At 35.8% G+C, this 144,179-nt stretch overlaps 1 long non-coding RNA gene across 1 annotated transcript; it reads right to left on the reverse strand.

Moving 5' to 3' along the window:
* Positions 1-16,793: 16,793 nt before the first annotated feature.
* Positions 16,794-118,878, reverse strand: LOC123379104. The gene is made up of 3 exons (XR_006583098.1): positions 118,681-118,878; positions 90,664-90,727; positions 16,794-21,987 (listed from the first exon to the last, which is right to left on the reverse strand). It is a non-coding gene; the product is annotated as an uncharacterized LOC123379104 (long non-coding RNA).
* Between the last annotated feature and the right edge of the window lie 25,301 nt (positions 118,879-144,179).

A 144,179-nucleotide genomic window follows, 5' to 3' on the forward strand; every position in this document is an offset into this window, starting at 1 on the left:
ACTGTACCAAAAACATTAAGATACCTAGGAATAAACCTAACCAAAGAGGTGAAAGACATGTATTCTGTAAATTATAAACTACTGATGAAAGAAATTGAAGAGGACACAAAGAAATAGAAAGACATTTCATTCTCATAGGTTGGAAGAACAATTATTATCAAAATGTCTAAACTACCCAAAGCAATTTACACCTTCAGTGCAATCCCTATCAAAATACCAACAGCATTTTTCACAGAGCTAGAACAAACAATCCTAAAGTATGTATGGAACCACAACAGACCCTGAGTAGCCAAAGCAATCTTGGAATGGGAGATGGTATTTGTAAATGACCTATCTGATAAAGGGTTAGTATTCAAAATATATAAAGAACTTATGAAACTCAACACCCACAATAAGAACAGTCCAATTAAAAAATGGCAGAAAACATGAATAGATATTTTCCCAAAGAAGACATCCACATGGCCAAGAAATACATGATAAAAAGGCTCAACATCATTGAGCATCAGAGAAATACAAATCAAAACCACAATGAGATATCACCTCAAACCTGTCAGAATGGCTAAAATCAACACAAGAAACAAGAGGTGTTGGCATGGATGTGGAGAAAGCGGAACCCTCTTGTACGGTTGGAGGAAATGTAAATTGATGCAACCACTATAGAAAAGACTATGGAGGTTTTTCAAAGGTTACAAATAGAACTACCCTACAATCCAGCAATCGCCTTACTAGGTATTTCTTCAATGACTACAAAAACACTAATTCAAAGGGATACATGCACCTCCATATTTATAGCAGCATTATATACAATAGCCAAATTACAGAAACAACTCAAGTGTCCATCAACTGATGAATGGACAAAGAAAAAGTGAGATATATATTTAATGGAATATTACTCAGACATAAAAAATTGAAATCTTGCCATTTGTAATCATGTGGATGTAGCTAGAAAGTATATGCTAAGCGAAATAAGCCAGTCACAGAAAGACAAATACCATATGATTTCAATCATATGTGGAATTTAAGAAACAAAACAAATGAGCCTAGGGAAAGAGAGAGAGAGAGAGACAGAGAGAGAGAGAGAGAGAGAGAGAGAGAGAGAGAGAGAGAGAAAGAAACAGTCTCTTAACTATGGAAAACAAACTGATGATTACCAGGAGGGAGGTGGGGGGGGATGGGTGATATAGATGATGGGGATTAAGGAGTACATTTGTGATGAGCACAGACTGTTGTATGGAAATGTTGAATCACTATGTTGTACACCCGAAAATAATATTACACTGCATCTTAACTAACTGGAAGTTAAATAAAAACTTCAGGGGCACCTGGGTGGCTCAGTCGGTTAAGCGTCCAACTTTGGCTCAGGTCATGATCTCACGGTTCGTGGGTTCGAGTCCCACGTTGGGCTCTGTGCTGACAGTTCAGAGCCTGGAGCCTGCTTCAGATTCTGTGTCTCCCTCTCCTTCTGCCCCACCCCTGTTCGTGTTCTGTGTGTCTTTCTCTCAAAAATAAATAAACATTAAAAAAAAAAAAACCTTTAATAAAATGTAGCACCTGGGCTTTACAACATAGATTATCTTCCAAAACTTAGAATGTCACCAAAGAATCTACAAATCTTTAACAAATACCTAGGTGATTGTGATGCAGTTGATTCATGAACAAATCTTTGCACAAAAATTCTATTTTTTTTTTGCTTTTTCTTACCAGATTTTTAAATGTAGAGAACCTAACATAATGTGGCAAATGCTTGAAAACATTTTTAACATTAACTTGCCCTAATTACAGTTGACTATATCTAAAATTTTCAGTAGTAAAAAGAATAAAATTGTTTGGTTACAAAAAAACATTTCAAGCCTTATAAATATTTTTATTTGATGACAATCACAAACCTGGACGGAAACAATTTGAAGATTGTGCTTTGGTTTTTAATTTAATTTTTAAGATTGTGTATAAAACATTATAAAATGATTGTATTGCAGATAACTATATAAAGGCACTACTTATCTATGTTACCTTCAACTGAGTTCATCATAAATTACATTAATTTTTTAAATGAGATATTTCTATTTGGTCTAAAAATTTGAAAGATAATAGTTCCACTGTAGTAAGTGCAAGATACGGATGCTACTATTATCATAACCACGATAAGAAGTAACAATTATATTTGTGTATATAACTTATAAAATTAATTATTATGAAATAATACTTTTTATTTGTTTTATCAACGGATGATTCCTATTCAAAAGTAGTTTATTTAAATCACCTTTTTGGTAGAGTCTGTCTTGTTATAATGAATTGATCTGGGTTATACACAATAAAATTATTTAAACCCTAATCCCATGATCCCTAAATGAGATTTAATATAGAAGTCAATGTGGTACACCTGTATTATGTTCTCTAAGGAGAAATAGAATTCTAATTGAAAACATTTTTATTGTCTTGTATACATTAACCTTATATTTAGAACTTCATGGATATTCAGCAAAGTATAAGTTCATAAATTTATTTAATAATTTATATACATAATAAATAAAATTAATCCTGATATGTGGGTCAATATTAAAATAAAAATGATAAAAAATTGTTACTTCTTTTCTTCACTTACACCTGCAACCTCCAAAGTATGACATGATATAAATCATTTTCCTTATCTCAATAGTACATGGAGTTGATTTTTTAAATTGTACAAGTAATACATGATCACAATAGAATATCTTAGAAATTTAATATGTTCTGTGACCACATTCCATTACATCTAATATCTACTTGTACCTTAATTTATTTAATCCATTTTCTATCATCACGTTATGGCATTTCTTGTTTTGAGTCATTATAAATAGGTTTGTAGTGAACATCCTTATACGTACACTCATGCAAAAATTACCTCATTATTTCTTTATTTTACAGTAAGATAATCACTGCATTAAAATATACCTGTATTTTAAAAGCTTTTGATTGATAATAAAAAAAAAGCTTTTGATTGATAATTTAAAAGTTTTTTATTGATTTTCATCTTCCTGGGCAATGTTTTAACTGAGACTAATGTATTCCTTAACAACGTATATTTTGGGGATGCCTGGGTGGCTCAGTTGGTTAAATGTCCAACTTCAGTTAAGGTCATGATCTCACAGTTCATGAGTTTGAGCCCCACGTGGGGCTCTGTGCTGACAGCTCAGAGCCTGGGGCCTGTTGTGGATTCTGTGTCTCCTTCTCTCTCTCTGCCTCTCCCCTGCAAGTGCTCTCTCTCTCCCTCAAAAATAAATACACATTTTAAAAAATAAATAAAAATGTATATTTTTGTCTTGCGTCTTTGCTGAAGTTCTGTTTTTTTTTTTTTTTTCTGTTCATAAGACTGGGGCATTTTTCTTCATGAAACTGAAATTCACTTTGTTAGTATAGAAATTTGTTGGATGGTAACTATAGAGGAGATGAGGAAATATGAACCCCACATCAACCCAGAGTTTGTTCTCGAATGAGTACCCTAATAAACTGAATTACTATGTTATACATGGATTATCATGCTTCATACAATTATAATTTATTAAAATATCACTCATACTAAATAGTCCTGAATGATTTTTGTATTTGAAGTTTCAGAAGTCCTTTGTGATTTGGTTTAAGGGTCTTGGATGTTAAACTTCATTTATTCATTTAAGTGGCCTTTATTTTATGCCTAACGTGCTAGAAGATTTGGTGAATACAAAATAATAAAAAAGGTCTTATATACCTAAAGTAAAATGAAATAACCATGCAAAGTCATATGTATTTAGGGTCACACCAGTGGTACAAGCCATGAGTATTTTTGAATTCAGAGGAACTAGAGTCTACTGTGGCCCAGAGATGTCATAGAAGGTTCATGAAAAGTTTGAATCTTGGGCTGCATATTTAAGAAAGGAGAGGATTAGGCTATTGAGTGAGGGTAGTGAGGAGGAAAGGCATAGAAAGATAAAAATGAGCAAGGCAGACTTGAAGGACAGTAAATAAATGGAATTAGCTGAAAGGAAGCTTATGGGTTAAGGAACAATGAAGGGTACATTTGAAAACATGGGACAAACAAATTAGGGATTAGGCCAATTCACTATTAACCATCATCATAAAAGTACTTTCTGAGACATGATACTAAACAAACTCATCAAGACAAAGAGGGAGAAGAGTTGTAAGATTGGACCCAGAACTGGGAAAAACACCCTGGTAGTAAATGGGGAGGAGTGAGGTACAAATGGGACCATAGAAGATGCAAACATTGGCAATTTCTGTCAGGTAGCCCCAAAACATCCAGGAGATGATTTTTTCTATAGCATGTGGGTGGAGTCACTAGCAAAAATAATTCTATCAGAATTATAGGTTAGCTGAAGTTCCCTTTGATTGCTTTCATTTCTGAGACAGATTTCTTTTACTCTCCAGGAGGCTAATTTTGTAGATACTGCTGACTACCCAAATCACTTCTCTAGAACTTCACTGATTCTTGAGTTGCTTCTATCCTTCAGACTCTAAAATGTTACCTCTCTTTTTTTTTTCTCTTTCCTCATTCTAGTCCAAGAATTGAGGAAGGAAATAATCTGTTTTTCAAATTAAATCACCAAAAAGTGAGAGAAATGGTAATGTAAATAATTTCAAGAAAGTAAGGGGGTACTTTTACTTAGGTAGATGGGTCTCCATCCATGAACTCTGATGGATCGAACTTTGAGTTTATGTTTCTTCTCCAAAATCTTTACTTATTCAAGCAAACTATGGCCAACCCTAGAATATTTAAGTGCCTAATGGTGCGCTCACTGCTGTGGAGTTACTATCTAGTAATACTTAGTTCAGTCATGTTAAAGTTGACCACTATCTGGAAGACTCTTTCAGTTTTTCTAGAACAAATTTGGGACAGAAGCAAAGAAATAAATGACAGATAAAAGAAGAGTTGGGTTGATGATTAGCCAGGAAAGATTAAGGAAACAATGGCATCCCTGAAAGAGCTTGGGCAGCCCTGAAATAACTAGTCATGAACCTCAAGGTGGGCAGCATAGGGCAGAAACACTGAAGGATTGGGCTAAATGAAAGGGGTAACATGACCAGAGTGTTTAAAGTAGCTAAAACTGAGAAGGGGTGTGTCAGACAAAGAAGTTGCAGTTGTGGGTAGAAAGATTTAGAATTTAAAGTCCTGTTTTGAGGTAAAGAAATAAAGGGTATGGTCATGTTGAGAAGGTTGAGGTATAATACAAAAAAGTTGAATAAGGGAAAATGGTGAACTATGAGGCTTGGTTTTCGATGAGCAATTTGAATATATTTGGAAATCACTGAGGATGATGTGATAACACAGGGTAAAGATAAAAGCATGATGTATTTCCTAAAGTTATTTCTTAAACAAAACATTGAGTATCCAAGACGGTAATATCAATAATTTTAAAATCTATTTCCCAAAATTTTCTGAAATATTATATGAAAGTAAATGTGGTTGTGTTCAAATGGATTGAAAAATACTAGGTTAAAAAAGAAACCCAAAATGGGTGATGGGCATTGAGGAGGGCACTTGTTGGGATGAGCACTGGGTATTGTATGTAAGCCAATTTGAACCATAAATTATATTCATAAAAAATAAATTTAAAAAAAGAAACCCAAGTTTCTTTTCTACTCTGTTTTCAGCATTTTTAATCAATTAACATTGGGAAACTCTAAGAGGAAAGGTATATCATGTTTTACAAAAGTAATCTCTTTTCTCCCCTCTCAGGACCTCTCAAGAAACTGGTAAATTGTTGCTTTTGTTGCCTTGGAGAGGTGGACTCCACCCTCTGTCAGAGGGAGGAGAGTTAAGGACTTAGTGCCTTGGGCCACCAGGAGCTCAACACTCAACCAAAGGGAGATACATAGAAAAGGGTGAAGGAACGGTGGAGATTTTGCACTGGAATCATGATTTTTTTTGTCACTAGGCAGATTAGAAAGAGGTAATGGAAGTCCTGCCTGTAGGAGGCACTGAGGGTTACAGAGGTGGAGGTGGGTTTGTAAAGGAGCAGGCAACAGACATGGACATTAGGTTCAGTCCATCAATAGTGAAACAGAGGGATGAGAAGATGCTATATGAAAATCAATAGGACTGAAAACGATTTCACTGAGGGTATGACTATTTGGTTAGACATATATGAGACACTATAGGAAATTGAGTCAGTAGAGTTAACTTCTCCTGTAAGAATTCAACAAACTGGCAGATATGTCTATTTCTAATCACCCAAAACTCACTGTTTGGAATAGTAGTCAGAAAACAGGGCTGCAACAATTATCATGGATGGAGATATAACGTAACTTGGGTCCATCTTCTTCTACATATCTATGTTAAGAAAAAGATGTTTTCTACTTTTGCAATCCATTTTTAAATGAAAAAAAAAGCAAACTCAAAAAAAATATCTTCACTATTTTATTTACCTACTTGATTTTCCATTTAAACAGGAAAGAAAAAAAAAATTAACCTGGCTTTTACTGCTCCATTTGGGTTTCTATTGTTTGCCTCTGTAAAGTGACTCACATTTTCATGCAAGATCTTTCTAAATGCTCTAGCAGTGTGAATTGGGGTTTATATCTGTGACTATCTCCAAGTTTCTTTATCTGTTCTAGGCAGCAGCTTTCTTATCTGATAGCCTTATAATTACGGGAGAAACTGCATATTAATGATTCATTGCTTACGTAAACAACTGGCCTTGGAGAAATCTAATGAACCAACTTCGTGAGATTTGATTTTACCTACTTAAATCTAAATAATGTTAAATGCTGTATATGCCAGGATTTCCACAGAATCTTATGAATTTTTTTATGTACACAAAGCATTATGAATTCAGAGGTTTTAACTGTTATCTTCTAATTCAGCTATTAAGATAATATGGTTTGACATCAGATATGCTCTATGAATGTGAGGTACCAGCACACATGTGCACACTAAGTGTTTATGTATGCAAGGTACAATTCTCAATTTTTTTTAATTTTTTTTTTTTTAGTTTTTAATGCTTCTCCTTTGAAGCCGGCAGCTTGTACATTTTTATCTGAAGGTTTGAATCAGCATCATGCTTTGAAGGAACAAATGGCTTCCATGTGGTGTTTGGCTTTCTCTTGCCTGTCTCTATTACCCTCTATCAATATGAAATTCATTCTGACAAAGTTTTTTACTTAAGCATATGCACCTGATCCTTTCCATTGGTCCTATGCTAACACATGCCTCCATTTAGGGATATGTACAATGATTGCCATTTGTAAAAAGAGGGTAATGTCATTCGGGGGGAAAAAGCAATTAAGTTTCCATATTAGAAGAAGATGGCAATTCCACATTTGTAGGGATGGAGGGATGGGAAGATTATTCCATTTTTTTAGTGCGTGTTAATTTTGAAAACAACATAAAAAAGTACCTACCTTCCAAAGTGGTACTCAGCACATAGACTTTAAAAGCATTTTGCAATAAATGAAGGTAATGACCTCTCTTAAAAATAAGTATCTCTGGGACATCCACCATTTCTTACCCAATGTATATTTTTTTGAGCATTGCCTGTATTGATGACATGGTTATATAAATAAAGCAGGCCCTAAGTGAAACTGAGGAAATGTGCTGTGTAAAGTAATAATAAATGAGAAATTTTGCTTTTCTTAGCACTGGAGTCTCTAATCAACACAGTCATCCTGGTCTTTGTGGTCCCTTATTGGTTCTACTTTTTAAAAATGTGAACCAGTGAGAAATCTCATCAAATGATTTAATAAAAATTTGTATTGGCCTTTAGAGGGTACCTCTTTATTTCTTGGTGAATGAGTGAAAAAAGGGGAGAGAAACCAACCAACAAAACAAAACAAAACAATAAAAATGTCATAAGAAGAGAAGACTGAGTAAAGACAACCTATGTCTAAGCATGTAGAGCAATATCCATCTAACATTTTGTCTCTCAAAAACCTATATGGATTAATAGAAATTTCCCAGGGAAAACTCAGGTCTGACCAACCCCAAACTGATCTAGGTATGCTTCTCTGTTTTAATTGGTAAGTTAACTTTCCTTACCAAGACTCCATTTCTTCATATGCACAGTACAAATGGAAATGCTCATAGTTGTCTTTTTGAGTAAATGGAATGGCGTACGTAAGGCAACAAGCATGTATGTAGTCTACACCAAGGATAGAGTTATTATGACTGAAAGTACATCTGGAGCCCACTATTCCTATCCCACCATTGCCGTCAAACAATCAGGGAGAATTACAATGCCATCACATTATCTGATACCACAGAGGCAAGTAATAACTGTTTCCCTGTATTCTGGAAAATTAATTATTTTTAGAAAAGTTTCAAGACAGGAAGCAAAAGCTATTTAAAAACAAACTAATACTTTAAAACAGCTCACATTTAAGTATGCTACCCACTAATATAAAATAGATAACTTGTGGATTCATTTCATGGCAATCAATACATGTCTGTTATATGTTAAGTGTTTACTATCTCTAAAACACTGTTCTAGATGATAAATACAAACAAGATAGTGACGTCTCTCTTCTCATGAAACTCGCCATCTAATAGGAGAGACAAAAATAAATGAGTAGACAGTGACAGAGCTCTGAAGAAAATAATTACAGTGAGAGGATATGAAGCGATTGGGGTGGTTGTAGTGGAGTTTTTCATTTTTTTATTAATTGGAGTGTGGTTCGCACATAATATTACATTAGTTTCAGGTGAACAGCATAGTGATTCAACCAGTTGATTCATTTCGTTAAGCTCACAGTGTAGCTACCATATGTCACCATACAACGCTATTACAATACCATTAACTATAGTCCCTACAGTTCTCTACTCTCGTGACTTATCCATCCCACAACTGAAGGCCTGTATTTCCCACTCCTCTTCACCATTTTGCTCATCTTCCCACCCTCCTTCCCTCTGGCAACCATCAGTCTGTTCTCTGTGTTTATGGGTCTGTTTCTGCTTTTTGTTTGTTTTGTTTTTTAGTTTCTACATATGAGTAAAACCTTATGGCATTTGTCTTTCTCTGTGTGACTTATTTCACTTGGCATAATCCCCTCTAGTTTCGTCATATTATTTCAAATGTCAAGATCTTATTTTTTTTATAACTGAGTAATATTCCACTGTGTGGGCTGTGTGTGTGTGGGGGGGATGTGCTGTATCTTCTTTATCCATTCATCTACCAATGGACACTTGGTTTGCTTCCATATCTTAGCTATTTTAAATAAGGGTTTGATAAACATATATCTTTTTGGGGGATGCATATATCTTTTTAAATTAGTTTTTTTTTTTCATTTCCTTTGTGTAAATACAAGTAGTAGAATTACTGGATCATATGGTATTTCTATTTTTAATTTTTTGAGGAACTCCATACTGTTTTCCACAGTGGCTGTACCAGTCTATATTCCCATCAACAGTGCTTGAAGTTTCCAAGGTGGTGGCTATTCAGATAGGATGGTCAGAGATGATTTGTCAGGGGAAGTGATATATCTTCAGAGATCTTGATACTTCAATGAGTTATCCATGAGCATAGGGAACAAAGAAGTGCTTCTGACAGAACAAAGAAAGTGTACAATTTCTAAAGCTATCATAAACTTCGTATTTTGAGAAATAGGGAATAACTCAGTGTGGCTAGAGCACATTGAACGAGGTTTAGCATGAAGGATGAGGACTATTTAAAACGTATTTTCTTAATTTAAATTTTTGATTATTCATTGCTAGGATATATAAATGTAATTAATTTTGTATATTTATTTCCATATCCTGCAATCCTGCCAAACTTTCTCATTAGTCCTTACAGCTTTTTTCCAGTTTTCACTGAATTTTCTACTTAGGTGTTCATGTCACTTAAAAATAAAGATAGTTATATTTCTTCTTTTCCTATCTGGATGCTTTTTATATTTGCTGGCTTTTACTGTCTAGAACCATAGAACAATACTGAGTAGAAATGAGCATGTGAGATCCGTGTCTTGTTGTTCTTAGGGGGAAAACATTAAATGTTCACCATTAAATGTGTTATTTTCTGTAGGTGTTTTGTAGATGACCTATATAAGGTTGATGAAATTCCCTTTGAAACCTAGTTTGCTGAGTTTTTATCATAAATGGATATCATATTTTGCCAAGTACTTGTCTTCACTTATTGAGATGATTTTTTTTCTTTTTTGTTAATACAGTAGTGTGCAAATTTAATATTGTTAATTAAAATTAATCCCATATTACTAAGATAAAACCTATTTGATCATCATGTATTATTTTTCTATGTACTGTTGGACATATGTTAAAATTATGTTTAGAACTTTACATCTATGCTTATGCTTATAAGAAATCTGATTTGCCACTAATCTCATCCAGTGTATTTTTCTTTTTTTAAAAGTTTATTTATTAATTTTTGAGAGAGAGAGAGTGGAGGTGGGGAAAAGAGAGAGGGAGAGAGAGGATCCCAAGCTTGAACTTGAGGGCTTCAACTCATGAACGGTGAAATCATGACCTGAGCTAAAATCAAGAGTTGGACCCTTATCTGACTAAGCCACCCAGGCACCCTCAAGTGTATTTTTCATCTCAGATATTGCTTTTCTGTCTAGAAGTATGATAAAGGGGTTTGTTTTGTCACTTGTTATTCTATATCTTTCATGTCTCTTTTTAATTTTTTTTACACATAGAATAAAATTATAATAACTTTTAATTATGTCTGCTCATTCTAATATCTGTTTGATCGCTTATTAATTATGTATCTTTTCTTCCTGCTTCTTTGTATGTCTGGTACTCTTTGATTGGATGCCACACATTGTTGATTTTACCTTGTTGAAAACTGGGTATTTTGTATTCCTATAAATATTCTTGAGTTTTGCTTTGAAATGTAATTAAATTACTTAAAAACATTTTGATCCTTTTAGATATTTGATTATGATTTTTCAAAGTCAAATATGGAATAGTGCTTAGCCTAGAGCTAATTATTTCCCACTGCTGAGGCACAACCTGCTTTGAATATGCTACCTACCATACCATAAATTATGAAATTTTCCTATCTATTTGGTGAGAATAAGCATTATTCTGGATCCTGTGCGAGCCTTAGCGCTGTTCCCTTTAACTCTACTAAATTATTCTTTGTCTGGCCTTGGGTGGTTTCTTCATTCACACAGAGGCTCTGACTGCTCCTCTAGTATTTTCTGCAGGTCTCTGGGGCTCTCTCTTCATGCAGATGTCTTTTCTCTGCTGGTCTGCTCTGGGACATCTACCTAGCTTCATCTACCCAGACTCTCAGCTCTTGTCTCCTCCGTGCAGGAAGTGTGCTGGGTCCCCTTGTGTTTTCTCTCCCTATCCCACAACCTGGAATCTCTCTTAAGGCAGTAAACTGGGGGCGCTTGGGTGGCGCAGTCGGTTAAGCGTCCGACTTCAGCCAGGTCACGATCTCACGGTCCGTGAGTTCGAGCCCTGCATCAGGCTCTGGGCTGATGGCTCGAAGCCTGGAGCCTGCTTCTGATTCTGTGTCTCCCTCTCTCTCTGCCCCTCCCCCATTCATGCTCTGTCTCTCTCTGTCCCAAAAATAAATAAAAAACGTTGAAAAAAAAATTAAAAAAAAAAAGGCAGTAAACTGTGGCAGTAATAGAGCTTACCTGATTGATTTCCCATCTCTCAGGGGTCATTGTACTTAGTTGCTTGATTTCCATTGTCCTGAAAACTTTTATTTTTTATATTTTGTCTGCTGTTTGATGCCTTGGGTCTAGAGGGTAAACCTGATCCCTATTTTCCCATCTTGGCCACAGGTAGAAGTCATTTATTTGTTTGTTTTTGTTTTGTTTTGTTTTTGTCAGTGGAATAAAAGCAAATCATGAACTGAGAATGAGAATGAGTGTAGGGATTTGAGTTCTGAGTAAAGTCAGAAGGTCTGAGTAAAGGTCTGAGTAAAGTCAAGTCATGAAATAGTTCTTTTAAAGAATAGTAATGCAAATCTCCTCTTGAAAGTGTGTTAAAATGATTAGGCATTATATGTAAAATGAGATAGTTCTAAACTAAGGAGTTATATCAAAACGGTTGAAACGTAAGTGTGCATAAATTAAAATATCGTTAATTGCTCATGTTAAACCTGTCTTTATTTTTAACGTAAAACCCAGTTACTAGGTCTTGGATGTCCAATTCTACTTGTAGTTTAATGATTTCAGTTAATTGAAAAGGAAATGCTTTCTGACGTCAAGCTTTAAAAAAAAAAGTGGAGTGGGCTGATAGTTTTAACAAATATTTAATTATAAAGACATAATCTTAGCAATCTGGGCTTAGTAAAGAAAATGTCAAATGTATATTTGGGTACCCTTAAATGACTGCTTGCTCAGTTGATTGAGGAAAACTGATACATTGTTTTCTATACAGATTATTTGCCTTTTCTGTAATATTGGCTGAATCCCAAAAGGAACATATTGGCTCTAAATGGTGTACATAATGTTAATTTTAATCTTTTTCCCCTAAGATTTATCTCTCTTTTACATTTTTTATATCTTTTGATAAATTTATTTTGTGATTTCCTCAAGAATGCTTACTTTTATTTTTTTTTTTCTATTTTTCCAGATACTGAGTATGTAGCACAGTGACCAGTGGTAGCTTTTTTTTTTTTATGTTTATTTAAATTTTGAGGCAGAGAGAGACAGAGCATGAATGGGGGACGGTCAGAGAGAGAGAGAGAGAGAGAGAGAGAGAGACAGACAGAATCCGAAGCAGGCTCCAGGCTCCAAGCTGTCAGCACAGAGCCGGACGAGGGGCTCGAACTCACAGACTGACCGTGAGATCATGACCTGAGCCAAAGTCAGATGCTTAACCGACTGAGCCACCCAGGTGCCCCCTGGCAGCTTTGATTTACATCTTCCTGACTTGATGTCATTTTTTGTGTTCGTAGACTATGTTTTCACTGTGAGTTATTCATGTTACGCCACTGGATCAAATGGGAATAAGGTGATGCTTTTGAATCATGGATGGATTTAATACAAAAATTTGAAGAACTGTTTGGATTTAGGAATCTAGCATTTGACTTTTTCTTAATCATTTTCACCATATGTAAGTCATAGTTACTAATTTTATATAGATACTGATACCTTCATATCTTTCCCACATTTCCCTAATTTTTTTAGCAAACTAATTTATTCAATAATTTAAAAAATTACTTATTATGTGCATATTATAGCACACCAGTGGTAAAAAAAAATGACAAGTAGTATGTGATCTCTGCCATTCATAAGAACTTATTTTTAATATTAAAACAAGATTACTGCAAATAAGAGGAGGGATACTAAAATAACTCTAAAAACCATCTAATTGGTGGATTATTTCATCAGATGATAAAATTTTTAGATACTCAGAAGAGAAAGATACAATTGTGAAATGCACAAGGGGCGAAACATTATGGACACACTACTGAGATAGACAACGTAATATCCATCTTATTTAGGGCAGTAATAGACAGCAGGGAAGGTGACACAGAGGTGGAGAGGCACCAAGGTGGAGAGACCTGTGGTTACATGGGTGGGGGTGGGGGTGTTGGAGGGTGAGTTTGCATTAGGAAAAGGTGAGAATAAGGGTGAGTTTAGGTAAACTGTCAAAGGCCTTATATTCTGGGCAACTGCAAGTTTTGACTATTTCAGAGGCCTTGTTAGCCTGCCAAGGGCTCTTCCAAGTATTATTAGGCGGGAAAAAAAAAATCACTCTCTCTCAAAGTGATAGCAAGTCATTAATTTATGCCATTCACGAGCAGCTGAAAGTTCCAGTTTGGTCAGTCGTGCCAATTTAAAAGTGTTAGCCTAAGTAAGTCCTACCAAGCTCACCCTGTGAGATTTACTTCCCTGAATTCTACAAATTATCCATTAAATATATTAGCAGGCATCTTGATTTAATCTGGAACAAGATGAACTCAAAAAGCAATTTTTTTTTCTCTTTCTTCCCAAATGTTCACATCTATTTAAAAGCTTTTTCTGACCATTTTGCTTATTTTTTAAACATTCCTCTGGCCTTATTTTTTTTTTTTTACGTTGTGAAATGATCTGAGTTATAAATGACATTGAAGAGGAACAAAGCAACTCAGCAGTTGGGGAGAAAGCTCAGTATGTGCCATAATTTTCTGCTCTGAAGAGATAAACTGATCAGTGATACGCTACAGTGATTTTACCAGAAAGCCTGTTTATTGTTTTGGCTTTAGCACATTAAAACTAGCAATGGTTCAATAAGAAGGGGTTGTGTTAAGAATTTTCTTGCCAACTATAAAGTTTCTTGTTGGTTTCATAGATAGTTTTCCCCCCAGGAAATCTGTGCTCAAAAGGGAGAATTTTGAACTCAAGAGAACATGCTTTCCTTTGAAAAAATATGAAGAAGCCCACAACACAGTGAATGAAACATCAAGAAAACATAAACATCTTTATGGTGGTAGAATTCCCCAAATACAGTGCAAGGCTCTTCTGATACAAAACAGCTGTTTTTCATGTGTATCTACAACCAGGCACACGGAGAAATGCTGCTTAGACACCTTAAGTCGTTTCAAATCAGCTTAAAGCATCCTTGGCACCCTTAAATATTAATGAAAGTCAACAAGCAGTGAAGTCTTTGCCCTACAGGGACTGTCACTGGTCAGCTCCTTGCTGTTTGTTTCTGAGTTAATCAAATTACTATATCATTGGTGCATTTGTACCTTCCACCATTAATGGTGAGTGTCTTTGAAAAAAAGAGGATGTCTTGGCATAATGGCTCATTAATCCTGTGGGAGATGGGGGAGGGGGACTCGTTTACCTAGATTGCCCTTGCATGTGAGGTAGAGGGGTAGATGAAGATCATTGGCAGCAATCAACCTCTAATAAGTCCGTCTAAAAGCTACTCCCCTTCACATCATCCCAGCCAGATAGGAAGTACACAGGCAAAAAAGAGAGAGAAGCTATGAAAGGAAGCCTTTAATGATGCTAATTTCTTAATTAGGTTCTTCTGATGTAGGATATAGACATAGACATTAGTACCATTCTTAATATACGTGGAAGTCCCTTCAGAAAAATCACTCCTGCAGGAGAACTAATTGTTACCAAAATGAAAAATACGTTCTGCACGATACTGCTATTACTTATTTGTACTAGGCAAAACATACCTTTCCTTCCAGCATCAAAATGGTTAAAATGAAGAAGCCAGGTTATTACACATTTCAATTCCAGAGTCAAATATAAAAATTTCTATTATAGGGACAATTAATTACATCTGAAAATGGCAAATGTGCATCCTTGTCAGGTAGAGTGTACTCTGATGGCCTTTCCTCAAACACTGAATGTGGAGATTTGATCTCTTCTAATGGTGCTGAGAAAAGGGTAATTACGCTATGGTCAAAGCTAATTTGCTTTCTGCCAGATGAACTGTTGTATTTTATTGTACGCTGACATTTTAAAGTAATTACGGCACTGTTGACCTTAGACAATTCCAGTTGTATCGCTGTCTACAGCTGCAGCGCTCGGTCTACCTTTGGCTGGCAGACAGTGGCTGTAACGAGGTAATGACACGGACAAAGAGCACCATATGGGGCTCCTTTGAGATACACAAAGCCCAGTGAAAGGAAACAAGAAAATTTTAACATCATCATTACAGTCACACATCTTTACAGCTATAAAGGATCCTGTCCACACATGCTTGTGCGCATGCACATACACACAGACACACAAATAATCTAAACACTTTGCCTGCTTGTATCTTAGGTGTGTGCCTGGGTGTGTATGAGCGTGTGTGAGTGCGTGCATGCGCGCGCGCGTGAGTGCGTGCGTGCGTGTGTGTGTGTGTGTGTGTGTGTGTGTTTCTTTTGTAAATGGCAGCATGCATCAAGAAGAAAAAGAGATCAGGTAGAACTGAATGTGACGGACTGGTCTTCCACTGACACGAGTTCAAAGGCTAAAGACTATTGATTGAGATAAAAGCCCAGGTTCTTATCTAATGTTAAAGACACTCCTTGTTGTCTGAAAACGGTGCACATAATTAGGCAGAAAGAAGAGCACTTCAGCCAGAAAATTACTATAAACTGAGCTTCATTAAACTTAGATATTAGTTAATTTAAAGGAAGAAGGTATTATTCATTGATATATTTTAATGAGCTATCTGGCTGTCTTTTCTATGGTAAGAAATAAAAACGTGTTCAGAGTTCGGCCTGGTTAATGTATCCCTGCTAAGACAGCAAAATAGATTAATATCATCCAAAAAGAAAAATACTTCATCCTCTTCAGGCACAAATGTACAGGATACCGAGCTATGGAATTATCGCCGAGGAGAAGTGAAAGAAAACTGAGCTTTACCATCACGTTAAATATTTTATTCTGTTTTTTAGGGTATGTGAAGCTGGACTATGGGAATGTGAGCTCTCTTACAATAAGCCGTGGGTGTTGCCTACATCATAGCTTATGGCCTACTTAAGTGACAGTTACATGGAGCAAAGGCAAATCAATTTATTTTCTTTTGAATTACACTTATATCATTCAGGGTTTTTTTCCCCCTAGTAATGATTGGAAGGATGCATGTGTCATTAACTTACCAAGGAAAAAAAATATATAATTTACAAATTACACAGAGATGTTAGAGATGGCTTCAGTGTCCTCAATTTAGGTTTAACTGTGAGGTTTATTTTTCCCCTAATGTGTGTTTGTTTGTTTTGTTTCTAATTTTCTTCACTTTCGTTACTATTCGGAGATCTCTATGCCAACAGAGGGTTTTTGTTTGTTTTTAGGACAGACTTCATCTGACAGAGTTACTAGAGAATTTCCGTTCAAAATTGGAATTAAATGGAATTAAATTATTAAAATGGTTATTTGTGAGGTGCTTACTTTTGGTGGCATGTGATTGAAAATTACCTCGTTTGTAACCCCGGTAAAAAAGAAGTTCTAGAATAGATGCAGTAATCTCTTTTTAGTTGCATTTTTGTTTTGTCTTTAAACTTAGGCAAAACTGATTGATTATATAGTATATTCATTGTGGTGGGCTTAGGGATGTATTAATGCTATTTAAAACTCGTGTAACTATTGAATTACATATGAAATTCCTGATATTGTTAGAATGACTTAATTATTCTGGCACTGTTATTGTAACATCAACACATCCACTTAAGATCATATGTTAAGAAGAATGCATGACCAACCCATTTTAGAACATGAAGAAGTAACAACAGCAAAGCAATCTAAGTGAGTGAAGTGATACACTAAAAAATGTAAAATCCGAGTGCTTTTGGTCTTTGCAGATTCAGACCCTAGTCCAACATTAAGAGACACAACTGGAAATATGCACACGTCATCTATTTGTATCCTAATTCTTTGTTGTTATTAGAGACAATACCCCACACCTGAGAGCTAATTCTTTCATCTCCAAAAGTCCTTGATTGAAAACCTTCACTATATTTATTAATGAGTAATACTGCAGGAGTCTACCATTTCATATTTGTGGATACTTTCAGAAAATATTTATTCCTTCAGAAGTGCCCAGAGTGATGTGAACTTGAGATTTTACTGTCTAAATTTGTCTACCCTCCAAATCCTAAATGGTAGTAAAGACAAAGAAGGAAAATAAAAGTTTCTGAAAGCTGCATTTAAAAAAAAAGGTAAAGAAAGAAAGAATTTCGATCATATTTCTGGAAGAGGAACGGAGTGAGGGAGATACATGAGCCCAGAGTAGTCAGAATCAGGAAATGAGTTCTGATAGATTGAGAGTGAGTGGTAGAAAGAAAGAGAATGACAAGAAGTAAGAAATCACTTTCTTGAATTAAGAGTGAGTGATGCAGCCGGAGAAGCAGAGAGAAAGAGAGATGGAGTTGGAAGCAGAGATGAGAAGAGAGCTACATCACAGAAGCAGGGAGGCTGTAAAAGACCATTGCATAATAAAGCAGGTGCATTGCACGCACACTGGAACATTAGAGGTGATATCTGTAACCAGACGCTATAAAAATTCCACTTATTATTAGAAGCTGACAGAATGCAAATAAAAGTAAATGAATAAAAGAAACAAAGCACACGTAAAACAGGACAGAAGACCTCCAATGGCCCTGAGTTCTAATCCTTCCTGGCTCTTTTTTGTTTTGTTTTGTTTTGTTTTGTCTTACTGCTACTTTAACACTGATCTCGCAATATGACACGCCAGCATCAATTCTTCTACTCTGTCCTAAGAAATGGGCTAGGCAAGGAAGATCTGCAAAATTCCTAAATAACTGCAAGACCAGGGCTTTCATACAATATTTCAGTAATTCTGCTGATTATTTAAAACCCCCAAATTTTTCATACCTTTAACATGTAGCAGAAGAGCACATCTTTTCTATGCAATGAAGGTTGTAAACAAAACCAAAATTGGCAAGGAGAAGGGTAGCTTTCTGGGAAGCAAAAATTTTAAAGCAAGCACTCAAAAGTCTTTGGAAAAGTTTCAGAGATTCGTTGGAAGCAAAATAATTCTCTCAACTCTACTTAAAATGAGCTAGTTTTCCATGCAAAGCTATTTGGAGCCATAAAAAGACAGTAACTCTAATCAAGTATATAGATTCATTAAGGACCATACTAGATCGAGGTCAAATATGTGATCCTCCAATCTGGGTGCACTTAGCTGAGGCAATACTATCTCATCATTACTATCTTGAATTTATTGTCCATGAAATAGGCTGTTGCCTGCTTTTCTATCAAAACAAATATAAAGACTAATCCAGCACGTAAAAGTGTAGTCAGACTATTGAATCTTTTTAGCTGGTGTGGATACACTGCAAAGCAAGAGAAGTCCACATAACATTTAAAAAAATATCTTCCATAAAATAATGCATTTTCTCTACTAAATATCCATTGCATACAGTGGCTTTCATTAATTTCAGGAAAGGAAAACCAATCTTTGTATCTGCCTTGCTTTAAATGTCTTCTGTGCAGGAAAGTTTTAAGCAGCATCAGTATTTTACCTATCCAGATCAAAACTAGTCAGGGAAACAAGGACACAGGGTTCTGAGGAAAATGTAAGAGACTGAAACACCAATACTGTTGGGGGAACCAAGCGCAATGAGAAATATTAAAGGTTTGTGAAGATTTCAGCATACTTTAAAAGAAAAAACACATACGCAGATATTAATTTTCACATATTTATATGTTTTTCATCACTTTATACAGCCTTGAGATGAACAATCCTGTTATCACGAAGACTTCTCTCAACAAGTAATAGCTAGAAATTAGCTTGGCACTGATTTAATTAAAATACCAGGTTTACATATTATTTTAGCATTTTCATATTCAATGTCTTCACTGGGCATTTATATAAGGATAAAAAAAGAGAAGTAATTTAAGATTATTACAAAGTTAATTAAATTAAATCAAATCTTCAATTACTCTTAATTTCCTTTATTACACAGTTTGGCCTTTGGTAAAAACTTTTTTCCCTTTTCTATCACAAGGTAAAATATTTCTTGCTATAATTCAGACCAGCTGCAATTTGCAAATGTGCCAGAAAACTGTTCCTGTGCTGGTTGCTATTAGATAATGTATTTTACATAGATTAGCCTAAATTAAGAGTCAGGAGGAAAATCTTTTTTTCGTTTCATTTTTTTTTTTCTGGTTCTGAATGATGAGTAACTGTCAGTGTGTGGACGCCTCTTTTCAAGGAATGTGTGAAGCTGTCACCCTGCTACATGTGCAGGACCATCCAGATGTTACACAATATGAAATCCGGGTCTCAGCATCGTAATGATTGTCAAATGAGGGCCACCTAATTGTATGCCTGAGTCTCAGTAAAATGACAATTTCTGGAGAGTTGGAGAAGGCCAATATCTTTCCATTATTTTAAGCCAGTATCTTTTCTCGGTTAAGTGTGCATTATCTTCTTGTGGGATAGTGCTAAAAATATTTAAAAATCTGTTTTGCAAGGTACTGCACTGTAGTTCGTGATCAGATTTCATTGGTATTTACAGAGGAAAAAAAAGAAAATATTCTTACATTACGGAGGTTTTGTCTAATCACAGCTATCAAGGATGAGGAATTCTGATCTGAGGACAGTGAACGTGCCACGCTGGCATCAGAGCCTGTTTATGCAGGTAATGGCTGGTTTAGGACACCTCTGAACTGTCACGCACCATGTGAATTAATGAGGCCATACAGGTCTAAGGTCCCTAAAAAGGCCTCTCTAGATTAGGGTCTATTAAACCTGCCACAAGCTGCTTAGTGTTATAAAAGTAACAACAGAGGCTTAACATTTTGTTCTTTTCTCTTTTCCCTTGCTTTTTAAAATACTGAAAAGAAAAATTCTCTCATTCCTTAGCAAATGCTCTAACTTATAATGAAGAAAGTCCTATAGATTTATGAGACACTCGACGATTATTTAAAGAACACTAATGCTCAACAAAAACCTCCAATATCAAAAATATAAATTAGGTAGAAAAGTAGGTTTTAGGAACTGCATGGTGAGTTAATAAATGAAGCAGCTCTATTTCCTTGTTTTGTTTCAAGATTATTAAGGGCAGTTACATTTCAACAAAGTAAAATAACAGAAATTGCACACAAAAAAAGTGGCCAATATAATCAGGGACAAGTAGAAAATATTAGCTCTGTTTAGGCTTAATCCAATATTTAGTTGAGGGAATAAAATATCATGATAGGTTCCCATGAAAAGGACAAACATCAACAGATAAAGAAATGATAATTAGCGTTTTTTAAGGATCACAGTTAATATCGCTCAGAGAATAATTTTATCCTCACGATATTGGCTTCACATTTGGTTGCGTGTCCTTTGTTCGCGTCCTGTATTATTTCAAAACTCTCTCTCAAATGGCTATAGTTTTTCTGGGTTGTGAATATTATTGCATTAATGGACTTTCGTTTTTGCTTAGAAAGATTTGAGTGCAAAATCACTTTCACATCTTCAAATCTATTAGGTGCTTAGCCTTTAATTTTTTGCGCATTAACATGAAATGGTCGAAATATGAGGTTATTTTTGGAGTGATTATTATGATTGTAATAAGGCCTGACACTTGCGCGACTTCAAACACACAACCACCAACAGTTCCATTACAACAAAAGAGCTCCCAGGATAACACATTTTAATAGTCAGAAGAGTTGTGAATTCACAGCTTTGCACAGCAGGTGTGGCTGCACATCTTTGCACCCCTAAATACACTTGCTCATCTAATCTGACAGATTAGACAATGGCACAAAACCCTCATCACCGATGTCTAAACAAAGACTTCATTTCAGAAGAGACAAAGCTTCGTGCAGACCGTGTTGCCACTAATAACTTTTCCGAGCGGAAAACAATGTATATTTTATTAATGAAAAACAAATTGCGGCAGGGAAGATGAATGTCTTGGCTTTTCTGACATTTTAAATAATTTGCCTTCCCTTCCCTTTTGTGCCTTTAATATTTACCTTCATATCAATCTTTATGCAATTTTGTTAATTAGCTATGGTGCTGGCAGCAAAACACGGAAGGCGTCCCAGTGTAGGACCTTAAAACCCGTGTTGCCAGGGGAAAACAATCTTGCTATTTTTGCGAGAGTAAACTATATTGGAAAGTATCTCCTTAATTAGAGCCAGAGGTTAAGTTGGACTCTGGGGCGCCCACGTTCTGGTGACAAGGCACTTGGCAAAGGGTTTCGAACAGGAAAAGGCAACCTGATTTTCTATTCAACTTTGTCGCCGCTGAACATTCAAAAGTGAGGCTGGGGATGTGCGTATTTACCAGAAGGGAATGGACTGAGCATTAATGGGCTCGGGAGGCTTATTTGGAGGCAGCTGCACTTATCATGAATCAGGAAAGGGAAATAGCAGCCCTGGTGTGCTGTAGGTCAGTCACAAATGTCGACTTGAGAGAGCCATAAATCTCTCGCAGGACTCCAGCCAGTGACTTGCAGAACACCCTTCTAGCGTTTCCCTATAATTTAAAGATTATGTAAGGTGTATCGTGAGGGTGTTCGATGAAAATATTAATTTAGAGATAAATCCCGTAAGCGCTTGGAGGCAGCGGCTTCTGCCGCAGTAGCTCTTCAAACAGGACACAGGCTGCTAGTTTGGTCAACAGTAGGAGGTCATGGAAGGCTGCCAAAGAAAACAAACCTTTTTCAATAAAATGCTTTCAGATCTAAGTAGTCACAGAATATCTCCTGTACTGTTTTATTACTGATATTTAAACTTTGATATATCGTCTTTTGCTCGAGTCAGAAATCTTCATCATAAAATGAACTGTGGCGCGCACACACACACACACACACACACACACACACACACACCAAGAAAGGCAATTAATCACAGCCAACTCTTTCCAGCGAGTTCAAATAATTTTCTGTTGTTTTTGCTGGGGGTGGGGAGGGCAGGGAAGAGAGGAGGGAGGAAATGGTAAAAGTTGAAGTGTCAACTGTTTTGCTTTTTAAATGTATTTATTGTTTCCAGAAAGACAGATGGTATATATTGGTAAGAAAAATCTTGAGACTTTGAGAGAAATGATACAAGTTTCCCAATGAATGGTTTATTAATGATAATGCTAAGGGACGATGTCATTTTCATTTAGCAATATGGCATAACTGATCCTAAAATAAAAGTATTCTACGTCTGTGTCTTTGGGTAATTGGATAATGTTAAAATATGAGGTAGAGTGTACAATGGATATTCAAATTTGTCATATACTTAATAACCTAAATTAGAAATTAATGCAGTTGCAAATATTGCCAAGGTAAGGATGAGAAAGTTGATATAATTGATTTCCAAAAAATCACCTTTCGCTTGTAAGGTAAGCATTGCGCTGGAGAACTGTTTACCGCAATTTGCATTTGCATTTTCTAAGATGCCCCTTTAGAGACCAGGAATCCATTAACGGCCTTCTCTCTTGTGGTTGGAAAGTAAAACACTTGGTGACCACAGTAAGCACCAGATTCTACTAAATGGGTACCAAGTACTACCAAGGCCATATTCGTGTTCATCACTGTGGTTCACAAGGAGATTTCCAACGTTTTGAGTTTTTACCTCCCATAATTATTTAAGCCCTAAAGATATATAAGAATAAATGCAAATTGAAAACAATATAAATGAGGATTTTACATATTGTTAATGATATCCTGGAGTTGTAAGATGTAATTAACATTATAGTGTGCCTGGACAATCCAGGCAGAAACCAAATGAGAATTTGCGTCTCAATATCGGAAGTGTTGATGCAAAACTCACAGGTATCTCTCGCCCACTCCCTATGTTCTCAGAGGATGGTTCAAGTGTTTTAATACTTCTCTTCGTATCTTGACTGGTTTTAAAAGTAACGTGTGCGTGGAGAACTCTGACACTTTCGGTGCAGGCATTATCAGCACAGCGATATCTGTAAGCTATGCATGGCCACCTTTATTGTTTTACTGTTTTAAAAGCTATGTTCCACTCTGAAATTACATTAAGAATATAAATTTCAACCTCAAATTATGATTCTGTACAACAGAGACAGAATGTGTGCTTTGTAGCCCAAGATCCCTTTCATTTAATATTAAGCATTCATCCTCTCACATTTTTCTATTTTTGAAAACTATTTGAAATGAATAGACATACACCATAGGATTCTAGACCCTGTAGAATCCCAGGGCCTGTGGCAGACTGAAGCCTAGCAGCCTCTTGTGCGGACACTGCCAGCAGAATATTTGAAGTTGATGCAGCTTAGGAAGAGGCTGATCTTCACAGAAAAGCCAGAATTTCTATAAAAAAAAAAATTTAAAGCCATTTTGCCCCTAATCGTAGACAAGCGTTAAAGATCTTAAAACATGGCTATGATCAGGCAATTTTTTTGGGACACTTTTTAAATGAAGAGTAGCGTCTGCACAATTTAGAATGATGGACAGATATTCTTATACATTCCATACAGTCTGAATTTGAAAGCTACTAGCTATATGATCTTCTTGAGTCCCAGTCTGTCCCCTTCTTTGATATAGCTAAAATGAGTTGGAAAGCACAGAGATTATTTTGAATTGATGTGAAATATGCCCTGTCCCCGCTGTCCTATGACATGCCTGACATTGGCCATCATGCGTTCAAGTTGATTCCTTCGTATTAGTCTATACAGAATACAAGCCCAGGCTCTTCCCTTTTTCTGTTTTATACTCTTCATTGCTTACTTCTACCCACACACGGAGGGAAAAAAAGTCATCACAAGGCACTAAGGAAACAGAAAATGAGAGACAATATTCTTGATCACTTCACTAAACCAGCTTAGAGTTTTTTGTTTTTGTTTTTGTTTTCCTCTTTTCATATTAAAGTGGGGGTGTGGCAAGAGGTAGAGAGAGAGAATCTTAAGCAAGCTCCATGCTCAGCACAGAGCCTGATGCAGGGCTTAATCTCAGACCCTGGGATCATAACCTGAACTGAAATCAAGAGTTGGACACTCAAGTGACTGAGCCACCCTGACACCCCACCAATTTAGAGTTTTAACTCAAGTTTCAGTGGTGAATTAACTCTGTCAAGCGTTTCATGGATCAAAACAAACAGGATGCTTTTCTATTTGTTTAGCATGAGATATAGAGTTTTAAGACTATTTAGCACTAAAGATTGATTTTATGAATTGAAACTGAATCTAATTGCTTCCCAATAACAAATAGTATATTGCTGTGATGGAAAGTAGAGTTGATAACTGAGGATCAAGAAAAGGGTCTATTATACAAATGGACTGTGGTCTTTTTTGGGGTATTTCCCTAATATAGCTATAATATCAAGAATCTGCACTGAAAAGATTCTGCCATTGCTAAATTCGAAAGATGATTAAGAATCTGTAATTATCATCAGTTGACTGGGGGGCGAAAATGGGCCACAGAGAAAGAAAGAATTAGAAGGGAGAACTATTGTTGGAGTGTGAGGACATGGTTGGCATAGTCAGATAACAAGGAAGTTTCTGTATCTGATCATGCTCATGAGTAAGAGTCAATAATTGCTGTTGTCATCTTATGACATAGGTCAGCATTTTGTTATACAGTAAATAATTGTAGATAATTACAGACATGTCTTGTTTATTGCATTTTGCTTTACTGCACTTCACAGATACTGTGTGTTTGTTGTTGTTGTTGTTGTTGTTGTTGTTGTTTTATATAAAGTCATAGCAACTCTGCATAGAAAAAGCCTGTTGGCATCATTTTTCCAACAACAGTTGTTCAGTTCTTGTCTCTGTGTCACATTTTGGTAATTCTTGCAATATTTCCAATCTTTTCACTATTGCTACAATTGTCATGGTGATCTGTGGTCAGTAATTACATCCCACTGAAATCTCAGATGATGGAGAGCATTTTTTTTAGTATTGAAGCACTTTAAAAAAAATTAACGTTTATTTATTTTTGGGAGAGAGAGAGAGAGAGCGGGGAAGTGGCAGAGAAAGAGGGAGACACAGAATCCAAACAGGCTCCAGGCTCTGAGTTGTCAGCACAGAGCCCCATGTGGGGCTCGAACGCGGAACTGTGAGATCATGACCTGAACCGAAGTCGGATGCTCAGTCGACTGAGCCACCCAGGTGCCCAGCAATTAAGTACTTTTAATTAAGGTATGTGCGTTGTGTTTTGGAGCATAATGTTAGCGCACACTTAACGCTCTACAGTGTAGGGCAAACATAACTTTTATATGCAGTAAGAAGTCAAAAGACTCATTTTCCTTACCTTACTATAATATTCACTTTATTGTGGTGGCCCAGAACTGAATCCACAATATTTCTGAGGTACGCCTGCACGCAGAGTTCAGGAATTATGTTATCTGCTGAGGTTAGAGAGCTACGATATAGTCATCATCTTCAAGAGAAACCCAGAGTTTAAGAGGACAATTCATAGCAATTCCTGGATCCTCACTAAAACATCTGTGACCCTCTACAGTCATGGTCTGCAGCCCCAGCGAGGTCCATAGGGCTGCCTGGTCAGCTCCCTCACCTATTTTTCACAGAAACTATTTCAACTCAGTCCTATCTTTCCAAAACATGTACCATAACCCCAATCTATCACTCCTAGAAAATCACCTTACCTCCCATTCAGTAAGGAACACAGAAATCTTTGAGAGTCAACACAACTTGCTGACATCCAACAGACACCTATCCTGAGTTCTTTTTCTCCTCTCTCCTCGTGTTTGTATCATTCTACCAAAATTGTTGCCGAAAGTGCTGCACGTGGGTAGTCTTCAGTCATTCTCTTACTTAACCTCAGTGTAAGTTGACACTAGAAACAACTTCATCCTTCTTAGGAAGTATTTCTCACTACTGCCTTCTCCTTACCCCACCCCTTGGCTTGTTTCAACACTACCGTTTTCTCAAACTTTGGTCATTCCTTCTCTCGGAACTTTGCCTGGTTATTTTCCCTTGTCTATCACTTAAGTACAGATGTTTGATGTGGTTCCATCTTTAAAAAATATGAAAGCATTATTGCAAAGTCTAGTATAACAAGACCGATGAAGATTTTTGTTTGTTAGTGGCTAAAGAGATAAAAAAGGAAATCTCATTATTTTGTCTCATGTTATTCTTCATTATACTTCAATTTCTTTTGTAGTCAAACACAATACTCAGTTAATGTTCATTGTGTACAAAGCATCATACTATGTACTTAAGAAAGTTATGTAGTCTTTCTGCCATGTCTACAGAATTGGCTCTCTTATGTTCATTATGTCAGGCTCACACTGAGCCTTTGCAATCTTTACTAACATGTGGGAGTCCCTACGTGTTGTGCAGCCCATCGACTTTTGATTTAGTACAATTAATGGTGCAGAATTTGTGCTCTCTCTGTGAACTTTTTAATAACCCCTCCCAAGTCTTATGACGTGGGTATATCCACACCCATGAGTACCAAGGTTCCTACTTCAAGAATTTGTGTGAACTCTGGAAACTATTGACCCCCAAGGTTTCCTATAAAAACTGAAATACAACTTAACTCCATTTAATCAGTTAATTTCATCTGTAAAGTAACTTAGCCTAAAAAATATACTAAGTATATGTTAAGAATGGCACTTTTCACATGCCTGACCCCTTTCCTTAGGGTGGATATTGAAGATGTCACTTCAGTGTTTCATGCTAGAGGCATACTGCAGGGTCGGTTAGACCTGAGCTTGGAATCCTGTAGCAAAGAAACTATAATAAAAGTTTTAATAAAAAATATTAGCATCATGGATTGTGAGGTGTCCTAGGTTGCTGTTGGTTTTTTACTTCACTCATGGAGACAGGAATTTCTTTAAAATACACACATATACACACACACAACACATCTCACCTATACTCAAATTTTAGGACAAGAAAGTACAGATTCTGAATAATTTGCTAACTGTATGCTCAGGGCATGTGTGGCACCCACACTGGTTTGCTGAATTAGTTAGGTTTTACTCTTGCACTCTGGAACTTTTTTTTTAAATTTTTAAATGTTTTTATTTATTTTTGAGACAGAGAGAAACAGAGCATGAACAGAGGAGGGGCAGAAAGAGAGGGAGACACAGAATCTGAAGCAGGCTTCAGGCTCTGAGCTGTCAGCACAGAGCCTGACACGGAGCTCGAACTCACGGACTGAGAGATCATGAACTGAGCTGAAGTTGGTTGCTTAACCGACTGAGCCACCCAGGCGTCCCTGGAACTTTTCAAAAGACTCATCATCAGGGTTATTTTTGCTGCTTTGTGACAGAAAAATATTGAACCATCAGTATTAGTGGAAAGAACATAGGTTGAAGAGACCATAGAATTGATGGCTCGTTCCTTTGTAGAACTCATGTTCTTTGAATTGTTTTTCCTAAGAAAAATAAGGGAGGAGCTAACTTTCCATTTCCATATTAAAGGATGAAACAATAAAAGATAATTTAAAAATAAATTTGGAATTTTATCTTTTGAAAACCTTTAGAAATGGGACATAATTTCTTTTTATGGTCTGCACTAGTTAATGATGGAGGGTTTTACAATCACATGCAATGATGAAGAAGAGAAAGGAAGACTCAATCAGAATCCTTCTCTTCAATCACTCTACCTTTTTACAGCCAGTACCTATGTTGTATTCTCTTCATCTACCAGGGCCTGATAGCAGAAGTTGCAGATGGGGAAGTGGGGAAAAACAGATAAGTAAAGATGCTTGAATGGAGGTACAGACAGTAGAGGATGTATTTTCTTGCCTGTAATGACACTGGCAGAGAAAATAGAGCAGGCGCCACCTTCATTTTTATCTGTCCCTCAAATAACTTTTGTCGATCTATCTTCACAGGGCAGAGGGACGAATTAAAGAGAATGCAGGATGGTAGTAATGGAGGCTGGACAAGATTTTGTTGGGGGTCAAGATATCAGCTTCAAAGAGCTTGCTCCTTTGCCCCCTTTTAAGATCTCTATTGTTCAAGACTAGTCAGTATCCCTGATAACAACTAGGTTAGTCATTTAAACCTTACCATTTAAGAGATATCTTCCTTCACTGCTGAATCACCACCGTGAACAAAAACAAAGTGTGCTATATACAGTAAAACCTTGGACTGTGAGCATAATTTGCTCTGGAAATATGCTTGCAATCCAAAGCATTTGTATATATAACAAAGTGAATTTCAGGAACCATTGGCTCTGTCATGATCATATGACATTCGGCATCATGTACTACCCATATTGCAAGACATTGCTCATTTATCAAGTTAAAATTAATTATAAATGTTTGCTCCTCCTGTGGAACACTCAAAGAACAAGTTACTCACAGTCCAAGGTTTTACTGTACATAGGGAGACATAGTAAATATGTTTAGAGGGAAACTCATATAGAATAGGCAGTTTTAATTGATCATCAGAGTTGGAAATAAAGACAGGAAAGAAAAAAAAATACCAGGAATATGAGGACTTTATTTTAATAACTACAAATTGGAGATGTGGTTAGCTATTTAACAAGTTCTATTATAAACAGAAAAACCTAACAGAAACAGATTTTGAAGCATAATGTGACAAATAGACAGCACTCTGGAAAATTTAGGGATTTGTGGATTTAAATTATAGAATGTTACAAATGATCCAACTGGGTCCATTACTCAAACAAAGAAATTGAGCCCAAGAAAACACAGTCCTATAATGAGGCAGTACCAGAGCTGAAAATACTTACTGCACCACCTATCCTATTTTTAATTTTTTAATGTTTATTTACTTTTGGGACAGAAAGACACACACAGCGTGTGAGCAGGGGAGGGGCAGAGAGAGGGGGCGGACACAGAATCTGAAGCAGTCTCCAGGCTCTGAGCTGTCAGCATAGAGCCCAGCGTGGGGCTCAAAATCACCAACTGCGAGATCATGACCTGAGCCAAAGTGGGTCACTTAACAGACTGAGCCGCCCCAACAAACTGCACTACCTATCCTAAAGCTTAGTCCACCACATCATAGTATCTATTTGTATACTTTACTCTGTATTGCCTGGATTGGGTCAAAATAATGACCTTTGCTTTGGAATGAAAATTTAACCATGTTAGATATTAAATAAAATATCAATAATAATGCATTCCATGTTAATACATACTTTTCATTTTTTTGAACTTGTTAATGAGTTATTTTTCTAAAGTTTAATGTTTTCAGAAATTAGTTACTTACAGTCTTAAATCCCCTAAACATTACCAAGTGACTTTTGAAAGCAAAACAGAAACCAGAAATAATTTACTTTGTTATATAGGGTACTTCTGTGTTAATTAGAAAGAGTTTTGAATTTGGAAAAAATTTAATTTTTTACTTCGAAGGTACTCTATATGTATAGTAAGTGTACCATAAGTAATTCAGGAGCAAAACAAAACAAAACAAAACAAAACAAAAACAAAAAAAATGGGGCTCTCTCATTCCTAGAATTGCCAAATAATATTGAAAATGTCCAGTTTTCAACAACAACAACAATAAAATTAAGAGACATGCAAAGAAAACAGGAAAGTGTGGCTCATAAGAGGAAAAGACAATCAATGGAAATTGTCCGAAAGAAGCTGAAACATTAGGTTTCCTAGACAAAAAGATTTTACATGGGGTATTTTAAATATGTTCAAAACCTAAAGGAAATCATGTCTAAAGAATTAGGGGCACCTGGGTGGCTCAATTAGTTAAGTGTCCAACTTTGGCTCAGGGCATGATCTTACGGTTTGTGGGTTTGAGCCCTATGTCAGGCTCTGTGCTGACAGCTCAGAGCCTGGAGCCTGCTTTGGATTGTTTATCTCTGTCCCTCTGCCCCTCCACCACTTGTGCTCTGTCTCTGTCTCTCTTTCAAAAATAAAATAAAACACTAAAAAATTAAAAAAAAAAACAATTAAAGTATGAGATGCCATCTCAGCAATTAGAGATATTAAAAATGAATACACACACACACACACACAGAGGGAGAGAGAGAGAATTTTCTTTATACAGTTAAAAAGTACAAGTGAAATGAAAAATTCACGAGAGTAGCTGAATACAGACTGAAGCCTGATGAAAAATTAATCAGTGAAATTGAAGACAGGTCAGTTGAAATTATGCCAGTTGAAATTACGCCATTTCAGGAACTGAGGAAAGAATTTTTAAAAAGAATTGAGTCAGAGCACCTGGGTGCCTCAGTTGGTTAAGCATCTGACGTAGGCTCAGGTCATGATCTCGTGGTTTGTGCGTTTAAGCCCCGTGTCAGGCTCTGTGCTGACAGCTCAGAGCCTGGAGCCTGCTTCAGATTCTGTGTCTCCCTCTCTCTGCCCCTCCTTGGCTTGCACTTTCTCTCTCTTTCTCTCTCTCTCTCCCTCTCTCTCTCAAGAATAAATAAACATTAAAAATGAATTGAGTCTAAGATATCTGCGGGACACCATTAAGCATAACAATAAACACATAATTCAAATCTCAAAAACGGAGGGAGAGAAAAGGGAACACACAGAGTATTTGAAAAAATAATGTCTGAAAACTCAAATCTGATGAAAACAATCTACACATCCAAAAGTTTCAACAAACTGCAAGTAGGATAAATTCAAAGAAAGCCAAATCTATATACAGCACAAGCAAACTGATAAAAGACAAAAACAAAAAGAGAATCTTGATATCTTGATAGTAAGATAAAAGTGATATCACATAGAAGGATCCTCAGTACGATTAAAAGCTGATTTCTCACCTGAGACTATAGTCTAGAAAAAAATGGAATGACATAGCAAAGTGCTAAAAGAAACATAAATTCAAACATCCTGATGATAAATAATTCTATACCCAGCAAAACTCTTTTTCAAAAATGAGATAGGAATTTAGACACTCTCAGATAAACTAAAACTGAGTTCATTGCTAACATATCTATGCTACAAGGAATTCTTCAGACTGAAATGAAAGGACAATAGACAGTAACTTGAATCCAGAAATAAATTAAAAAAAAGAAAAGAAATTTTATAAACTGATAAAGGAAATAACTCAGGTAAATATAAAAGACATAATGATATTTTTTGTTTGTAAATCTTTCTTTTACCTATGTGACTTAAAACAGAACTGCATAGATCATAATTTTACATCTGTCTTCTTTGGCACAAAAATATATAAAGGGATAATTTGTAACAATAACAACTTAAAGGGGACAGGAGAACAGAGTCATATAGGAGCAAATTGTATACTATTGAAATTAATGTAGTATTAATATGAACTGATTATTACAAATTAAAATGTTTATTGTAATCACTAGGGCAACAAAAAGAAAATAACTAAAATACATATTAAAGATATGGCAAAGAAATTAAAATGGTACAATAAAATAAATTGAAAAGTAAAAGATGAAAAAGATATTCCACGCATACAGTAACCAAAAAATAAATAAATAAATAAATAAATTGATTAATTAATTAATTAATTAATTAAAATAAAAAAGCTGGAGTGGCTAAACAAATAAAAGAAAAACGGACTGTAAGATAAAATTTGTCAGTAGAGGAGTGCCTGGGTGGCTCAGTCAGTTGAGCATCCAGCTTCAGCTCAGGTCATGATCTCACGGTTTGTGATTTTGAGCCCCACGTCAGGCTCTGTGCTGACAGGTCAGAGCCTGAAGCCTGTGTCAGATTCTGTGTCTCCCTCTCTCTCTGCTCCTCCCCTGCTCGTGTTCTGTCTCTCTCTCTGTCTCAAAAATAAATAAACATTAAAAAATTAAAAAAAATTGTCAATAGAAACAAAGAAGGCTATCATATAATGAAATAAAGGTCAATCCATAGAGAAGATATAACAATAATAAATATATATGCACCTAACAACCAAACCCCAAAATATACAAAACAAAAAAATGACTTGGAGGAGCACCTAGATGACTCAGTCAGTTAAGCTTCTGACTTCCTCTCAGATCATGATCTCACAGTTTGTGAGATCACGGTTTGAGCTCCACGGTGGGCTCTGTGTGGACAGCTCAGAGCCTGGAACCTGCTTCAGCTTCTGTGTCTCCCTCTGTCTCAGACCCACCTCTACTTGCAAAAATGAATAAATGTTAAAAAAAATAATAATAGTAATAGTTCGAGATGTTAACATTTAACTTTCAAAGAAAGCTAGAACTAGACATACGATCAATAAGTAAATAAAGGACTTTAACAATAGTGTAAGCTTAAAAGACCTATTGGTGAAAACCAAACAGATCCAACCTAATAGACAAGTAGACATCTATAGAACATTCTACCCAACAAAGGCAGAATTCACATTCTCCTCAAGAGCACATGGAGCATTTTCCAGGAATGATGATAAGGTAGGGCACAAAACAAGATTCAATAAATGTAATACGATTGAAATTGTAGAAGTATGTTCTACAATCAAAATGAAATTAAACTAAAAATCAGTAACAAAATGGAAAACGAAAAATTCACAATTATGTGGAAATTAAACAACATGTTCTCAAATAAAAAATGAGTCCAAGAGGAAATCACAAGAGAAATCAGAAAATACTTGAGATTAATGAGAATAAAAATACAAAATACCAAAACTTATAGGATGCAGAACAGTCCTTCAAGAAAAACAAGTAACTTTACATACCTACATTAATAAAAAAGAAATATTTCAAATCAATCTTCCATCTTAGGAAATTGGGAAAAAAAGGAGACAAACTAAACTCAAAACAAGCAGGAAGGAAATAATAAAGACTAGAGTGGAAATAACTGAAATAAGAAATTTAAAATTGAGAAATCAATGAAAACAAATGGACAAACCTATGAATATGCTTACTGATGAAGAATAGAGAAGATTTCTAATATCAGAAATGACAGTGGTAACATTACTTCTTACTTCACAGAAATAGAAATGGTTGCAAGAAACTACTATGAATGAATGTATTTCAACCAATTAGGTAATGTGGATGAAATGCACAAATTCTTAGAAACACAGAACCTACCAAAACTGATTCAAGAAGAAATAGAGAACCTGGGTAGAACTATTACAAACAAAAAGATTTAGTAATCAAAAATTTACTAACAACAACAACCACAAAAACCCAGAGCCAAATAATTTCACTGGTGTATTATACCAAAGATTTTTAAAAATAATTGACATCAATTCTTTTCAAACTCCTCCAAAAAAATCAAAGAAAAAAATGTTACTGAACTGATTCTGTGAGGGCAGTGTTACACTAATTCTAAAGTCAGACAAAGGTATCACAAGAGAACTACCAACCAATAGTTTTATGAATATAGGTAAAATACTAACAACTAGAATTCAGCAGTATATAAAAAGGATGATATTACTAAGTGGAATATATCCCAGGAATGCAAGATTTTTTGAACATATTAAAATTAAGCAATATCATATACCATACTAAAAGAATAAACACACACTCACACACACACACACACAATCATCTCAATAGACACAGAAAGAAAAAGCATTTGACAAAACCCAACACAAATTCAGAATAAAATACTCAACAAATTAGGAATACAAAGATATATCCTTAACCTGATAAAACATATCTATGAAAAAAACCACAGCTAACATCATACTTAATGATAAAGGTCTGTAAACTTTCCCTCTAAGGTAAGGACACAGACAAGGATATATATTTTCATCACTTTTTTCAATACTGTACAGAATTTCTGTCTAGGGCATTTAGGTAAGGGAAAAAAATGAAATCATCCAGGTTGGAAAGAAAGAAGTAAAACCATTTATTTGCACATGGAATAATCTCATATATAAAAGACACTAAAAGGGGTTATTATCCAAAATATATGAAGAACTTATACACCTCAACACCCAAAAAGCAAATAATCCAATTAAAACATGGGCAGAAGACATGAACAAACATTTCTCCAAGGAAATGACCAACAGACACATGAAACGATGCTCAACATCACTCATCATCAGAGAAATGAAAATCAGAACCATAATGAGATGGCATTTCATTTGTCACAATGGCTAAAATCAAAAACATAAGAAATAAATTTTGACAAGAATGTAAAGAAAAAGGAACCCTAGTGCACTGTTGGTGGTAATGCCAAATGCTGTAGTCACTAAAGGAAACAGTATGGAGTTTTCTAAAAAACAAAATAACTAGAATTATCATATGATCCAGTAATTCCACTACTGGGTGTTTACCCAAAGAATATTAAAATGCTAATTCAAAAAAGATACATGCACTACTATGTTTATCACAGCATTATTTACAATAGCCAAAATATGGAAACAACCCAAGGGTCCATCTATAGATAAATGGATAGGAAAATATGGCTATGTGCACAATAGAATATTACTCAGCCATAAAAAAGAATGAAGTCTTGCCATTTACAACAACATGGATGGATGTAGAGAGTATAACGCTAAGAGAAATAAGTTAGAGAAAGACAAATACTACATGATGTCACTCACATGTGGAATCTAAGAAACAAATGAACTGTCAAAGGAAAAAAGAGTCGAGCCAAAAAAAACAGGATTGTTAAATATAGAGAACTAATGATTATCAGAGGGGAGGTGAGTGGGGGATGGGTAAAATAGGTGAAGGGGATTAAGAGTACAGGAACGGTGATGAGCAATGAGTAATGGATAGAATTGTTGAATCACTATATTGTACACCTGAAACTATATAACTCTGTATGTTAGTTATACTGGAATTTAAAAAAATTTTTAAAAACTTTAAAAAACACCAAATAATACACACACACACACACACACACACACACACACACACAATCAGAGCTTCAGAGCTGGCAAATGAGTTCAGCAAAGTTACAAGCTGTCAAATTAACCTACAAAATTTCAACTATATTTCTATATATTAGTCGTAAACAATTTGCAAATGAAATTAAAAACAATTCTAATCTTAATAGTATCAAAAAATAATATACTTAGTAAAAAAAATTAACCAATGAAGTGTAAGATTTGTATGCTAAAAACTATGAAACAAAGGATGAAATGAATCAAAGAGGATTTACAAGAATGGAAATATGTCCTTGGTTAATGGGTCAGAAGACTTAATATCAATAAGATGGCAATACTCAAATTGACGTACAGCTTCAGTGTTATCCCTATCAGAATTCCAGGTTGATTTTTTTTTTTAAGAAAAGGATATGCTGACCCTAAAATTTATAATGAAATGAAAGGGACTTCAGAGAGCAACAACCATCTTGAATAATAAGTATAAGGTTGGAGGACTTACATTCTTCCATTTTAAAAGTTACTACAAAACTACAGTGATTAATACAATGTGGTACTGGCAAAAGCTAAATATATAGATCAAGGGGATAAAATTGAGAGCTGAGAAATAAACCCATTCATCTATGGTCAATCCATTGTTTTACAGTCAATTTTTTTTTACAGATATACCAAGAGTATTCAATGGAAAAATATAGTATTTTCAACAAATAGTAATGGATATTCACATGCAAAAGAATGAATTTGGACTGCTCACACAAGGTACACAAATTAACTCAGAAAGAATCATAAACATAAACGTAAGAGCTAATGCTATAAAAGTCTTAGAAGGATTCATAGGTATAAATCATGCATAGGTATAAATCTGCATAGGTATAAATCTGCATGAAGTTGGATTTATCAGGTGTTTCTTAAATATGACACCAAAAGCAAAAAAACAAAAAATAGATCATATGAACTTTATCTAAATATAAAAATGTTGTGCTTCAGAGGACACTATCAATAAAATAGAAAGACAGCTACATAATTGATAAAAATACTTGCAAATCGTGTATCTGATAAGGATCTAGTTACCTAGAATATAAAGATAATTCTTTATATTATAAAGAATATTATAGATATAATATAATCAAATAATTAATATAATAAAGAATTATAAAGAGAAATACAAAACTGGCAAAAGACTTGAATAGACCATTACCCCATTGAAGGTATACAAATGGCCAAAAAACAGGTGAAGAAGATTCCCAAAATTATTCATCATTAGGCAAATGCAGATCAAAACCACAGTGAAATGCCACTTCACACCCAGAAGGATGTCCATTTAAAATATATATATACAGAGAGATAGAAGGTAAAATAACAAGACTTGGTGAGGATGTGGAGAAATTGGAACCACATATAATGCTGGTAGAAATATAAAATGGTGCAGCTGTGGAAACAGTTTGGCAATTCCTCGAAAAGCTAAATACAGGGTTACGGCAAGCCACAGCTATTCCACCTTTAGGTCTACAACTAAGACAATTGGAAACATATTTACACAAGAACTTGTACACAAATTTTCATAGGAGGATTATTCATAATATCCCCAAACTGGAAACAATTCCCATGTGCATCAACTAATGAATGGATAAACAAACGTGTTATATCCTTACAGTGGAATATTATTTGGCAGTAGAAAGATGCTACAAAATGGATGAACCTTAAAAATATTATGCTAATGAAAGAAGCCAGACTCAAAAGATTGACTACTGTTTGATTCTTCTTATACGAAATTTCCAGAATGGGCAAATCCATAAAGATAGAAAGTAGATTAATGTTTGCCCAGGGGTGAAAAGGAAATATGAGTCAGGGGTCACTGTTAACAGATACAGTATATCTTTTAAGGGTAGTGGCAATGTTCTGGAATGAGACAGTGGTGATGGTTGTACGTCACTACATATATACTAAAAACCACTCAAGTGTATACTTTACACAGTGAATTCCACATTATGTGATTTTTTTCTCAAAAAGATTGAAAAAGAAAAAAAAATATTAAAAAAAAAGAATCATGACACCTCCTTCAACCTGGATTGCCAAGTGACCATGAAAATCAAAACTTTCCTGTAAACCACATGGAGCATAAGGGAGAAATGAATTTTGTTGTTCTGATCCACTGAAATTTGTGATTGTTACCACAGCATACACTAGCCTGTCTTAATGATACAGCCAATAAAGAATTCCTGTATTTAACTACCAATTAAGTTAGAAAATCCATACCCTCTCAGAATCTCAAGACAAAGTTCAATCATCCCAAATTTATTGGATTACATATTTCTGTAGCAAGACAATCTTGGTTTGATATAAATTTCTGTATGTCACTGAACATATATAGCTATTTGAAAGTGCCATGAAGGGGCGCCTGGGTGGCGCAGTCGGTTAAGCATCCGACTTCAGCCAGGTCACGAGCTCGCACTCCGTGAGTTCGAGCCCCGTGTCGCGCTCTGGGCTGATGGCTCAGAGCCTGGAGCCTGTTTCCCATTCTGTGTCTCCCTCTCTCTCTGCCCCTCCCCTGTTCATGCTCTGTCTCTCTCTGTCCCAAAAATAAATAAACGTTGAAAGTGCCATGAAAACTAGTGATGACCTTAAAACATGAAAATACATAGCAAATATCTGGAAAATAAATCTATCTGCAAATATTTGTTAAACATTTTCAAACATTTAGGGTTTTTTTTCTTTGAATTTACTTTTATCATTATCTTGGAAAGGAAAAGAGGAAAGATTAGACGTTGGGTAATTATGTTCTCATATGTCAAAAAAATTCCTTTTGCTATTTTGAAAATTAAACTTCTTTTAAAGAATTCTAATATCCTTAATATTGATGTATAAATGTCACTTTATCACATTTAAAGTGAATAAAAATTGGTCCAAATTGAAATTGCACAGGGGTGATGAAGAGTTACTGTATGTGCATCTGCCAAACTTCAATTTTGGAAATCACTTTATGATTTCGAAATATATCCATTGTTTCCTATTTTCAAAAATCTTTATCAGTCAAAAGGAAGTCTATCTTTACAATACTTTTCCTTCCAATTTTCCTAAAATTATCATAGATGTAAGTGTTTATGTTAATTATATGAGGCTCACATGTTGACCATTCCATGTCTTAAATTTCTCCCCTAAAACTCACAGGAAGATGTCTTCTCAGATTGTATGTAGGTAGACAAGGACTCTATGCCTAAAGACACTATATCCCAGAAAATCAAAATTATGTTCAAGATGTCTTGATATATGCTTGCCAGGGTCACAATTTTCATTCCCATCAAATAGTGGTATTTTCTATACCTTCCATTACTATCCTAATGATTATCATTGTGGTCATTCATGGGGCAAAGCAGTTGTAATGGTATATTTCAATATAAATGTATAAATAAATGAGCTTGCTTCACTCTCTTGCTTAAAACACTGCATTGTGGTTAGACTAATATCCACAAAACTTACTATGGTCTATCCGAACCTGCATGATCTGGTCTGCATATGCAACCACACCTCTCTCCAGAACCATCAGATAGATTGTTCAAGCCTTAGGGGCTTCCTCTTGTGTAGTAAATTCTTACTTCCACTTGTGATTTCACATGGCTGGCTCCTTCTCACCATTGTGGCCTCATGTCAAATATCACTTCTAGACAGAGAGGACTTTCTCTAACTACACTAGCAAAAAAAAATTCTTATCTCTCTAAATAATATCATCCTGTTTTATCACCTTCATTACACTTATATACATTTCCTGGTTTATTTACTAGTTTATCTGTTTATTGTCCGTATGGCATCTAGAATGGGAGCTCTATGAGAGCAGATAATGTATACTCCGCACTTAGATGCATGCTGACTTGTGGAGTGAATGAAATAAGTGAATAATGCCTTGGATATCTGTGCATGCCACACCCCAAGTGATTTTTAATGCTTCCCATTCCCCTACCCAATGCATACATACCTTCACACTTAACTTTCCCCGAGTCTTTCAATAACTCCGTGAAACAGCTAATCTCAGACATTCTCAGAACAAAAGAGCTTCTGCAATCAAAGTCACTTCTAAAATGTATTAATAATCATTCATTTGCTATACATTGTTGTGCAAATAGTGATGGAAATCTGGTTTATCTGCCATAGGTTGCTGCAAGAAGTGTGCTTGCTTGCCTCGACCCCAGTGAACATTCTCCACACTCATCTAAGGGCAGAATTTGGCCATGTGTGGTTAGTTGATTACAACAAACATATGGGGGAAATGGCTGAGAATGCTCAAATATTGAAACCATATGTTACTGCATGGGAAACTATGCCTTATTAAAAAACAAAACAAAAACTGAGAATTCAGCTAGAAACATACAGCTCAGAGCTCTTGCTTTCTGAGCTTAACCACTACTCAATTTATTAGACTGAAGACTTTTACACTGAACTCAATCTTAACATCACAGAGTAGCTTAAAATTTTAACTTAGTTAAAATATTTTTTTTGACTACAGAAGATTACAAAAATCACACAGCTTGGAAAATTTGAAAATTCCTTAAAAAGTAAAAATATCTTGAATCCTAAGAGATTTTTAAAATTCTATTTTAAATGCCATGAAGACTTCATAGCTTTTCTATAATACTGCTTATATAAATGGAGTTTTAACTCCTTTTCTCAATTGATATCACTCCATCTTCATAGAGGAATCCATTCAGACAGGGAACATGAATGGCACACTTATGAGACATTAGTCTTATCATTACAGATTAAGAGAATTAACACAAGAAGAGAATTAGCATCAGAAGTGATGTTGAGCATCACTAGAGGACCTCAGAGTAGACTCATATACATTCGCTTTTAAATTTCAGATGAACCTCAGTCACTGTCCTTCATCAGATCTAAGGTGTCATCATCAATTGTAAGATACACAATTACTAAGAAATAAAAATGCTGCCAACTTAACAATGATCTAATACTCTCTTGATTTTCGGAGTTTAAAATATGAAAATCTATCCAAGTTGAAATCAATGAAGCATGCTAGTTATACCAACTTGAGTTTTGGCATGATGTCCTACTATTCAGCACTGAATCCAAGGCACAGTAAGAAATTTGTTTTTCACACTTCCTTTCCCATTTGGTGCCTGTTCCCTTAGCTAAGGAGCTCGGTGCTCATTTTGTCCCCTTCTAAACCCTTCCCCACCCACATAAATGTCCCTGCCAGCAGTGAGTCCTTTCCCTGAGTTTTGCTTTCCAGAGAGAGGCAATACTCCACATTCTTCTTTCCAATTCCCTCTCTTCTTCTTGTCACTGTCAGAAATTGGTCTTACAGATTACTTTGAGCTAGGGAATTTGATAATCAAAGATAACTACATGATACCATTTTAATAATATTTGCATTTTAATGGTGAACTCCTTGACTCACGAATTTTAGCCCAAATAACTCAATCACCTACAGTAGATTTTGAAGCATAATTTCAGGTTATATTTTGAGACATAAAGACAGTTAATTCATGTAAATTATAGCCACATTTTGATTCACATGTGGAGGGAGGCAATATACTGTGGTAGAAAAAAGCACGAAGTCTGGGGTTTACTAAGACACTGTTTTAATAGCTCCTATGTAATCCAGAAGTTGCTTAATATTTCTTACTCTCATTTTCTCATCAATGAATTAAAAATAATGATAAATACATTTCATAAATTTTATTAAAATTAATAAGATAAATATAAATTGTGCAAGAAAATTTCTAGCAATATGTTATAATATGTAGTCATATAGTTATATATTATTTGATAGAAACAGACTACATATAATAGTATACTGCTGACACCTTAATCAAATTATCAAATTGGGGGGCACCTGGGGGGCTCAGTTGGTTAAGCATCCGACTTCGGCTCAGATCATGATCTCTAGGTTTGTGAATTCGTGTCATGCGTCAGGCTCTGTGCTGACAGCTCAGAGCCTGGAGCCTGCTCCAGATTCTGTGTTGCCCTCTCTCTCTAAAATAAATAAACATTAAAAAAAGTTTGTTTGTTTGTTTTTTAATTATCAAATTGGGCCTAAGTAGCATTAAACGTTCAAGCTCTACTAACTCTACCATAAATTTCTAGGTGTTATTCTTGACAATTTGCTTCCTAACTTTGTATGTATTGTTTAGATATTCTTATGTACATAACAAAATTACTTACCTAAAGGTCCAGGCAGTTATGTAACTGCTCTTTCACTTAATGCCAATTATTTGAAATTATTTTATTTTTTTCTCACATGACTGAAATTATTATTGTAACCATCGATATATTTTTAAAGATTTGGTCATGGTGCTTTTTTAATAAGTTAAAATCTGTGTTGCTTTGGTAATAGTACACTCCTACAAAGAGACCAACAGACCTTTTGTGTCTGCTGATTTATACATTTCTCTGATTTTTCTTGCCTTTTCTAAATTGCCATTTTCCTTTCCTTCTTTATTCTCCCTAGCTTGTCTTTATCTTTTTTTTTTATTAAATTAGAAGCTCCTTCTCACCTTTTCATCATCCCTCTTCCAATTCCAAATTTTTCTCTTGTTCTGATCAGACTGTAAAGTCAACAGGTATATATTTACATCTAACCTTGTTTTCTTTAAATAGTTAAGAACCAAAACATATGTAATGGTTAAAAGATTAATTATGTCCATATCCAGGCTAACTTTATCTTTGTTGATTCTTTACTAAGTTCTGTAAATAAAAGTTTTTCAGTACAATTAAATTCTCTCAAGTTCAAAATTTTTTTTCTAATTCAAAAAATTTTAAGTACAAACTCTAAACATCTTTAAAGAGATAGAATGCCAATTCTAGCAAAATCCTCTTGCATGCCAATCCCACTACCCACTGAGCAGCTTATTAGACACTGAGACACAAAGGGGGTTCACTAGAAATGAGGGAGGTTGGTTTCAACCAGAGATCATGATCAGAGTTCTCCCAACAGAGCTGACTGCTTAATCACTGACTTTGGAGTTGAATGGAATCAGAAGAAAGCACTGAACACAAGTCTAGAGCAGGACTTACTGGCTACAGTTGGTATAAATGAAGATGATATGAAGTTTAACATGATTAAAGGCAACAGAAAGATGTGAGTAGGAACATAAACGTGCATGCATCTACAATTTTTCCCATCCTGCTCTCCTAAGTACCACTGATACTTTAAGACCCGAACTGGTTAAGAATAAGATAACAGAAAACAGAAAACACTTGGTACACAGTTATGTATGGTCCTTAATCTGTATAAATAAATACAACTTTTCATTTTCCTTTTCATCTAAAACAATATTTCTTCAGTTATCATATATATAAAAACAATTTTTGGAAAGAAGTATATGTCAGGGCTTATTCTGCTAAATAATATAAAAATCTATTTGGGACAACAGGACATATCAATTATTAAGTTATATTGCAACATGTTGCAATGTATATATCTTTAGTATGTTAAAATGAATACACAAAACAAATAGTGATACATTACCAGAGATGGAGCAATAAGAAACCAGGCAGTTTTGGAGACATATATCTAGTGTTGAAATTCAAAGTCATAAGGCTACACATAGCTTCCACAGTCAAGAGACTATAGAAGGAACAACAGAGAGTTGATAACAGAATGTTGAGGATTATTTACTCCTGAGGGCAAAAACATAAAGAAAAAAGACTTTGTTGAGTAATAGTGGAAAAACCAAAGCAAGCATATACATAATATATATTATGTATATATTTATATATATATTCGTGTATTTTATATATATACATATATTATGTAATATATGTATGAATGAATGTGTGTGTGTGTGTGTGTGTGTTTATGGCCAATAGTCTCAGATTCCCCTGACAAGTCCAGGAGAATGAAGATTGGAAAAATAAAAATGGATTAGGGATTGGTGACTTTGAAGGATTCAATTTCAATTCAATGGTTGAAGTGAGATAATGAGGAAGTAGAGAAATGAAGGAAAGGAGAAATAAGATGGAGCAAGGTTCGAAAGTAAAGCAAAATCATCCTGAGAATAGAAAATCCTGGAGAACTGGGGAGGCAATGGTGAATGTGCCAATGGACAGGGAAGACTTCAACGTTTTAAAAGGAAGAAAGTAATTGATGGAAGAGAGAGGACAAAATCATGGACTTGACAGTCAGTTTAAATGTTAATGGAGAGTTCTCAAGTGCATAGGAACAGCTGCTGACAGGAACTCAGGATACGTCAGTTTTAACTATCACCCCAGGCAGATGAGTCCCAAACACTGTCTCTCGATTTAACCTTTCCCCTGAACTCCAGTTGGGTGGGTGGGCTTGTCACTCAGGAATACAAGTGCAGTGACCATGCTACCATCCAACTTATCGTGCTATCATTAGCCTACAGACACATATCTATTTCTGCCTGTCAATTTGTCTCTGTTAGCTTCACCACACCCTTGCTTCTCTTTTTCCACTTGCTTTCTAAAAATACACTACTTGAGACATTGACAGTAGCACTACATGTGATTTGACACCTAGAACGTAGAAAAGGAAAAAAATGTTGAATGGATGAATAGATCTATCAATGGGTGGATGAATGAGTGTGTGACTGAATTTACTGATCACTTATTATCTGCCAAATATTATTCTAGTCCTTTTATATACGGAAGTATCCAGAGGCAAGTTTTCTGCCTCTACTTCATATTAGAGATACAAAACAAATGTATTTTATGCCCATTTGTGATAAGCGCTAAGAAAATAAGGAAAGCCACATGAAAGAAACGAGAAAGTGCACGGCAAGAGCTGTTATTGACTGGTTGATCAGGAAGGCCTCTATGTAGATCTGTCATTTAGCCAGAAAGGTAAGTAAAACGGGAAAACAAAGCAGGCAGATATTGGGAGAAAAATGTTTCTAGATACAGGGAAGAACAAACTCAAAGGCACTATGGTTAGAATATTCTTAACTTGCTTGAAAGTGGTGAAAAGGCCTCAGTAATTTGAGCAAAAAGGATGAGGAAGAAGGTGACGTGAGAGAGAGAGAGAGAGAACCCAGGTCATTGGGCACTTTTTGATGTGGCGTTGCTAGATTTAGCAAATAAAGATACAGAATGCTAAGTTTGAGTTTTAGATAAACAACAAATGGTTCAAATATATGTATGTCCTAAATATTGTATAGGACATATGTAATATATATATATATATATATATATATATATATATATATATATATACACTTGCTGTTCATTTCTAATTCATGTTGAACTGGGTGTCCTGTATTTTCTCTGGAAACCCTACAGTGATGACACCTTTGGATTTTACTCTGAGCGAGAAGGAAAGGTGCTGAAGCATTTTGAACAAATGAGTGGAAGTGGAATACTTGTTGTATGGAAAAGAAATCATAAAATGGTAAGGATAAATACATGGAGACTGGTTGGGGCATTGTAGTCAAGGCCAGAGAGGATGAGGTCTTGCTAGTGCAGTAATGGGGAGGGTGATCAGCAGTAGTGGAGGTGACAGATTAGGTTTGTGATGGAAGAGAAAGGAGTCAAAAATGATTCCAAGGTTTCTCGCTTAAGGAGCTGGTAAAACAGAGCTGATGTGTCCCCAAATGGGAAAGAAAGAAGAAAGTTCAAGGCAGAAGATCAAAATTCGGGTTATTTTTAACATTTTTGAAGCATACATGTCATTCCATAAATTTCACCCATTGAGGGTATAGAATTTAGTAAGTTTTGGTGAATTTAGAGTTATGCAGCCATCAATCTGACCTCATTTCAGAATATTTTTATCAACTTCAGAAAGATGCTCGGTATCCATTTGTAGTAACTCCTCATATACATCTCAAGCCCCTGGCAATCACTAACCTATTTTCCGTATTGGCAGATTTCCCTATTCTGACATTTCATAGAAACAGAATGATACATGTGTTGGTTTTGGTATCTGTCTTCTTTCTCTTAATGCTATGTTTTCAGATTCATTTATATTATAGCAAGAGTCAGTACTTCTTTCCTTTTTATTGCTGAATAATATTTCACTGAATGGATATGTTATCAGTTACTTTGTTTTTGTTTTTGTTTTTCCCCAGCTTGGGGCTATTATAAATAATGTAGCATTGACTATTCACATCCAAGTCATGTTTTTATTTCTCATGGGTAGAGTATGTGGAGGAAAAATGCTGGTTTGGATGGTAAAATTATGTGAAGAGTTTGGTTTTGAGTTAGTATCCAAGGAGAGACGTTGTGTAGGTACCTGATGTCCTGGTCTAGAATTTAGGAAAGAGGTAGGTACAAAATTGGAATTTAACATTATCAACATTATTTCAACGTGATTGGATCGCATAAGGTCAGGTAAGTAGTCAACGTAGTTAGAAAAGAAAAAGGCCAAAGATTAACTCTTGGGGCATGCCAGTTTAAAGGTTACAAACGTGAGGAGGTTTTGTAAAAAGAGAATAAGATGAACCAAACATGGAAAAGTTCAAAGCAGACATTTGTTTGTGTCCTGTGCATCACATCCCTTTGGTCAGTCTCCAAGCTCAGCTGAAACTGTGGTAGACAGTTTCAGTTCATGCTAAGAACCTCCAAGATTTTCTGCTTAACTTCTCAAGGTTTTTTCCAAGGTGAAAACCAGTCACTCAGTCCCTGTGGTCATGTATGGAATTAAGGACCCCACAGGCAATTCGCACTAATGAGAAGATGGGACTCAGGGTTATAAATGCCCCCATCTTCTATCCTTCGGCGAAGTAATTCTGAGTTTCAGAATAACAAAAAAGCTGACTAGTGTTGAATCAACAGAAAATCAAAGCAAAGAAAAGGGAGGAAATTGAGATGTATATAAGATCTATTTCCAAGAGTTTTGCTGCAAGGCAGAGTAGAGAAGTGTGGTGGTAAGTAGACAGAGATAAGCAGTCAGAGAGTTTATTCTTCCTCAAGGGAGGAATTTGTTTTAAAGATGGAGAGTATTACATTGTGTTTGTCTAGTGGAAACAATGAAGACGCAGAAGACAGAGGTAGAATTGCTGGGGTGATGTTTTTGAGTAGATGAGGAGGGATTGGATTAGGGACAAGTACAGGATTTTACCTTAGAAGCACAGACTTTTATCTGTTTTAATAAGGGAAGGCAGAGCTTTTGGATATAGATATGAGTTTACTAGTGCATTTAATAGTGTGGACACATGTTTAGTCCATGACTTGACAAATAAATTCACTCCTGAACATCTAGAAAACCGAGAGTCCGTCTTCTACTTGAACCCAGCAACAACATTGAATATTTATATTTTATTATAACCCATTCCATTTCAGACAGTCCTAAAGTAGCAAAATTTCTTCCCATGAGACTGAGCCAATGAGTATGTAGTGAAACTGTAAAGTCCTGGGTATGGGTAGGAGAAACATACCTGCTGCAAAATGAGAAGCAGCCAGAAGTATTCATGCAGTGAAAAAAAAAAAAAAGTTTTGGGAGCCACAAGCATTAGCAGAAAAATTTAGCTACCAAAAAATATATAATGTAACTTCTTTAGCGTAGGTATATCAGTAGTATTTTGTTTTATATCTGAAATTCTCATACTTAATTGTTTTGAGTTGAGTGCCTGGATAGAGGTCTTACTATATAGTCTTATTAGAAAAGAATCTAAAACAAAAGTCACACAGTAGATAAAGCATTGTAATAAAGATTGGAAAACTGGCTAGTTTCGGTTTAGTTTGGTTTTTCCTGCCAGCGTCAAGCTGTACATAACTCTTGTCAACTCTAAAGACAGTACTGATGTATATTAACATTTAATGAGTACCTGCTATGGTCAGACCCTGGTGGAAGCCATGGATGAAAATGAGTCAAACAGTCTCTGTCCCCATAAAGTATACAAACAATTGCAGCAGAGTATTATCCAAAAATTGCAAGAAAAAGCATGTAACCACAAAATCGTATAAAATGACTTTTCTAGGAGAAGTCAGGTTATGACGGAATAGGAGTCCTATGAAAAGGGGTTTTAGAAATGAAGACAGAGTAAGGAAGAACATTTCTGACACAGGGCCAAAGTCACTTCACTTCTTCTGGACTTAGTTACCTGTCTGTAGAGTTGAGCTACATAAAGCTTTTAAACTCTATCCATGGAGTCTGTCATACGCCATAGCAACTGGAGAGAAGCTCGAGGAGGCAGAAGTCAAGATTAGCAATGAGGGCCCTTGGCTTCTAAGTTCCATGTCAAATACAGATATCTTCAGAAAAAGTAAAAGGAATCCTTTTAATGAAAAAAATATATATTTATGAAAAACCTCTGGGTCTTACGATTTACAAGGTTTTAGTGTTAACGTTCCATGGAAAAATTTGGTGAGTGCTTCTGTGTTCATTGTTACTATTTTGTTACTTTCTAGAAAAGAAAACATGCCCTGGGGACTGCAACATAGCTGCTAATTTTGAGGGGGAAAAGGAAGTGTTTGTCCACGTAGGGGCAAAAAGGCAAAGAAAGGCACTGGATGAAGGAGAAAGAATCTGCTGAAATGCAAAGGCACAAAGGAACTGGAAATACATTACAAACTTTGCTTAAGACTAGATTTTACTTCTGAAGTGTCAATTTAAATATTAAAATAAAAAATGATAAAATTATAATTATAAAATGTATATACATATATGCAAACATATTCATACGTTTGTGGGCATATTTTATTCAGGCACCGACAATTTATAAAATTCTAATAGGAGAGAAAGTGTAATATCTAAATCTGTGACCCATGCCCTCTAAAAGTAGTCCAGAGGTGGGGCGCCTGGGTGGTTGAGTTGGTTGAGCATCCAACTTCGGCTCAGGTCATGATCTCACAGTTGGTGAGTTCGAGCCCCACGTCGGGCTCTGTGCTGACAGCTTGGAGCCTGGAGCCTGCTTCGGATTCTGTGCCCCACCCCCGGCTCCACTCCTGTTTGTGCTCTGTCTCTTTCAAAAATGAATAAACATAAAGTTTTTTTAATTAAATAAAAGTAGTCCAGACGTGCCTGGATGGCTCAGTCAGTTAAGTGTCAGATTCTTGATTTCAGCTCAGGTCATGATCTCATGATTTGTGAGATAGAACCCCCAGTTGAACTCTGTGCTGTCAATGCAGAGCCTGCTTGGGATTCTCTCTCCTCCCCTCTCTGCCCATCTCCTGCTCATGTGTACACACTCTCTTTCTTTCTCTTTTTCTCAAAATAAATAAACATTAAAAAAATTAAATAAAAGTAGTCCAGAAAAAAGATAAGGAAATTATTGCCTGATAGAGTTTATAAAACACACAAAGAAGAAACATGATGATGGGGTATTTCTAGAATTCTTTTTGTCTATTATTTAATCCAATTTTGAAATTCAAACCTGTTCAATGAACACCTCACATCCCCTCACACAAAGAATTTAGCTTCATTTGAAGCTGGTTTTGCAGGGGTCATAAATTCTCCTTTGGACAAGTTAGAATCTTGTCTATCTAAAGTAATTCTTGAAACTGCAGATAAGGGGCGCCTGGGTGGCTCAGTCGGTTGAGCATCTGACTTTGGCTCAGGTCGTGATCTCACAGTCCGTGAGTTCGAGCCCCACATCGGGCTCTGTGCTGACAGCTCAGAGCCTGGAGCCTGCTTCCGATTCTGTGTCTTCCTCTCTCTCTGCCTCTCCCCTGCTCATGCTCTGTCTCTCTCCCTGTCTCAAAAATAAATAAAACATTAAAAAAAAAAAAAAGAAAAAAGAAACTGCAGATAATAGTTCCAACAAAGCAAAGTTATGAAAACTTTGTAACTTCTTTGAAAATGTATAGGTAAACTCCTTTTTAGGTAAGCATGGAGATACAATGTAAGTTTTTGCATTGTTTCAGTACATGCCTTAGTGCTCTATGGTCCCCTGGCTTGGCTGTTTTTTTTTTTGTTTTTTTTTTTTTTGTCATGCCAAAGACCGCATAATCTATTTTACATTGATCAGTCAAGAAAACATAGGTGAGAAATTGGACACTTGGGAACTCCAATTTTCCTAAAGGTTTTGCTTAAGAAATGTCTTACTATTTCACAGTATGTCAACATTTTTGTGTCATCCCATCATGTGGAGTTATATGTATTTCTTTTATATGGCTTGCCTCATAAGCTTATCAATTACAATGTTAACTTATTTGAAGATTCTGGTCTTCAGACCATTACCTTGTGTCACGAAATCATAAATTAAAAATACCTCACGTTATTTTTTGTGTGAAGAAGTTGCATTGTATAAATTTATTTTGTGTATATTATTTTCACCATTTTTCATGACAATAGTAATAACATAACTATTGCTTACAAAAATATACCACTAGATTTTTATAATAAAAACTATCTAACCTTGTTTATCCCATATATGTAAAATGAGTATGTATCTTTGGAAATGGAATCAAAAAGTAAAGTTGTTTTTTATGTATTTTTAAAAACCATTTACACAATATAGTCTACTCTGTCTAAATCCAACTGACACAACTGTATTTTGCAGCTAGACTAACTTTGTGACTTTGAAAAGTGCTCTTCACATTGCTTTTTATATGACATCAATTTCACTGTGCACCGGAGGTGACTGAGAAACATTTTGTTGGTTAAAAATATTGCAGTAAGCGACTGTCCTCCCCGCAATTTTCAAATAAGAATCAATCAAGTCCTGGGTGGTGATGTGCAAATTTTCAGTCAATTTTAACTGGTTTGGCTCTTCCGAAGGTTAAGGTTGTTTAATGGTTGAAAGCACATTGCAGTGAAGCTAGCTACAAAAGTCAAAGGGTAGAGGATTAGGATTTCATTTCCTTTTAGCTGTCGCCATGTCTGTTTTCTGTCCAGGCTGCCTCTTGCTGCCGTTTAACCCATGCTTTTAAAGACAAGAGGGGTTGGGAACTTGAGGGCCTCTGGCTTCATTTTAACAAGGCGTCACTAGCACTTTGGTACATAATTTGTCATAAATGTCAGAGGTCACTGAATGTTCGAAACCTACAGCCAGCAGATGGTCATTATGACAGCAGTTATGTTTCAAAGGCAAAGGATGTTTTGTGGTATTTACTTTAGTGTGTTAGTGTTACACCTCTGAGTGTATCTGAGAAGATTGAGGTTAAATCAAAACATCCTGTGGTTGACTACTTAGGCGGCAGTAACAAAAGATGGATCAGTTTTCAAAAGATATTCCATTTGGATATTCTGGTAAAATTTACACAACATTATTTTTTTTTCTCCTCGTGTTCAAACACATGGATTTCCCAGTTCTCACTTCTGAGAATTAGTAAAAACAAAATAAGGTGAAAAAGCAAATTATTAAAATGTGCTAATGTGAATTTCTACATCTAGCCAGATCACTGAAATTGTAGAAAATAAGATCTATAGATGAATTTCTATACTACAGCTATTACCTAATAGCAGCATCAAATAAAACAAATAGAAAATATTAGATTCAACTATGCTTCTAAATTTGTTAGCTTAAATGTTAATAATTTGCTCACCATATTGTCTTGCTTTTTAACTTCTGCCATTGTATACTAAACAATTTTAATAATTCCTAAGAGCCAAAATTAGACAGCAAGACTTTTTTTAGACACCATATTTCCATTAAACACTATATTTCCGTATTTCCATTCGACATGCCCAGCAGAAACAACAAAATAAGTGTTTGTGTTAAACAAAGAGGTCCACCATTTCTCAATACCTTCTTGTTCTTAAAATCATGAATTTAGCGGGGCACCTGGGTGGCGCAGTCGGTTAAGCGTCCGACTTCAGCCAGGTCACCATCTCACGGTCCGTGAGTTCGAGCCCCGTGTCGGGCTCTGTGCTGACTGCTCAGAGCCTGGAGCCTGTTTCAGATTCTGTGTCTCCCTCTCTCTCTGCCCCTCCCCTGTTCATGCTCTGTCTCTCTGTGTCTCAAAAATAAACAAACGTTAAAAAAATTTTTTTTTTAATCATGAATTTAGCTATAATAAGTCTTGGAGATAAATTCATCAGATATGTATTTCTATTAAAATCCATGGCCATGAAGATAAAAGCATGCTTGATACTGGATGAAAATTTAAAAAGAGATTCTAGTGTTTTTCTGGTGGAAGTGTATTATTGGATGCCCAAACATACAGGGGATATGAATGACAATCTCCTAACACATGAAATAAATGATACAGGCCAGGCGGAAGATGCTGACAGAGCTCTGGGGCCTACATCTATCCACATATCTATGGGAACATCAACTCCATTAACTTGAATTTCCTATTTAAAATGCTTCACTAATGTTGCTGATAATTTTATCTCACAGACGATACAAAGGGAACAAGAACTGTTATTCTGAACTTCACTTTGATCAAAAAGAAAGAATTGTGTAATGATCTGAAAGTGGCAATGACCTTGGGAGGAATTAAGACACTATACAGTTAGAATTCAGTTTAGCTGCATGCAACAGAAAATCCAAATTAACTGGCCTAGTGCATAAGATTTCATTCTCTGTTGAAAAAGTCCCGAGGTCAGCTCTCTAGGGTTAGGGTAGCAACATAACAAATTAGTGCAGACTCCAGTTCCCTCTCAGCCTTTCATTCAAAATGGAATAGGTTAAGAACATTGACACAGAATCCAACTTCACCACTTCCTAGTTGTTCAATCTTTGGCAAGTCAATTCATCTCTCTGTGCCTCTGTATCTACATCTGTAAATAGATTTATAATTACTAACTATAAATTACTTTAATGGAAATTTCTAATTGAAACTGTGGGTAATAATTTGTAATAAGTACTCAAACATAACAGTAGCTAACATTTAATGAGTGCTTCTCACGTCCAGGTACTGTTTTTAACTCTTTACCTGCTAAGTAAGATGCAGATGATAAAAGGCCATATCAAACATAACCCAGGCGGGGCGCCTGGGTGGCGCAGTCGATTAAGCGTCCGACTTCAGCCAGGTCACGATCTCGCGGTCTGGGAGTTCGAGCCCCGCGTCGGGCTCTGGGCTGATGGCTCAGAGCCTGGAGCCTGTTTCCGATTCTGTGTCTCCCTCTCTCTCTGCCCCTCCCCCGTTCATGCTCTGTCTGTCTCTGTCCCAAAAAATAAATAAACGTTGAAAAAAAAAATTAAAAAAAAAAAAAAACATAACCCAGGCAATGTAGAACCCTGTGCTTAAGCTCTATGAAGAAACTGAGATCTCCATCTCATATGACTGTTATGTGCATATGAGTTGCATATGAGTTAACATATGCAAATTGCAAAGAATAATTCCTGGGAGATGGCAAATGCTACATATACTGCCAGCCACTATCATTGCTACTGCTTTTCTGATGTGGCCCTCTTAATCAGTCCAAGATGGCGGCTAGAATTCCAATAATTTCATCCGTACCAAAAGAAAGTTATCTCACCTTCCTTTAAGGACACTTCCTGTGTACACATAATCTCTACTTACATCCAATTGGCCATAATTTAGGCCCATGAACATGAGATGTGTGGTCTTTATTCTGTATCCCAGTAAAGCTTGTGGAATTCACTCAGAAAATAAAGAAAAACTAAATATTGGGAGGAACAACTAATAGTTAATTGCCATATGTCAACTATGAGTTCATAAAAATGTAAAAATTGCCTATTGGAGATTCCTAAACATATGCCTTAGGTTTTTAAGAAAGCCATATATAAAATTAAGCAAAACTGTAGGCATCTGGTTTCTAGAACTCTCTCTCAGCTCCCCAAAGAAGACTCTTAAGGGCAGAACAGTTAAGCGAAACAAAAATGAAAGCTAAACCCATGAAGAAATAAAGAAGGACTATCCTAAGAAACCACAGAGTTTTGATGACCTAAGATTTAGAAGTAAAAAAATGTCATGGACCTTTGTGACCATCACCAAGAAGAGAAAGTCAAAGATGAGATAAAGTTTTAGGGATAAGACTGGAACAGGAAAGTCCACTTTAGCTATGCTTGGTATACAAAAATGAACAAAAAGGGAACATCACTTGTTCTTAGAAGATGAAAGTGAAACACAAAACTACCCATCTCTTGGTCTTCATCTTCAGCCTTCAGGGTAAAGACTCTTTATACTGAGAAGCGTGTAACAAATCATTAACACAATCACCTCAGTCTGCTGTGCCTTTCTTGCATTTTGCTTTGCACATACTGTTTCCACCATCTGGAATTTCTTTCTTCTCCTATTCACTCATGAAACTCTCCCTCAAACTTCAAAAGCTAGTTCAAACTATAATCGTAGAAAGCCCAGAGAGAGTAGGACAGTTTCAAGACATATCTGGCAGAGGATATCGAAGTTCCTTTCCTCAGAGGTGGGGGATATGGCCAGCTAAGGGTAGCCAGATGGATGAGACTCACAATCGTAGTTTGGGGTGTTAGAGCTCCTCCTAAGCAAGGTCAGGATCAGATAGATTCAGCCTATAAGTAAGTGCCAAAATGGTGACAAAATGGGAAACAGAGGTACATATCAAGTTCACTGAGATGAACATGGTTTAAATAATAGTTTATATTAGGCAGAAATATTACCAAAAGAAAGCAATTTCACTTAATATGAGCTTTAATAATGAATTTAATATGAGCTTTCGTGATTTCCACAGATGTCTTTGGATGTCTTAAAAAATGTCTCTGGGTATCTTAAGTTGTCTTTTCTAGTTGCCAGGTTCAACTTCCTCAGCTGTAAATGGATTTCCAAGGCAAGTTATGGCAACTAAGTAAGAAGATGCATATAAAGCACTCTGCTCTGTTGCTGGCCCAACATATGTATGCTCAATACTATACAGCTTTAAAACTTATGAATAGGTTGAATACCTTGCCTAAAATAAATGAGATGAATCAACAGTGTCCCAATTAAAAAAAGAATGACTTTACGTCCACTTGAATAACTTGCATGCCCAAAGCTGAAATCACTGATCTTCTCATTCTGCTCCCCATCTGGGTCCCTCTTCTGACCTCACTGTCTCTGCCAATGTCTTCACCTTTTCTGGGTTATTCACGGTCAACTATTTAAAGTCCCATTTGAATCTTTCTCCCTCACGCTTGCATCCATTCACTTGTCAAGGTATATGGACTTGAAATGCTCCGTGTCACTCACATCCATTCCCGTTAACAGAGTTCAGGTCCTCATTTCTTCTCTCCTGGACTGTTTAAAACCCTCCTAACTTCTCTTTCACCTTTTGTGCCTCCCCGCGGCTAATGCGTCCTCCAGAATCCTTCCTGGTTGAATTTCAACTCATTCGCTTGAACCCATCATTTCAACCCTGTCAGTATCATTCAAAATCCAAATTCTGTCCTCTACAACTTATTATCCTTCTATCCCCCACCCTCACTTTCTATATCATCACCCAGGCTGTACAATTAAAATAACACGCAAAAAAGACCAGGCAAGGAGCTCTACCAACACAACTGAAAGCCATTTCCAAGGCCCATATCAATTCAAACCAATTTTATTAAATGAATATTTATTGGTGTCCTTCCATTGGCAGTGTGGTACAATGTGGTAAAGCATTTCAGTCTTGTTAGGCACGCAGTCCTAGTCTGAAGCTCCAATTTTCCACAGAACAGCAATGTAGAAAGGAACTTTTGTTCCACTGAACAGGGAAAATGGGACTATAATACCCAATTTATGAGTTTCAATGTTAATTAAAAGCATTATCAGGAAAGGCAATGTAGTTCAGTTTTCATAATATGGTGTTTAATGCATCAAAAGAAAAAAATAAGCATCATGCTAAATCTGTAGAGATACAAAGAGTAAGACTCAGTTCCTGCTCTCAGAAAACTTACAGTCCAGTCGAGAGGCATTACAGATGTGATAAGACAGTACACAAATACTAATCAAAAGGCTGAGTGTGGCCAAGTCCCAGAGAAACGCAATGGGATTCAAAGCAGAGGTCACACCGGTCCTGAGGTCTGGTTGATTGGTTCTTGATCATGATTTCGAGAGCCATGAGGAATCATCGAAAGTTTTTAAAGGGGAGGTTAAATGATGAGAACTAGACTTTAGCAAGGCTCCACAGAGAACAGTACCTAGGTTGTAGTATTAGGTTAGGGAGAAAAAGCTGATTAAAAGATATTAACATTACTTTTCTTTTTTTTAAATCTTAACTTGATTCTTATGCTGAATCCGTTGACTGCTGCTTCTTTCTTGATCCCTCTCCTCCTTTGTATTCAAATTACCTCTCTCAGGATCTTGTCCAAAATCTTTGGGTATTTCTCTATCTCATTTCTGATTCTTTTTTCTTTAATTCTATAGTAACTACTGATGCCTCCAAATTCTGTTATACCCCTCATTTCATATCATTCCATTACATTCTCTTTAAATTTTTTTTTTCAACGTTTATTTATTTTTGGGACAGAGAGAGACAGAGCATGAACGGGGGAGGGGCAGAGAGAGAGGGAGACACAGAATCTGAAACAGGCTCCAGGCTCTGAGCCATCAGCCCAGAGCCCGACACGGGGCTCGAACTCACGGACTGCGAGATCGTGACCTGGCTGAAGTCGGACGCTTAACCGACTGCGCCACCCAGGCGCCCCCATTACATTCTCTTTAAATGATTTTATTTAGACTCAAGAGAAGAAATCCTGCCCATATCTTGGCAACTCCAAAACTAAATTTCTTTGTAGAATTCTGCCTTGAGCTGGTGATTTATATCCACCTGGCTCCTCAGCTTCTACAACTGAATAATCAATTACTTCTAACTCAGGTCAAATTAGATACCATCTTGACAATGAACTATAATTCACTCATTCATTCATCAATTCGGCAAATGGTGTTTGAGCCTATGCTATGTACCGGGTACACAGGCATGTGAACTTCACCAGCAAATACAGATATCAACACTTGCAGAACTTTTATCAAGTTCACTCTGGCAACAGATATTCAGTGTTGTGATTCTGAACCTCCCCTGCCCGTAACCAACTATTTCTAATCCTTCGGTTAGTCTCTGATGTAAAACATTTAAAAATTAAAAAAAAAAAAAAAAACAGAAAAATTTATGATCTAGCCCATGCTGACAGATTAGGATCATTTTTTTCCCATAGTTTACAATTTACATAATTTATGATTTATCATATAAGCAATGCTCCAGCTCACCTGTAGCCTTTGTCCTTGCTCTTTCCTCTATCCGGAAAATTTCCTCCTCTTCACCCATGCCCCATCCAGCTAGTGCCCGTTGACTTTTTGAAACTCACCCAAGACGTCAGCTCTTCCATGATCATCTCCCATTTCCCAGTATGGACTAAGTCAGCTTCTCTATATTCCTATCAACATTTTATATACCCCTACCATAGCACTTATTCAAATCTATCGCAAATACTTCTGAATCATGGTTCAAGTAGTTTCTGAGCTAATAGAATGTGGGGACTTTGTTGTTACTCTCTGATTCCCTGTGCTAATTATTACATTAATATTTCTCAGCTCAAAATCCATTTTCTATGCTCTAATCTTAATACTATAATTGGACCCAGCAAACATTTCTCCTTCACCAGTTGACTTGATGTGAGGCTTTGTTAAGAGAGGGAACTGGAGGAACACAAGTAAAAGTAAAAACAAGTCCATTTTTAGGGACCAGTCCACCCAGACTCTCTAGCAGTTTACCTGGCCACTTGACAAACCTTTTGTAGGTTTTCTAGGGACCAGCTCTGGCCTGACTGCACCCTCCAACAGGTTTCTCAGACATTCAGTGGGACATTCCTAAGAGTAAAGTACAACTACACCATCCTTGAATAGATTTCTCAGCTCCTCCACGGGTAATTCTTAGGGGCCAGTTGGCACCCTTTTTACTTCTGCAAATTTCTTATGTGTCAAAACATTGTTTCTTTGGGAGTGCTAATTTCTCCCGTAAGAATCTCTGCATTTTAGGGGCAGGGAAGAATTCCTTTTCTAAATTCTTAGTTCCTTCTTGTTCACTCTCCCTTGGCCTTAGATACGAGTAGCTGCTTTTTGCATTTGCTACTTCTTTAGCCTTACATTCCTTTTTTACCCTTTATGCTAGTTAATTCTTTATACTGAATTTTCCTGATTCAAATTACTGTATGGTTTCTGTCTCCTGGCTGGACTCTGACTGATAACTCCCTAGCACAATGCTCGGCGCATATTGACAAGCAAATATATTGTGGTTGAATTACGAAAATAATGATCAAGGAAAGAAGCCAAAGATATAAACTGCTATTTTAGCTAAAGGAAGACTAGATGTAAGAATCACTGAGGATTCAAACTTTACCAAAGATGGCAACCAATAATGTATGAGGAATAAAACAGAGCCAATGATAACACCAAGATTTTGAAATGGAGAGCCTGGGAACATGATGGTACTATTAGGAGAAACAGACAACTAAAGCAGAGAAAAAGATGGGAATTTTAAGTGATTTTTAAAAAACATGTTTATATCTTAAGAGAATGGCATTTTCTGGAGTATCTCAGTATTTAATCAAGTTACCCCAATAGCTAAAACAGAAAATCCAAAGATCTCAACAAATGGCTTCCTGGGAAAAATGCCTGTTTCTCGCTCACACAGCAGTTCAAGCCCAGGGTTAGGTTGGAGAACACTCATGTGGTGACTTAGGGACTCAAGCTCCCTCCATCTCATGAATGTACCTTTCCCCTGGGAGTCCTCTGCCGGAGCATCTGCATCTAGATGCAGATGGGGAGACACAGAGAAAGAAACTGGTTCGGGCGGGGGGGGGGGGGGTAATTACCACATTCTTACACCTGTGGCATGTTCAAGTGACAAAGAAAAAGGAAGTAGTGTCTATACCTCCTTGGTCTTATTAGGTCACATCAACTATCCACATTTGGGTGACATGGTCCTGAATGACCTCAGTGTATTGTGAGATACACAAGAAAGGAGTGAAAACTTCCCTTTGAAGCAACTGAACTTCTGTCTGGACTTATGTATAAAATTAGTTAATTCACTTGTCCTTAAAGTAATGACTCTATTCAGTGATAGGTTGGTATGTTGCATGTAACTTATGGCAGAAAAGCTAGCCTCTATAAATGAGAACTACTGAAAAGAAATATTGAGTTTGTGAATGCTTATTATACATTGAAAATAACAATAATAATGAATGCTTACTGAAACACCAATATGTGGCACATCATATCCTGAGTGAAATATATGTATTATTTTATTTAAGCCTCACAAGTACCCTAAGTCCTATTTTGGCCCTCACTATGGCCATTGGGAAAGTTTTTTTGTCTTTTGTTTTTTTCAATGTTGACATCAGATGGAACTTCAATTCTCTAGTCCCCCTGAGCCCTTTTTCTTTGTTTGTTAATTCCTGCGCTACTGTAGGTGGCTTTAAGAAGCTGCCTAGCACTTACCATGTGGGGACAAATTATAGGAAGAAATGGCATTATTTTTTTTCTGCAGAGAGCATGCTTTTGGCTTGAGAAGACTTCAAATTTCTACAAAGAAACATATTAAAAGTTCAATGCTATGTTAGTATTATGAATATAATGTTTTATTAGAAAGAGAGCTGGCAAATACTTTACAACATAAGTAGAAATAATAGTAGCTAACACTTATAAAGAATTTACATGGCTTCCCTTGAATCTGGGATTAAATCCAGGCTCTTTAAAAGTTTTCCTCAGGGCACTTGGGTGGCTCAGTCAGTGGAGCATTGGACTCTTGACTTCAGCTCAGTTCATGATGTGGTGGTTTGTGACACTGAGCCACACATCGGGATCTGTCCTGAAGCCCAGAGCCTTCCTGAGATTCTCTCTCCCTCTCTCTCTGCCCTTCCCCTGCTGGCTCTCTCTCTTTCTCTCTCAAAATAAATAAACATGTTTTTAAAGGAGTTTGCCTCTAAAATCCGGCTCTTGAGCCACATCCCCCAAATCATTTTGAACTGTTCTCCTCTTTGCTTTATATGGTTCAGTTATAGTGCTTATTTCTTTTTTCCTTCAGTTTCCAGAATATTCCAAGCTCTTTCCTATTTTGTGGACTTGCCACATAGCTGCTCTTTCTTCTTAGAGCATTCACTATTTTCATCTTCTCCCACCTACTCCTTCCCATTCTTCATCTCACTTCTCCAGAGTAATTTTCCTGAGCACCTAATGTGAAGTAGATTCTCCTCATAGCTGCCCTTCACAACACTGTCTTAATTTTCTTTATACCATTGATCACAATTTATCATAATGTATTTATGTGTTTGTTTATTTAGTGTTAAAGCCCCTATTGTTTTTTTTTTTTGAAATGTTATTTATCTTGAGAGAATGCACAAGTGTGCACACGAGTGGGGAAGGCACAGGCTCTGTGCTGTCACCATGGAGCCTGCTTGAGATTCTCACCCTCCCTCTCTCTCTCTGCCCCTGCCCCACTCAGGTGCTCTCACTCTCTCTTTCTCTCTCTTAAATAATAAATAAATAAACTTAAAAAAAAGTCTTCCCCAAATCCGTTAGCCCGAACAAATCTACCTTCTGTTGTATTCCTAGAACACTATGAAAGTATATTTACTATAGGATTTATCACAATGCATTCAATAATTCCATGTTTCTTCTGTTAGAATATGTGGGCCTAATAATCATAGTTCAATGTTTTGATGTGGTACAGAGTCCATAATGAATATCTATTAAGCAATGAATACGTCATAAAACTTAAAATGCACCAATTTCATCCATAAGATTAGCACAAAAAATCCTAACCAGGAAGGAATTAACCAGATATTCGTAAACTGGGGAATATATTTATAATAGCATTTCTGTGTGTAAATCCACTTTAGCATCTAAATTAATAAGTTGGAAAACGAATATTTCGAATTCTGTCACTGTCTAATTCATACTGAATATGCATTTCATCTGAAGAAGTCAGGAAATCGACATTTATTTGCTCCCTCTTGGGACTTTGAAGAGACCTAAGAAGTATATTAGTCTCAAATAGTAGAAGAGAAGAACATAGATTGCAGAGTCAGACTTCCTTCACTGAAATTCATTCTTCAACACTTACTAACACTATGTTTTTGATGTTTTTAAAGTTGTAGTTTCTCCATCTGTAGAGGGGAAATACTAGTAACCATTTCACAGGGCTCTTGTGAAAAATAAATAGTATTCAGGTAAAACCCTTAGAGCCATAACTGGCACATTGTCAGCATTTATCAAAGATACTCAAGGGGCATCTGGATGGCTCAGTCAGTGAAGTAACTGACTTCAGCTCAGGTCATGATCTCATGGTTCATGGGTTCGAGCCCCATGTCAGGCTCTGTGCTGACAGCTCAGAGCCTGGAGCCTGCTTCGGATTCTGTGTCTCCCTCTCTCTCTGTTCCTCCCCTGCTCGTTCTCTGTCTCTCTCAAAAATAAATAAAGGTTAAAAAAATACTCCATAACTCTTTGTATTTCAATCAGAAGAACCGTCACACTTGGGGCGCCTGGGTGGCTCAGTCAGTTAAGCGTCCGACTTCAGCTCAGGTCATGAGCTCACAGTTTGTGAGTTTGAGCCCCGCATAGGGCTCTGTGCTGACAGCTCGGAGCCTGGGGCCTGCTTTGGATTCTGTCTCCCTCTCTCTCTGCCCCTCCCCTGCTCACACTGTGTCTCTCTCTGTCTCAAAAATAAATATTTAAAATTAAAAAAAAATAAAGACGAACTGTCACACTTATGAATATGTCTAACTTCCTCCTTTCTATATTTTGAATTCTTGGAGGTAAGCAAACTTGTCTCATGCAACTTGCTATCCCTTAGAAACTTTAACAATATTTGTAATTAAGAATTTGTATTTTGGTTTGCATAATTCTGTCATGTTTATTATTTATACCCTTTTTAAACATGCCATAAATATGTGGTCAGGGACTTTTGCTCTGTCAAGACAGTCTGGGTATAAAACTGTCCATTCAAAAAAGAAAGACCTGTTGGGGAATCTATATTAGACAATTTGTAAGGTAACTCCTGAAGTTCTATGATTCTGGAAATCATTTAGAATTTTAAATAGGATATTTATTGAACTAAAATACACATACTATAAGGATAATAAACAGCAGCCTAATTAATTTTCACAATTTGAACACAGCCATGTAACCAAAACCCATACATAAGTACTGATAAAGTTATAATTTTTTATAATTAAAATATTTGTTTGTATTATCACATTTTCTCAAATATAACATTATCTTTGTTTCGGCATTTATATGGTTTTTTTTTTATTATTTTTTATTTTTTTTTTAATTTTTTTTTTCAACGTTTTTTATTTATTTTTGGGACAGAGAGAGACAGAGCATGAACGGGGGAGGGGCAGAGAGAGAGGGAGACACAGAATCGGAAACAGGCTCCAGGCTCCGAGCCATCAGCCCAGAGCCCGACGCGGGGCTCGAACTCACAGACCGCAAGATCGTGACCTGGCTGATGTCCGGCGCTTAACTGACTGCGCCACCCAGGCGCCCCTCGGCATTTATATGTTAAAATCAAAGACAAATGTTCTCCAAAGATAAAAAGAATTATATTACCAAAACGGTAATTATGCCCACACCTTCAAATTTTGCATCATACATAATTGGGGAAGGTATTTTAAGTCGAGAATATTTGTTTCAAAGGTCAATAATTAAAATCTTTTATAGTTTTATGACTGGTTATTCCAGAAGAAAAATTTACCTTTTTCATAAAGCCCTATCAAATAAGCTATCAGCTATATAATACATGTATGTATATATGCTCATAGCTTCTATACTTGGACTTCCAGTAATTAAATGAAGTGATTTTACTGGTGGGATATCCCTAGGAAGCTAATCACTAGTCAAAATACTGAAAAAGTTAATAATGGAATTTAGATGGCACTTGGAAACTGTGGTTGAGTCCTTCATGGAGATTAAAGTTCTATTTCCCATCAAGACACCTACCTGGAGAATCTTCAGAAATATAAAACACAAATACCTTGATATTTAGCAAAAGGATAAAAAAAACCACCTTTGTTTCTTTTTTTGCTTTTTCTTTTTGCAACCTGTACTTAGTCAACTTCCCTCTGTGGTGTATAGATTCTGAAAGATAATTCTTCAGACATGGGTTTTCTTTTCCCACTTACAAGCAAAGAAACTAAAATTGTGCTCAAAAAGCCTTTCTGCCCAGAAATTAAAACTGGAAAATAGGAATAAATTATGTTTTAGTTTGCATCTCATGTGATGTACAGGTTCTCTCTAAAGCACAGAAATCTTACAAAATAAATGATTTTTCTTCAGGCTCAATGGAACAACACCAGTCCTAGGCATAACTTTTAGCCAGGGATTTCAGCATGTGCCTTGTGGAAAGTATCAGGGAAAGAGCGTACAGAAAATTGAGGAGTGGTAGGTAGGTAGCCACTAATTAATGAAAAAAAGAGCCCCAAATAACTCTAAATATTTAGGCTACATGATTTAAATGCGCTTGCAAGGGGTGACTATTAGCCTGTTTGAGAGATGGTCCGTTCATTCATGGCACAATGCAGGTCCCTCAGAGGCACCACTGTGAAGGGAAACAAAGGGTTTGGGGCAGCCCCCCCTCACCCATTCTCCTCTGCTGCAACACCCCTTGTTCACAAAGCTCCTTTCAACTGCTCCTTTATTCTGGATGTTTACTTTTACTCATTCAGATCTCTTTTTGCTATCTCATGCACAGCATACCCCACCCTCCAGCAAGCTGCACACAACCAAAGCACAAGCTTGCCATTGAAGAAAACGAATCTCAGGCCCAAGATTTGATAATTTGTAGAAATGCATGGTGAGTTTTCAGTATTTACAAAACAGTAACTATAGGTACCTTAATGCAAGCTAAAATAGATTTCTGGGAAGAAACATTCCGCAGCAACACAGGGAAGTTACAATACAAGCATTTTGGAGGGTTGGTTTCCTTGATATTTCAAACAACAAACCATGGGAAAACATTATCACCTGAGTAATATAAAAATGGCAGAATAAAATATCTGTTGTATTCTGAATTAATGTGCTTAGTTTTGAGTTTGCTTTGATTTTTTAGGTTATTTTTGTAATCCAGAAAATTTTAAATCCTGGAGTATGAGATAAATAAGTATGTATATGATATGACCATATGAAGTTATATATATATATACATATACATACATATATATATTTAGTTCTATATATATGTATATATAGAAAAGCTCCCTATGATATGTGATTATATATAAATAAACTTTGCAAGAAATTATACCTGTAGAGAGGAGGGATAAGGCCCCTTCTAAGTTATTAAGAGAATGAACAAAATTTTTCAAAAAATATCTACATTAAAAAAAATATCATAATCTGGTCAAGGGAATATTTACAATGGTATCGCCATTTACAGTTGGACATGTTAACAACTGTGAAAGTTTATTAGCCAAATCTCTAAGTCATTTGTGTAAAATAGAATAGAAGTCTTATTCAATCTCATCTTTTGAGCAGGAATTACAGTATAATTTAAAAGGTATTTTAAATAAAAATTTAAATATGGTAAAATCTATGAGAAAACTTTACTTTTAATTTGAATAAAATCAATCAAGTTCAGGTTATTAAATCAAATGAAAACTACTAATTTACTACTCCATATTTTTATTTTATAAAAAAACATTTTAAGTCAGCTTTGAGTTTTAAAAAATGAAATGCATATTTCATGTTCTATATGAAATAATAGCATAATAATCAAGATTTATAATAGCATTACACAACTATAATATTGGGGGGTTTTATTCAGTATCTTTAATGTAAAAGTTAAAACAGTTTTTTTAACAAAGAAAAAAATGTTACTATTTACCAATAGTAACATTTTACTTCCACTTTCACATTTAACATTTAATTTCCACCTTACCTTGGAAATACACCCATGTTCAATCTAGTATTTACAACTTTATTTTTAAATTATTAAAAGTTATGAAGTGTTTACCTCCTTAGGAATAAAAGAGTTGTATATGCAGATTTGAATATTTCACTCATCCCTTTAAACATGTGGCTCATGTATGTGTTTTTAATTGGGACTATCCCACTCTTCTAAACTCAAATACTTTCATTAAAGCACATGTGCATGCAAGCGATGATGACCCTTTAGAGCAGTCATAAATTTAGTCGCTGGGAAATGAGAAGGCTTCACAGATGACTTAATTTGCTGTGGGAACCTGCGCTTCCTCCGTGTGTAACCTCTGCATTTGGCTGCCTGTGACCTTCAGCACCATCCACCTGCTGGAAGCCATGTTTGATTCTCTGACCAGGGAAACGCCTGCTTGACAACAGAATGGTATCATAGGACAGTGTGATGGAATTTTTCTTTCTCTGTCATCATTAAGGGGGTTCCCCCTATGGTGAGGGGAATGAAAAGTACGATTTAATGTTCTCTGGAGAGTGGCAGGGGGAAAAAAAAGGCTCAAAGCTTCACATGCTGCTTTCGGAGTGGGTCATTTCAGTCCTTGTGGCGAATGGGATGTCCCAATGGAATTTGCCATAGACTGGCCTGAAAAGAAAGGGATTAAGACCCTTTTCAGGATGGAAATGTAACAAAAGGACCACTTTTATGATGTAGCAGCATAAAATAGGGGGCTCTATTGTGTAACTGATTGCTAAAGATCTTTGAATTGGGTAGCCGAGCCTGGTAGGCCCTGTTCCCCGCGGGTTTAGAGGCTTGTACAGAATATGTCTACACTAGACGCAGAGTTCTGCTCTCATTTAGGCGCAAGTCAGAGATTATCAGTTTGTTCCTACATGATTTTTTTTTCCACACCTACCGAAAAGTGGCCTGTAGGGAGATTATACTCTAGTGAAAGTTGCTGCTAATTAAAACAAGTAATTAGTGTTCCTCCAGGCTTTGCGGTTTCACTCACTTTTGCCCGCCAGACAGCATTAGTTTAAAAGCAATCCAATTTCTAGCAATAACAGACTGTAAAAAAGTCATTTAACAAGTATATAAGTGTAAGGTTACAGTTCAGGCGTTGATTTATCTCTTCTGGGCTATTTAGAAATACTGTAGCAAAGTTGAAGAGAAAGAAAGTTAAATAGCTTTAAAAAAAATTAACATTAAGAAAAAAGGCCACATGCCTCAGTCCATTTACAAAAAAAAAAAAAAATGACAAGCAAAAACTGGGAGAATATGAGATTTCCTAAATTGCATTAGGAGAGGAAAATTGGATTTAATGCTGTTTTCTCATAGAACCCTCACTTAGCATTTTGTAAACAGATCATTTCATTAAGTCCTTTTGTTTCTCCTCCCGCCTTTGCTGAAACAGAGACTTTTTATTGACTGATTCTCATTGAAATGAATTGGAACAGTAGAGTTTAACACAACACATTATTACCCTTTTTTTTTTTTTTCACAATTCCAAAATGACTAGCCTGGCTCTAGTTTGCATATCTGGTGGGAGGATTTTGTTAAACAGAGAGATCTTGAGAGAGATTAAAATATTTTATTATTAAAGAGATATAACAGAAATCAATATGAAAAAAAACATATCTACAGTGCATCATGCCCTGATAAAATTCATGTCTAATCGCTGAATTTTTGTAATCTGACAACCTTCTATAATTGCTGCCTTTGCTGTTTAAAATGATCTATTTCTGAGGTTGATATCATCAAAGACATGCATACTATTGTGCAAGAAATTCAATGTAACTCATCATTAAAATCACCCCTAAGTCTGCTTTCCACCCCTAACAAATTAATTCATAATACTTCAATTAATGCACAGTTCTCAGATTTGTGGGTTTTCCAATGCTATATATACATTTTTTTAAAAAAAGAATGTCGGCTATTCCTCCAGAAGACACATAACTTCCCTTTGCTATTCATTTTGTACAGTGCTAATCATATCAATAATATTCCATATGTGAAAAGACAATTATTATAAACTGTTAATACCACAAAATGTCAGCTATTATCATATATTCAACTGGTGGATTCTGAATTTAGTCATCTTCTTTAATGGATTATAATTAACGAAGTATTAAGTAGCCTGATTTTGATCATTTCAGGTTAAAACAAGACTCTAGACCTATCACATTTTAACTACCAATTTGGAATATGAAGATGTCTTTCATAAAGTCTGGCAGCTTGTTTAAATTAATGAAATAAATTTTCATCATGTGATTTATGAACTCTAAACCATATTTTAGAGTTTCAGAACATGCTTTTCCTCTCCTAGAATTTATTTCCTATGTTTATTTAAAGGATAAGAATTTTGGCACCAAGCTTAAAAGAAGAAATCTTACAAGGAGCATATGATCAGTAAGTACATTTATTTGAATCTCTGCTTAATTTTTCAAAATATCTCTAAGAAGATAAATTGTTAACTTTTTCTGGCTATAATTTTTTTTTCTCAAGAAGGAATCTATGAAATAATGAAGGCTGAATTCATAGCTAGGCATATTACTGTATGGATGATTTTTCTAATAGAAATGCTCTTCTAGAAATTCTAAAATTAATTTATAATCCTTGAAGAAAGTCAAATGTGGCATATTGAAAGTTTCTGCTGTATCATGCCTTTTTTCTTGATTAGAAACTACACTCAGCTGGCATTTTAAGATCTATTATTTTTTGTTTTGTTTTGTTTTTTAATGGTGGGAAGCCTTCTTTCAAAATCAGCCTTTGATAGTATTTGATTTTCTTAAATTGCATTCAGGCTACATCTGTCCAGTCTCTTTTTGAGGTCAGAATTTGCTTTTTATTTCAGAGCTGATAAGCTGGAGAATGTGACTGTGGCAGCACAGACCTAGGGCACCAGAGGGCAGACTCTACAGAGACCTGGGAGGACGCTTTATGGATTGTGATGGAACCATAAGGGAGACCATAATAGCTCTCATTTTATGTATTAAGCCATATTTGCACAACAATTCCATTATAATACAAAGATAATCTTAAGAAGTAATTTTAAAACAGCAAATGTATAAATGCTGAGTCTCAAGTAAAAGAAAATAATTTTCCTAAGCCAAATGTCTTTTGTAAGAGATTTCAATGGTCATTTGATTCTGTTTTAAAGATAATTTGACCTTATGATACACCCATTTCTTAAATGCATGTCTCCAATATAATTGTTTTCATTTGGAGTTGAAGTTAAAGAAAATAGCTAAATAATCCTTTGTAATTTGTTTTACTGCTTCGCAGTGCTTTTGTCTAACCAGAGGAAACTCTAAGCATACAATTATTAGTATTAAAGTTGATATCTCCAAGAGTTCAATACCAACTTTATAAAACCAAAAAAAAAAAAATCATATACTGAAAATAATGGTGGCTTGGTTCCTCTTTACAATATTAAAAATATATTTCTTTTTTTTTTAATTTTAATGTTTATTTTTGAGAGAGAGAGAGAGAGACAGAGCACCAGTGAGAGAAGGGTAGAGACAGAGGGAGACACAGAATCCGAAGCAGGCTCCAGGCTCTGAGCTGTCAGCACAGAGCTTGATGCAGGACTCAAACCCATGAACCATGAGATCATGACCTGAGCTAAAGTCAGATGCTTAACCGACTGAACCACCCAGGTGCCCCTAAAAATATAAGTTTTGAAATACAGCTATTTAATCTAAGTCCACCCACCTGGGCCGTATGCAGTCTTTGAAAACAGAGGTGGTATTATCTCTATGTAGTGTAATAAAAATCAATAAATGTTTACTAAACTTAATGTACATGAATTTCTTTGATATTTTGACCAACGTTGTACTAAAGATATAGTGTAAATAGCAACTTTCATTGTAAAATAATTTAGGAGTTTCTAGAAAAGATAAAATACCTAAAACATTATGTACTTTGTGAGACATGGCATTTAAAGAACACCTCTACAAAGCACAGAATTTATCTACTACACAGCAGCCCTATGCAGGAAGAATCAAATTAGCATTTTTGAGAAGCTGCTGTGGGCCAGACATCAGGCCAAGTGCTTTACGTATATTATCTCATTTATTACAACAATTTTGGGGATAAAGATTCAGGAACTTAGGTTAAGTAACACCCCCTCCCCCCAAGATAAGGTGAAAGTAGTACCTTTGTTGAAAAGTATTTCTGGAGTGCATGCTCTGTGCCCGTCACTGTACTAAACGCATCATAGGTTTCTGTGGACAAGATGCATGAGCTCCCTGCTATCTGGAAACATATGTTCTAGTAAGTACACATGTAGCTGGGTGTGTAAAAAAAAATACGCAATGTTCGTGAGAAGTATTATAAATAAAGATATGATTCAATAATCAAAAAACAAATTTGTCTCCAAGGTAATGCTGATTTTTCCACATAATTTTTGAACTTTTGACCTAAATGCAGATCTTTATATTTATTTCTCATTGTTTTAATCGTGTAAATTTTAGTCCCTTTTCCCCAGGTTTTAACTTCTTTTTAATTCCTGGTATTTTTATTCTCTGCAAAGCTGATGGGCACGCAGACCGCACCACTCCTGGTGCCCAGAGCCATGGCAAATCGTTTTCGATTTTGCCAGATTCACTTTATTTTTCAGAAATGCAGACTGCTATTGCAACCCTCTCCCTAAAGAGACCTGACTTTTCAGTCCCAGTGGTTCCGCTGACCTTTGTTCCATACTGTCTTTACTTACTCCCTTCTCTCTGTTGCCCCTTGTTTGATCCTGTATCTTTTATCATAGAACCAATTTGATACTTGGGTGTCTCCATCTTCAATATAATAGCTAACATCCATTAAGTGTCTACTATGTGTATGTGCCAATCATTTATTCTGAATTTTCTTTACAATTACATCTCATGGAACTCTCCAATTTTTTTGTAAGGAAAAGTATTACTGTTACCATCATTTTATAAATTAGGAAAATGAGGTGCAGAGAAGCCATGTCCCCAGAATTATACACTAGTAAGTGACAAAGCCAGGATTTAGAAGAATGGAGGTCAGTGATTTTACTGGTAATTTCATGTTTCAGAGTCTTCTATAACACTGGAGCCATCTTCCATTTTAAAATGGATGGTCTTGGGGGGCACCTGGGTGGCTCAGTCAGTTAAGCCTCCGACTCTGGCTCAGCTCATGATCTCCTGGTTTACAGATTCGAGCCCCGTGTCGGGGTCTGTGTTGACAGCTCAGAGCCTGGAGCCTGCTTCGGATTCTGTGTCTCCCTCTCTCTCTGCCCCTCCCCCCTCACATTTTCTCTCTCTCTCCTTCAAAAATAAACATAAAAAAATTAAAAAGTAAATAAAAATAAACAAACAAATAAATAAATAAAATGGATGGTCTTGGAATCAAGTCTCTTTTCTTTCAACATTTTAAAAATGTTTTTAATGTTTTTTTATTTTTGAGAGAGAAAGAGAGAGAGCATGAGAGGGGTAGGGACAGAGAGAAAGGGAGACACAGAATCTGAAGCAGGCTCCAGGCCCCAAAGTGAGAGCACAGAGCCCAACATGGGGCTCAAACTCCCAAACCATGAAATTATGACCTGAAATCATGACCTGAGCCAAAGCCAGATGCTTAACCCGCTGAGCCACCCAGGCGCCCCTCTCTCAACATTTTTTAAATCTATTTCTCTAAAGTCTAGGGGCTAGGTTACATTATATTCAATGTTCCTTTCCATGTTTTCATAAATTCTAAGTTAATAATATCACACCCTCACAGGTTTGTAAACACCACTTTTCCAAAACCCGTTTCAATAGAAGGGAGCATGGAAGCACAGAAGGGCATCGGACATTGGCTGTACAGCCAGCCAATTGGATTCAAATCTATCTTTGCTATTCGCAAAGATAGATGTTTTTTGGGGTGATTTGCTTAATTTCTCTTAGATTTCAGTTTCTTTACCTTCTCATTGACGAGAGTATATGTCTTAGGGGGTTGTGGTGTGAATGAAAACAAGCAAAGTGGTTTTGGCACACACTTCACACTCCCTAATTTTGATTTTATTTTTATTAGGATGAAGATTGAAGAGGCAATTCTTTTCAGTATTTCTTAAAAGTTTGAGAGAAAATTTTCCAAAAGTTAAGCCAAGTTGTGTCAGATGGTATGGTGCTGACTTTCTGACTTATCACAGTCTGCACAGTTGGCCATATATTTATTCATCCTTCATTCACTCATTTATTCAGCAAGCAATGCAGTAATTGAGCATTTATAACAACTATTTATAAAGATTTCTAGAACTATCATACCACGCTCTGTGCTAACTAGCAGGATTTCAGTGGTATGTGAGAAATTTACATTCATATTATTGATATGATAAAAGGTATGAGAGAAGGAAGCAAAGGAATTAAGCTTATGTTATAACATTTTTATTATGACATCAATAGCCACATCTTCTCTTTTGCAAGGTGGTCTGTACTCAACAGTGCTCTTCAATTTAGTTTCATCTATGAAGTTAAAAATTTTATCTAAACATCCCTCTAAGATCTCTTTTATCTCTGAAATGTTATGCTTCTAAAATCATGTCATGTGGCTCTTCTCTCTTTTAATTCGTACTTAAATTCCATCAACTATATTTCCAGTCTAAGGTTCATGGAATTTACTGAAGGTAGAATGACTAATTTGTAATCTGTATCACTTTTTGCTCCTTCTATTAGGTCCAATTTGTACAAATGTGTACATAGTATCTGTTTTAAATCCTGTCCAATTTACCTGCAAGTTTAAGTTTTGTAAGAGATTGTCGGCTCTGTTTTTCTTAATGATTTCTGGGGACCTACTATTGCCCCTTTTCTTCTCTCTTTATTATTTCTATTTTTTTTTCTGGGCATTTCCCCCATATCTCTCAAATATTATTAAAGTAATAATTTCTGCCACAAATTACATTGGCCTGAATATGTCTGGAGAATAACCAAGAGCCGAATGTTCAAGCTGTTGCAATGTGAGGAGCATTCAATATACACTTGAAACCACACTGGAGCCTCAGCCACGATATTCTTGGATAGAATCTCTAGAAAAAGCTAAGGAAGAACAACCTGACACACTGTTGTCTGTATAGAATAATATTTATATGAACAAAGGCAGACTCTTGGGGACCTGCCACCACAATACAGCATACATATGACATACAGCAACTTCAAGTATGGGCCTTTTTTTAGCTTCCCATAACTCCAATATTCTGCTATTCTTTCCATCCATTGTATGTTGTCACATTTATTTATCATCTGCCTCTTGCCCTGGTATGTAAATTCATGAAGAAAAAAAAAATAATTACTACTGTGCTTCCAGCACATTCCTTAAACACTCACTGAATGAATGCCATGAAATGGTTAATATGTCACTGAAGATATAAGGAGATTAAAATGCTTGCATAGGTATTATATAATATATAAAGAGATACCTGTTAAAAGTGACATCATTTTGATATTTTTACAGCAAAGCAGTTTTACAATTATTGTACAATTTTTTAGAGTTAAAGTCATGATTTCCAAGTATGGCTCCAATTTTGAATACATCATTTTACCTTGCAAAAAGAACTGTTGAGTATCATGGAAACTTTCTTGCTGTTTCTACAAAATAAGGAGTCAACTGTAGAATGAACACTGGGAAATCAAAGTTTTCTTTCATTCTAATCTTACAGCAAAGATATCATTCATGAAACAATTTTCTATGAGTGCCTACTATTTGCCAGACAGTGAGAAGGCGGCACTGTAGATGCAGAAAAGCAAGATATAACCACTACGCTTGAACATTTTCTGGCTTCCCAGGATGAGGAAATCTACAGTAGAGTCAGTATAGGAAGGGCTAGTATCTAAATAAAGCAAAGAATTAGGCTCCTAACAGAGAGAGGAGGAAAGGAGCAAGGGAGGACAAGGGTAACAAAGCAGGCCTCCAAATGGAGACAATTAATGATGTGAGTTCTTGTAAATGAAGACAAGTTACATAGGATGATCAAAATAATCACATTCCAACTTGTCCACAATAACTTGTTTACTGTGTGGACTAGCAATTTCCACTAATTAAAATTGATTCTAAGCAATCTGATTCACGTTTCATGGATGTGTTCTTTGCTCCTACACTAAAGAACAATCTGCAATTCGTGAGTTTTGTCTTAAATGTAAATGCCAACAATACTCTTGTTTCTTATTCAGTTCAAATATTTCAGTAGCCCAATAAGAACAGTGAAGCACATTTTGAAGTCACTGGCCCCTGCAAATAAATGTCCCTTTTTATTTCCTTACTGAAGTCAAACTCTGAAAGGTGCCATCTATACTCCCTTGTGACCATTTTCTTTTAACTGTATCTAGACTGTTTCCTACTTAAACTACTTTCAAAACCACCACCTTTTTTTCTTTCTTTTGTTAAAGAGACCTGTGACAGTTTTCTCTCATCACCCCCGGATGGCTGCTGGTTAATCAAAGAATACACAATTTCTTCTGAGAATAAATGAGCACAATTGATCAAAGTTTTCACCATAACTCATAAGAACCATTTTTATGCCTCTGCCAGGGCCCAGGACTGTGGATTCATTACAGAGACCTAACTAGTAAGTACTTAAGTTGATAAACTTTTCTAATGTATTTGTTAAAAAGAATACGCTTCAATCAACCATCATTTATTCTTTAATACCTAATCTCAATAACAAATTGTATCTTACTTGTTGTTACGTTAATGAGGGTAAATTCCAAGATCAAGAGTTTCAAGAGCTTAACAAGTACCTTTTTACTCCCAACAAACATTTAACTTAACCCGTCTCTAAATATTTACTAACTCCTTGACTAAATCACATCTATTCTAAACTTTCCAAAAATATGACTTTCTTTCTATTTCTATGAAACCACCCCTGCCTACCTTCAGGGCATGACCGAAGCTTACTTGGTAAAAGGTGCAGTGCCACTGAGACTCCCAACGACCGAGATCCAATGCTTTTTCCTCCATTTTGTAGCCACATGATATTAAGTAAGCAACTTATTTTTCAACATTTCCTGGGTCTGAGATTTGGCAAATGAGAAAAGTAGATATGATCATCTATAAGGTCCCTTATAGTTTGTATATTGTATAATCTTATTATAAGTCACTCCAAATTACCTACTTAAATTACCTACCAAATTACCTACTTACCTCAGGGTTCTGTGTAGTTAACTTTATTTCATGCTTTTGGTTTTGTGATTTTTCCACAGTTTTTCTGTATTTGTTTTTCTATAACCACTTTGATACATAGGGGCCCCTTCATCTGTTCTTCACGACGCTACACAATCTTAGCAATTAAAAGTTACTCAAGCCAACTCATGACCTCCACCATGCTAGAAATTTTGATGTGACTTTTGTACAACTAAATTTGAAGTATAAAAATTGCATAAAAGTCAGCTTTCCCGGGGCACCTGGGTGGCTCAGTCAGTTAAACATCCAACTTCAGCCCAGGCCATGATCCCTTGGTTCGTGAGTTTGGGCCCCGAGTCAGGCTCTGTGCTGACAGCTTGGAGCCTGGAGCCTGCTTTGGATTCTGTGTCTTCCTCTCTCTCTGCCCCCACACTTGGGGCTCGCTCTCTCTCTCTCTCAAAAATAAATCAACACTTAATTTTTTTTTTTAAGTCAGCTTTCCTGTTATATAGTATTATATTTACTTTGTAATTCTACTTACTTTAGAATTTTACTGATGGTTTGAACTTTACCTAAACCAGTGACTTGGAGCAGCAACTAAACAACAACAACAAGGAGAGCAAAAATAAAGGTGGTAATATATTTGTGCTGGCTTCCAGTTAATCCTGTGTGTCTTATAATGCAATCTAGTATGAGACATGCGATAGATGGATATTCCTGTCAAACAACTATTCAGAGACAAATGTGTGTGATCTCAGTCCAGCTCAGAGCAGACTGTCCACCTGGAAAACCTGGTGGAAATGGTCATCCTATGAGTTGTCAGTCTGATCTAAGAAGTTCAAAACTAAATGGACTATGGAACGTATTAGGACTTTAAACCTTCAAAGGGACTCCTGTGGACCAAAGATAGGCCCTAGTCACCTGATCCTATCAGTTTACGAAAGAAGGGTGATTTTTTAAGACGACCCTTTAGTCAACTTTAAAAGAGAGCACTAAAATGAAATTTAGTAAAACACAGAAGCAAAAAAAAAAAAAAAAATGAAAATAGCCAAAATTTAGGATGGTCTAACATTTCAGGCCCTGCAGACATTATTCTTATGCTACATTAAATAATCTACTTAAAATGATCCAGTAAAGAGGAAAACAACAACAAAGTAAGGAATACTATTAAGGAATACTTTATTTTACTTTAGAAAATATCTTAATGTACTTCTTACACCAAAATATAATAATTCAACACCAAAACAAAATGTAAGTTGGGGTCTCACAGGATATATGTTTTATATGATTTGTAGGTACTTGATACATGCTTAGTGATAATGAGGATAATAGTGATCATTTGATCATGAATATTAAAATGGAACACTTTAAAAGGAAGTTCCTCTCTTGAGTTTGGGAGGTCATCTTTATTTATCACCACTTTTTAAGGTCTTAGTACTTTCATTAAAAAATGTATGTTAACTTATAACACAAGAATAAAATTAACCACGCATGTTTTTGAAATCACTTATATTAAGAAAAATACTGCTTGAGGACTTACGTTATTCCCCAAAATTCAGACAATTAGTGCCAAAGCTAATTTGATGTCTTCATGTTATTTCCAACCTGAATTTTAAATGAATTCTATGATCTATTCCAATTTATATCCTATCCTCTGAAACATACTTCGAAGCAATTACTTAAATAGTAGAATTCTTTAGGCCTTCTTTAAAAACGCTGGTGTATATTTGCTGACTAATTTTGTTCTGTTTAATTGAAAATTATGTACCATGATTAAAAACAAATAAACCTACTAAGTTTTAGTTTGGTAACCAACTGCGGAATTTTAACCTCATGGGACTATTTCAGATTTTTGTTTTACTTTTTCCCTTCTTTTGTTTGATCTTTCCTTCTTTGTTTTCTCTTTCTCTTACTTTCAACTTCATGATAAATTCTGGATTATGTCTCACTGAAGTTTCAACACTAGATTTAATGAAGTGGCTGAACTTTTAACCTCTGAGACCAACATACTTTAAAACTATCACCAATATCCATTGTACTCCCCACCCCCACCCCCCGCCCTGCCGCCCAGTGGTTCTGTTCCAGATAGAGGAAGAATAAGCCGTGTAGAGTACAGGAGCTTGTTTACCCAAGCTCTTTTTCACAGCAAATCGAGGGGTTTTAATTCTTTAACTGGCCCTTCTCAAAATTCTTATATAAAAGAAAAAACAAACAAACAAACAAACAAACAAACATGCTGGAGGCTCCAACCCTCCATACTCCCCAATCCTGCTCCTCTGTTGGTAGTTGGTCTGCAAATAAAGAGCTCCTGGGTTGTCAGCTTTCAGTAAGAAGTCCCTTATTTGTAACAAGGCTTCAAATTTCTCAACAGAAAGGATCACTTTTACTGGGTCATCTTATAGTTTCCAAAATCATCCTATCTCTTCAGCCTACATTCTGCCTGCAAGGCGCACAAAACAACACTTCCTAGAGTTCCAGAACCAAACAGTTGGGACGCTTTAAAAAGGAAAGAACATATTTCAAAATGTAGAATTCACGCATACCTTTTCCTCTTTGTGCTATTAAACACTTATAAATGTCACTCCAAGCTATGTCTGTCTAGAGGGAGCCCCAAACCGGGCAGTTCCCTTATTTGTTGGAGGAATAATCTGATGAGCACTGAACACTAGAGGGGGAGCTTACCCGTTCAGGAGAGAGAAAGCTTCGGACCCTTTGGGAAAGGATCTAAGAGATACTAGAGCTACTGACTTAAACAAGTCAGCAAAGATCTGGTCAGCCATGGTTCAGAAGTCACAAGGTCAAGAATAGTAGATAGCCAATTTATTGTCATTTTCCAAAAAGGCAGGGAATCATAAGTGGAACTGAGAAGTTGAGCGGCTCCACATGCTATAATATGGAATATTTTTAAAACCTCTCTGGAGGCAGTTTTAACATGAGGAGTAGGATTACAGAGGCTTTTTCCCCCTTTACCATGACTGTCTGTCATTTAAATGTCTAAGGAATGATGGGATGAATTATCATAAAATTTTGACAAATTTGATAGCTCAAGCAAAAGGGGGAAATAGGCATTCTGATCATTAGGTTCTAATAAGACATGACATTTAAAATGAGTTTACATGGCAGTTAGACCTTTGCTTTTTTTTTCCTCCTTGATTTAAAAACATTGAGATTCTTTTCTTTGGAAAGGAAATGGCTTTTTTCAGTTTGACTTCTTGGTAGTTTAATGATTATAAGTTCTATTTTACCTCTTCTATATTTTTATACCTTGTAACCATAATCTAAATCCGTTCCACAATTTGCCTGAAATTGAGAGAACTTAAAATGTACCTTAAAAGCCAGCATAATATTTAAGTAGGAATATTTAGAATTTTAGAAGGAAAAAAACATAAGCAGCTCTTTCATTTGTTATTAGCTTGTTTTTTCTGTATCACCTTACGTACAACACGGTAGATAAGGCATACTGATTTTAAGAACAAATTGTATTTTACAAAAAGAAAACATTAAGAAGACATGAACCAAAGTACTGAAAACCGAAATTGATTTCCTCTGATTCCAATCTCTACTCCTTTACCAACCAAATATCAAGTTCTCTTTGTAATAAACTATTCTCAATCCACATGAGCAACTTCTATCACGATGACGACATTATTTACTGAAGAGTGCCACTTTTTTAAAAGGGAGGGTCTAGGGGAGGGAGGGAGATGATTCAATCACAATTAGTCTGACCTCTGGAAACATCTTGAACTTTTAGTTGAAAACTAAACCAGTTTGGGACATTTTTAAATTACATGTCTATTAGTGCTACTAGAAAGCTGATATTTTGGGGGCCCTAGGTGGCTCAGTCGGTTAAGCTTGACTTCCACTCAGGTCATGATCTTGCAGCTGGTGGGTTCAAGCCCCATAGTCACCGTGCTGACAGCTCAAAGCCTGGAGCCTGCTTTGGATTCTGTGTCTCCCTCTCTTTCTGCTCCTTCTCAACTGGTGCTCTGTTTCTATCTCTCTCTCAAAAATAAATAAACATTAAAAAATGTAAATAAAAAAAGAAAGCTGATATTTCTTTATAAAAAGTACAAAGAAACATAAAATGCTTTTAAAAACATTAGTTAAAATGAGTTTCATTTTGTCAGATTTCCACAAGTTAAAGTGGAAAGATGCACTTGTTCTCAGTAAGTAAACTCCGTGTAAATGTTGTAGTAAGGAATCAACACCTGACTTTTCCCAAGTTTGTATGATTTCATTCATACAAACAGAAGCAGTAGTGAAACATTTTGTATTTATATAATTAAATAATAGAGCGGAGGGAGCTTGAGTTGAGTATATTAACTCTGTTTCTTTGTTTCCTGTGATAGAAACCAACTGTTGGGGTACTCAGTTAATTTTATCTTAAAGTTATTAGTCTGCCCTCTAATGTATCCTTGAGATTCTACCTGCAGGTAATAGTGCAAACTGTGTAAGTGCCAATGCAGTAGACACATTTACCTGGAACTCAGAGGGCACAGTCGTGCAGTTATGCAATTTTGAGGGGAATATGAGCTGGTCGAGTAAATGTAGCTTCCCCCTTGTACTGTCGGAACCAGCACCATTTTGTTCACTCAAGATACATGTTTCGCTTATCATCTGTGCCCATCACAGAAAAAAGGATGTCATGTGTTAGAAAATGACAAGTCATATGTGAATATTAATTAAACTTTACTGAAACATTCCCATTCATCAAATCCATAAACAATTAAGAGAAAGGGAACTGGGTCTGTGAGTAAACATAAAACACTCGGAAATTACAGTCCACCCTTGAACAACACAGATGTGAATTGCGCGGATGCACCTACATGTGGATTTTTTTTTCAGTAAGTATACACAGAGTACTGCAAATGTATTTTCTCTTCTTTATGATTTTCTCAGTAACACTGTCTTTTCTCTAGCTTACTTTATTGCAATAATAGAGTATAGACCGCATATAATATACTAAATATGTGTTAATCAACCACTTATGTTATCATAAGGCTTCCAGTCAACAGTAAGCTACTGATATTTAAGTTTTAGGGAGTCAAAAGGTATACATAACTTCTGACTATCTTGTGGGGGGCGGGGGCGGCGTTGCTGCACCTCCTGTGTTTGTTCAGCGTCAACTGTATGTCCAACGTGAACCAGCCTAGTCTCAAGGCTCTTGACATGTTTGGTACTTGATCTTTCTGATTAAATATATTAGCCAATTTATTCACGTATATTTCAATTAACTTATTTAATCCTTAGGATTTTTTCTCTTAATTCTTAAACTGACCTGAATTTAGAGATTTTCTTTACTTCTAACTTCGTCCTTTTTAAGATAAGTAGATTTATTCCTGCTTCATTTCTTCCATTTCCACTTTATTTTAGGAATTTGAAAATAATTCGAATAAAAAGGAAGAAATTTATTTATTATATATTAAATATTTTCCTATTATAAACTTTATCATGTCACAGTTGCAGAGAGGAAAGTATTACAATCAAATCATTAACGTTAAATGTTAATAACGTTAAATGTCTAACCATTGTTCAGACACATAAGATTCAGACCCAGAAGTGTGAGAGGGAGAAGAAAAAGAATGCTGTCTGGTCTTAAAAATGGTGTAAAAGAAAATTAATAGCTAGGTGAGTATACATTCACTTCACAGTGAAGTAGCAATAAACTTACATGAAGTATGTTTTTTTTCTTTACAGAGAAGTCTGCATTAATGAAAATGTACCTGTTAATGACTACCAATATGGAGTGAGAATCCATGTCAACATTCTTCTTTCAAAGATCTTGGAATTTATTCTCAACATTTCATGGAAAAAGCCTACTGTTTGTTCTGTGAGTCACTGGTGACTCGTTTTACTGTGAAACACAGCCAGGACCAGAGAGACAGAGACAGAGACAAAGAGAGAAAGAGAGAGAGAGAGAAAAGTGAGAAAGAGGTAAGAATATATTTATAAAGGAGACAAATAACAAGAATGGGTGGCCCCACATTCAAAATCAAATAATGAATTTGTTTATAAATCACTTCATGTATTTGAAGCCAGATCTCTACCTAGAAGTGCGTAAGGAAGTGTGGTTAACAAGATGGAAATGTATATATCTTTAATATCAATTTGTTCTCATAGAGGCTGATGCTTCACATATTAAACAAACAAATGCTGAACACCTACTATGTACCAGATACTACGCTTAAACCTGGTTTATTATTGTGAACAAGAAAAGAAAGGTGAATAACATTATGAAACTTACAATGCAGCAGGAGTTCAAATAAATAAATGGATGCGTATCATAAAGCAAGTGTAGGTTACTACCGGCACAGAAAAGAGGAACACCTTACCCAGACTTCAAAAATCATGGAAAGTTTTCAGGAGGAGTGGCAAAACAAGCCTCAAAGATGGAAATAATGAAATTAACGTAGAAGGAAAAGGGAAGGCATTCAAAAGAAAGAGTATTGGGGGAAAATGAGCAGGGGTGCACACTGGAGGAACGACAGAATGGTGTGAGTGATAGGTCAGCAAGGACCATGGTGGAGAGGAAGTTGTCAGTAACTTTAAGAGTTTAGCTTTATCTCCGAGTAGTGGAGAGCTTTCAAAGAGCTGTAAGCAGGGAATGGTCAAAAATTTGAATTTGAGAAAGCTTATCCTCGCAATGTGGAGAATGGATTGAAAAGTGACGAAGCTGGAGGCAAGCGGTTCATGTAGGAGACTATGAAATCAGTGACAGGCATTCAGAGAGAAGCAGCTCTATCTGACAGCTATTTAGAAGGTAGAGTGGACAGAAATCAGTCTTAGATTAGAGGTAGAGAAAAGAAAAAAGGAGTAGTTAAGGATATAAACAATATTATAATATTATACCAAATAATAATCGTACCAGATTATTGCCTGCTACTTTTAAAGCATTTATGTCACGTGACAACAACCCCAAATATACTGAAATTATACCATAAAAAAGCACATGACAGAAACAAGTCTACCCATCTATATACCTTCTATAATCTTAAACACCATGATATCTCAACACGTAATCAATTTTTCCTCATTTTACTGAGAGCATGATTCTTTGGTAACCATTTTCATTTTACTAACTCTTTCCAAGTTACAAGGAAATTACATACACTTTACATAAAATTATTTAAAACAAAAAAGTCCAAAAATAAGAACAACTGTGGCATATGTAGAATCATAGATACTTGCCAACTAGTGAACTGCAGCGAGTGTACTTAATAACTTATAATCTTTTTTCCAACTTTAGAATAAATGACAATTTGAATTTAAAAAGTTCTTTATGGGGCGCCTGGGTGCCTCAGTAAGTTAAGCATCCGACTTTGGCTCATGATCCCTTGGTTTGTGGGTTTGAGCCCCACATTGGACTCTGTGTTGACGGCTCAGAGCCTGGAGCCTGCTTTAGAGTCTCTCTCTCTCTCACTCTCTCTCCGTCTCTGTCTCTCTGTCTCTGTCTCTCTGTCTCTCTCTCTCAAAAATAAATAAAAAAGTTTTAAACGTTCTTTAGGAAGAAATAGTAAAATATTTACAAACGTGTTTGTATAATTATTCATTTAGGTATATATAGAAATGTTTGCATTAACCTTTTAATTTAGTTCTATTTATTTACTCATTCAACAAACTATTTTATCATACACATGCAAATATTTACGCAAATTGTACAATAAGAAAGCCAAAGGGATTAGATGGTTTACAAGATTCTCTTGTTTCAGGTTTATTATTTTTAAATACTGTTGCAGAGAGAGAGAGAGAGAGAGAGAGAGCAGTTTAGTCTAAGCCAAGGAATTCATTTGCATTCTGAAAAACAGACCCAGGGAGTAGGTGAGGGTATCTAGGCAGTAGTGAAAGTAAAGATTTTCCTAGAATATTTGATGCCAGAATTTACAATTGTGACATCAGTACATCCTTGGCTCCTTTATGGGGGTAGAATCCTTTGATCTGGCAATTTCTTTGGGTTCATAATAGACACCCCCAGTGGTTAAGGAGAAAGGTAGATTGAGGTTAGAACATAAGTCAGGATGTGTGGGGCTCCTCAGGAGCTCAGTCAATTAAGCATCCAACTCTTGATTTCAGCTCAGGTTGTGATCTTGCTGTTAGTGTGTTCAAGCCTCACATTGGGCTCTGTACTGACGGTTTGGAGCCTTCTTGAGATTCTCTCTCCCCCTCTCTCTCTGCCCTTCTCTCACTTGCGCTCTCTGTCTCTCAAAATAAAGAAATAAACTTGAAAAAAAAACCAAGTCAGGTTGTGTTCTATGGAATTAGGTTAATTTCCCACTTTTCATTTGGATGTCTAATGCCCACTTCTATGATGAAGATGATGTTTTCATTGCCCAGAAGTCAGAGAAAAAATATCCCTTTAACCACTCATATCACTCTGGTCCTTCCAGGAGTTAGACTGAATAGTAATTAAAAGTAATGTAGCATGTATTTGCCACTTGCTAACATTTCCTTAGAATTTTCAAACAAGACTATATCTAAAATCTTAATTGCTAACAAATCTATAAAATGTGGAATCAAGTAACTTTAGAGTGCTGTTGGAAACCAAACTTACTCAAGACTAGGTACACACACACAAAAAAATGAAAAGTAAAATTTTCATTATGGAAAAATTATCCTTCTAAGATTTATCAAGAAGAATTTAACATCACTCAAACAAAGTTTCCTGTAGGAAGTGGCCTGTAGGTAAGAAGTTTCCTGAAGGTAAGGTGCCACACATCCTGGTTTTCCCAGTATGGTCCGTTGTATACTTGTTCCCTTGGCCTCATTAATAATAGAGCTCTTTCATTTTAGAAGTGTCTAACTTCGGATAATAAAACACATGACTACTTTTCTGGTAGAACTTTAGCACCATCAATGCTTGGGCAACATTGGTAATTAGAATGTTGATTGAGATCAACATTATCTAAGAAAGATCTCATATATCAGACATGATGACAAAGGCACATAAGGTTCAATATTAAACCTTGATATCATAAGTTCTGTTATATCACTGCTTCCAAGAAATGACATTAACAAAGATAAGAAAATCACAAAATAATGAGAATTTGTATCAAAATTGTGTAAACAAGGCATCGAGTATGCACCCTTTGTGATTATTTTCATGATTGCATTATTTTTAAACAATTATAAGTTCTATAACTGAGTTCCAAAAGCACCTCTGACCCTGGTGACTTTGAATGGTGACTGTCAGGGATTTCTAGTATCTCTCATGACACATGAGGATAATTTCTGCCCCTCAGTGAATGACACTCTCTTTTGGCATCTAGCACAACATTTTAAACGTCAGATTATCACTAAGCACCAGTAACTCATTAGGAGGTACTACTTGCATTATTCCTTGCTCATCCAAACGATCGTGGTGCAAATTAGGAAAGAAGTTTTATGAAAGTTGAAAATCCTAAGTGAAATTGATAAACAATTGATTAAACAAAAGAAGGAGAATTAAAAGTGCCCAGCTAGAGCCAGTGGTTTCAGTGGCTTGCAATGTGTTAAATGTGTTTATTTGTACTTTCAAAGTTCAGATTTCCTCATACATTTTCATACTGATGGAGATAAAATGCTAAAGTCTTAAATCCCTCTATGCCATGCTGAGTTGCTAAGGGCTGTTGAGTTTTTGTTATTTCTCCTCTCGAGTTAGCTCTGATTACGCCTGCTGAGTGAAAAATTTGTATTTGCCGACAGAAATAGGAACCACCCCACGTGCACTTGCACTCAGCAAATGCTCCAATACATCACAAAGATTTGCTCAACCCACCTTCAGAGGCCAAATCGAGCATGTTATTTTCTGTTTAGATCTGATTCTGGAGCCTATCAGTCAGGAGTGTTTTCCAATCTCTGATTAAAGCAAGGCCCACAAAGCTGGAAGTGTTCACACACAGTCTCATTAGAGTGCTGGATAGAGTGACCCAGGCCTTCTAGCACAAAGCTCTGAGTGAACTTCAAATATGAGAGTGCATCAATCAAATCCAAGCAAGGCTTTTATGTCATTTTTCTACTTTGCCTTTAAAGTCCTATAGGAATGCCCTTTCCAGCTGTACAGCCGAAAAGCATTCAATAGAAACAAAAAAGCAAAGACCCCCCAACCCCCTGCCCCTTCCAAATGGGTATGGTTTTACCTCCCCCACCAAGCATTAGAGAGTCTTCTGTGCGTTTTAAATTATTTAGCATGTTCGACAATGCAACAGAGAATATATTCGTATCACTCAGTGGCTCTGTATTAATTATTAGTGCCCATGCGAAAGAGAAACCAATAAGGTCAAAGGCAATGAGATTGCATATTGTATGTTTTATAATAGAGGTAGCAGAGAGATTGGGGGGAAAAGAAAACAATGCTTACGGAGGCTTTCGTGCCCTGCCCCCAACCTTAACCCAAAACTTCACTTCTCGCATTTTATGTGTTGGCTTACACCATTGTGAAAATAAAAAAGCAAAACAAGAAAATCATAAAGGACTATCAAGAATCTTCGTAGAAAAGATAAGGCATAAGTCAGAGAAACAAGAGTCAGGCACTTAGTTAATGTTTGTTCCACACACCGCTCAGGGCACTAGAGTCATTTTCAAAAATACACCCTTAAAAGATAAGCATAAAGCAAAACAATATAAATTTGCTCACTAATATCATTAGAGGAAAATGCACGGGTGCACTTAGCAGTGATTATTAAATTTAGGTGCTTTCGCTTTGAACATCAGTCCAAAAGGCATTATAACACAAGGAACATCCATATGAATTAAATAAAATGGGCTTCGGAAGCCTGAAAAACAAAATCATTTAAAAGGAGAAAATAAATCTCTCCTACAGCATAGATAAAATTTCCTGAATTTTACACCTGTCTTCGAACAAGTGAATGGTTCAACTCCTCAAGATATCCTATAATGATTCAACCAGGTAGAGCACGATTGCTGAAAACACAGTGTGTGTTGTGGTACCGGGCAGATATATTGCTTATTCCAGGGAATTCCCTGTATCTGTACATTTGTTTCCATCTCCAAACTTTACTGCATGTGAGGCAAATACTACCCACAAATAGAACTTCACCCACTCAAATATATTGCAGTATGTAAAAGAGTGTTTGAATTTAGAGCAATATATATTTTTTTTAAATTTAGCATGTGTTTCTTTACAGGGCTTCAGATGTTTGGAAGAATTATGCAGATTTTATAAATGAGTACTGGAGCATTATGCTACTTGATAGTGCCCCATCTGTGCTTCCCCTGTAGTGTTTGACGGGGCATCTGTGTAAATTGCTTTTTTTTTTTTTTTTTTTTTTTTAGTTAATTAGTTTATTGCATGAAACTTAATGCACTACCTGATAAAAAAACTTCTGTTTATTTCAGCACTTTTCCCCTCTACAGCTGATGTTCATCTTCAGCTCCCATCAAGCCCAACTTCTTCCTTTGTAGATTTCAAAACGGAAATAATGAAACAATGCTTTTTTTTCCTTTTGATTTTACAGTGTGTGTCACACTATGCGTCTGTGACGGTGACTATTAAGAATCTAAGTAATAATTTGCTAACCCCAAATTTTCACGTTTTAACATAGCTTTTCAACTGAAATGTCTTATAATGTTTTTAAGAGATATCTTAAGGTTTGGGATTTTCGTTTCTTTAAACTAACTTTTTAGGGAACAGATACATGTAGTCATGAGGTGTGTACAATCAATCTTTCTTTCCTCTCTCGGGTATGCTTGCCTCCATTTAAGTTGTTAAGTTAGGTCAGTGTAGGACCAAAAATCTCGATGCAATTAAATAAACCACAAAAAACAACAAGAAAATTATGAAATGACTTTACATTTTCCTGTATCTTTTAATAAGAAAATAATAGAAATCCCAAATGATAAACTAAATTTTCAGTTTCATCTTAATGTTTGTCCTCCGGAAAAGCAACGCCAACTAAAGCCATACAGATCAGGACAGAGATGAGAAGTCCTGCAAATATTTTATAGGTAATATAAATCATTGATTAAGGGCATTGGTTTTGAATCCAACCTATAGGAGCTGTGTAACCGTGGGAATTTTCTCTACAACTTTATACCTCAACTTCCTTAGATTCAAAATGATCTTATGATGGTATTTACCACACAGAACTGTGTAAGTATTAAATAAGTTTATACCTGTGGATGCATAAAGCAGTATCTAACACGTAACAGTTGCTCAAAAAATTTGTCTATTACCACGCTAATTTTAGTGAAGACGGCTCTTTTGCTAGAAACATAAACTCACATTAGTTCACTCAATATATCTGAAAAAAGTAACTATTACTTTTTCAAAACTTAAAATACACATACAATGTAAAATATTTAAGAAGACTATTAGATAATATGTCGGTATATTCCCTTTTAGAAAAACCAAGAGGACAACATTATAAGAATACATCTAATTTTATGACTCTTTCAAATTGAGGACTTAGCAAACAGTCTGCCAGTTAGGAATTATAGAAGTTTATGTTACAGCTATTTCTATCTTCCTCTGACATTATGGTCATCATACAAGTCAACTCTGTAAGCTTTAAATAGCATACTAGATAAGCATTCCTTTTGCATTTATAAGCCTTGTAAATTATTTGTCCAATGATGTTAACTACTTATTTAGTGGGCACCGATTTATAATTGGTCTACAATATGATATACTAATGCTTGTGCTCCATTGTGCTCTCTCCCGATAGATTTTAAAAAAATAAGAATATAGATTTAAGTTTGATTTTGAATTTACCTTATCTCAAAATGTGGAAAATCTGTCAATGATGTGCACTCCTGTTCACCTAAAAAAAGTCAGTGCAAATGAACAAGCTAGAAAGTAGAATTTGTAACAACACTTCAATATGTAAAATCTGAAATCAAAATGTCAAATGCTCTGACTTGGAGCAAATCGAATCATAAACTAAACCCTCGTACTATATCAATGTATGAGAACTTAGTAAGTTCCAAGAGTGTTCTTAGATTCACATGTAGTATCTCTTCCATCCCAAAGTATAAAAAGTTTGAAAATTATTCTTCAGGATATAAATACTTATATGCAATTTGCCTCAAAGTTTAAGATATAAAGGGTTCTAGCAGTTGCTTAAAACCCAAGGGGGAAGAAAAAGAAATATCAATTTGATGCCAGTAATAAAAACTACCGAAGAAAGAATATTTTGTAGTTAATAGTTTGCTTTTCCCATGTGGAAGACTATACGTAAAGTCTTAGTTGAAGGGAAATCATACTTTGTAGCTATTTTTCACATTAAATGTACCAGGTACTTCAAAATTTGGTTTCTAGACCTCCTCCTCTTAGTAGGTTCACTTTACAAAGATAAGAAAATGAAGATCACACATACACACACATACATACACACCATTTGCAAAAATTAAAATCAAATAAATGTTCCTAAAATTCTCATGCCTAGTTTGGGAAATTTAAGTCATAAGAAACACTCTATGGAAATCAAACCTATATGTGACTTCCCAACCCTTTATGATTTTTTTTTCTTATTCAAGCATTCAGCAAATATTTATTGAGCACCTATAATCATAGTCCTAATTCTAGACACCAAACATATGGTTTCATATATATGCTCATGGATCCCACATGACAACACAGATCAAACATCTGATTTCCTATCATTTATTTACAAAAACAAACATTTTCTCACATTCCATGCATTTCTACATGAAATTCCTTTACAGAAGCTATCAACTGAGTTTATGTAGATGTAATATCTGATGGATTTCTGATATAAAATATAAGCCCAAAAAGTATAAGACAGTTGCACTCTTCAAAAAGCTTCTAATATTACTCACTGGGCAGATCAAGAGTTCATCTAACACTTGATTTGGAGAGTCAGTCCCAGGGTCTAGTGTAGCAACCTCAGACTACAGCAATCAAATTGCAGAGAAAAGTAATGTCAGGTGCACTCTATCCAATTTAGTTCAGCAAAAATTTTCCCAGTTTTATTGAGCTACAACTGACATACATTACTGAATAAGTTTCAAGTATATAGCATACACATTTCACTTATATATATTATAAACCGATTAGCACAGGAAGTTAACATCCATCATCTTATATAGATACAAGAAATTGGGGGGGGGGGCAAGATTTTCTCCTTGGAATGAAAACTCCTAGGATTTACTCTCTTACCAACTTTCATGTATATCAAAGAGCAGTGGTAACCAGAATCATCATGTTGCTCATTCCATGCTTGGTACTAATTTATCTTATTAGTGGAAGTTTGTGCCTTTCACGACCTTCCTTCCCTTCCTCTTTCCTCCACTCCCTGCTTCTGGTGGCCGCAGGTGTGATCTTTTTTTCTATAAGGTGTCCCTTTGTTGGTTTGTTTTGTTTATTTTAGATTCCACATATAAATGGACAATTCTTACTGGTATGTGAGACTGATAATTATTGTTTTCCCTTGACATAATAAAAACGATTGTTAATCTCGTACCTTTCCTTGGTATTTCATGCTGTGCCGTAAGATCTAGTTAAAGCCTTATAGATTCCACTCTTACATATAAGTATTTGAAAAAAAAAAACGATTTTGGAAAGGTTGGACCAGCTTAATTTTTCTGAGCTTTGCTCTATCTACTTGGCAAGATGTTCAGTCCTCTTGGTAATATGTTCAAGTTAATATCTTCTTCTTTGAGAGCAAAGTAAGTTATAACAACTATTAGATCATTTCCGTGTTCTGGCCAAGCTGATTAACCTGACTCCCACTCTTCGATAAAATCTCACCATCATGTAATTTTTAGTTTTCCTAACATTTTTTTCAAGATGGTATAACTGTTATAAATTAATACTCTTAATTTTACATTTACAAAAAAAGAATTCTGTGTCTACCTTTAGTATTACCATGACTTCTTTTGTTGGAGACAAAAAAAACAACAAAAGAAATCAGTTTTTCAAAAACAGAAACTCTTATAAAGTAATTGGACCTGGTCAAATGAAGGGTGAAATGCACGCACTGACAGTTCTGACAAAGCAAAAAGTATCCAGCCAAACTTAAAGAATTTCCTAAATTTGCTAATCATTATTTTTTAGACCAAGTTTCCACCCACCGACCCCCACCATTATATCAGGTGGAAGTGTCTAAAAGAAGATAGAGCCCAAAGAGCAGTTTAAAATGCTTTAAAAAAATTTTTAATGTGATACTGTTCTTTTTAAGGGTTCTTTCATAGGTGATCAGTCAGAGATACTGACTTTTGTGAGTTAACACAAAAGTGAAATAGCACTTTTAAGTGCTGTCTCTCTTTGGAGATTTAATGTGCTTTGTAATATCTCTGAGATCAGTCAGGGAGAGACGAGAAAAAAGAAATTTGATTTTGAGTCTGGACCAAAGCTCGGTGACTTGAGAGGCACCTAAACATAATGAAAAGGAAGAAGTTTCAAAGAGAAAGTTGGCAGCTATGACCAGAATCCACAGGGCTAGCAGGACTGACATCAACCAGAGGCAGATTTAGAGGGGTATCCTATGATCTCTCTTGATACCATTGACACTTCAAGACCCAGTTTCATTGGGGAGCAGTCCAGTAAAAGAACATCTCCAAAGGACACAGCATGGTTGCGGTATTGAGAAAGACATGAAAATGCCAGCACCAAGAGCCTAAAGCTGTCCTTTTCTCCTCCAAAGATCACATATATCAGGGGAAAGCAAAAGTCAACATCTGAAACCTGCTTTTTCAAGCTTGACTTGAATGATATAAAGTTGGCTGTGTAATAGCTAGATGCTTACCTTTTTGACCTAGGTTCAGTCTAATGTAAGAATAAGTTATTAGCCGATTCCTGGTGGTCTTCACTTACCTCCCGGTGAATAACTTTCTACTCTAGCTTTTTTTTTTTTTAATTAAAGTAACTGCCAGCTAAATTTGTGGCAAATACTAAAATATCAGCCCAGAATGTCCCCGTCACTTTAATGCTTCCCATGTATTCAAAGACCTATGTATTTCTGCTAACAGTTCTAAAGGTTGAAATTGATGCCCAAGTAGCTATGTATGGAATATTAAGTCTAAATGTGATAAAAACCATCTCTAAACAAATAATAATAATAATGATCAGGGAATTAAAGATCTCATACAGATATTTTAAGCTAGAACGTGTGTGTTGACAAAAGGGGTATAAGCTTGAGTTCCATAGATGTCCAGTTCACTTATAAAGGACAAGAAGAAAAATAATCTAGAACAAGGATATTAGCCATGTGGAGGATTGAAAAGTTATGAATAAATGGATGCAACATGAGAATGTCTATTCTAAAATGACATCTCTCTCCAGTAAATTACAATTGAATTATGGCTCCAAAAGTTTTAGAAATTTGCTTATGTAAAAATTATGTTCAAAATGAATAAAAGAATTGAGTTATTTGTCAAAATAACTATGGTAAAAATGTCACTTTTAGTCTAGATGCTCAGGCAATTGAAGGAAAGAGCTAATAATTACCACTTCAATTTTTAATGCTAAATATCATTATAAAACACAGAATTCCATGTCTACCTCCAGGATTATCATTACCTCCAGTGTATAATTCTGGAAATATTTCATGACACAAAAATATCTGATTAATCCTGATTAATTCAATGTAAAGAATTAGGTAAATTTAGTGGAAAAAAAATAGCCTAATGTCTTTTCCATAGAACATTAATTAAAACTTTATGTTTTATAAAACTGTGTTGTTTCATTTTGTGGGTACTTTCAAAGTTCTTTAACTGGAGCATAATTCTAAGCAACTGAAAACTCTCATACAATAAAATCAATACGACACACTATTTGTTAGCTAAGTTGTCTATTTTGTGAAACCAATTCTTGAGGAATTCTTAAGGAACCCATATGTTCTGAGGAGCAGAAGTTTGCTTTTAATTATTAAATGAAGTGAGATTAGAATATGTGATTTTAGTCTCATCCATAAAATGAATTTACAAGGTTTAAAAAAATTATCGTATGGCATCTGAAATACTCGCAAATAATACACGATTATACCAAAAGGTAAAAGGAATTTATCTATCGGAAATATATTTATTAGTAGGTAGTCTTTGGTTGTTTATAAATAAGTGTTAAATATCAATGATGCAGTTAGTGAGCTAAAATCATGAAAATGTTTTTTGTGTAAGTTTTTAAATCAAAGTAAATTTTATCACCTAGTGTCCCAAACCTGCCTGACTCTTTAACCATTTCTCTTTCCTCTTCAAAACTAAAGAATTATTTTATTCTTCATTGAAATACCTAGACTAAAGGTAATCCTTGACTACATATTGAAAAGAAAGTCATTCTGCTGCTCTTTTTAGAACCACCACACCCAGGAACCGCATACCCTAGAGATGAGTCTATAATTTTGTTCATAAATTATTATTAGCTAACTAAAATTCAGTGGAAAATAAAACACATTCCTTTTAGCTTGTGGTATCTTTTCTTGTTCCCTACTCTAGTCTTTAAATAGCTAGTTATAAATTTAATGTTCTGTGAGTTTCCTAATATCTATGTTTTCTTTGAAAAGATCTAAGACAGATACCATATGTTTTCACTCTTATGTGGATCCTGAGAAACTTAACAGAAGTCCATGGGGGAGGGGAAGAAGAAAAAAAATGGTTAGAGAGGGAGAGAGCCAAAGCATAAGAGACTCTTAAAAACTGAGAACAAACTGAGGGTTGATGGGGGGTGGGAGGGAGGGGTGGGTGGGTGATGGGTATTGAGGAGGGCACCTTTTGGGATGGGCACTGGGTGTTGTATGGAAACCAACTCGACAATAAATTTCATATTAAAAAAAAGAAAGATTAAAGTATTTTATAAATGCAAAAAAAAAGAAAACAACAACAACAAAAAATGAAAAGATCTATGAAGTCATCCACATACACCAATAAATATAAACTAACAAGAGGAACCATAAGGGAGAAATACTATGGCAAACATTGGAAGTAATATGTGTCACTATCTTTTCTATTTATGTAAGACCATAGATGTTTTGATAAATGCATCTATATAAATTTTAATGTCAATTATTTCATTCCACAAATATTTTTCAAATCCTACTACATACCAGGTTCTGAGGATCCAGAAATGAACAAAGAAGATGGGGTTCTTATTTTCACAAAGTACACGGTCTAGTGAGAGGAAAGAGAATATGTTATGTAGTAACAGATGCTACAGATAAAATGAAGTCAGGGCACAAAAATAACAAGACACTGAGATGTACCCATGTGTACCCATTTATTTTGTAATCCAGCTGATATTAATAGTATGATCTTTCTCCTATCATGACACCCCCAGCTCAATAACTTTTGTTTATCCTGAAAAAAATATTCATATTCATATTTATATTTATATTTATATTTAACAAGGGAAATTATATATAGGAAATCTAGCTGATGTTCTATCAGTTTTATAAGACTTGAAATGGTCTAAAATATTCCCTAAAGTTAAAACATTCAACATCCAATTCAACTAACATGCAGTAGGCAGAATTATATTGACTTCATTCACATATATATAACCCTTCATTTAAGATTTGTCTAGTCATTTTGATGCTTAATATACTTACTTACATAAGCATTGTAGTTTATACTCTACAAAACATGGGATCTGACAAGTTAATATTCTAGCCCTTGAATCTCTTCTATTGATGTATTGTAGAATACGTCACTATAAGGCAACACATTATTAGACTGGTATTTATCCAGGTCCTCTCTTTAGTAATATCTAAACTTGTAAATATTTATATATGATTCTTCTTTTAAAAATGCCCGGTCAGGAAATTGTTTCTGACTTTTAATTAAATATTATTAATTTTGTCTCACATTTATATCTTTTAAATTATTTATTGTTTCAAGTTAAACACGATTTTCAAAATATTCCCCACCTTGATTTCACAAAATAATTAAATGGTTTTTAAAATTTTCACTTAAATTCCAGCTAGTTAACATACATATATTATTGAAGATGGATTAAACACCTAAATGTGAGACATGAAATCATAAAAATCCTGGAAGAGAACACAGGCAGGAACCTCTTTGACAATGGCCATAATAATTTCTTACTAGATACATACATCTCCTGAGGCACAGGAAACAAAAGCAAAAACAAACTACCGATACTACATCAAAATAAAAAAGCTTCTGCACAGTGAAGGAAACAATTAATGAAACTAAAAGACAACCTACAGAATGAGAGAAGTTATTTGCAAATGAGATAGCTGATAAAGGGTTAGTATCCAAAATCTATAAAGAATTTAGCCAGCTCACCACCCATAATAACCAAATAATCCAGTTAAAAAATGGGTAGAAGACATGAATAAACATTTTTCCAAAGAAGACATCCATATCATCAACAGACACAGGAAAAGACACTCAACATCACTCATCACCAGGGAATACAAATCAAAACTACAATCAGATATCACCTCACACCTGTCATAATGGCTAAAATCAACAACACAAGAAACAGCAGGCATTGGCGAGGATGTGGAGAAAGAGGAACCCTCTTGCACTGTTGTTGGGAATGCAAACTGGTGCAGCCACTCTGGAACACATTACGGAGGTTCCTCAAAAAGTTAAAAATAATGTTTTGTTTCGTTTTGTTTTTTTAAGTAATCCATGACGTGAAGGGTGATAAAAATTCTAGTAATTTACTTATTTTACATTGTTTTCACTATTATCCACCAATAACAATAAACAAGGAATCACTGTCATCAGTTTCTTTTAAATTCATACTTGTTAAGTAGTCTACATAGTTAAATAAAAAGTATGATTTCATGAAAAGTGCGTTAGAGTACACGAATATATTCTCAAGACCTAAGTTAGCAAGCTCCTAACTTCTCATAAAGCTCTTAAAACAATGCAGTGAGGACTACTGAAAAAACTCAAAATGGCAAGAATAACTACTCCATAAATATAGGGCCAGTCTTCCTAGGTTAGTATTTAAGTTAAAGTGAAAACTCTTCCTCAAGTCTTTATCTCCAATCTAATAACTGTGCGAGCTCCACATCCAGTAAGTGATGTTTGCTATGAAACTTGTTTGAAGTTTTAACACTTCTAGGTAGTACAGGATTCTATGAATGCATGGAGAAAATTCCATACACACGGTCTCCTCAATCCTCTCTGTAATCTTAAACATTTAAAACATTTTTTGAAGATTCTAATTTGGCTCTGAATTTTGAGCGCTTCAGAGGACACTTGAGAAAGCATGGAAGGAGCTTTATATCAACTTGTTATGCTGCAATATTCCTTTTGTGCCATGTAGGAAAGAAAGAGATACAATTTCTCACATGATGGTTCTAAAAATATGAGCTATTGGCCCAATTTAATTCTAATTTTATTGATAGCTTAAACACCAGCTTTTATTATGAGAAAACATGTTTATAATTATGTTCCAACTGATGCCTTTCTGTGTTTTTCACTGTCCTAGGGGAGAAAAAGCACAGCCCACAACCTTATCTAAAGGACAGTACGAACGAAGGCTCACATATCAGAAATGATGCATATATCAACCAAACTGAATGTAGGAATTTCTAAACTATTTATTTTGTTTTCCAAAAATATTTACATTGAATAAAATGAGCCATAGATGGTGACAGATTTTGTGTCACCCTTCAGAGATGTATCATCTACTGCTTGAGGCCAAGAAATGAGAAGTTTCCATAATTAGTAAGCAAAATTGAATAATTGGACTGTGGTTTATGAGGGGTTTTTCCTCTAAAAATAAAAATCATGTAATCTTTAAGGCCTAGTTATGTGGGCTTACTTGATTTATTTTAACATAATTTAACAGAGCTACAAATAAATAATCAAGCATAGATTTCTTCACTCTTTTACTAAAGTATCCACACAATAGCTTTCTACTCAAGAGTTTTTTTCGATAAAAGTATACTATTTAATTTCAATATAAATTTACAGCAAGATTAAGAAAAATAAAGAGGGCTCCCTTAATAGAATGAAACACTTGAGAGTCAACATCTGAATTATAACACTGTGAAAAGATAAAACTAATTTGACTCATATTTGCCTCTGAGGCAAAGATTTGTTTTGAATGAGCATCTCTTAACAAATATCACATTTATTATATCTTTACCCATTCTATTCTCACATTATGTTCTATAGTAGAACGTGCTTTGCTAGGCAGAACTGTAAAGTACTTATAATTTGATGACGTACTGAAAAAGTATTTCAATTGCTTTCTTCAATCATTCACTCATTCACTCATTCATCAATTCAGTTGATATGAATCGAATGTCTGTGTCTTAGATGCCAGGGTTGTAATCATTAAGAAAATAAAATGCCTGCTATAAAGGAACGTGTAGTCTAAATCCATGATGGAAAGGGACAGTTACTGTTACCTAATTTAAGCCTGAAGGATTTGTTATAATCCAAATTTTTAGTGAAATCTCAACTAATCTTGGGTCCTTTATTGGCATTGGTTTCTTTGATCACTGACTGACACCCTGAAGAATGACTCAAATAGCTATTGTGTTTGCTTTTTCAATTTTTTGACTTAAGGCTGGTTATGGAAAATGTTGAGTAGATGAACATTCTTCACCAGGTTCTCTCTAGTTGACTCACCAACTTTTAAGATATTTTCAACCATTCAGTTTATCCATAAACTTTAAGAAAGAATTCAGAAGCATTTATGGTGCCCTTCAGAAATCAGGCACTGAAAAAAATTATAATGTAGATATCCCAAAATATCAATATTGGTGGATTATTGGTCTTAAGTTTCCAGAGAAACTTCTGGGTTCTGAGTACCTGAGGCACATACAAGGCATAGAGAACTTTTTACATCATTCAACAAATTTTACTGTCACATATATAATATAAACTTGACCTCTGGAAGTTAGTTTTTTTGAAGTCATGTATGTGACTGTGTGTACGTTTTTTTGGGGGGGTAAAACTTCAGAGACTCTAAATTTTAACATTTTCTGGTAGTTTTGCCTTGTCTCTACAATAAAGTCCTAGACCTTTCTATGCCCACTATTATCAAAGTTGGCAGCAGTATTTCTGATAGTATTATAAGGTCATTTCCAGAAATACCATCTCAGAGAAGCAGTAGCCTTGGGCACACTGTTTGATCATGGCAGAACACAAGATTATAAGTGTGAAAGTGGAAAAAGGCAAAGTTGGGTGTTAAGTATGATACCACTTCTAGAAATATCCTAGTGGTTATATGTCACAACGATAACATTTTTTTAAGTTTACTTTGTTTTTTTTAAGTTGATTTTTAATAGCATGCATGTTTTCATCAATTTCACTAAGTGTTCATGTACCATTGTCACAAAATCTATCATTATAATATTATACATAACATCTTTATTTCTGTTATATTAAAAAAGCATTGACACATTGGAAAAACATCTACATTTGCTTTGTATTTGCATTGCAAAATAATTTGCATTTCTCAGTAGAGCTTATTTTAACAATTATATAAGTAAAGAAAAGGGTACTATTATCAATGCCTAGATTTTTCATGGCTACAATTAATGATTCAGTAACTATTCTTTTGCTATTGAAGTCAGTATTACGTTGATTTATATATAAATTTCCCTACAATAGCATAATTCAGATATTTATTTTCACAGGATGAACATTTAGGTTTTAAGTAGGTGATAGGAGCTACTGTGTAGCCTCTAAATGGGAACAGTAAAAACTGGGAACCCCAAAATGAAGAAATAAGTAAATACCTCCTTTGATGTCATCAGACTGCATTTTCAAAAAATTTTTTCATCTCTGTGGCAGCACCTTTATTTTCAGATGCTTAGAAGCTTCCTGATCTCATTACACACTTTCTTGCTTCTATTCATGTAACTTTCAGACAAACTAATGTTTAACTATTTAGGTAGCTCTCTGCCAGATATTTGCAGATTACATAATTTTATTTATCATATTACTACATTGACATGTTTTAAACCAATAAATTCTATTGTTAAGAATAGTATGTCCTCACAGACTCATCTAAAATCCTTCAGGAAGAAATAATTTGTGGGCACTTACAGATATAAGGAGAGATGGTTTTCTCAAGTGATTCAAGCATTTATTTAGCATTTACTGTATGCAAAATAATTTTTTTAAAAAAAGGCTAGATGTTTGGTGTATTCATTCCAAACCATACAGAAAGAGTTCTTTGGCAATGTGATTTAATTTTATATTCTAAATTATCCTGATTCTCCTTTCATAGAAACGGAATTGATTTAAATGTGAACATAAATTTTAATAGTGTGATAATACTATACATCTCAACTTCTTTTCAAGTTTTTATTTATATTCTAGTTAGTTAACAAATATAGTAAAATTGGTTTTGGGTGTAGAATTTAGTGATTCATGATTTACATATAACACCCAGTGCTCATCCCAACAAGTGTCCTTCTTAATACCCATCACCCATTTAGTCCATCCTCCACCCACCTCCCTCCACCAAGCCTTAGTATGTTCTCTATAGTTGAGTCTCTTGCTTCCCTCTCTTTTTATTTTCCCTTGCCCTGTGTTCATCTATTTTGTATCTTAGCCAACTTTAACTTTGACAAAGACATTGCAATTTGTCACCCCTTTGAGTCCATTTACAAGACTTACCTGATTGAATAGGATCATTCAGATTTTTGTTGTTTGTTTTTGTTTTTAATGTTTATTTATTTGGAGAGAGAGAGAAGGAGAGAGAGAAAGAGACATAGCACATGTCTGAGCAGGATAGGGGCAGAGAGATGGAGAGAGAGAAATCTGAAGCAGGCTTCATGCTGTCAGCACAGAGCTCAATGTGGGGCTCAGTCCTCGAACTGTAAGATCGTGACCTGAGCCAAACTCAAGAGTCAGATGCTTAACTGGATGAGCCACCCAGGATTATTCAGTTTGAATTCACTATGAAGTTATTTCAACAGTATTATTGAATCGTTTGCTTATGGAATGTCACTAAATTGCAGGTTTGCCTATAACTCTTTGTTTTCTCTGTTTTGCTCTTAAATTTTAAAGGAAAGGAAACTGCTAGCCCCTCAGCACTATATTCATATATTTTGGGTCTAGGGAATAAAAATGATGAACGTGAATAACTAGGATATGCGTTCACTAATCCTGTTCCTTCCCTGAAGAGGATAAAATTATGAGAATGTAAACATTCATGTTTCAAAAGAAGATATCTGCCTGCTAAACCTTAGTCTGGCTACTATTAGAAATGGTGCCCTGAAGAAAACAGGGAATTAAGGAAACTACTTTCCTCTAGACTAAGGGATACCTGACTCCTCATCAGTTACAACTCAGAACCCTACTGAGTTGGTTTTCTCACTTTGAAATCAACTGCCACTACTCGGTACTCTTCAAGATTACTCTGGGATAAGTCACAGAGAAGTCTCCTTTTTCCCATGCTCTCAAGACTTCCTACAGAACGAGAATGTGCTCTGTTCTCCTCTGCTCCAAACAGAAGTAACTGCCCAATACCACCTATCTCATTGCAGGGTAACACAGTTTCAATAGTAATGACCCTTAACTTGATAGCTGATTAGATATGTAAACATGCCTATTCTGTAATAGTCTTTTCTAAAAATTTGGATGGCATCATGAAGTATAATTACAAGTACTCAAAGTAATTTCACCCTAAATATCTGTTTTACACTTAGGATCCATTGTCCTGCTCCTTAAAGGATTAATAAGAGAAGAGGAGAACATAATTTTTTTTGTAAAAGTGGGTTTGGGAAAACCAAAGGACAAAGAGGACTGGTGCTTAACCCTCACCATTTAACGCAGTGGTCAGAAAAGCTCTATCACCCTAGTGCTACCCTCTCAACCAGCATGGATGGTCCAGGAGATGGAGCGGAAGGATGGCTCAGTGAGATATCTAGCCATATAGTTCTGACACAAAACGTGATCCAGTAAGTCAGGGGGAAAGCTTCAAGTTTCCTGTGACCCAAGAGAGAGGCAAAACAATTGCAGTGTCTTGGGCATTACTGAGGCCATTCAAAGAGCTGGAAGAGAAGGAGAGGCCCTGTAGGTCCAGAAGAATACAGGAGGTATGTGCTTGGTCCCAAAGCCTAATTCTTTAGGTAAATAGATGCCCCTGCAAATGCCAGTTTAGGTAATGGCAAAGGCAGCGAGCAAGATAACCATTGTGACCCCAATGGGGGGGTCAACCACTGCACAACCCCAGAGGCATAGATTTCCACCCATAGGAATGGATAGAAGACACCCTGAATGGCTAATATTATCTTCCAAGTTTAGACCTGAAGTAGAACCTATAGAAAATTAAAATGTTATACTCCTCACGAAGCTGTAATCAAGTACTGAGATTCATTCCTGCCACAACACAGTCTTTAGAGCAGACTAAATGAGGAGCACTCCTGCTCAACACATGAAAGACTGGGTTACAAAAGAGGGTGTGTCTCAAAACACATATTCAAACGACATAGTCACTACCTGCTATAAAAAAGGTGTGATTTACTTACGTATTGGGTCCTTGCTTTCATAATCCCACATTCATATTGGAATAACAGTTTAATTAGACACTATAGCTTCACCAGTGGTTAGTTCATAAAAATTGAATTTTAAAAGAATTCATATTTTGTTTTTTATGAATTGTTATTTCCTAATCATTATTTTACACCAATATCATTGATGCCAAAATGATAGGATAAAATTTATAACTCAGTCCTAAAAAACAGCCAACACTCTCCTGGGGTAAAATTGGGGGCGGATGGCCTGAGTGTTTGAGGTAAAGTTCTTTCTTTGATTTTCTTCACATCTACAAATACCATTTCCAAAATAAAATCTAAATCCAGGTATAATGTAATTTCAAAGAACTCTTTGACCTTTAGGGAAAAAGTGTCTGCTTTTTAAAAAGAAAACACAATTTGTTACAAAGAATTTAAAATACAAAGAATTAGTTACTTGCCTCCCATGAAAAAGTGTGTGTGTGTGTGTGTGTGTGTGCGCGTGCGCGCGCGCCCGCGCGCAGGCATGAATGAGCCACCTGTTGGCCACACCTCAGGCACTAGTACTAAGGCTATTTCCGGTTAATTTAAATGAACCATATGCAGAATTGTGGTGAAAAAGATGGAAATTTACATAACATGAATTGAAGACCTAAAATCAAGATTGCAACAAACCAAAAGGAAAACCAAAGTATTTTGCCTAACTTAATTGTCTCTATTGGAAATTTCTTTCATAGAAAACAAATCCTTTGACTGTATAAGGCCTAAAGTGCAAATGCATTCTATGGAACAAAATTAACATGTACAGTGCAATTTGTCAATGAATGATAACAGACTTTTAGTGAGAGCAAGTTTTAATTTCAATAAAAGCAGTTGCAGGGAGAGTCCAAGGGCAATGGCTGCCCAAAGGGAAGGTTTTGTGCAAGTTGTGGGAGATGCCCAAGAAATAAGGCAGTGTTGCCTTAAATTCATATCATGATTTGCCCCATTAGTCAGCCATGCTGGGACTAGAGTGATTTTCAAATAGTTCTTGACACCTCAAATTTATTACGTTTCATTTCTTTAGTGTATTTAATGAGCTCCTACTATCTCTTAGGCATTCAGGATACAGCAAAGAACAAAATCAACAAAACTTCCTGTCCTCAAAAATTTTCCAGCATTATGTCAGAGTTACAGGAGTTGCAGAGATAAAGCAAGGAAAGGAAACTAAGAGACATCTTGGATATTAGTGGGTTTTATTTTGTTTCATTTTTTAAATTTATTTATTTTGAGAGAGAGAGACAGTGGGGAGGGCCAGAGAGACAGGGAGAGGGAGAATCCCAAGCTCTCAGCACAGAGCCCAACCCAGGGCTCCATCCCAAGAACCCTGAGATCATGACCTGAGCCAAAATCAGGAGTCAGGCACTTAACTGACTGAGCCACCCAGGGACCCCTGGTAGATTTGTAATTTTAAACTAGGTACTGACAGAAGGTACAGAGAGGTAATTAAAGATCTTAACAAGATGGAGGAGTAAGTCATGCAACTATGCTGGGGAAGGGCATGTTGAAATCTCTGAAAAGCCTGATGCACAAACAATTTTGTTGAATTTCACTCCAGCTGTGTCTGTCGACAACCTTCATATGATGTATAGTTCAGTTAAACGTAGAGATTTATAATAGTGTTCATATCAGTTCATCTACATACATGTCTAATACATGCATGTTTGTCTATATTTATATATATCCTTACAAATATTTATATTTATTTTATAAATGTTACTTCTCATAATTTTTTATGATAAACATTTCGATTTATCTTATCTAATAGACAGGAATGGGCATAATGAATTAGACTAGAAAGAATCTTTTCTTTACTCTGTCATTCAAAATAAGAGTTCTAAAGCTAATCAGGATATTTTTACCTGGGAGGGTAATCTAGAGACAAAAATAAGAATACCCACTATTATATCTCATTAAGTCTTAAAAAAATTAAACTCCCTAATTTAACAGTTAAATTTTGTAATTTAATTGATTTTATAATTAGGAACTATCATACCTCTTTTTTTACTTTATTTTCATCTTTAGATGAAAATTATGACAACTCTTCAATATATTTTTAGTTAAAAATAAAAGTATGATATATATTTGTGAAATTTGAAGGACACTATCAACCACAGTGGAGTCAGATTTGTCCAGATTTGCAAGCCCATTTATTTTTATAAAAACAGCCTGACTGATACACCTCAACTTGCATTCTACAGAAAGGCTACCTCTGATATTGAGAGGTTTTTACAAAACAAAAAAATATTCAGCTTAAAAAAAAAACTCCTTTCTATAACAAATCAATGTATTCCAATACATCCACTCAGTAGCTGTGGCTTAACTACGGTTTGGGAGATTTCGTGAGAGAACGAAATGAAGGCAAGAGGAGTGGGAAGGAAAATTAAAAAAATGATACTGCCTAGCTACAAGCTGCAGAGGGAAATTAATATTCAAAAGGTTAAGGTGTCTGTGAAATGTATGTAATGAGTAACACTCATAGTTTGTTACTATAGGTTCATTGCCTCTAATGTTGAGGACGGCACATGGATAATTTACGATTCCCATTGTCCCCTCTGCAGGGATTAATTCTGAATTATTTATGTACCTATATACGCAGAGAACTGAAACATTTTAGTTAAAGTCAGCCACTCACTCATAGTCTTGAAATTATGCAGCCCTTGTTGCTAAAAATGATGTTAGCCTCTTGTGATTTAAGTCATAACATTTTATTTTCAGTCCCACTGAGAGAGAAGGCATACAGGAGGGGGAAAAAGATATATTTTTCTAGAATAAATCTCAGAATGCATTTTTTAAAGATGTAAATAGATAATGGTAATTTTGTTGAGTCAAATTATTGTTGGAGAGAGCATGTAAATAAACCTTTATTTTATTCATGATTTGTGATTTTGTGCTGGAACACTCTACAACTTGTTTTCATATTGGTATCTTTAAATACAAAGCTTCTGTGTTTCAATAAAGGGACTTCCACCTACGTGTTAATTAATCAAAGAATGAAATTTCATTTTTGGAAAATTGTACTAATCCATTCAGGTTTAACACCAAACCGTTTCATTTAGTCAACTGAATTCAGAAAAAGTACTGTTTCCTCTTAAACTCCAGTGATTACTCACCACTATTAAAGGCTCCTTTGACTCCATCAGAATTGGGGGAGGGGGGAATGCAGGTATGACGCACTTCTCTGGAAAAATAATAGATTATATTCTGGGTTGACAATGTGTTTGATAGGTGCTACCCTTGTCAACATAAGACCATCACACTTTTTGATGAAATGAATTATTTTGAAACACTGTGTACATTTAACACGTATTTTTTACATGTTTTGGTGGAAATTACAAGTTCCCATATATTTAACCAGGTTTTTTTTTTTTGACTGAAAAACATCAAAAGGTCTCATATACAATTCGTTTAAGAAAAAATATCTGAATAAAAACGGTCTCCAAACAACCAACCCTGGGCCTTTGGAATTCAGATTACCCAGTCTCTTATGATCTTAGGAATTATGTTTCCCTAATAATTAGGGCACATCTCAAGTAGACACCATGCTGTACAGGGTATTGAGTATTAAAACAGGGAATTAGAATATTCAAAAGCAAAATATATATGCGTATATAAAGATATGCCACATATAAGACATTAATTTCTCCTTTAGCCCCTACCCCACACAATTCAACAATTGCTAATAAATTAAGAGGAGGGGCATATTGATGTACTGCTTGACTATAACACAAAGAAGTGTAGTTAGCAAAAAGCTGCAGTGGGTAATGAACAGTATTTTAACTCGGCAGTTTAACCTCCGTGTCTGTCAGCTGTGACCTTTTACCAACCCCAATGAGAGTCTGATTTCTCACTTTTGCTACTCACTGCTGGATGAGTGAATGTAGAATTTGACAGCGAGAGGTTTTACATGAAAAGGAAAGGTACTTAAAAAGCATGTTTTGTGATGATAGGCTACATTTATTCACTGTTCATTACACTGGGTGCAGCCGCAGCGCTGGTGGATTGATTGGGTGTGAGCGCTTGTCTGCTGTGGAAGTGAAGAGGTGTTATTGACCTGCATGGGAGCTCAAGTGACCTTTAGATGACCCCCCTTTCACCTGAAATTGACCTTGAAAACAACCTAGGGTTCACTCCCATTTAAATAGGGGGGAAATGCTTCTAACAGCATGTGAATTATTAGAATTGATATATTGAGCATTTCCTTTTCTTCCCCCCCCCCCTTTTTTTTTTTTTTTTTTTTACTTTTACAGAGGTAAATGCATGTAGGGGGTAAGGCGAGTGTTGGCTTTTAAATTTCCAGACCCTGCAGCTGCTCTGCTTAGTGTTTGTACAGATTTATGGAGGAGGCCAACCAGACTTTGGACCGCTTGATGTAAAATTTTACCATTCATCATTATTGATTAGAGTCCACACTCTGTGACAGAGCCCAAACCTTACTATGACAATTGCTATTTCAGTTGTTATGGGCCATAATGGGCCATAGGGATGATTTAAAGGAGCACAATAGCTATCTGTAATTACACATGAATAATCCATGAATTCTACACCACAACGCTTGTGATCAGACCCTAACAACCAAGGCTTGAGACATTTATTCTTGTTCTCTCTTTGGCATCTGTGCCAAAAGTTGCCAATTTATGAAAATTTAAGCACAACAAGCTTACCCTCTCCCATGTTCAAAGTTTTTTTCTTTCTTAGTTAAAAACAAATCACACACTTGGAAACTGATAGCATATTGCCTTTTTACAGATGATGGGATCAATAACTGAACTCGCTTCTTAATAGAAAAGAATGCCATTATTTCATCAATTAGCAACAAGTAAATATACTAGAAATTTGGTATGACTGCTGCTGGAACCAGAGGAGAAAAAGCAGAACATTTACTACTATTGTTTTCACCTTTTAAACAAATATTTTCCTTGGAGCCTTTAATGTCATGCTTGGTCAGAAAGTTGGGGGAGGGGGTGGAAATCAAGACCATAAATTAGTTACAATGGTACAATGGAAATGTGATTGGTCTTAGGCAAGCTTTAATAACTGTTGAAACTAATATGCTAACCTAGGGATTCATATGTTGGACTTCAACACTAAATTACTCTTTAATTTTATGTGAAATGGAGACAGGGAGAAAATGCCCACCAAAATGTTTGCCTACGTGCAACCCCTAACGTCCAAAGGGCTGGCACAAACACACCTAATAAAAAATCACATTTGTTAGTGGGTCTTCAAATTATTCTCACATCCAGAATCTGTCTTGGAGGGGAGACCACTCCATGGATATGGCAATTTCAAAGATAGTTTTATGCGTGGCCAATTTTTTTCAGAAGACTCCAACACTTCTAGATCCGAGAATGGGAAATCTACACAAAGTTTGTAAGCTTGTTTCTTCTAGCTCTTAGAATTTGTGTAACCAACTACTAGATTTACTTATTTTGAGATTTTGATTTCCTGACAATTTAGGAAACCACTTTGGCAATGTTTTGGGTCTATCTACCACATATTCCAGAAAAGTCTTCCTTCTGCCTGGTTTGCAACATTACAGTAGTTCAACCTATTTGGGGCATAGTCGTGTTGTTTAACTCAGATGCATTTTTCATACTGTTCAAATATTTACATGCTGGGCTACAGGCTTATTAGCAATCTGGTGAAGTATTTGTAAATCTGGATCAAAATTCTGACAGGATATTTATTGCATTGACTTGACCTATTTTCTATCTAAAGCCCTACTCCATAATTCTTGTTTCATTTGATGTTAATCCTATGCATAAAAGGCAGTAACCACAACATTTGTACACAATAACACTCTAACATCCACACAGGAGGATTCTCCTAATCTGACTGCCCCCTACCTCCCTCAGCGTGTGAGGTGTGTGTGTGAGGGGCTTACACCTGTGATTGCTTTAAAGCTCCATGAGCTCCTGACTTAACCAGCACACGTTATCTAGGGCATTTTACTTTCCTCATCTCTCCTTACAGTGACGATCCAGTGCAAGAGTCCTCAGCAAGGAGAAGACCAGCAAACTGCCAATATTCTAATTTAAGATTAGATCATACTTAGTCATCCTTGGGAACCTTTTCTTCCCTTCAAATTGTTGTAATATTGCTATGTGCTTTGGATATTCCATTAAATGGGTTTCACTGCAAAACTGAAATGTAACCTCAAGTTTTGAAAAGCAACTGATTTAAAATTAAACAAAAGGCAGTTTTTTCGCCAAGTCGTATAAATGATTTTTTTTTCAAATATTATTTCTTTCTAACTGTTCTCATTTGTCTGTACATCAAATAAACCCAAAGCAGGGGCACGTCTTCTTGAATAGCAAATTCTTTACAAAATACAACAAGAACGAGGGCTTGTAATTGGTGTAACATTAAAAATCCATGTATTTATCTAGTCAGCCTCCATCTCATCTTTGTTCCTACCTCTCTATAAAGGGTAAGGCAGTTTTGCCCAAAGGAAGAAATAAAAGGGAATCCTCGTTAAAAGGTACATTAACGAAAAAAGAAAAGCTTTATTGAGGACATGTGCAGAAAGGGATGTTTGAGTAGTAAATGATAATTTACTTTTGAGGTATATTAAAAAGGTTTAATCTTACTGATCATGAGTTAAATTGGATGTTTTAATCAGTTAGCGAGTGCCAAAAATAATTATGCCAGAGCGCTTAGTCTGCGGAACATGTACACAAAGCATATAAATCCTCTGCTTCCCCAGGGATTTCTCAGAATAACACATAACTAAAAGACAAAAGCGATATCAAACTCATGTAAATTAACATTGCAAATGATCTGAAAAATATAATAAATAACATGATCCCATCACTTTGAATATGCAGCACAGGCAAGGGTGTCCAACACAAATATATGCATTAATCTCCTGTATCCTTACTAAACTTCTTCAGTAAACTTTTCTTCCATGTACTTTCTACAGTTCAATTCAAGGTCATTCCTTTCACTGAAAGAGCTGGGCTGGGTGACAGAGCATAGAAATCTGTGTTCCTTTTAGAAATAATTGTGAAAAATAGGATTATTTTCCTAATGAGTTTTTTATTGAGGAAGTGTAATAAAGGAGTTGGACCTAAGAACCTTGAGAATCCTTTGAAGTTCTAAAAATGCTGTGATTTTTAAGATTAATATTTACCACAATTTTGATACTACCCAAACAAAAGAGAATAAATAACAGATTATAAAGATGAACTAAAAAGCGATAGGTAAAATTATTTCAGCTCTTGCACAATGAGATTTGCGATGAATTACTTCAAAATACTGCTAGCCACAAAGACGAAGGTAGGCCATATGTTTTATTGATTCGATTGGTGTAGAAAATATAATGTGTATAATTTTGTGTGCTAAATTTTCCACACCCCCAAAATCCTAACTAAGATTTCTTTTTGACGTATCTTAAGTGTGCTGAGTACATATTGACAGTTTGATTCAATTACAACAATATAATTTCAGAATAATAAATACCTCCACCATTTCTTCCACAGATAATTGACAAGTTTGTAAGTACAAACAGTATTTCTTAACATAAATAATAAAAATCTCTTGGACCACAGATTACTTCTAGTCACTGATTTAAATTATTTTCTTCCGGGGACAAAAATAATTCCAGTCCAGGTAGCCACCAAATATTTAGAAGATTTCTAAAATATGTTTCTCTGTACACAGTAGAATCGACTCTGGAATATTTACTCAAGATTGATGTAGAAATTTATCATTTTCTGGAGGTTGAGGATTATTGAAATCTAAAAGAAGAGTAGGCTGAGGCTAAGTGAAGCATCGGTTACACATCTGATGCTTTTCCCATTGTGTAACTTAATTGGTTTACACTGATTTTGTACTGGAGTATTTAGGGACAACATGGGGGCTTTTCTGCAGATCTGAACAGCTGCTTGATTTGTTAATGAACAAGGTTATCAGTAGCCAATTGCTCACAGCTGAAAAACTGCATGCTCCTGGTTAGTCCATTGGAGAGGGAATTTTTTAATGTGGCTTTTGTGTTGGACACTGTTGCCTTTTGGGTGATTTGGGTACATACATTTGTCCCTTTAGTAATCCAGCTTCATTACATGCAAATTAAAACTACTACATACACATTTTTACTCTGTGTAATGGACGTAAGGATGCGACAGAATTACTCATCTTTAGAACATAGGGAAAAAGCCCTTTATCATGGAATTGTCAGTTATATCACTTATTTTTTGGGGGGGGAGGTCAAAGATCCCTTTGAAAGGTTTATGAAAGGTAGCAATCTCTACCCACAAGTGTATGTTTAAGTGTACACACACACATTTTGCCAACAATATGTCATGTAAACAATAATTCCTATGCATTAGGTTAAGAGCCCTTTCAATAGAATTGTTTTGAAATAGACTTCCTTTAGTGCCAAGGAGAATGCTGTTTTACAGATTAAAAGGTTTCTACTTAATCTTATAGGAAAGAAGCAATTAAGTACCAGGCTATAAAGATCAGTTACATGTTTCCTGTCAAAAACTGGACCATACTGCATAGACAACAACAACAACAAAAAAACATTCATTGGCATAAAGAATATACCCATTCATTTGCATTGCCTCTTATAGAACCAGGATCATTGAAAGACGGAAGATGTCTCCCTTCGATAAATATGCGGTTTTCATTTTTTTCTAGATTTTCAGCATAATTTCAGTGGCCAACTAAATAATGGATACACAGTTGACCCTTGAGCAATGCAGGGGCTAGAGGTGCTGATATTAAGAAAATCATAAGGAAGTGAAAATACGTTTACAGTACTGCGCTGTATTTATTGAAAAAAAATCCACATAAGTGGGCTCATGCAGTTCAAAGTCATGTTGTCTGAGGGTCAACTGTACAGATATATAGTCCTAATAACAATTCTGAAAATGAGATTTGAAAGTAAGTCCAATGCTCTTCAGTGTGGTACCCATTATTCTCTCCTATTCCAACATTTCCTTAATTACCTGCTCCAGAAGAGATGCTTCAAATGACTGGACAATCACAGTCCTTGTTTTTAAACATCATTACTTTACTAGCCATGGTAGTTAATAATGCTTCCACTTAGAGAATAGACACAAAATAATCAATTGTTGAAATATCAATACTGATATCTCATTGAAGATCTACAAAGAGATGAAGAAACTTCAAGGATGTATTTAAACTTTAAATATTAAAATTGGGTTTTTGTTTGGATCCATTATTATTATCATTCCATTTCCAGGGAATATTGTCTTGGTTTACAAAAAGAAGAATTTTGTATGATTTCTCTAAATTTAACTTGGAATCCAAACAAAACAAACATAAAAAACCTCCATGGTCAAGCATTAAAAGCATTTCCTTAGATATACCCTTAATTATTTTGCCCCTCTCTTGATTTTGGTTAAATCCCACAACTATACAGCTGAATCTGTCTGTCTAGAGAGTAACATTCCATCACGCTGACTGGTCTCATATTCCTGTGTACTGCCTACAGTGGGCCCTTAATAATATCATGTAGTCAGTAAATATGTCTCCAGTATGTTTATACTTCTATTCTCCTACACATGTATTTCATGGCTTCTCACTCTTCAAACCTCAACACCCTCTTTCTTGTCCGTACTCTCAGCTGATGACATTTTTGTTTTCCTTTACTGAAAAAAACTGAAGCAATCAGAAAAGAACCTCCGAAGAGTCTATTCCCCACATTACCAGTACATGTGCTCACATACTCTGCCTTCCTGCCTGGTGGGACTCAGGCCACTCCCAGGCTCCTTTCTCAATTCAAGTCTGACTTTCACACTAGTTCCCATCTTTCCCCCCTCCTCGTGGACAGAGCCCCAGGAATGTGCTCCTCGCTTTCTCCTGTCATATCAATTGTTCACTCTTTGCTAGACTTTCCCCATCAGCACACAGGAAATCAAATTCTGATTATTACACCACTATGACTTACATCTTTAGAGAAACTTTTGGTTTTTTTGTTCCCTTTTCAGCAAAACTTCTCAACAGACTTTTCTTTTTTTAATGTTTATTTATTTATTTTGAGAAGGAGAGAGAGAGAGAGAGAGAGAGAGAGAGAGAGAGAGAATGAGTGGGAGAAAGGGAGAGAGAAAGGGAGAGAGAATCCCAAGTAGGCTCCTCACTGTCAGTGCAGAGTCTGACATGGGGCTCGATCCCAGCAACTGTGAGATCATGACCTGAGCTGAAATCAAGAGTGGGTTTCTTAACCCACTGAGCCACCCAAGTGCCCTAGACTTTCTATTCTATGTCCAATTTATCTCTTTCCATTTTCTACTAAACTCACCCTAGTCTAGATCACCACCACAGCATGACCGCTGCCACCAAATTCTGCTTTTCAATCACAATTCCCTAATTGTAAATCCATTGATCAATTCCAAGTTCCTTCCCTATGTGACTTACCAACAATTGACAGAGTTGATTAGTCCTTCTTCCTTGAGACACTTCCTGTCTGTACCTGGTTCCTACGTGACAGTCTCTTGGTTTTCCTCCTACCTGATGAATGCCTCTTCCTCTGTTTCCTTTACTGGTTCCTCCTTTTCTCCCAGGCCTATTAATCTGAATGTTCCCCAGAGTGCACTCCTCTATCTTCTCTTTTCCAACTATGTCCCATTCCTTGGTGATCTCACGTAGTCCAATGGCTTTGAAGAGCATCTGGGTGTTTAAACTCTCCAATATGTTTCCAATTTAAATATCTGTCCTGACTTGATGACCTGACATACTCATGTAAATGTCTAAGAGCCAAATCCAATATGTGTTCAAATCTGATCTTCTCCCCACCCCATATCTGTTTTACTTACAGCCTCTTTGTGCCCCAGATGATGACAGTTTTATCTTTCAGTTATTTGGGCCAAAAGCCATGTTTAATCCATCTGCAAACCTCATCAGCTCCACCTTCAAATATCAAAGATCTAACCATTTCTCACTTCTACATTACCATCCTGGTTAGAATGACCATGTTGTCTCATTTTTATTGCAGTACCTTTCTACCAGGTCACCCTGTGTCCACCCTTCCCTGCTACAGTCCACTTTTACTATAGCAAACAGAGTCTTCTTATAAAATGCACTTGTGATCATGAAACGCCACTGTCAAAATTCAGCAATGACTCACCATTTCCCTTAGAATAAAAGCCAAGATCCTTGTGATGGCCTAAAAATCCCAGCATGAACTGGGTCCTGCTCCTCTGTTACCACATTTTCCATCACTCTCCCTCTTTCTTGCTCATTCCACTCCAGCCACACTAAACTTTTCTCCTTTGGGGCCAATGCTCTATTTATTTTCTTTATCTGGACTATTCTTCCTACAGATATTCTCTTAGCTAATACTTTTCTTCCAAGCTTTGCTCTAATTTCATCAACATGGCCTAAGGAACAACTTTAATACCACAAACTGAACTTCCTCTTCCAACACTCTCAGTCCTTCTCAACTTGCTCTAGTAGGTCTTTTTCATAGCACTTATCAAATTCTATCTATTAATCATATAACTTAAATATTTATTATGTTTCTTTTTTTTCTCTCTCTTATCACTAGACTCTAAGTTTCATAAGGCACTGTTTTGTCGACTGGTCGATCACCACTCCTTAAAACCATGTGTGACACTTACTAATAAACATCTGGTGAAGGTGTATGGTTTAAAAATATATCAGGAATTAAATAAATATAATCAAGTAGTAATAAATAAATGATATAATATAAATATATCTCTAATCATTTCATTTCTTCAAATTTTTATTAAATACTGTCCATGTGATAATAGTCTGTTTTAAGGAATCCATAGTCAGAAAACAGAGGGGAAACTAATGTCTAGCATAGTATAATATACTATGACAGCTGTAATAGAGTTATACATGGGGTATCATGGGAACATGAAAAACCTGCTGAGGACTTCACCAACTAGCAAGGCCACTTGTTGTCTCTCCATGTGACAGAGGCTAGAGATTTATTCTTTGGAGAAATTTAAACAACCTGTATATTTAGGGACATTAGAAACAGCAAAGGGTGAGACTGACTTATGATACTGTTAAGTAAAAGTTTATATACTTAATGGTAAGCTCACCCCCATCCCTAACACACACACACACACACACACACACACACACACACACACACACGGAGAGAGAGAGACAGAGAGAGAGACAGAGACAGAGAGAGAGAGAGAAAGTCACTCCCAGAATATATTCCATCAAGTCTAAGGTCTATAGCTCACAGAAAGGAGCACTGAGGATTCATTTCTGGTGAAACTGAATGACCAGTAAAGACAGGCTGCTATATGAGGGTTTCTCCAATATAAATGACAGGTCTCTGCTCCCAAATCCTGGTATGAAATCACTCACTCATTAATCCCTGACAATAGATACAGAGCTTCCAGTCATATTTTTTGCTTTATTCTTAATACATATGGAAAGGCCAGTAGTTTCAGATATTTGAGAACACCTCTCATGGAAAAGACAGAAATTAGAACAAAGAAACAGAAAAAAAGGAGAGAGATTTTTCATCTTAAATGAGCAACAGAAAGCGATATGTGGAACCTGGGATAATTACAAGGGGTGATTGGTTTTCCTGTGTTTGCCAAAGGAAGGAATAAAGAAGAGGATTCTAGATTGGAGAAGGATGGGTGTGTCATTCATTCATTCAGTCGGTCAATACAGAGTATGTGCGCTTACCGCACGTTAGGTACCATGAGAGTCAGGGTAGAAATAAAGTTTCAGCAACTTGAGTCTGACATACCCAGGTGACATTGAAGTCACAGTAACTTGGTGACTTTTTATGTACAAATTTGGAGCCCCAAAGAGTTACGTGGGTTGAGAATTGTCACTACTGTATAACTGGTGCTTCAAGTAATAGGCATAGAGGAGATTTCTCAAAGAGAAAAAGCTACAGATAGAATTCAAAATTTTAGATCTATCAATTTCCAAAAACCTATTATACAGGTGTAAAAGTTGTATGTTAACCAGATAAACTTTTTAAAAATAGGGTAACATTAGATTTCAGGGGAGAGCAAAGCACACAAATGCACCTTCTTCCTCTCTCCCAATTCTGCCAGAGAAAATTTCAAATAGTAAGTTTTGATGAATGCATAAATATGCTTTTTAGATTGAAGTACTCATTTTAAAGACTTCATATCATGCACAGATTTAACAAAGCTTAAGAATTTTGAAAGAATTTTATTAAGACTATATATTTTGTGACAAGATTTTTTTATGCTTCCATTCATGAAGTAATATACCTCCCTATATGTAAGTGTACATTCAGGGGTGCCTGGGTGGCTCAGTCAGTTAAGCATCCCATTTTTTTTCAATGTTTTTTATTTATTTTTGGGACAGAGAGAGACAGAGCATGAACAGGGGAGGGGCAGAGAGAGAGGGAGACACAGAATCGGAAACAGGCTCCAGGCTCCAAGCCATCAGCTCAGAGCCTGACGCGGGGCTCGAACTCACGGAGTGCGAGATCGTGACCTGGCTGAAGCATCCCATTTTTTATTTCAGCTCAGGATCTCATGGTTCATGGGTTTGAGCCCTGTGTCAGACTCCACACTGACAGTGCAAAGCCTGCTTGGGATTCTCTCTCCCTCTCTCTCTGCTCCCCAATCTCAAAATAAATAAATAAACTTAAAAAAAAGTATACATTCAGACCATTGATTGATATTTTGTGTATCAATAATACACTACAAAGGTAGGTATATTTCCAAGATGTCCATATGGTATACCGTTTAAAATAAAATGAACAAACAGTACAAAAACATAGATCATACCAGATGGAATTGAGTAGACTTGGGCAGAGCAAAGCTCTCTCAGAGAACAATTGGAGGAAAAAAATGATACAACATGCAAATCATCTGTTTGTAGATGCTGGAAAACTGATGAGGCACCAAGGACTGGAAGGTCTCAAACTCTAGAGAGGGGAAAATCATGAGTGAGTAAGCGGACCTTTGCAGCTGCTTTTACCATGAGGCCTGTGCCTTTCCTGGGCTTAAGCAGGAGCCTGAGAATTGGATTTTAAACTAATAGAGTGTTACTCCTGGGAAAAGAAAAACCAACAGAGCTTTTGACAAATATTTGGAAAGGAGGTTCAAGAATATGAATGGGTTTAACCCAAATTCTGGGACTATGCAGAGTAGAAGGTTAAAAGCTAACGCATAGGGGCACCTGAGTGGCTCAGTAGACTGAGCACTCTTGATTTCAGCTTAGGTCATGATCCCGGGGTCATGGGACTGAGCCCTACATCAGACTACACGTCAGGCTCTGTGCTGTGTGTGGAGCCTGCTTAAGATTCTCTCTCTCCCTCTTCCTCCTCCCTGCCCAGTCACTTGCTCTCTATCTGTAAAATAAAAACAATAAAAAATAAATATTTTTTTAAAAAAGCTAAAAAATAAAATACCTGAAAAGTATCTGGAGGTCTATATTGCCTCAGAAAATAAAAATCAGAATATGAGACCTGTCAAGAGAATGGGGCCCCTAAAGGGGAAGCCCATCCACTGAAGATTCTAGGAGTCCAGGGTGAACCCAGGATCAGCCAAGCCACATTACGGTTGCCACACCTCATCAAAGCAGCTTTCTCCTTCATTTATTTGGATTATTAGCTTTCATTCCTTCTACCTATCAAAAATAAAGGGTGTACTCTCTCTGAAGATAGTATCTGCAGCCCCCATGATTTTTATATATAATATCTGACATTCCATCAAAAGTCACTTGGCACAACAAAGACAAAACCACATGCCTAAAAACCAAAAAGTATAAAAACAAACAGGTAGCTCCACAAATCACCAAATTATTAGAGGTTATGAAATAATTGTGATAAATATATTTATGAGAATGAAGGAAAGGAACAAAACATTTAATACTAAATTAAACCTTTCAAGAGAATGAAATGGAAATTTTAGAAATGAAAAATAAAATATCTGAAATAAAGAACATATTCAATGATGTCAATAGCATATTAGCCACAGAAGACTGTGAAGGGCATTTTGTTTAAGGAAAAGAAAAACAATTTAAACATCTTGTAATTCTGATTTCAGGATATTGACAATATTTTAACTACAGGGGGTGTAGAACAAAACTTTGAGCATATACAAATTTTAAGCTTTAATGTTGTGAGAAACCGAAAGAAAGGAAACAAAACAATCATCTCTTGTGTGTAAAATAATACACATATACAGTTTGATCATTTTTACACAGTGCTGCCAACTCAGTAATTTTCTAGTTGATTTCCTTCTTTTCAGTCTTTCTTGGCTGTTTGACAATTTTTAAATAATGGTATTAGAATTTAAGTGAAAATAGCAGACAATGTGAAATGCACAAGTCAGAGGGAGTGTATATGTTTAGACACAGAATTAAGATATATATTTTTATAAAAGGGTAGAATTCTAGCTTATTTATAAGGATTATAGATATGCTACATGATAAGAGATGTGACAGAAAAGCTGGTTTCGTAGCAATAATAGTCAGTGACATATTAGCAATATAACTAAGTGCCAACCAAAATCTTTCACAGTTACTATGCCAAGACTAAAATAGAAATCAGACACATGTTTCTATCAGATGGGGGTTCATTGGTAAGATGCAGCTGTTGCCTTCAGCACAGAAATTGAAGATAAACAGATTCATACTTTAAGAGGTTACAGCAACTTCTGGTAATCTAAATTCAGGTTACACTTCCAACGACATGAACACCAAATAATGAGAATGATTTCAAACACCTCGTCAGGTAGTGATTCTTAAAGCACATATCAGAAATCTCTGATTTCTATTCAATTTAATTCCATTAATTCTTACTAAGTACCATGGAAAAAATTGATAGTTGCTTCTCAATATCCATTCTCCTCTTCTTTTTTAACAGAAGTCATGCATCCAGCTAAAAGACTGCCTTTCCCAGCTTTCTTGGCAGATGTATATATATGACTAAGATTGAGTCAGTAAGATTAAAATAAAGTATCACATACTTAAGGAGGGAGTTATCTTTTATCGCTTTTCCCTTTCTCCTGCTTTCTAGAACATGCATGTGACAATTGGAGTTCCACTAACCACATGGATTCCATGGGCTCAGTCTAGGAATGATAGAAAGATGATCTAAAAGAAACTTATAACCTGAAGTAGCATTTGGGACTGCCAGACCACCCTGTTCTGCCTACCTAACTTTAAACGCTGGAGAAAAATTAACATTTTAGCCTACTATTATAGGGGAAATGTAATATGCAGTCACACCTAAACCTGATATAAGTGCATATGTGTGTGCTAAATATGGGAAGTGGTGTGTCCTTGTTTTTCCAAGAAATGCAAAAAAAAAAGCTCACCTTTGCACAATGGTGGGAAACTGAGAATTTAACATGAGTGGAAGTATAGACATCATTGATGCTGTTTCTTAAGTGAAAAATGATACTTTGGGCACAAGTGCAATTTAATCCTATCTTTCTGATCTAATTTAAAGAAGGTAATTTAGATCTATTATCTGCCATGATTAGGAAGTCAAATGAAGAATAAAACTAAAATAAGCTAATATCTCATTGGGATAAATAACTAGACCACTCTAAGAATACACTAGACATTTGAAGAGTGAACTTAGATTATCGCTGTCATTCATTAAATACATTCAGGGCTCTGTGTAGCTGGGGATGTTTGATCATTATATCATAATATAATGATTAATGTATGGATAAACCTAGTAAGTTGTAGACAACACAAAATACCAAACCGGGCATTCCTCAATTCATGTGGTTATACAAAGCTGTACTTAAGACTAACTTAAGAAAGGCTTAGAGCTGAGATTATTTCATCAAAATCACCACCAGAGTAATGTTGGGTCCTCTGCGTTCAGTACCATTGAGTAGCAACTAGAAAACAGAAATCACATAATCACACAACTCCAAGATATAAGAAAAAAATTCCTGGAGTTCTGAGATCCATGTATAATTGTCTTCTGATCCTGAGAAAACAATCCTTCCGAGTCTGTCTGTCTTTCTTTCTTTCTTTCTTTCTTTCTTTCTTTCTTTCTTTCTAGCAGTCGACACACAATGTTACATTAGTTGAGGGTATACAGCATAGTGACTCAACTTCTCTATATGTGATGCTATGCTCAACACAAATGTAGCTACCATCTGCTCCAAAGAATGCTATTACAGTATCATTTTTCAATGAAAAGTATATAACTGTGTGGTAGGAAACACCCCATTCAGATAGCTTTAGTATGAATGAAAAGTTATTTTGTAGCCAAAACACTTGAAACTTTGTTATACTGTTATAGTGAAAGACATGAAGACATTACTTCATGAAGATGGTACATATCCCAACCAAATATTTAAGTATATAATTAAGTTACCATGTTACCCCAGAAAAATCCCTGCTTAGACCACATTCTGCAGGTATTCATTCCCTCTAAACATCTTCAAGTATACCTAAAACACTAGTAAATAAGCACAGGAATAACACTTCAATATTTGCTATGAGCACTCACACTTTGACTTTAAGATTGCTCTAGACTTCTCATCTTCTAACTCGTAAAAATTTTCTCGGGTCCCTGGTTTTTAAGCCTACTATTGATTCAAGGTCTCTATTCCATGTCCAGATTCTTTTTAGCTCCTCCCAGAAGGAGATGGCATTTATTTCCCCACCCAGTGAATTTGAGCCAATCTTAGGACTTGTTTTAATAAATAAATATGACTGAAGTAAAGTTTTTCAAGTACCAGACTCTGGGTCTCAAGACACTTTGCCCCTTCAGTCTTCAACCTCTGGCTAAGTTGCCCTAAGACTGCTAGGTAAGTAGTCAATTTAGACCCCTGAAGGGTAGCAGTCCGTGGAGAAATGAGATTCACCAGCCAACAATGTGCAACACCTGCCATCTTGGATATTCTAGCCCAGCAGATTCTCCAGTAAAATGTAATCACATGAGAAACCAAGAGTCAAGATCATCCAAAGATTGCCCAAACTCATGATAGACAGTAAATTGTTATGGTTTCAAGCCACAGAATTTGGGGTTGGCTTGTTGTGCAGCAATAGATAACTGATGTAGTGCCTAATCTTCCTCTCTCCCAGGAGGCCTTAGATTGATGACCTGGGTTTGAACCATCTAACTTAGGTCTAACTTTTTTCAAATATCGACTATTAAAATACAACCTGAGGAATATTTTTTTCATCATCATCATGTTGCCATGGCAAAGATATAAGGTCTCCAAACAACTATTCTCTCCATCCTGCCCAGGCCGTGGAACTCTACCTAGTCAGTCCTATTTTTGGTCTAACCTCCTTATCTGGGATGCCTCTGACATGGTCTGCTCTGTCTTTGCACAAGAATAGAGTCTCTAGATACCAGGCATATTAACCCAGTACGGTTTCTCTTTGATTCTTCCAAAAAAAAAAAAAAAAACCTTTTAATTCTGTACTTTAAAATGGCCATAGGAAGATGAATAAACAAGAACAAAATTCACACTTTAATATATAGAGAATTTATGAAACAGAACTCTTAAATGAATATATTTAAGAATATATAATTGCTGACTTATCACAAAGTATAAAATCTTTAATTATAAATGTCCTGCAAATTGGAAGCTAATGAACAAGCTTTCTTCATTTGAGTATTGATGATGTCTTTAACCAGAAGTCTGCAAATACTTTCTCCTCATTCATTCTGCTTTGGCTCATCTTCCCTTATTGCACACATTGATTTTAATCTCTAAATATATTTTAATCTCTAGTTCTCAAATTGATTTGCTTCTGGCAGAATAGGCCTGGCTTACCTGTAATTTCTGAATGCCTCGTCTTGCTTCATAAATATCATCAGTAAAAATACTATGGTATAAACTATTTCTTTTTTTTACTTTTTTAATGTTTATTTAATTTGAGATGGAGAGAGAGACAGAGCACAAGTGGAGGAGGGGCAGACAGAGAGGGAGACACAGAACCTGAAGCAGGCTCCAGGCCCTGAGCTGTCAGCACAGAGCTGGGTGTGGGCTTGAAATCATGAACTGCAATCAGGCTCTGGGCTGATGGCTCGGAGCCTGGAGCCTGTTTCCGATTCTGTGTCTCCCTCTCTCTCTGCCCCTCCCCCGTTCAAGCTCTGTCTCTCTCTGTCCCAAAAATAAATAAACGTTGGAAAAAAAAAATTAAAAAAAAAAAAAAAGAAATCATGAACCACAAGATCATGACCTGAGCCAAAATCTGATGCTCAACCAAGTGAGCCACCCAGGCACCCCTGGTATAAACTATTTCTAAAGCTGAGTACCTGTGAGTACACCCATGCAATTACAACAACTTCTTCTGTAAGGCATTAAAGTTCCTGCAAAATGTTTCCTTGAAAATGGGATCCATGAAGCAACTGACACAACTATGATACTAAAGGTCTTTCAGTTTCTGGTTTGCTAGGGAGACAATGCTAACAGGCTGATTGTGGCATTAGAGATTCTTTCCTTCACTCACAAGTCCTTTCTTTCTTAACTCTCACTTTTTATCTATAATCAAGTACCCTTGGATTCAGGTTTAAAGCCTTCCACTGACCGCTCTAAGATTTTGTCACATAAACATTTACGCCCACTTGCAGACTCTTTACGGTCTCCCAGCTATCAGCTTCTTCCCTTAACTGTCCATCATTCAATAGTAAACCAATTAACCACTGTTAAGTTTTGTGAAATTCCAGGGTCTAGCTAAGTGAAGTCAAAGACATTTTTAATAGCCTTCTCCTCTCCTCTTTAGTAAATTCTTAATTTTTTTTTCAACGTTTATTTATTTTGGGGACAGAGAGAGACAGAGCATGAACGGGGGAGGGGCAGAGAGAGAGGGAGACACAGAATCGGAAACAGGCTCCAGACTCTGAGCCATCAGCCCAGAGCCCGACGCGGGGCTCGAACTCACAGACTGCGAGATCGTGACCTGGCTGAAGTCGGACGCTTAACCGACTGCGCCACCCAGGCGCCCCTTTAGTAAATTCTTATATATGTTCTCCTTTCATGGAATTCAGAGAGTAAGCGCTAATATATGTTTCCAGAGAATCACATAGAACTTACATTCTTATAGAATTCTTTGACAAAAGTGAAGCCCAGGTAATATACAAAGGCAAGGAATACAGTGATAATTACATCTAAATAGTGGACATTTTGCATGTTCAATAGTGGAAAGATAAAATTAAAGCCGTCTGCAAATCTCCCTTGCACATCTGGTCCAACTTAACAATCACTGCTGCCCCACTTGCTAATTTAGTTCCTATTTCTTATCAAGGGGAGGATATGGTGCCTACATAGGGCAATGGCATGGTAAATTTTACATGGTCAGACTTACCGGTTTTCCTATTTAATAGGGTTCTGGGACCCAATTTCCACAGGCAGGGCTAGGGATTTCCTGTACCAACAAACAATTCTCAACACCAGCTTAGAGTCTTAAATTTTGACTCAATTCAGACACTATCTGTCCAGCGACAGCATCCTATTCCACAGGGTGAGGACTTAGCCCCACAAAACTGCTCTCATCTACAACCTTCTGAGACCCCTCCCAACTCTCCCCCACCTCCACCCACTTCAGATGCCAGTCTCAAACCAACGTTGTTACCTGCACTTCCAGCCAAAGGGCTATAAATCACAGGTTCCCACAGCCTCTTCCTTGGGTTGATTAATTTGCTAGAAAGATTCACAGAACTTAGGAAACTCAATTACTTACTTGATCACTGGTTTGTTATAAAAGGATAAAGCTCAGGAACCACCAGGTGGAAGAGAAGAAGAGCTGTGAAGTATACGGAGAGCACAGGGAGCTTCCATGCCCTCTCCAGGACCTCCACCAACTTGAAAGCACTCAGAACCCTCTCCTCGTGGGTTGTTATGGAGACTTCATTACACAAGCACGATTGAGTAAATCATTGACCATTGGTGATGATTCAGCATTTAGCCCTCTTTCTTTCCTGTAAATCAGGGGGTTGGGACGGAAAGTCCCACCCCTTTGTTAGTGGTTAGTCCCACTGGCAACCAGCCCAGGTGCTTTCCAAAAGTTACTTCGTTAACGTAAAGCCTGTTGTGGTGGAAAGGGGCTTGTTACTCATAACAAGCTACCGATTTCACCCTTTGGCTCTGAAGCATTTTCAGGAACTAAATACTATGACATAAGATGTCTCCGTTGCCCTTATCAATCAGGAGATCCCAAGGGTTTGGGGAGCTGTGAGCCAGGGCCTGTGGACAAAGATTGAATATATAAGAAGTATATTTGGGTCATGTGAATGACCAAATATATATTTTTACAAACCATGTTAAAAGCAAGACAATAGGCCCAAAATGGAGTCATTAATGCTAAACCCCACATCACCAAACTGAGACTTAATTGCACTTTCAGCTTTCCCAGAAATAGAATCTTAAACTAGTCAAATCAGGAATTACTTGATCAGCATTAGTGAAGTAATCTTCCTGGTAGAACCCTAAAGCAAGGTGACCTTGCCACAACCAAGTTTACTAGCACAACTTCCTTGTTCTTGCTCCCTTGTGCCTGTAAAAGTCTTTCATTATGCACAGCCCCTTGGAGCTCCTTTCAATCTGCTAGATTGGATGCTGCCCAATTCAGGAATTATTGAATAAAGCCAGTAAGATTTTTACTTTTTATTCAGTTGAAATGGGGTTTTCTTAATAATCACAATATTGTCATTTGTAACCCAGATGTAATCATTGAGCTCTGAACATTTTTCTGAGCCTAATATCTCATCTTATTCTCAAGTTCTAGAAATGATACCTCCCAGGAGTCCTATGTCCTCTGAGAACTAAGATGTCTTGCTTCTTTTTGGTTTTTCCAGCGATTAGATCAGGGGTCTTAAAGTTCCACAGAAACCATCAAGAAACGTCATGAGCATGACTAGCAAGATACAAGTGCTGGGGATTACACGTTCTATATAAAAAGGACATCTGCTTAGCTGTGACAGATTGTTGCCATATAGGAAAACTAAATCTGTTATTTTCTTATCTTCTAATTATTTCAAGGAAAACCCAATATCCATATTTTTCTGAGAAATTTCCCAAAGGTTTAAATGTTGGCAAATAATGTAATTATAACAACTTTGTTTGGTCCAAAACACACACACACACACACACACATCTCCATTTGCAAATTTAGGATTCGAGCTTCATCTCAAAAACCTCAGCTATCTGCTAAATGGGAATCTTTATATTAATAAAAGTATTAATAATAGCAAATCTTTCTTTGCAGAGATGTAGAGGTGTTTTCAAGCTAAAAAAGAAATGGACTCCCTTAAAAAATGATTCAGAACGTTCTGGAGGGTGGCCAAGAGCCAAGTGTGCCTGTTCTGGAACCACACCACCTAGGTCTAAATCCTGGTTCTGCTACTTACTAGCCAAGGATGTTGGGCAAGTTATTTAAGTCTTCTGTCCCATAGTTTCTTTGTTTTTGAAGTTGAGACCATTTTAGAAATAGTGCCTACCTCATAGTACTGTGAGAGTTAAATTAGCTAATTCTTTTGACTCTCTTAGACCAGTGACTGGCAAATAACAAATTTTATATGTATGTTTTTTTTCAAATAAGTAAGTGTGACATAAATGTATCGTCTCAGAAACATTTTTGTGCAGAAAAGGGAGAATAAACCAGTTTAACCTTGGTTGAGCTGCCTAAGAAGTCCCACAGGGACCAGGTAAGAAATGTAAGTCTATAATCCGAAATCACTAGGTGAACATTTACAGTGTGAGGAAAACACCATGTCACAAATAACTTCTGCAAGAGGAGTAGAATTATTCTGCTTTTTTCCCCCTTTCTAAAATAGTGGCTAGGATTGTTCAGAGAAAATTGGCCTATCAGCCAATAATTCCTTACTGCCAACCCAAGAAAAGTTTCTATAGCATGAGAGTGAATGGAATTATTTTGTTAAGGTGACCATTAAAAGAAACTAGAACTTTATTTAAATTAAGACAGGAATACGGGGCGCCTGGGTGGCTCAGTCGGTTGGGCGTCCGACTTCAGCTCAGGTCACGATCTCGCGGTCCGTGGGTTCGAGCCCCTCGTCGGGCTCTGGGCTGATGGCTCAGAGCCCAGAGCCTGCTTCCAATTCTGTGTCTCCCTCTCTCTCTGCCCCTCCCCTGTTCATGCTCTGTCTCTCTCTGTCTCAAAAAATAAATAAAAGTTAAAAAAAATTTTTAAATTAAAATAAATTAAGACAGGAATACATTCATAAACAACGTTTTAACCTACTAATTCAGAAATAGTTGGTCTTTGGATTGATAAGACACTTGTGTCAATGAGTTAGGAGGAATAGAAATGATCTCCTTCCAATGTCTATTTGTAAAGTCAATACAGTCACAGTGAAATACAAGCTATGTCAGAGATTAGAATCCATAGAAGACAGGAAGACCACTCATCACCGGTAACATCATGAGAAGTTGTTACATGGAAATGACTAATTCTTGTTGCCAATGTTCATTTTCCAGACTCATTCTTGATAGTATCAAGATGTGACATTTCTTAGGTAGCTTGAGGATAGAGATAATATCTGACTTTTATTGAGTAAGTGTTCTATGTTATTGAAAAGCATTTATTAAAAATTCATTTTACCATATGCAGTTGTTAAGATGTGGCTAAGACTTAATGGTTCTCAACTGGGGGTGATTTAGCCCCCAGGGGACATTTTGGTTGTCACAACTAAGTGGGGAGCTGCTACTAGCATCTAATGGGAAGAAACCAGGGACATGCCATGCATCCTATAACACACAGGACAACCTTCCAAACAAACTACTGTGTGACTCCCAAGTGTCAATAGGGCTGAAAATCAGGCACACTTAAGCAGAGTGCAGTGATGTGTAATAATCTAGCTTGGCCTAAATTAAGAAGCTAAAATTGTATTTTACTAGTGTTCTACTGTGTAACACCAATAATTCGGTGTTTGCACCATAGTATGAAACAACGAACATGATTTTCATTTCAGGAAAAACAGGTTTAAATCCTACCTCCTCCACTTATTAACTGTATGAGGTTAGAAAGCCCCTGTGCCTCAGGTTTCTCATCGGTAAAACGGAGATATTGGTAGTACCTACTTCACAGAGTGATTGTGAGAAATAATAAGTTCTTATGTACAAACTAGAACAGGTCCTGGCCCTTAGGGAGCATTATATAAACATTAGCTAAAAATAAGTGATTGATGAATGAATAAAACAGATGTAAAATACCAACCCTCCTATAGACAATCCCGCCTCTTTTAACCTTATTAGTGAAATCGGAAATAAGGCATTGAGGAGTATAATAGTTTTAGTCTTGCCACTGTTCTTCAGTTTTCATTGTATTTCAGTAGGACTCTTCTGTATCTATGTGTGTTTATCAAGTACACACTATTTACACAGCACTAAGCAACACAAAGATTTGTAACATGATGCCTAGGTCTTCCCCCTGATTCAGAAATTCATAATTATTGACACTTAAAATCTCTCTTATTTGGAATATTTCAAGCATCTGTTTCTTACAACTGTGGTTGTAATTCAAGATAGGGTCAGACAACAAAATAACTATGTACAATTTTCTGATGTATTTGCAAAACCGTCTGTTTTTATTGGAAAGACTCTGAACTCTATAATGTACAGAAATATGTGTATGTTTTCCAAATTGGTTTTTATAAATCACTGGCTGTAGATATTTCCGAATACTGTCCCTTTTCTGAAGACTGAAATAAGAATCAATAAGTATAGTGAAACATTCAACCATCATGATATTTTGGTAGAGTTGTATTCTCTTTCATTGGGGGCTTTACATTCATTGGGAATAAAAAATCTGTTTACTCTGCTGGAGAAATTAGGCTCTAAAGAGATTGTTTCAGTTCTCTTTGTTTATGATGATTTGTTAGCTCTCGACTACAGAAATAATTTTGTTGTTTACATTAATCTATGGTGGCAGTATTAACTTCCCATCATACATAAATATAATTATTGATCATTACCAGCTGTAATTCAGTGTTAGAATTACAGATTTACATAATTGTGCTATTAAGTATAAACTTGAACTTCATATCTGGGGTCACAAATAACTGGAGGCAGTAGAAACAGAAAATTCTGATTATATGTCATTCATATTTTAATATACGCCGTTGCAATTTTGATCAGTGTTAATGTAAATATTTTTATGTACTTTACAGCAATGGGATGCTAATGGGTGGAAATTACAGCAATATTGATCTAGCTAATAAAATGTAATACATTAGTAAGAAAGGATATTTATTATAGCCTTCAACTATTACTATACATTATCTGCCTAAGGAACATGAGCTCCATGACAGGCAAAGAAAGATTTTTGAACCAAACACTCTAAGCTTCTTCCCATTTTACAATCATGGTTTTTCTGCTCTGCATCTTTTAAACTGATGTGGATCCAAAAAGGGCAAGTCGACTTCTATAACATTCAAATTATCTCCCTTGATATATTTAGTACATGGAAAACACTCTATGATAATCAACAAAGTTGACTTGTCTAGAAATATTCTTTAAGATGCTACATATGTCTGTATTGTTTAAGTCTCAATAAATGTGCTGTAAATAAACTACGCAGTAAAGCCTAAATTCTAATCTTAGAAATTCTATGAGCTAAAATGCTCCACAAAAACCAATACTTGCAACCAGAATTGCAAATGAAGCAATTTGGGATATAACATCAAAAACTGAATAGACTTCTAACTTTTTAACACTAAATTGAGACTTATATTTTGAAGCTATCTTTTTTGGATTCATAAAATCAAAATTGGAAAGGATTTTAAATATTAACTAAGCTACTTTTGTTTTCATCTGCTAATTCCTGTATTTCATTGAATTGTATGAGAGTGCCTTTTTTCCACGTCAAAATTGATCAAATAGCAATTTCATATGGTCCGTCCCAATTACATATCCATCTACCCATCTATTTCTCTGTCTCCTGTCAGTCCATCTATCTACATACCTACATCAATCTATATTTCTAAGTGTTTTTATCGAAGTAGAGATAATAGATGCTCAGGTACAAAATTCCAAAACACACCAAAGGTGAAAATAAAACACAAAATTGTGAGATGCCTCGGTGGCTCGGTCAGTTAAGTGTCAGACTCTTGATTTCAGCTCAGGTCATGATATCAGGGTTCGTGGGACTGACCCCCGCATCGGGCTCCGTGCTGACCATGTGGAGCCTGCTTGGGATCCTCTCTCCCTCTCTCTCTGCCCTTCCCCTGCTCAAGCTCCTTCTCTCTCAAAATAAATAAACTTAAAAAACAAAGCAAGATTAATTTTTTTTCCATTTTTCTCTTACTCTTAGTTCTTTTGCCCTAATTCAATTTTTTAATTATAATTTATTTGTATAAATGGTGCATACAAATGGCTGTTATTCTGCACTTTGCTTTTTTTTTTATCACCTTTTAAATACTTTTTAAGTTGTGGTTACATAACATAAAATTGCCATCTTAACCATTTTTAAGTGTACAGTGTGATATTGTTGAGTATATTCACATTGTTGTGCAATCTCCAGAATTCTTTTCATCTTGAAAAACTGAAACTCTATACTTACTAAACAATTTCCTATTCCTCCCTACCTGTAGTCTCTGGAAACCACCATTCTACTTTCTCTCTCTATGAATTTGACTATTCTAAGTACCTCATATATGTGGAATCATAGAGCATTTGTCTCTTTGTGGTTGTCTTTTTTCGCTTAGCATAACATCCTCAGGGTTCATCTATAGTGTAGCATATGTCAGAATTTCCTTCCTTTTTATGGTTGAATAATATTCTATTGCATGCATATATCACATTTTGTTGGTCCATTATCCATCCATGAACACTTGGGTTGCTTCCACCTTTTGGTTATTTTGAATGATGCTGCCATGAGCAGTACAAATATCTCTTTGACACCTGCTTTCAATTCTTTGGCCATATACCTAAAAGTGGAGTTGCTGGATCATATGATAAATTCTATTTTTCAATTTTTGGAGGAAGAGCCACATTGTTTCCCACAGTGGTTGCATCATTTAACATTAACACCAACAGTGCACAATCATTCCACATGCTCCACCAACCTCACCAAAACTTGGTACTGTTTTGTTTTGCTTTGCTTTGCTTTGGTTTTTGATAATAATCATCCTACCGGGTATGAGATAGTATCTCATTATGGTTTTGGTTTACATTTCTGTAATGATTAGTACTATTGATTGTATTTTCATATGCTTTTTAGCTATTTGTATATCTTCTTTGGAGAAATATCTGCTCAAGACTTTTGCCCATTTTTAATTGAGATTTTTGTTTGTTTTGTTTTTTGCTATTGTTGAGCCTTATTAGTTCTCTATATACTTTGAATATTAATTCCTTATCAAGTATATGAGTTGCAAATATTTTCTCCCATCCCATAGGTTACCTTTTGCTGTGTTGGTTATGTCTTTTGATGTATAACATTTTTAATTTTCAGAGATAATTTATCTATTTTTACTTTTGTAACTGTGCTTTGGTGTAACATCCAAGAAATCCAATATCATGGAGCTTTTCCCCATGTTCTATTCTGAGTTTTATAGTTTTAGTTCTTACATTTAAGTCTTTGATTCATTTGAGTTAATTCTTGCATGTAGTATAAGGTAAAAATCCAGCTTCATTCTTTTGCATGTGGATATCCAGTTTTCCCAATATCATTTGTTAAAAAGATGGTCCTCTCTCCTTTGAATGCCTTGGCACTTCTTTAAAAAGTCATTTGACCATATATGCAAAGGTTTATTTCTGGGCTTGAAATTTTATTCCATTGGTCTGTATGTCTATCTTTATGGCCACACCATACTGTTTTTTATTATCATAGCTTAGCAATAAGTTTTGGAATCAGGAAGTTTGAGACTTCCAAATTTGTTCAAGATTATTTCGGCTATTCAGGACCCTTTGAGATTCCATATACATATTAGAATGGATTTTTCTATTTCTGCAAAAAATGCCTTTGGGATTTTTATAGAGATTTCATGAAGTCTGTATATCATTTTGGATAATGTTGAAATTTTAATAATATTAAATCTCCTGAAACATGAATATGGAATGTCTTCTCATTTATTTCAGCAGTATATTTTATAATATTCAATAAACAAATATTGGTGTCCTGGCTAAGTTTATTCCTAAGTATTTTATTCTTTTTGATGCTCTTAAAGGTAAAATTATTTTCTTTTCAAATTGTTTATTGTTAGTGTATAGAAATGCAACCGCTTTTCAACTGCTGCAGCCACTCTGGAAAACAGTATGGAAGTTCCTCAAAACATTAAAAATAGAAATACCCTACAACCCAGAAATCGCACTACTAGGTATTTACCCAAGGGATACAGGGGTGCTGTTTTGAAGGGGCACATGCACCCCAATGTTTATAGCAGCACTATCAACAGCAGCCAAAGTATGGAAAGAGCCCAATGTCCATCAATGGATGAATGGATAAAGAAGATGTGGTATATATATACAATGGAGTATTACTCCACAATGAAAAAGAATGAAATCTTGCCATTTGCAACTACATGGATGGAACTAGAGGGTATTAGGCTAAACGAAATTAGTCAGTTAGAGAGAGACAAATATATGATTTCACTCATATGAGGACTTTAAGACACGGAACAGATGAACACAAGGGAAGGGAAACAAAAATAATATAAAAACAGGGAGGGAGAAAAACATAAGAGATCCTCAAATATAGAAAACAACAGAGGGTTGCTGAAGGGGGTGTGGGAGGGGGGATGGGCTAAATGGGTGAGGGGTATTAAAGAATCTACTCCTGAAATCATTGTTGCACCATATCCTAACTAACTTGGATGTAAATTAAAAAATAATTAGTAAAAAAAATTTTAAAAGTGCAACTGCTTTTTATGTGTTGATTTGTATCCAGTAACTTAACATTATTTTTTTCTGATTTCTACCAGGTTTGTGTATTCATATGTGGAATCTTTAGTGTTTTGTAAATATAAGATCTCTAACAAAGACAATTTTACTTCTTCCTTTCCAGTTTGGATAGCTTTTATTTTTTCTTGCCTAATTTCTCTAGCCCATATTTCTAGTATTATGTTGAAAGAAGTGGTGAAAGTGAACATCCTTGCCTTGTTCCTGACCTTGGGAAAGTTTTGTCTTTTACCATTGAATATGATGTTAGTTGTGGAATTTTGATATTGATTTTTACTAAATTGATGTAGTTTCCTTCTGTTTCTTGTTTGTTGGGTGTTTTTTTTCATACAAGGGCATTGTATTTTGTCAAATGCTTTTTCTCCATCAATAGAGATGATCATGTTACATTTTTGCCTTCATTCTGTTAATACAGTGTATTACATTGATTTCTATACGTCAAACCATTTTGCATTATAGGAATACATTCCACTTGGTATGTACTAAAAGTATGTATAATACTTTTAGTATACTGCTGAATATTGATTGATAAGATTTTGTTGAACATTTTTGCATATTAATCAAAAATACTGGTCTTCAGTTTTGTTTTCCAGTAGTTTCTTTGTCTGGCTTAGTATCAATCAGAGTAATGCTGACCTCACTGAAAAAGTTTGTGTTTCCCTCTCTTCAATTTTTTGGAAGAGTTTGAGGAGGACTGATGTTAACTCTTCTTCAAATGTTTGATAGAGAAATTAATTAATTAATTAATATTTGATAGACTCCATCAGTGAAACCATCTAGTCTTGGGCTTTCTTTGTTAGGTTTCTGATACCTGATTCAGTCTTTTATCGGTTTTTAGGTCTATTCAGATTTTCTATTTCTTTATAATACACTCTTGGTATGCACCTCTTTTTTCATTAACTTAATGATATGCTTAAGTAAATTCATCAAAAATGTATACACAAATCACTTTGTTCTTTTTGATAGCTACACAGAATGCCACATTTTTAACTATAATTTACTACTCTAAACCAATTTCTTAAGTCCTCTTTCATTGGCCTTTAAATTCATTTTTTTAGTAAGGTTGATCAAGATATAATTTACATGCAATAAAATTCATTCTTCTTAAGCATAAAGTTTAATAAATTTTCACAGATAATACACAATTGTGTGATCATGTCCACAATCAAGATATAGAACATCTTCAATGCCCCCAAAAGTTCCCTTGTGCCCTTTTTTAGTTGTTTTCTTCCCCTAGGGAACCACCGATAATGTTTTCTGTTCCTATAGTATTACCTTTTCCATAGAGCCACATAAATAGATCCCAGACTTTTATGTTTGTTTCTTTACATTTAGCAAAAAATGTTTTTACGAGATTCTGTTACGACGTTGCATGCATTTCACTCCTTTTCATTGATGAGTCGTTCCATTTCATGAATGTGCCACAGTTTGTTTATCCTGATAGGCATTCAGCTTGTTTCCAGTTTTGGTCAATGATAAATAAAGGTCTTATGAAAATTCACATATAGTTTCTTGTGTGGACAAGAGTTTTCATTCTTTTCTGGAACTGGGTTACAGGTCATAGTTAACTGCATGTTTAACCATATTAGAAATTAATTTTTCTCGAAACTACTGGCATTCTCATTAGCAACATGTGAGGTATCCTGTTCCTCTACATGCTCACCAGTTTCGGGCATGTCTTTAAAAAAATTTTTTGAGCCACTCATGAGTGTTAAATTATTGTGGTTTTAATTTGCATTTCCATAATTATTTTCCATTGGCATATCTTTTGTTATAAAAGTACCTGCTCAAATTTTTGCTCATTTTTAAATATAGCTTTTACTTTCTAAATATTGAGTTGTAAAATTTTTCTGTATTAAACATGCTAATCCTTGTTCAGAAATGTTTTGTGGAAACACATTCATCATGTCAATGACTTGCCTTATATTTTCTTAGTAGTGGCTTTCAAAAAGAAAAATTTATTTTATTTTGATAAAGGCCAACTTTTCATTTTTTTCTTTTATGGCTTGTGCCTTTTGTGCCCTGTATATGAGATCTTTGCCTAATTCAAGATGCAACCATTTTATTGCATGTTTTCTTCTGGAAATGTTATAGTCTTATCTCTTATATTTAAGTCTAGAGTTCACTTTTAGTTACTTTTATATGGTATGAGGTAAGAATTAGGCAAAAAGAGATAAAAGGCATCCAAATGGGAAAGGAAAAAGCAAAATTTTCTGTTTGTAGACGACATGATCTTATATATTAAAAAAAAGGACAAAAACCTAAAACTTCACACACAAAAAGAAAAGAAAGAAGCTATTAGCACTAATAAATAAATTGTACATTTGCAGGATTCAAAATCAACTTACAAAAAGTCAGTTGCATCTGTATGAGCTAACAACAAACTATCCAAAAAACAAATGTGGAAAACAACTCAGACTCCAGGACCAATGCAAGTTTATTTTGGGAGACAAAGTGCGCTGAAACTAAGGACCACCTTTTCTATTCTTAGTCTTTTAGCTTTCATAAAATGTGTATTTGGGATTAAGCAAAGAGGACATGACATCAAAACAAATTATCCTTAGTAAAATGGAACATCAGACCCGGACAAGTCACACCGAAGGTTTTTCAGTTTTAACCTTATTTACTTGCTATGTGAATTACTGTGTCCTTTGCATTTAAAGTTTCCTCATTTGTGAAAGGGAATAATGGTGTAGACCTCTTCACAAGATCACTGTGTCACTTAACTAATTAATACTGTAATTATAAAGTACTTAGAAAATATAATGTACTACACAAATGCCAAGTGTTGTTATTGGAATCATTTGAGTGCTCAGCTCATCTAGATTTACTACTTTAGCAAGGCAAATAATTCTAAACACTAGGAAGGCCTCAACCATACATACTAATTAATCTAATTTAAACATTTATTATGTACTGTAAATATGCCTTGTTAAAATATGCATTTTAGTGAAGGCTACCATTAAAATCATCCTTCAGAAATTGAGTTGCTCGAGGTCTGCATAAAATGAATGCTGTTTTGGCCTTTCTCAGTTACAGATTAGATCACATATATCTTAAAAATAATTTTGTTGTTGATTTATTTGTTTATTTGATTGAGTGCTGATTGTCAGGGATTCAGCTACTATTAACTTTTTTGAGTGAGAATAAAAGGAGGGAAATTAGCACACTCTCTTTGTCTCTGTAGGGCAACATTTGAAAAGAGACAATATATTTTTGACTGCCATGCTATTATTATTTTGGTCTAATATCCATTAGGGGACCTGTTGTGAAAAGGAAATGCCCAAGAGTGGAAGATGGGAACGTGCTGTGTGCTTTGAGGGAAAACTTGATTTTGGCAGCGAGAGCCACATTATCTCTATAGGTTTCATCCGTAGGTCCCAGAGTTGATAGAACATTAGCAAAGCTGAATAGAATCTATGTGAGGATCCTTGGTGCCACAGTACATCAAAAGGCGAAACACAATGACTAATTCTCCGTGTAGAACAAAGAGATTCTGTGAGGGATGTTTTTTACTTAAATGAATCCACTGTTTAAAAAAATAATAATAACTTGTTCCAAGTAGCAGCATTTTACTCGCTGCAGTCAAAAGTTGAATTCTGTATTTAGTTTTGGAGGGTTTTTTTGTTCTTTGTTATTGTTTGATTTTTTTTTTATTCTGAAAAATACAAGCTAGCTGGTCAGTTGGATCAATACCTGAACATTTTTCTCCATAGAACTTAAAATAGAATTGCTATTGCTGAGTGTAAAATAAACTCCCCTCTGTGGGATACTATCTCCCCATCCTTGTAAGGGTCCTCCTCCTGTCAGTGACCTGAAGATACATATCAACAACTGTAAAATGATAATACTAATAAATATAAAAAGATATAACTGGAGGCTTCCCTGGCTTCTTTCATACTCACAATTACCATCAATGAAAATTTTATTAAACCTCCAATGACTCTACATTTCCTAATGCAGATTATTAAACAGGTGCCCACAAGTTTTTTCCACTGAAAACTATAAATAGACCAAGACATGAAGCCGTCTCTCCACCTACTGACTTTTCTAGCAAATACTGTCCTGTCACAAAACAGTGTACTTTCACCAACGGCCACCCACTGGAAATGGCCACCCCTCTAGAGCCATAAAGTGGACTTAACAACTACAAGCATCAGAGTACACATCAGGAAAGCAAACTTCAGAAAACGAAACTGTGATCTTATTCACCTCTTTGTCTCTTTGTTGCCAGACCCATCATCAGGTAATTTCCAGTCTCTGAATCGTCCCAGCAAAAGAAAAGCAAACTGTGTCACCATTTTGATTTACATGTAAAATGTATTTTTGAGATTAAAAGGCAATGTACTGGAAAATGTATTACAAAGAAAAATTACATTTTAGGGAAATTAATTGTGGTTCCTAAGTAATAGAATGAGCATACTGATGTAATTCCCTTTGGAATATTTCATAGTCATGGTGAAAATAAAATATTCTGAAACAAACTTACATTTGTCTTCCTCTTTCCAGTTCCTCCCTATCACATTTATCTTCACGTTTAAAAAACCAAGCATATGTTAAAAGAAATTGCTCTTGAAACATTAAAATATGTATAAACTATGGTCACACATGCATTTTTAAATAAATTTTAAACCTTAATTGCAAGAGTAAGAACATTAATTATGAATGTAGTTAAGTCCTGAAATCACTAGATTTTATTTTTACATTTTATTCACTTTTTAAACACAAACTTACATACTAGCCTCCCAGACAGCTTCATCTTGCTCAAAGGGTCCCTTATCAGACTTATCAGACAAGTTTTCAGTCTTATACAAGGATACATTAAACTGTGTTTTTTAGCAACCTGTCTTCTCCACTGATAACCTTGAAACTTTTAAAATAAGTAACATCTGAGTCATCCAAGGGAGCATTTATCATTAAAGTCAACTTCTAATTTGATACATATTTTTAAGTAAAGAGCAGCAATTACCATTCAATAATACGAATAGAATTGTATTACTCTCTCTCTTTTGCTCTATTTTATTTCTATTACAATGGCCTATTATTTCTGATAAGGATTTGAGTGTTGCTATATAATGATAGTTTAATTTAAAATTTACCTGTGAGAGGGGTGCCTTGGTGGCTCAGTCAGCTAAGCGCCTGACTTTTGGTTTTGGCTCAGGTCATGACCTCATTGTTTGTGGAATCAAGCCCCAGTCTCAGGCTCTGTGCTGACAGTTGCTGGGCCTGCTTGGGATCCTCTGTCTCCCTCTTTCTCTGCCCTTCCACCACTTGCTTTCTATCTCTCTCACACAATATAAATAAATAAATATTTAAAAAATTGCCTATGAGCTGAGAAAATATATAAGTAATCCAGTGTTAAAAAAAAAAAAAAGCCAAAAACTCATGTCACGTAAAATGTTGTTTGAAATTTTAGCTGTTTGACAAAACACATGTCTGAGCATAGATTGGTTGAGATAAATAGGTGGGTCCTGAGGAGGTCATGAGGTCTCATAATTTGCCTCCATTTGTCTCCAAGGCACAGTATTCTTTACCTGAAGTCTTTACTCACCTGGGGAAGACTTCTATTTTCTTATATTTTTAATCCTGTTTCCCAATTAAACAAGGATAAACTGGGTTATCTTTCAAAGAGTGTGTTGACTGAGCTCTTTAAAACATTCCTTCTAGAGTGACTCAGCTGAGACTTATTTGGTACCAGACTTGCGAATGCCACAGAATGATTACAGCAAGGACTTAACCGACACTGATGGGCAGGGTACCCTCAAGCAGAGGGACAGAAATGCTTGTGTTTGGTTGCTTATGCTGCTTGCTAGTGGTTCCATAGGATTTGGAAGGGAGCCTACGGCAAGTCTAACTGAAGCTTTTCAGCATCTCCAGCTGGAGTGGAGAACTGATTTTCATCTTTCAAGGACTTCTCCCATTTAGTCTACTGTTTCTCAAGCAACATACACCATTCACTCCCAACCGCACCCGCTCTCCCTGGGCCAGCTAACCTCCAATTGCCCAAAATGGAGACACTTGTGCTGTCTCTGAAGCTGACAGCAAAGTATCCTTCCTCCCCTCTCCAGGAGCTCTGATATCTTGGCAGGCACACTCACATTTTGATTTCTGTTAATGTTTCTCCCCTCCCCCAACAAATTTTATCATTAGTGTGTCCTATTTATTAACAAAGGTATTACTATACAGACATTGCATTCTACTCTCCTACTCACACCCCTTGACAAATAAAATATATAGTAAAACTTTGTAGGAGTAATTTTATTCTCTGTACTGAAATTGAAACAATTAGAGAAGGCCAAACCTATGGGCAGATAGGTAGGTACTCAAAACATCGGCATGAAAAAGAACATTCTAGTGGTGCCTGGGTGGCTCAGTGAGTTAAATGTCCAACTCTTGATCTCAGTTCAGATCATGATCTCGCCGTTTGTGGATTCGAGCCCCGCATCTGACTCTGTAGCTGACAACGCAGAACCTGCTTGGGATTCTGTCTCTTCCTCTCACTGTCCCTTGCCACCTCACTCACTCTCTGTCTCTCTCTCTCTCTCTCTCTCTCTCTCAGAAATAAATAAATTAATTAAAAAAAAAAGAAAAGGAAAAGAGCATTCTATTGTGACAGTTATATAGTGACAGTTTTGGACACTAAGATCCAATCCTGCTTTTGATTTCTGGCACATTGCCAACGCAGCCAGAAACCAGCTGATGCTGGAGAATGATGCTTCATTTCTCTAGGCCATTTCTAGAGCTGGTCCACACTACTCCTAATTATCTCTACCTCTAAAAATTTCAGAACGGAGGGACACCTGGCTGGCTTAGTCACTAGCGCATGGGACTCTTGCTCTCAGGGTCGTGAGTTCAAGCCCCACATTGGGTGTTGCGCCTGCTTTAAATACATAAATAAAGTTTTCAAAAAATAAAATAATAAAAATTTCAGGAAGGAGCATGGCAGTTCCTGTCACAGAAGTAAAGGCAACGTGTGAAAGTGGGCTGGAAAGGGAGGATGGCTGAAGATGAAAGAGGTCTCAACCTTCTGGAAATTCGCTTCTTGATATTAAGGCAATAATATACTGTGCATAGAATTATCGCTCTTCAAAAGCGAATGTTGTAAAACTATAAGGAAGGGCAGTCAGACGAATGGTTTCCCTTTATCTTTTACACAGAGTCAACTACAAACATTAAATACTGAACATAACTTTGATTTCTCAAGAGTACTTAGAAGCCTGTGAAAAGCATGGAAGGAATGCCAGAATGTCCTTGGGCAAACTACCTGTTAGACTACTAACACAATCTAATGCTACTTAAGATGCAACCAACTCTTAAATTTCAAGGGTATGTTTTTCCTCCAGGCACGTATTTTGTAAAGGGGAGATAGTGCTGCCTTTTGTACTGCCTTCGTTTTGACTGTGTAGCCCTGCCTTTCTGAATGAAAAGTTTTAAGATTTAAAAAATGTCTTGCATGCGGTCCTGTAAAACCTACCAGATCTCATTTGTTACTCTTTCTCCAAAAATCAGTAGGAATGATTATAGTTACCCCTCACGCAAGTCAAGAGCTGTAAGTTTTATAGGATCAGTCAGGTCCATTGTCGTAACAAGTGAAATAAATTGTTTTTAGAGCTTTTCTCCAACTTTCTACTGGTGTGCTTTCTAGCCTCTATAAAGCATCACGAGACCTCATGTGAATGATTTATACTGTTTAAATCAGGTTCTTCCAGAGGAACGAAAAATATCGGAGTAATAATAACAACAGGAGTAATAATAAATAATGTCATTTTGCGTTTCTTTACAATATGCTAATTCAATTAAAGTCTTGTTTCATCCTCCAACATCCTGTGTATTATTATTATCATCCTGATTTTGTTTCCAGCTTTATTGGGATATAATTGCATACAACACTGTATAACTTTAAGGTGTACAGCATGATGATCTAAGTTTGTATTGCAAAATGATTACCACAACAACTTTTGTTCGCACATCCATCACCTCACAGTTAACAGTTTTTCTTGTGATGAGAACAATTTAAAGTCTATTCTCTTAGCAACTTTCAAGTATATGACAGAGTATTATTAATTATAGTTACTCTGCTGCACATTATATCTCCAGGACTTATTTATAATATGACTGGAAGTTTGTGCCTTTTGACCCTCTTCACCCATTTCCCCCACCTCCACATCTGGAATGTAACAATCTGTTCTCTGTTTCTGTGAGTATGTTTTTGTTTTTTGTTTGTTTATTTATTTTAGATTCCATATATAAATGAGATTGTATGGTATTTGTCTCTCTCTGACTTATTTCACTTAGCACAATGCGCTCAAGTTTCATCCATGTTGTTGCAAATGGCAGGAGTTTCTCCTTTGTATGGCTGAATAATATTCCATTGTGTATATATGCCACATTTTCTATCTCCATTCATCTTTCAGTGGGCACTTAGGTTGTTTCCTTATCTTGGCTAATATAAATAATGCTGCAATGAATACGAAGATACAGATATGTCTTTGAGAGAGTGACTTAATGTCCTTTGGAAATACACCCTGAAGTGGGATCTCTGAATCATATAGTAGTTCCATTTTTAATTTTTTGAGGAAGTTCCATACTCTTCTTCATAGTGGCTGTACCAATTTACATTTCCACCAATGGTATACAAGGTATGTCTTTTCTCCACATTCTTGGCAATACATGTTATCTCTTGTCATCTTGATAACAGCCATTCTAACAGGTGTAAGGTAATAGCTTGTTGTGCTTTTGATTCGCATTTTCCTGATTATTAATGACATTGAACACTTTTTCATGTACCTGTTAGCAAATAATATCTTCCTTGGAAAAAATATCTATTCAGGTCCTTTGCCCATTTAAAACTTTATTAAATTTATTAATTTTTGAGAGAAAGAAACAGAGCATGAGCAAGGGAGGAACAGAGAGAGAGGGAGACACAGAATCCAAAGCAGGTTCCAGGCTCTAAGCTGTTAGCCCAGAGCCTGACATTGGGCTCGAACTCATGAACTGTGAGATCATGACCTAGCCAAAGTCAGATGCTTAACCAATGAGCCATCCAGGGGCCCCTGCCCATTTTTAAATGAGGCTGTTTTTGTTTTTGTTTTACTATTGAGGTATATATATCTTCTTTATATATTTTGGGTATCAATCCTTTGCCAGATATATGGTTTGAATCTAGATTTTAGATGAGTCTAGCTTTACAAAATACTTGACTTGTTATGAGATTGTGAAATAGATTCATTATAAATTACGAGATGAAACAAAAGACACAAAAGGCAAACTTCTCTATATATTCTTGCTTTTAGAACTCTCCCAAAAGCCTATTGATACAGGAAATATATGCAAATATTGTTCATGCAATAAGACGAACTGTGTCTAAAGGAGATTTTGTTTTCATTTCAGCAAGTTTGGCTAAGGGACCTATGTGTCAAACATATTAGGAAATATGAAGTAAAATCCTGTTGAACTAAAGAAACAAAGGGAAAGTATACAGATTTCTCAGAACTAATACTGGTAAAATAGACTAATTAATATTGGTATGAACATCCATTAATCCTGAAATGTTTAGCTGAAATGTTATTTAGTAAGAATCTAGTCACTTTTTTAAGTCATAAGCATGAACATTTAAAAATCTTGTCTTATACACTTTGCCAAAGAAGACATCTGAACGGATACATGCTCAACATCACTCATCATCAGGGAGACACAAATCTCAGAACCACAATGAAATACTAACTCACACTTGTCAGAATGGCTAAAATTAACAACACAAGAAACAACAAGTGTTGGCAAGGATGTGGAGAAAGGGGAACCCTCTTGCACTGTTGGTGGGAATGCAAACTGGTGAGTCACTCTGGAGAACAGAATAGGGGTTCTTCAAAACGTTAAAAATAGAACTACCCTACAGTCCAGAAATTGCACTACTAGGTATTTACCCAAAGGATACAAAACTACAGATTCAAAGGGGTACATGCACCCCTTATGTGTGTGTGTGTGTGTGTGTGTGCAAACATATATATAATGGAATATTACCCAGCCATCAAAAAGAATAAAATCTTGCCATTTGCAATGACATGGATGGAGCTAGAGTATATTATGCTAAGTTAAATAAAGTCAGAGAAAAACAAATATCATAGGATTTCGCTCATATATAAAATTTAAGAAACAAAACAAATAAGCATATGAGGGGGTGGGAGAGAGAAACAGAAACAAATGATAAAAGATTCTTAAAAATAGAGAATACACTGAGGGTTGATGGAGGGAGGTGGGCAGGGAATGGGGTAGATGAGTGATGGGTATTAAGGAGGGCACTGGTTACAATGAGCACTGGGTATTGTATGTAAGTGATAAATCACTGAATTCTCTTCCTGAAACCAATATTGTACTCTATGCTAGAGTTTATTTTTTTAATGTTTATTTATTCATTTTTTTTTGAAAGAGAGAGAGACAGAGTGTGAATGGGGAGGGTCAGAGAGAGAGTGAGACACACAGTCTGAAGCCAGCTCCAGGCTCTAAGCTGTCAGCACAGAGTCCAATGTGGGGCTTGAATCCACAGACTGTGAGATCATGACCTGAACAAAAGTCGGATGCTCAACTGACTGGGCAACCCAGGTGCCCCAGTGTATGCTAGAATTTAAATAAAATTTTGAAAAAGTTACAAAAATGATAGAAAATTCAGAACAATTTACCTACTTTCCTACATTATAGGGAAACAAATTTAACTTGGGGAAAGTTTTGAGGGAAAAAAAAAGACTGTCCTACAAATCCTCAGTGGTTAATAGGCTATGCTTCAGGAATGCTTTCTTTATTTTGTTAGAAAATCGATGTCCAAGAATGGTGGAAATATATAATGAAGGAGTGGTCCATTAGAATAACTAGTAGATAAGCATAAAACAAGAATATAATTTCATTCTATCCAATCCTAAAAAAAAAAAAAAAAAAAATCAAGTTTCCACAAAATTTCTACACCAAGTACTTCTAAATTGGATTAAAATAGGTCATAGTAAAGATTTTTTTGCCTTTAATTCTAATAATCACTTTGTGTAATAGGTATAAGGGCTACTGGTTTTTCTTTTCCTAAATACTTAAGGTCTGAAAGGAGAACATGGCTAAGGGGAAAATTGATCCTTTCTGCCCATATTTAGGCCCTGGGTGTCCACATTTAACCCCCAAACAAATAAGAGAACTCAAGCTTTGTCCACTCTAGCCATTCTCACCTAATATTTTGATAAAAATAAGCAAAAATATAGCCTTCTTCCTCTGGAGACCCACTGAAGAGACAGCTCTAAAGCTCTCCCTCCACCATCCCTTTGTCCTCCCCCAGATTAAAGATCTCTTTGTGCTAGTCCCCAAGCAAAATGACTCAGAGACTATGAACATCATGCAAGATCAGTGCCTGCCAGTGTGTGCCCTTGATGCCGCCTTAAGCTTGCCTCTTGAAACGTGAGTCATACCAGAATCCTTTTTCCACTTCTTCATTTAAACTAACTAGTTGAAAAATCATGTGATCCAGGAAGAAACCTGATTTAAAAAAGTAAGTAAACACTTGAGTACATAATACCGTGTACAGAAATATAAATAAACAAAACTATAGTAAGAGACAACCCACACTGCTGTATTTCAGGTCCTCATGGTGACTTGTTTTCCAGTAATGTGAAGTTATGTTCTCTACTCTCTTTCTTTCTTACTTTTGTTGCCTTGTCACACTTTGAGGGTGGCACTTAAAAACTTTTTATTTATTTATTTATTTTTTTAAATTTTTTTTTTCAACGTTTATTTATTTTTGGGACAGAGAGAGACAGAGCATGAACGGGGGAGGAGCAGAGAGAGAATGAGACACAGAATCGGAAACAGGCTCCAGGCTCTGAGCCATCAGCCCAGAGCCCGACGCGGGGCTCGAACTCCCGGACCGCGAGATCGTGACCTGGCTGAAGTCGGACGCTTAACCGACTGCGCCACCCAGGCGCCCCAAAAACTTTTTTTTTAAAGAAAGCAAAAGGAATTTCCACACTTTTGCACTCAATGGTAATTCTAACATTAAGTCCATATTTAGCACAGCTGTTCACATTCCATAAAGTAGTTTCCCTTCTGATAGGAAAATGCGTTTTAAGCCTATGTTTATCAGATGTTTAGATGTGTAACTCAGAACTCAAAAGATTTAAAGATGCAAAAGCAGAAATAGCTCATAGTGAAAGATAGAGTCACAAAAAACGTATACCGTAGAAAAGTAGCATGAAACTTTCTATTTAAACCTTTAGAAAGGAAACATCTAGACGTCTGTATTAGGAGAATTATAATTAACAAAGCATTCCTTTCAAGTTTTAATTGTTGGCCACTTAAAAGAATTTGAGCTTACAAATTAAAAGAAAAAAAATGGACAGATTCTAAGTAGATGCTTCATAAGCGAGGCTACGTTCATCTTTATAAAACATGAATATAATACTATTTACTACTTCAGCAGTAATTTCCATATAGAATTATACATTGCTAAATCCAGTAATCAGAGGGTTTTGTTTTGTTTTGTTACGCATTAAGCACAAAACATAGGATTATGTAGAATTGAAAACATCTGGATACACATCATTATTACTTATAGAAAGTTAAATTAATATTTTATACTAATATAAACAAAATAATACACAACATCTTTCATTATTAGTGCACCCAATATTTATAATTTTGTCAGCAAAACAAAACCCAATTATAAGATTCAGAAAGTCTATTTTCTGTAAGATTATCCTAAAAGCACTGAAGCAGTAGATTTAAGACTTAAAATTTAGAATCGGAACTTATTGCATGGATCATCCATATCACTCAGCTACAAAACAGAAATTGTTTCTTCTATCTTTGTAGTCCTCATATTGTGTATTGTTTCACAAAAACTTAAATCTCCAAAATATTTGTGAAATTAAATAGTTCTCTATTAATATCACATTTTGTGCTTGATAGTTTCTTATCCAATATCCAAAAGATTTTTAAATTGGGCTCAGGTGTTTTCATTGGGGTGCTTCTTTTCCACAAATAGCATGGCTATCCTTCAATTTTTTGAGAGAAAACAATGTTAAAGACAACAAAACTACACGCCACATCCATTAGCGAAGGTTTCTGTGTAACAACTTAAAGTGTAAATATCTAAAACAATTTGCCTACCTATTCCAGATAACAATGGCTTCATTTGAAGAGGATACATACAAACCATTTTTACAAGATAAGGTTATAATGAAGAAAACAGTTGAGGCTTTTGTTGATAGATTTCCGTGGCAGGTACAAATAGTGAATACTTAATAAGAGCAACAAATAAAATGTAATCAAAATTCTAGAGACTCACAAGCTTGAAGCTATTTTGTCAAACTTATTATCCTGGCTCCTTCTAACCAATGTATACTCGAGGGACACTGCCACATAGCAGATTTCTCAAACAGGCCATTTGCTCACTCTAACCAGGTGTCCACTCAAAACTTAACTTTCATTACCTAACATGGTGATATGTATTATTCCCCCCCCCCCCCGCCCCGCCTTGGACTCTGTTTTGCTCTTAGTAGTAGCTGGGATTATCTTCCTCACATACCATTTTCAATACATCGTTCTCTACGTAGGGAATATATCCCCTTCATATAGCCATAATATTATTAGGAAGACCCTCAAAGTTCTAGAGGGAAGCCTTCGGAAGTATATAAAACAGAGTCATAAAGATTCTGGTGTCCATTCATTGTTCATCCAGTGTGAACTGAGTGCCTATTATGCGCCGGGCATGGTGAGAACTGCTAATGAGAGCTACTAGCAATAAAGAAGTGATAGGAAAAACCTAGATTTTTTTTTCTCTCCTGTAGTTTACACCCTCATGAAAGGGACAGACAGGAAAGGACAAGGGATAAACAATGATCCTGTTAATAGTTAATTTGGCCAAAGAAAGAAGATCAACAGGAACCCCTGCAGTTGAACAAGTTGTATTATGACTTGTTGTGGCCTGGGGGTGGCAGCTGGGGTGTTGGGGGGTCGGTACACATTCTTGGTACCTGTGGTGTCAACAAGGGCATTAGAAAAAGTCTTTTATGACATTTGAGCTCTGGGTAATACTGGGGCTAGTTTAGGGGTAGATTGGGTGTTCTCATAAAGAATGGGCAATCCTAACATGGAATACCTCAATAAATCTCACCTGTAGAGAAGACAGATAAGGCAAGGTTAAAGCTGTAACTGGCTTTAAAAGGTGGTGGTCACTCATTTAGTGACAGGAGGTTGTGGGTATTTTGTGGGCTACCTAGTGATTTTGATGACGTGAACGTTCTGTGTGGGTCATTATTGTCCAGCAAGAGAACAATGTGGCTTAGTTGTAGCAACGAGTTCAGTTTGTAACAACATCCAGGCCTAGGTTTGAGTGATGTATCCATGACCAGACATTAGGGATTGCTTCTTCTTCTTTTTTATTTTTTTCCTCACAGATTACTCAGAAAATAAACAGGATAAAATGATAAACATCACTAGCACTAATACACATAATGTGCCCAAAAGAGAGCTCTTTGTGAAGATGACATTAAGCTAAGACCCAAGGTATAATGACATAAAGACATTAAAAAGAAACTTAACCAGGCAAAAACAAGGGCATAAACCCAGGAGAGAAGGGGCAGGGCATGTTGGAAAACCAGGAAGAAGAACAGTGTATCTGGAAAAGAGTAAGGGGCAAGGAGAAGGGCATGAGATACAGAGTCATGTAGATTATAGTAAGGGGTTTACACGTCACCCTAAAAGCAATGGGAAATAGTAATAGGCTGTAAGTGTGGGTGCATGAAGTGACTAATTACTGACTTTATGCCAGGCCCACATCCAGGTAGAGGCTGAATCGTGTCCACCCAAAATTGTATGTTAAAATGCTAGGTCCTAGTACTTCAGAATATTACTGTGTTTGGGGACGAGGTCTTTAAGTAAGTAATTAAATTAAAATGAGGTCATTAGGGTGGGCCCTCCTTCAATATAACTGGTGTCTTCATACAAAAAAGAAATTGGGATACAAACAGATACAAAGGAAACACCATGGAAGACACAGGAAGAGAAGATAACCATCTACAAGCTAAGGAGACAGGCCTCAGAAGAAATCGATCCTGCTGACACCTTGATCTTAGACTCCTAGCCTCTAGATTTGTGAAAAAAAGATTTCTGTTGTTTAAGTCACCCAGGATTGTTATGACTGCCCTAGCAAATGAATACACTGAGTTACCAGTACAACATCCTTCAATGCCCAAAGCTATGAAGTCACTGCTGAAAGTTCACTGAGTCAATGTTCATTTTTGCTTGAAAAAATAAAAGTTGCTATATAGTTAGTGGCACCAAAAATGTTCACCTCTCTGGGTTTCAAACCTCTAGTGAGAGTTAGGACAAGAAGGCAGCCATATTGCTTCTAATTCTAAAGTCATAGGCTTTATCATACAGGCCATTACAATCATACTTCCAAAAATATAGCCCTGTATTTATATCATATCTTCCTTCTAAAGAGTTCAAAACACTTCAAAGACATTTTCATATCAATTCTCAAAGCATCCTGTAAAGGCAGATAGGTGGGAAATATTATCATTCCTATTTGACATTTCTATACACCTACTCACTTGATTATAAGATCATTTTAACTGAATATATAATTTTTTCTGTGAAAAGAATACATGCCCAGAGAAAAAATGATGTTCACCAGAAAATAGTATAATTTTGGATAAAGATCGCTCTCACATGCCGAATGGCCTGAACGTTTGTAATACACACAATGACCCTTGAGATTTTAATTTAGATATTATTTCTCCCTTTTTATGTTTTTTTTAAAGGTAGGAGTATTAACAAAATAACAGCCATATTTTTCTAGGTAGGACCAAACTGAGGATAATTGGTCTATTTTATCTATATATTCATAATACAGTGTCTGTTACACTTTTAATGAGTGTATTTTTTCCTTTGAGTAAAATATCACTTATACATGATGATTTGTAATGAGAAATAGATTGTTTATCAGGCAAGTCAATTTTAAACAAAAATGCAATTTAAAACTTTCTAATATTGAAAAAAGATAGCTACACCTCAATTCATATCTTTCCCCTTTTGAGAGGATAAAAACAAATATCCCTAATTTATGGCCCCTTCTTACCTCAACAGCTTTATTCTCCTATCACTCCCCCTCCTGCTTCCTATGCTTCAGATTCATTGAGTGTCACACATTGATTCATTCATTCATTCATTCAATAAATACCGTCAACATTGTAAGACATGGAGTTAAAGTACTGAAAGAGATTAAGTAAGGCCCCTTCCTTCATGGAGTATACCTTTAGCAGGGAAGTAAATAAACAAATAAAATAGTTCTATATTGTCATAAATGCTTTAGTGGTAATCCAGTGACATGGATAGAGGAAACTGGACAAAGACTTCTTTAAAAATGATGATAGAGAGAAGGCTCTATGAGAAAGTGAAAGTTTTGCCAAGATCTTAAGAAAATGGGTCAGTTGCTTGAAGAGTTGAATTAATAATTTTAAGCAGAAGGAACTGCAAATCTCAAAGATGTAAGGCTGCAATGGCAGAAGTGGGCGATGGTTATAGAATTAGAACCAGACCAAAATGAAAATGCAAGGCTCTTGTTTAAAAATTATCAAAAATTTCCAGATGGTGACAGTCGAGCATTAAACTAAGTGGTAGGCCTGTCTGAACAGAGACGCTGTGCCACTCTACAGTTGTATACCCATGAAGCCACGCCTGAAAGGCCGGGCCGGGCGGGAGGGGAGGGGAGGGGGTTCTGGGATTGAAGGTCACTATGAGATCGGAGCCTTCGAGTACTAGAGCACTGGAATGGGGCATGAACACAACATAATAGGTCTGTTTGTTCTGGCAGTAGATGACCTGGAAGACTGACACTTTCACAGGAATGTGTGATAACCAGGAAGGTACAGTCCAAGGAGAAGTATTTCTCACTGACAACAGGGAGATAGGTGAGCTTCAAGGTGAGGCTTCTTCTCTTCTAAAAACTGTAGCTGTATCCATCCATGGCCCTAGTAGTTGCATAATGGAGACATTTTCTTTCTTGCTTCTAGGCTTTGCAAGTCTAGAATAAACCACCCTCTACCTTGACTTCATCATCGCTATGAACTCTAGGCAGGTAAAGACCACTTGTGACTTATTTGCCCCAACTCTTAGCCCATAGTACATTTGTAATCATATACTGTGTTAATCAGTCAGTGACATAAGGAGTAAATAATTCTATCTTGTGGTAAGTGACACTGTTGACGTTTTTGGAATAGTCAATATTGGAAAATTTTATATTATGCAGTTATGTTTGGCAAATAACTATTCAGAAGAGGAAATTCCACCTTGCCA

This window comes from Felis catus, chromosome A1 (assembly GCF_018350175.1).
Source record: "Felis catus isolate Fca126 chromosome A1, F.catus_Fca126_mat1.0, whole genome shotgun sequence".
NCBI classification, from domain to species: domain Eukaryota; kingdom Metazoa; phylum Chordata; class Mammalia; order Carnivora; family Felidae; genus Felis; species Felis catus.